General features: G+C 39.5%; 7 protein-coding genes and 1 pseudogene across 9 annotated transcripts; 5 read left to right on the forward strand and 3 right to left on the reverse strand.

Moving 5' to 3' along the window:
• The first annotated feature begins 476 nt into the window (after nucleotides 1-476).
• LOC110043078 (uncharacterized) lies at nucleotides 477-3,383 on the forward strand. The gene is made up of 2 exons (XM_020748491.2): nucleotides 477-643; nucleotides 2,858-3,383. Exons 1-2 carry the CDS (start codon nucleotides 562-564, stop codon nucleotides 3,112-3,114), a joined length of 339 nt encoding a protein of 112 aa, XP_020604150.1. The 5' UTR covers nucleotides 477-561; the 3' UTR covers nucleotides 3,115-3,383.
• Nucleotides 3,384-16,370: 12,987 nt separating this feature from the next.
• LOC149104159 (uncharacterized) lies at nucleotides 16,371-18,063 on the forward strand (annotated as a pseudogene).
• Nucleotides 18,064-36,641: 18,578 nt separating this feature from the next.
• LOC110043046 (uncharacterized) lies at nucleotides 36,642-49,395 on the reverse strand. Its single transcript, XM_020748449.2, has 4 exons — nucleotides 48,680-49,395; nucleotides 39,388-39,531; nucleotides 38,976-39,156; nucleotides 36,642-38,094 (listed from the first exon to the last, which is right to left on the reverse strand). The coding sequence occupies exons 3-4, from the start codon at nucleotides 39,134-39,136 to the stop codon at nucleotides 37,377-37,379; spliced, it is 879 nt and encodes a 292-aa protein (XP_020604108.1). The 5' UTR covers nucleotides 39,137-39,156; nucleotides 39,388-39,531; nucleotides 48,680-49,395; the 3' UTR covers nucleotides 36,642-37,376.
• Nucleotides 49,396-52,986: 3,591 nt separating this feature from the next.
• Nucleotides 52,987-62,592, reverse strand: LOC110043074 (uncharacterized). Of its 2 annotated transcripts, none has more exons than XM_020748487.2 (8): nucleotides 62,421-62,592; nucleotides 61,567-61,764; nucleotides 60,653-60,772; nucleotides 59,031-59,207; nucleotides 57,753-57,884; nucleotides 56,499-56,756; nucleotides 55,850-55,947; nucleotides 52,987-55,123 (listed from the first exon to the last, which is right to left on the reverse strand). In XM_020748487.2, exons 1-8 carry the CDS (start codon nucleotides 62,547-62,549, stop codon nucleotides 54,898-54,900), a joined length of 1,338 nt encoding a protein of 445 aa, XP_020604146.1. In that variant the 5' UTR covers nucleotides 62,550-62,592; the 3' UTR covers nucleotides 52,987-54,897. The 2 variants fall into 2 exon arrangements, with proteins under 2 accessions (XP_020604146.1, XP_020604147.1); XM_020748488.2 differs by having other exon boundaries at nucleotides 61,567-61,760; nucleotides 62,421-62,522.
• Nucleotides 62,593-63,173: 581 nt separating this feature from the next.
• On the reverse strand, nucleotides 63,174-64,705 carry LOC110043075 (cell division cycle protein 123 homolog). Its single transcript, XM_020748489.2, has one exon. The coding sequence runs from the start codon at nucleotides 64,506-64,508 to the stop codon at nucleotides 63,492-63,494; it is 1,017 nt and encodes a 338-aa protein (XP_020604148.1). The 5' UTR covers nucleotides 64,509-64,705; the 3' UTR covers nucleotides 63,174-63,491.
• Nucleotides 64,706-64,779: 74 nt separating this feature from the next.
• On the forward strand, nucleotides 64,780-79,800 carry LOC110043072 (host cell factor 2-like). Its single transcript, XM_020748484.2, has 18 exons — nucleotides 64,780-64,979; nucleotides 65,134-65,267; nucleotides 68,104-68,282; nucleotides 69,167-69,372; nucleotides 69,916-70,000; nucleotides 70,136-70,242; nucleotides 70,716-70,798; nucleotides 71,125-71,187; nucleotides 71,641-71,674; nucleotides 71,999-72,082; nucleotides 72,272-74,412; nucleotides 75,341-75,475; nucleotides 76,130-76,280; nucleotides 76,489-76,526; nucleotides 76,624-76,919; nucleotides 77,090-77,124; nucleotides 77,227-77,293; nucleotides 77,641-79,800. Exons 1-18 carry the CDS (start codon nucleotides 64,823-64,825, stop codon nucleotides 77,774-77,776), a joined length of 4,131 nt encoding a protein of 1,376 aa, XP_020604143.2. The 5' UTR covers nucleotides 64,780-64,822; the 3' UTR covers nucleotides 77,777-79,800.
• A 174-nt stretch (nucleotides 79,801-79,974) lies between these two features.
• Nucleotides 79,975-83,035, forward strand: LOC110043077 (uncharacterized). Its single transcript, XM_020748490.2, has 3 exons — nucleotides 79,975-80,646; nucleotides 81,625-82,041; nucleotides 82,407-83,035. Exons 1-3 carry the CDS (start codon nucleotides 80,466-80,468, stop codon nucleotides 82,922-82,924), a joined length of 1,116 nt encoding a protein of 371 aa, XP_020604149.2. The 5' UTR covers nucleotides 79,975-80,465; the 3' UTR covers nucleotides 82,925-83,035.
• A 1,278-nt stretch (nucleotides 83,036-84,313) lies between these two features.
• On the forward strand, nucleotides 84,314-110,614 carry LOC110043073 (rho GTPase-activating protein 26-like). Of its 2 annotated transcripts, XM_020748485.2 has the most exons (27): nucleotides 84,314-84,606; nucleotides 86,960-87,055; nucleotides 87,472-87,533; nucleotides 88,789-88,860; nucleotides 89,083-89,184; nucleotides 89,821-89,931; nucleotides 91,026-91,068; nucleotides 91,219-91,280; nucleotides 91,510-91,572; nucleotides 91,778-91,850; nucleotides 92,049-92,149; nucleotides 93,314-93,354; nucleotides 93,731-93,787; nucleotides 94,267-94,345; nucleotides 94,604-94,643; nucleotides 94,970-95,032; nucleotides 95,381-95,546; nucleotides 100,465-100,523; nucleotides 101,080-101,185; nucleotides 101,454-101,613; nucleotides 102,013-102,310; nucleotides 103,214-103,324; nucleotides 104,116-104,152; nucleotides 105,120-105,185; nucleotides 107,123-107,275; nucleotides 107,582-107,661; nucleotides 108,029-110,614. In XM_020748485.2, the coding sequence occupies exons 1-27, from the start codon at nucleotides 84,453-84,455 to the stop codon at nucleotides 108,118-108,120; spliced, it is 2,547 nt and encodes an 848-aa protein (XP_020604144.2). In that variant the 5' UTR covers nucleotides 84,314-84,452; the 3' UTR covers nucleotides 108,121-110,614. The 2 variants fall into 2 exon arrangements, with proteins under 2 accessions (XP_020604144.2, XP_020604145.2); XM_020748486.2 differs by lacking the exon at nucleotides 105,120-105,185.
• The last annotated feature ends 1,583 nt before the right edge of the window (nucleotides 110,615-112,197 follow it).

The raw sequence follows: 112,197 nt of genomic DNA on the forward strand, positions 1-112,197 counted from the left end.
CCTGCTCCCCATGCCAACTTTGTGATAATTTCAGATTCAAAACTGGTGAAAGTTTTATCACCGGCGGGGCTCGACTGGGACAATATATCCTGAAAATAGGCCGTGCGGAATACACGTTGAAATACCCATTGTACCATTTTTTCTTGAATCGAAACGGCAACCTCTTGTGATTCGCTTTTCATTGGGTTACCCAACAATTGAAAACCGCAGAGATAATGACTTTGAATGAACGGTTTTAGGCGCCAAACTCATGTTTTTGTTGTGATAATATTTTAGTTGCTCAGCTTGGAAAAATTATGAAAAGAAAAAAATGCTGTTGTTTCCACCACCCAATGGTTGAGAAAGGTATCCTGTTTTTGGTTTTGTTTTTTGTTTTTTCTGGCTTGACTGGACGTCTTATAGTAGACCTGTGAAAAGACTAGAAATTGTAAACGCACTTGACCATGAACTCCTAAAGCAATGGAGCGTGAAACTTGATTTATTCAAACGTCAACTGCATTGATTACTATTGAAACAAATTGTTTCAGCATCGGTAGGGAATACAGCTAAGAAGAACAAAGTATGAAGACTCTGTCTGCATTGATCGTCCTAGGAGCATTTTCCTTCTCGTTAGCCTATAAAGGCAGTTACATGCCTGATGATGGTGGGTATAATTTAACATGTCTTAAATTTTGCGTCTCAAGAATCCTTGCATGTCGAAGCCAGGCAAACTGTACTATTCAGGACTCTAAAAGGTTGAATGTTTCTAATAAAAGCTTAATACGAATCTGCCTTTTCCGTATATGCAAAAAAATTAAACGTTTTGAGAACATGATCGTTTTCATATCAGTTCTGCGCAGACTGTACAGTCACTGGCGTGTCCTGTCGCGGTTCAATACAAACAAACTTTGAAAGCAAAACAGCAAGTCAGAACTTTGTAGCGTATACAGATACACCGAACATCAGATTTCTTACATACTGATCAAACGAACCAAATCTTTGGAACGAAGTGGGATAGTTTTAACGGTGCAATTTATCGCTAAACCACTAAGAGCTGCTTCTACAATTGGAAACAGTTGAAATTTGTTTTTGGCGCCTCAATCTTTAACGGATTCCTATAATATGCAAATGCTTTTGGCGGCAATGGATAATGTATAATTTGGAGTGTTGTACACGATTGTTTAAAATGAACGTAACCCTGTTTATGAAAACAAACGATTACTTAAGGGAGTCCGCATTTCTACTTCAAGTCAACGCATAACCTAATTGTTTTAGTATAAATCTACTATGGTCGTTCAAAACTTTATCTAAATCCTCTTCATAGACACTTCGAAAACGCCAAGAAGCGGCCGTCATTTTATGAACAAGGGCATACCGCTACGCTACTCACTATCTATCACAGAATAGATAGTGAGTAGCGCAACCAATCAGAGAACGGCATTCGTGATAGAACGCTAGTAAACTTATACTAAAACTCGATAGGAACACGGAGAACATGTTTCCTATTTCTTTTAGAAAATACAGCTATTAGAAAAAGAAAACAACTTATTTACTTTTATCATCAAAAATGTAAATTATCTCTGCTTGCGCCATCATTTCGTCAACAGCTCGTGCTAGCTCTGTGTTTCTATCGAGTTTTTGTATAAATCTACCAGTGTTCTATAATGAATGCCGTTCTCTGATTGGCTACGCTACTCGCGTTCCATTCTGTTGTAGATAGTAAGCAGCGTAGCAGCGTGCGCTGGGGACTGCTTCTTTGTGTTTTCGAGGTGTCTTTAAGGAGGATTTAGATTAAAGTTTTGAACGACCACTAGATTTATATTACAACAATTAAATTATTCGCTCTTGATTTCTATGCGTAATAGTTGACTCGGGCTGCGCGCTCGCCAATGATCACGCGATAGAAATCTCGAGCTCATGATCTAATTGTTTAGTAGTACCATGATTTTCAACCAACCAGCGCGCATATTTTGGGGGAGGGTATTTTCTAAAATTTTATAAGCCAGGTACCAACAGTACCGGCCAATCATTGTGTCAAAACTCTAGCACGTAGATTCCCTCTTCATTTGGTGTTTCAAGCACTGAGTTCTGAAGAGCATAAAACACAGCACTGATGACTCTATTTCACAAACGTAGATAATAAAAGGCTGCGAGATGACTATCGCGCCAGATAACTTGTAGTTTTCAAATTGGTATGGTAGGTTTAACTTGTACAGCAGAGGGACAGACAAATCTTCGTTAAAACACGTGTAAAGTGTCCGACTTTTACTATCCAGTTAACGAATAGGGCAGGACTTAGAACACCCTGAAATTCGTCAGGTGCATTAGCAATTGCGGGAAGACAACCTGCGAACTAAGACCAGTCTAGGAGGTGGCATCACTATCAACTAGCTTCAACTGGTACCCCGACCACCCTTTGGACTTTGTCCTGTCATCGGTGCTTTCCTCGGTTACCAAATAACAGGGTTCGGATGGGATTGTTTGAATCACGGTTAATTTATCAATTAAATTTTTCGGTAATTTTAGTAGCCATCGATAAAATTTCAGCACATTGAATTTTGCAGATCTCATTTATCATCATAAAAATACGTCATTTTTTAGTTGTCAGTTAAAATATTAATAAATCGTTCGCTAAAACTTAAACACTAGCCTGTGTAACAGGCGTACAGCAGGTGTACATGTAGGGAAGAGAGGCAGAGAGAGGGAGAGCGGGAATAGAAGGAGAGCGCTTTTTTACCTTCCTACTATACCCCTTCCCCATTTACGCCTGTAACCCAGGATAGTTAAACCCCATTCAGATCTTTCGATCCCAAAAGGGAAATTAAAATGTGGTTAATTAAAATTCTTCAACAAACTGCATATGGTCCTTTCATTTCAGGCTTATGGGAAGATGACGAGACAGACTGGGACGACCCAAACTCTATTGTGTTCAACAAGAAAGTTTACAATTGCACTGATCACATGGGATGTGGATGTCCCATGCTGCTTTGTACTGGAAACAAAATCTGTGAACGCGATGATAACAACCCGATCAAGTGCCGGCTCACCAAGCCGTACAAAAAAATCAACTTACAAAACGCAAAAGTAGAATTTTTTTTCAAGGGTTCCGGTGATTGCAAATGCAACCCTTTGTAGGTATAACGAGGACAGAAGAAAAACAAAGACAAAAGAAGAAGTGAAGTGATTTTGTAATCTAAAGGGAACAATCTAATTCTTCTGTAAGCTGTACTTTTAGCAACTTCGAAAGAACACACAAACGCTTTACTACGGTTTCTGTACTGACCTGTTTGTTAGTTTACCATTATACTGAGTTGTGTTGTTTGATCTCAGTTCATCTGTGTAAAATATGTGGTCAAATCATATTGTACATGAGAACGTTAAATAAAAAAAAAAATCAAATGAAAGGATTAAGTTGAATTAAAATGAAGAAGCACACAACAACCCTCATTTGGAAACTCAACTCACTCAGTATGACTGCATCTAACATGTTTAACAACTAGGAGTGTCCACATAGGACGGGGATCTTCGTCGTCACGTTTAGGGATGTACAGTGTTGTAGCTCGAAATAGCCGATGTTTGAAATATATAATAGTGTACGTTTTACGTGCTAGAATATCAAACTTAATTGGCCAATACCAGATTGAGTAATGTTAGAAGGAATCTAGATTTGGATTAGCCGAGCAATTTCGTTAGTCAAGTAAACAGACTTTTAGTTTTTTTAAGCGCAAGAGGCGTTCATTGCTATTGTTTCACAAAAACGACCAACAAGCGCAGGGACGTAGTTTTTTGGACATGATCAGTGCTCCGCAGCCGCACTCTTTTTGGGGGATACCGTCGAGTACCCCAACATTTGCCTCTATATGCTGTAAGAATCTGGGGGAGGGGGGAGGGGGGCACGTAAAAAGGTCGGAGACGCTCGTCAGAAAATTTGAATTAAACCTCCAAAGGACACCTGCGCGTGGCTCGAACTTAAGATGACCCCTAAAATATACCACTTCAAAGGTAAAGTCTGCATACGAGCTAAGTAGCCCATCAGGCCTGCGCTTATCTCCGGTTTCTGTAGCATGAAGCGACAAATATATTCTAAAACTCAAGTTATTTCTTTGAGTATAACCCTAAAAGATACCTTGACGGCTGGAAACAGTGGCGTTTCGTCCTGAACTGTATCTAAGTTTGACCACAGTACATGATTTACACCCAAAGGAGAAAGTGAGCAATGCTACGTAGTTCATTACATATGCAAAGTTTTGCTATAGAAGGAATGACACCCAAAATGGGGAATCTGAAAAAGCCCAAACGTAATTATAATCAAAAAGATGGTCATCTGAAAGCCGATTCATCTTGTCTCTTATTGACCTTATTCTACAAGCCTGTCAAAGAGGCATCCGGCATTTCCGAACCAAACCCTAATTGCCTGCGTACTGTTTCACGCATTTTTAAATTTGCTGGGTGGCTAGCCTGTGAACAGGCTCTCCATTAGAGAATGGGGCGAAGAGGAAGCCAGAAAAAAAGGGGAGAGAGGAGAGAGGAGGGAGAAGCCTCCCCCCATTCCAACTCCCCTCAGCCACTTCACTCCCAACCAGTTCCTTCTCGGCACATCCAGCCGAGGTCAGAGCCTTCCGGCTGGAGCCTGTTCACAGGCTACCGTGTGGCACGAAACTTTGGGGAATTCTAATTTTTGCGGTTTTTCCACCACCCGCAAAAAAAATAGTTCTCGCAAAATTTTTCTCCGCAAAAGTTTACACCACTGAGAAAATTATACATATAAACATCACATGTAGAATCACGTTGGTGCCATTTACTTAAATGATTTCTGTCGTTCGATTCAGAAACAAAACACTGACATTAGAAATAAAAAGTTTCAAACTAAAACGAGGAAATTGTCATCGATACACTACAGGTGTTATTTTGCGTCAAATGGTACCCGTAGTTATTACTGATCCATCGTAAGGGCAATCAATTACAATAGGGCAAGATGTACTTGTAACAGTAGATTTATTCTGTAAAAGAATGGGCATTACCAGTAATCAGACACATACTCCATTCGCGCGTCAATCATGTGCGCTTTTATGGCGTCTTTCTTAATTTTTACTTCTGTTTGTGAAACAGAAGGGAACTTTTCGCTCAAAAGAAGTTTTAAAGACTTTTCGATCGCCAAATTTGTTATTGACTCGATTAATTACATGAAGCACCGGTCTCGTAGGCCCTTTACTCCACTACGAGCCTAAAGGATTAATTCAGTTAGTCGCACAATGGCCAATTACGTCTATGAGACGTGTCTGCAGGGAATCACGGCAGTTGTATTCATCAAAATAAACATCTAGCATAAGATGGTGAATATAACTACCATCATTCCCTGCAGGCGTATATCATAGAGGGAACTTGCCATTTAGAGCTAGAGAGTAATAAAATAAATTAACTAAATCTCTAATTTTCTTTCTCCTCTGTCGGACCTGACAATGCACATTGCTAAATCGATTACCCAGTGTCCCCAGTTGTTTTTGTCTGTTTCATTATTTACTCATTCTTTATTATGTTACAAAGATATTTTTTTATATTACAAGGTCATTATTATGTTATAAGATATCTTTCTTTAAAGATATTTAAAGAAAATTAGTTCAGTTAGCTCTGTAGTGGTAAATACCAGCACCAGCTTTTAATAAGATGATTTAGAAGACATAGTTTTAGATAGTCCACCGACTCATATTAAGTAGTTAAAATTAGGGGTCAAAAACGAATGCCACCGGAAGTTCAACTGAACTCCATTTCCAAACTGTTTCCCCTGTTCTGACGTCACACTTCTGCACCAGACCTCTGTGGTTATAGAGCACTGCGCGACAGTAATGCACGCAACCAGGACACACGGCCTTGGTCAGGAATCGGGGGACACGATCTGGGTTGTCGTCTTGCGCCCAGGTCCAAGGGCACTTTGTGGTTCCTGGTATTTTCACGGTGACGTCTCGACTAACGCGCCTTGTAATTACCAGGGATGACTGTAGCATGGCCGACGGTTTCTCGACAAACATGAAATGGTGGCGAAGATGTTTGAGCGTCTTCTGTGGTTTTAGCTGCACGGTTGGACAAGGATGAATTTGAAGGGAATATGAAAGCGCGCTTATCAGAACCAGACTGACAAAAAGCTGTTGTAAATAAAAATATATATTAAATGTTAAAAGGCCGCAGCTTTAGCATTCCGAGTTGTCATAAAAATGCGTCTCAAGATAGTCACAAAAACGTTCTACAGTACAATTTATTTGGCTTAAATAAGAGTACAGTCGAGCCTCCGGAAACCAAAAGGGCAGACCCGGGTGTCCTTGCTATGGAGGTGGTCGCATTATAGAGGAAGAGATTATATGAATTCTGGTTTCGCTGGGGCGACGTTAACTGTAGAGGTATCCGAAAGGAGAGGTTTATCTGTATCTAAATGATTTTCTTTACCAGCTACAGCACGGCATGTTATTTGCGTTTCTTTAACAAGACAAGGAACTTGAGCACTCAGGATTAGACGCTCTGTAATGCGTTTGTTTCCTCTCTGGCTGTTTTTTTTTTCCTTTCGCTAAAAGATTCACGAAAGAGAAATTGTCCGACATACAATCCAGCAAGTTGCATATTAGCAAATATTTAATGAGGTGTTTAAATCGACAACTGAACACTTTTAAAACAAGGCAGTTACGTAGTAAATATCTATATTTTCCTTATTGCGTAAAATTAATATCGGCTTTCAATAATGTTAACTTACCCTTTCACAAGAGAAACCCATGTTTTGCGTTGCTTTCTCCTAACGGCTTCCCAAACTGCTCACAACACGCATGTATGTGGCAGTGAATGCTGACTTTCTTCCCCAAACAGGAGTTACCTTCTTTTATACCATGAATTTTTCCCTTTTGCTATTTAAACTTTGCAACAGATTTAGTCCACACAACAGGACGGTAAGAGTTATTTTCAATTTATTGTTCCTTTACTTTAAATTTCGTCAACAGTTCCTTTATCTCTTTCACTCCCACTCCAATTTGAGGTTTTCTAGCTCATGACTCTCTCGTCTCCTCTTCCCTTCATTTTAAATTGATATTGTCACGGGAAGCCATACATATTATAGCTTAGCTACTAATAGCAACTTCGAAAGGTGGCGTTAGTTAATCTAACAGATGAACGCTTTGCTTTCAACTCTGGACATTTTGGAGAGTATATAATTTTACCTTCTGAGCAAATCGCAACGCTCTCCGTCATACAGCAATGTTTGAATTTATCCATGGCACTTCATATTTAATTAACAAGTTCACGAAAGTGGTCGATATTGACCTCTGAGGAGAATGATTAAGTCAGAGACAACGCCCGACGGGACACAAGACCGCACGACCGCATTTTATTTGCATGAGTCAGGCATAGCTCTTTTTAATTTCAAGCTTAGCGGAATTAAAGTTACGAACAACATGGAGTGCGAAGACTTGGCTGTTTTCAAAAGGGAGGTTGCAAACAATAGACGGTGCACTTTCCAAATGTAAAATGGAAGGTGAGATTATAAAATACCCTCGTCTAAATACCAAAATCTTTAAAGTGCAGTGTTATTACTATAGTCTTCACTCGTTTAACGGCAATAAGCTACATGTAGACGCTCTAGCGATCCCATTATTTTTTTGCCACCAGCCTTAGTTTAAGTGTCACGATTCGGCTTTTTCCCGAACCATACCTAGCATTTTCAATCCGCTTGTCGAATTCTTGACTACGGTTAGATCGAATTTTTTGAAATGCTCCATGGTCTATGAGACTCAGACTTTGCAAAATCTGCCGAGAGGGCGTATTTGTCGGGCATTCCACAACATTCCCGATTATGTCTCCTGGGCGAAATTGAACATTTTTCCTACCTTCTTAAAAATGAGATGACTCAGAGCCCACTCATCCCTCCCCCAACCCCCAACTCCACCCCCGAGAGGGGATATTTGTCGGGCACTCCACAACTTTTTCTATCTTTAGCTAGGGCATTTGTTATAACAGGTCAGCCAAGGAGTGGATATCGTCAAAGGCAATGTCATCCTTTTTTTTAGTTTTTGAAAAAATTACATCTCTCATTGTTTAGTTAGCTGATTGCCTCGTTAAGTCTTGCAAAAATTGGCAATGTTGCTTCCTCGTGCAAACCAAGGCTATGTAAGAAAAAAAAGCCTTGACATTGCAGCTTTGCGTCCAGCTCGAAAGCGCTTTACTGCTGTCTTGTCACTGAGGTCGGTCAAACACAGTATAAATATTGACATAAAGTCCCCAGCTGAATCCGCCGTAGAAAAAAAAAGATGGCGATTGGTACATTTACCCATAACCTTAGTGCACGGAAACTTAAACAACGCTCATAAAAACGTACAGGAATGGTCTAAAACCTTCAAACCCAGCGTACACAATGTCGATAGCACATGGACAAATACTGCAAAAACATAGCTTTCCTTGTACTTTACGGGCTGTATTAGGCGCGCATGGTATTGTGGTAAAATTTACAGCCGCCATCCTTTTTCCTACGGAGGATTGACTATCAGTTGTTGCATTCTTTGTTAAAAATAATTACTTTCTAAAGGTGCATTACCTTCGAAAACCATGCAATGGTTGCATGTATTAATTAAGATCCGTTTATTTGTGATCAATTATTGCTTCCGACATCAATCTTCAAAGAAACTTTTAACCTCGTCCCAAGAGTCGGGTATCTGCAGTCTTACCAAGCTCCACTGCCTAAAGAACCAGCCCGACTCGCGCATTTTCAACATTTAAAAAACAATGACAAATGCCCGACAAATGTCTCCGGGCTTGGAGTTAACGGAACCAGGTCTATCTATAAAACCCACATACTGCAAACATTCTCTCGTTTGCTTGACTGCGCGGAGGAAAACGCAAAAACTGAGCTAAAGAGGACGATATTCGTGGGGTTAGGCCGTGATTCGCCAGTAAGCCGGCTTTGGAATATATACTCCGCTTCTTCGCCGCGGAGTTTTGAGCAAAGGAAACCAAAGAAGAGACTGCTTGCTGCTTCTTGCCTCAACACCTTTTCGATCGAATCCTTGACCCAGGACCCTGTCGATCGCGTGCACGTGCAACATTACACAGGAAGGAATATTTTTCTAGGAATAAAAACTATTCTTTACGAATATTTTCCAGATTATTGTAAAAAAAAAACAACAACAACAACACACTTCCCCGGTTTCACTTCCTTCGTCACCCGTATATTGCTAGCCACGTATATTGAGCTTGTTTGCAACAATCTCTTCGAATTCTATATGGTCTTTGATTCAATTCAAATTTTTCACTGTCAAAAACGTTTCAATCGATATGATATAATTTGTGAGAAACCGCCCTCTCCGATTTTTGTGGGGGAGAGTTGGCGACTGTTCTAAACTTTGAAGTTATGATGTATCCTATTAATGAACAAAACACGAAGAAAAGTTTATTTTCCTGTCAGAATACAACGGCGTTATGTATTTTTACACAAATGATATTGATACATTGTATATACGTTGCTAACATAAATAGAGAACTAGGAGACAAATATTGGACAGCCACGGAACTCAGTTACGTGACACGGATGATTTACTTGGAGGAATCACGCATGGCTTCTTTCAAGCATGACAGAATAAGTCGAATAACAATTACGAAGACATTTGCAATAACTGTAATTCAAGTTTACTGCGGTAGTCGGTAAACATGAAATTTAAAACTTTCAGCATTCTGGTTTGAAAACCGACACCGCGGCGCTGCGCATGCTTCACATTTGAACCTGTTTGATGAGAACATGAGAATTCCAATCTATTCTCAAGATCACATCATTCCTTTCGGTCAGCTTTCGATAAATCTCGTGTATTCTTTTCAGTACTGGTCGGGGTGGTCAATGTGACAGTACAAGTCCTCGTCCAACGTTCATCACTCAAATGATTTGCCTTATAGACGTCCGAAAAATACCTTTTTGGGGGTCCATTCGTAGAACGGGAGAGAGTAAAGTTGAACATGCAGCTGAACATGTTTTGCAAATGTTCATTGTGCACTTAGGATAAATACAAAACTCTCTGTACATAAGGAGACGATATCTAATCAGTTGAAAGAATAAACTCTCCAACGGAGAGGAGGGGGGTTGTTGTAATTGTGATCAGAGTGTGGCGTGTGGAAACGTGCTTTCCTTTCTTGAAGATAGTCGCTTATTTTAGAACGCTTACTTCATGCATCAGATTGGAAGTCTGGATTTTCCCGACTTAGTTCCGATTGCTCCGCATTCAATAACCACGATGCACAAACTAATCATCATCATCAAACCCACAATTAGGAACACATAAATTACCTTATCTTTATTTTCACGGGGCAAACATCAACGGCAGTAGTAACTAAAATAGAACTGGCCGTTGGCCGGAGTTACAAGCTTAGAAAAGATGTGTCACCTTGTTTAATTGACAGCATTTTAACTTGAAATTTAGCCTTATCAGCAAAGCCCTCTTAAAGGAGGTGACAACGAGCAAGCGATAAATGGCTTACGAGCGCAAGTGTGTAAATTAGTGATAAATTGTTAACAATAATAAATCTTAAGTCGCTTTTACTTATTGTACACAACATAATTTCATGAAGGACTGAACGGCTCCAGTTGAGCTAGCTGTTGGTAATTTAAACTATAATTTTAAGATCACAAGAAAAGACGAAAGTAATATTCAAATGGTTGATAATTTTTAAATGCAAAATTGCATAATAATTATATGACGGTCACTTACATATGACTTGTAAATCTTAATTTTCAACTTATATTGGGGGCTTCTTAACAGCTATTACGTGTGTCAGTTAACGCTCCAGGCAGTTCCGCAAAGCACCAATCAAAATTCAGTTTAGATCTAAAAACTGACACGTGGGCAGTTAAAAATAGGTCTACATGCAAAGTGTTATAATTTTTTTATACATCGGTCCGTTAACTCGGTTAACTCGACTTGGCATTATATCGATATTGTGAAATTGGTTCAAGATCAAGTTAACAATAAGTTTATTTTTATAGCTGAACCTATTTCCTTTTTATGGTTTTTGCGGCGGAAGTTTTTTTTGTATGATGGATCGTTTTCACTTTATGGCCATGTTTTGTTATTGCAATATTGCACACTCTCTCTTAGCTTGATAGTATATTCTAAATTTACATTTGAAATTCTGCTAATTGTATGGTGCACGTTACAGCAAAAACGTTAAGAAATTACTGTGTTCATTGTGTTCCGTATATTGATCACTGAAAACGTCAATGAACCGATCAAGTGGGAAGGTCAATGTTGCGGGTATCTGTCAAGATCTAACATTTACAACAAATTTTTAAATTTCAATTTTTCTTGATTTCTGCTATTTGCTATCGCTGTGTTGATAAGTGTGATTTCTTCATCGCTTCAAATCTCTTCCCCAGAAGTCCGTCAAAAACCTTGAATCTTGATTTTCAATTTTTATTGGGGGGCTTCTTAACAGTTGTTACGCACGTCGGTTAACGCTCCAGGAAGTTCCGCAAAGCACCAATCAAAATTCAGTATAGATGTAAAAACTGACACGTAGGAAAATATGTCTCCGTACAAAGTATTATACTTTTTTTTTTTTTTTTTTTTTTTAGATCGGTCCGTTAACCCGGAACCCGAAAACACCAGAACAGAATACCGACAGTCAGAAGGTCTCCAACATACCAGAAATAAGTATGTGTTCATCATTCCAATGACGCCATTTCTACGTCATGAAATGTCGAGGAACACTACTATGAGAGCATACAATAGTAACGGTGTTTCCCCGAAATAAATAGTGATGAAAAAGATGGCTACACTGAGCGGAATGATGCAACACGTCGATTAAACTTTTTAAAGTTATTTTTTGTTCTTTTCTTTGAAAAACCCAATTTCTAGCTAATGCTCCCATAAAAATTGAATTTGGATCTTTCGGTTTTCAAAAACTGACGTGAAAGAAATTGTATTTAAGAGCTGTGGGCCATGCTAGTTATAAGTTGAACTTCTTTTCTGTTCAAGTTTTATCAAAATGACTTAGAGTCAACTGCGTAAATGGAAAATCACTCTTGGCGCAATAGTAAGGTTTGGAACTCGCGGAAAAAAATTTCACTAGTAATATATCATTCGCATAAAAAAGGGAAAAGACCATGACCTCAATGGGTAAATTTCGCTGGAAAAACGTGAAATTACATAGGCGAAAATGAAAGGTATAAAAGTAGGTCAACCTCAATGTGGCGAGATAAGTAAACTCAGTTATTCTTCGAATTCTCATCGGAAATATATACTGGAATATTTTTGAAGCCTAAAAATACTTAGAAATGGGTGCTCCTTGCGAAAAGGTGAGAGTTAACTAGTTATTCCGTTAATATTATTACTTTTGAATTGAAGCGCGAATTTTTGTTTCTTGTTCCACATAACGTTGAATCTAAAACTTTGGTGATTTTCTATTATATCAAGTTCTCATTATCTATTGGCTTGGCATTATATCGATATTGTGAAATTGGTTCGTGATCAAGTTAACAATAAGTTTATTTTTACAGCTGAACTTATTTCCTTTTTATGGTTTTTGCGGCGGAAGGTTTTTTTTGTATGATTGGTCGTTTTCACTTTATGGCCAATATTTTTTATTGCATTACTGCACACTCTCTCTTAGCTTGATAGTATATTCTAATTTTATATTTGAAATTCTATTAATGATATGGTGCACGTGAAAGAAAGCAAAAGCGTTGAAAAATTAACGGCCATTGTGTTTTGTATTTGTGATCACTGAAAACGTCAATAAACCGATCGAGTGAGAAGGTGAACGTTGCGGGTATCTGTCAAGATCTCACATTTACAACAAATTTTACATTTAAATTTTTCTTGATTTCAGCTATTTGCTATCGCCGTGTTGATCAGCGTGATTTCTTCGTCGCTTCAAATCTCTTGCCCAGAAGTCCGTCAAAAACCTCACAAGATCCTCAAACGGCTCCGCCGCAATTTCTTGTTTGTGGAGAAGCCTTCTGCTTCACTAAAGTCATCGCTAGAAATTCCACTCCGCGTTAGTCGTGACGTCACTGCTTCGATGCCAGGAACCTCAAAGTGCCCTTGGAGCTGGGCCCAGGATGACAATCCAGATCGTGTCCCTCGATTTCTGTCCCAAGCTGTGTGTCCTGATTGTGGTCATTACTGTCGCGCCGTACTGTATCAGCATAGAGGACTGGTGCAGGGGTGTGATGCCAGAACAGGCCAAACAGTTTGGAAATGGACTATGGTGGAGCTTCCGGTGGCTTATATTTACGATCCCTGATATTTTCGGATATATTTATACTGATATTGTTAATACAGAGTGATACATGACCAAATTTATATTTAGAATGTCTAAGATATTGTTAACATAATAAGTATATTTATCTCAATATTTATGTATTTAAAAACTCTTGTATCCCTTTTTTATTATTATATACGTAAACGTGACAATTAAAGCTCTCCATTGCCGTGGTTGACAACCTGTTCATTTCTTTACTCTCGAGGTCATTGTGTCGTTTTCTTGGGTACGCTACTTTAATCCCACAATACGTGTTTTTCTCCAAGATATATGACTACAAGTGAATTGTTAAAACAACCTGAAAATGCTTGGGAGCTGTCCTTCGATGAATGAGCTTCCCGTCAGTTTAAGGAAAGTAGGCAAGTAGCATTTTCTGAGCCATCCATGATCCTACCGGCCGGAAATGCACGCAAAGCTAGAAAGTTTGAAGACGTGGATTAGTAACTGGACCTCATGTCGTACAATTCAGGGAGTAATCGCGCTAATAATTTCAAGATCGGACGAGCGCAAACCGCGAATCCGATTTGAAATTACGAGCACGATTAATAATGGTAATTGAACTGAGTGGAGTGCAATTTGGTCTGAAATCACAAGTGTGATTTCAGACCAAAACTGCACGACACGAAGTTCAATTGCCACTTTATTAGATCCATTTTGAAATCGCACGATTTTATCGCCTTAAATTTTAGATTTTTGGTCCCAGTAGCCGGTTTGTTAAAAAAAGCGGAACCGGAAACGCCTTTACGTGTCATTTAGTATGCAAAACGATGTCATGTGATTAAATCTCATTCGAGCATGACAAAGAAACAAGCAGTTCTGAAATCAGAACGAAAATAGTCTACTTCAGGTACAAAAGTTCAGTTCTCGTCGCCTGAATCAATGATGGAAGGCCCTCCTTTCTTTTGTGGTTGAGGCTGAGACTTTCATTGTCTTTCGAGAAGGAATTTGAAGATGCATCCTGTGTAATTCTGCGATCGATTTCTTTTGAGTTGTGAAATTCCCTTGAGTGCACGATGCCCAGTGGATAGTACGGGTTTTTTTTTAAACACCGTTTAATGGCATGATTTTAAGGGAGTCCAGCTCGTTATCATCTCCTTTTCTTTTTGTGACCTCGGCGTAGGACTCAACACTCAGGACCTTGTCAAGTTCTTGCGGCGCCATTTCTTTCAAGATATTTCAAAGATGGCGGGACTGGCACCGGCTTCGTAAGACGTTCGTTCATTCACTGTTTTGTGCAGTGGGGCATATTTTGACTATGTTTATTCACAGTGACAGAGTTGAGCTCTTTTGTTGCTTCGTTGGAAACTACTGCAAACCTGGAAACATCTACCTTGAGATGGCTCTGAATTTGTTGTTGTGTGGTTTTCGTTTGTTTATGTTTTACGGGACTCGGTATCATACGGATCTTGAGCAGATGTTGAAGAAAAATCGCCAAAATATTCGTCAAAATGGGCACTGAAAGTTGGAAACTTCCATTAAAGTAGGTCTTCTGTCTGAAGGAGCTCATAATCGTCATTCAGAAACTGTAATTAATTAAATTCGTCAATTTTTTGGAAAAAACGACAATAACAACAAAGTTTTGGCAATAGTAGTTGCAAAATTCTCCACACAATTGCCTTTTGCCTTTCATTTTCCTAAAATTTTATTGATTACTTTAAAATTATCTTGAGATCTGATTGGTTGTTTTGCTTTACTGTCCCATTTTCATTGGCTGAGAAAAAGATGCGATTAAGTGCAAAAAATAGTGCGATCGTGAATAAATCGCATCTCTGAGAGCCAATCAGATTGCAAGGATAGCCAGTGATTTCAAAATGGATTTAATAACTCCCTAAATTGTACGACACGAGATCCAGTTACTAATTACTCGTATCTATAATTTCGGAATTAACTTCTTTTGAGCGAAAAACTTTGTAGCGCCTTTCATAAGTTTTAAAAACTGTAAGAAACATTGAGAAGGAAGCCATTTCAAAAAAGCGCGCGTAATTGACGTGCGAATGACCTAGGTATTCAATTACTAGCATCCAATTACAAAAAGTTCAAATTGGATACCTGTAATGAAACACCCACGTGATCACCGCCGATTACGTGACAAATAGTTACGCGGAGAACCAATGACGATCGAGAATTTTGTTATAGATACGATTAGCCAAATAATTAGCACCACAAAAGACCTCGCCCTCATTGCAAAGGCATTAAAACTATTGTGATTACGTATTTCAAAGATTCGTCAGAAACCTCTTGTAATTAAAGTGCCTACGAAGTAAAAAATAATTGCTGCTGATTTGAAAGGCTTTTCAAAGTAAAGAAGAATGGCGTTTTCCTTTTTGGAATATGTTTTTTCGTTTTAGAGATATTCACGTTTTTGTATTATAATTGATGACGTCATGGGTGATTCCAATAAAACAGTTCAACACTCAATCAAGAATATCTCTAGAAATATTTAAGTAGTGCTCTTTAAAGTTGGCACCAGAAATGTACATCACAAAAGAAAGAAAATGACACCCGTCGTGCCGTCGCCATGACAACATTTATACCGCTGGTCCTGTTTTAATTAAAACTAACATTACCAGATTTTATCTTAAACAAGGATCATCCACTCCCACCAATCTAATGGGGAGAGTTAAGACAATATGGGAATCATGTGTGTTGCGAGCAAGACCCTCTGTCCCTTTTCGAAGGGTTGCAAATTGGCATATTTGGTTTTTCACAGAAAGAGACTGGAGGCAAAAGTGTTGCCATGGCAACAACACAGAAGGTGTCATTCTGTTTCTTTTGTGATGCACATTTGTGGTGCCAAGTTTGAAGAACGCTGCTCCAATGTTTCTAGAGATATTCTTGATTTAGTGTTTTACTGTTCAAGTGGAACCACCTATGACGTCATCACTTTCTCATTTGCATAATCCAAAAACGTAAATATCTCTAGAACGAAAAAAGATATTCCAAAAAGGGAACTGCCATTCTTCTTTACTTTGAAAAGCCTTTCAAATAAGAAGCAATTATTTTTTACTTCATAGGTACTTTAAGCGTATAAAATTTATTCGATATGCGAACTAGAAGGCAAAGACATGCAGCGTTTACCGAATCACCGAACAATTCATTGATTTACTCTCGACATGTTGTTCTTTATATATCAGGTAAATATTCCCACATTTACTGTAAAATTAACCTTCATTCAGCGGAAACCTCTGTTAAGCGGACGCGGACACCAATATCAAACCATTTTGTTGCACAAAATCTGCATCAAGCGGACACTTCAAGGGCTTTTTACTTCTAAAAGCTCAGCTCAGATTCGTTTAACATTGAATTGTTCAGCGATGTCGTTTTAAACCTAAATAGATTATTCCAGACTGATGCATTGACTGACTGGACATTGCACAATATATTAGAACCTGTTTAGAGCGGACACCCTGCATTAGGCGGGCGCCAGTGAATTTCCCAAGGGTGTCAGCTTAATACAGGTTTCAATGTATAAGTAAGCTGATAATGCTTGGCACTGGGTGTGCAAACGTCGCCTTCAATTTACTCTCTTAAGTGGTCTGTAACTCCTTTTCTTTTGAAGAAACCTCACAGTGTTGTCAATGCATTAAGAGAATGTTATGGCGCAAGTGTTGGAGAGTCAGGTGAACGACAAAAGTTCCTTCGCCTACTGCAACAAGAAAATGAGTCAATCGCGTCATGGGAGACGAAAATATGAAATCAAGAGGCACGGTGCGAATAATAAGACTTTGCAGACGGACTCATAAGGGACCAATTTATCGCCAGCTTAACGTCGGATGCCCTTCGAGTGAAGTTAATCGGGAAAGGGCACAGACATAAAACCACCCAAGAAAAAGTCAAACTACGAGAAGTGGTCGAAGTCGCCAAAACATTCGAGGCAACCACGTTCGCGAATCAGCTAGTGAAAACAGCCAGAAACACACACCAGGAGCAGGTTAACTATACAACCAAATCGCCGCAGTTGTCACAGTGTTCTTGGTGTGGCGGGAAACATCAACAGCCCCTTCAGCAACATTACCATGCAATGGAAAAAAATGCGGAAAATGTGGTATCACTGTACTGGCCATTTCGCGCGCGTCTTCAGACGTGGAACACGACGACAAGCTCGACAGCAACAATCTAATTTTGTCTCTGAAGACACAAACGAGGAAGCCTTCGTTACGGAGTGCAACACAGGCCCATAGTTTGCAAGAAAATACTTTGCTAATCTGCCACCTAATACATGGAGAGAAAACAAAAGTCGTGAAAGGGCAAATCGGCTCTGCATCCACCTGCAATACCATTCCCAGCAGTCTTCTCAGAAGGCTACTTCCTAATGTAGAAATTCGTCGGACTAGAAGCAAGAAAAATACGTATGGAAGTGAAACTATGCGTCCTGAAGGCCAGGTGACCTTGTGCTGCGAGAGAAGGGGGCAGGATTCACGCCATAAATTTCCTGGTGGTAGAAGTTCCGGATGAGATACCAGCGCTTCTCAGTGGAAGGGATGCATAAGCCCCATATTACTTGAAGGTGTGCGCTAACGAGACGGCAAACGCAGTTGACGAAGAAATTTCGCACAATCCACAACCAGCTCTACCACTAGGAAAACTGACGAAGGACGATGTACTACAGTACTACTCGAACATATTCAGGCCAGGCCGTGGAAATCCTCTAGGAACCCCTATGCACGTCGAGCTGGATCCCAATGTCAGGCCAGTGCACGCCCAAGTGTGTCGAGTTGCCGTGGCGAAGCTGGACAGAGTAATGAAGAGTTAGAGAGACTTTGTAACGAGGGCATCATAAAGCCAGTCACACAACTCACAGACTGACTCTCAAACATCCTGGTGAATGAAAAGCCAAACGGGAAACTTCGACTATGCATTGATTTAAGCCAGACCATCAATAGGGTCATCCGAAGATCCAAGCACACAGTACCGACGATTGAAGAAAAGCTTCCACTTCTAACTAACGCAAAAGTTTCCAGTACTGTTGACGTCTCAGCCTTGGCCTTCCATATCATCGAGTTGGACGAAGAATCATTCTTACTTACCACGTTTCAGGGGCCAAGCGGTCGCTGCTGTTACACCAGGATGCCATTTGGGATAGCCTCTGGACCTGAAGAGTATCACCGACTGCAACATGAATTCTTAGATGGTCTGCAAGGAGTAGTAAACATTGCCGACGATATCTGTGTTTTCGGATGTGGCAATTCAAAAGAGGAAGCTTGCCTGGATCACGATAAAATCTCACGAGTCTATTAGAGAAGTGCAGCAAACATGGATCTCCTACTGTCTGCGAAAAGTTTCAGTTTAAATCTCCTTCTGTCACATTCATGGCGCACAAGCTCACAGATAAAGGGGTGGAACCGGACCCAGCCAAAGTAGACGCAATCAAAAAGATGCCAACGCCCACTAATGAGGCTGGTGTACAGCGTTTACTTGGCATGAGCCAGTACCTAAACAAGTTCTGCCACAACCTTTTCGGAATCATTTCTTCCACTGAGGGACTTGACAAAAGAGAACTCTGAATTCCCGTGGTCAAACAACCAAGGAAACGCATTCAACTCAGCCAAGAATCTCATTGCATCAGCGACTGCACAGCGCTACTACCATCCTACTCTTCCCGTAACTCTGCAAGTGGATGCGTCTGAAGATGTAATCGGTGCGTGCTGTTACAAAACGATCAGCCTGTCTGTTTCACATCGCACACACTGAAAAACACCATGCAACAAATCAAACAAGAGACCGCCAAGGATCCAGTCCTGGCATCCCTGTGCGATGCGGTAACTAGTGGGTGGCCTGCAGAAAGGAAGGAAACGTCAGAGCATCTAAGACAGTATTGGTGTTTCAGAGACGAGATTTCCGTTGGCGTGGTCTATCGCTCTCACCAAGTTATTGTCCCTTCCTCGTTACGAGAAGAGATTTTGGAGAAAATACACAAAGCACACCGGGGGGGCGATAGCGGCATAAGACGAGCGAGCGAATCTCTTTTCTGGCCTGGAATGCAAGCAGCAATCAACAAAAAGTGCCTTTCATGTGGACTTTGTGCCCAATATATTAGCGAGCGACCACAAGAACCGATGAAATCTCACACAATACCAATCAGACCGTGGTCAAAAATAAGTGCTGATCTCTTCCAGTTGAATGGAAACAACTACCTCGTAGTTCACAGCGGCACATACCTATATAGCCCATATATGGCAGTGCCCCCCCGGGGAAAAAAGCCACACTTTCGCACTAGCACCTATCGTACAGCACGCACTACCATGTAAATTAGGCAGTCTGTTAAATTAAAAGGTCAGTTTTCACATATTGTAAAACTGAGCAAACAACAGATACATCACTTTCTTTACTGATTTTCAACATTTTAAAGAAAACCAGACAAAATACGTACGTTAGAAGTTAAAAGTATCTCGCCTTTTCGACCCTCGTGTCACCGAAGTTTTCTTCGAATGTAGACGGGCAACGCTTTTTCCAGGCCTGTTAAGCGTTAAGGAGCGATCGTATCAGCCGCAAAAATTCACTCACTTAGTTGTGATGAATTTTGTACGTTTACCTGATCTAAGTTTCACTAAAATAGCTTCTTTTATTGCTGATAGTCGCACGCTGAGATCTTCTTCAAATCATAGTTAGTAGACTACTAACTATGTTTAAATAAAAAACGTTTTTCAAAACGCACGTTCTACAATACTCCTTATTTCGAAAATGAGCACGATGCCACCTCCCCCCTCCCCCCTCCCCAATTTTTTTCACTTTGTGGCAAAAGTTGATTTTTGCCTTTCTGCATGGCAAGTTTTAAAAAAATCTGCACGTGGGAACATTTAGGGCGCGAACATCGTTAAGACTCAGCATTTTATCGATTTAGGTTTCAGCTTTTTATCGAAAACACACGAGCAGCTTTTTGACATGAAGAGAGAGTTGATGCTCAGATTATTTTTGTTATTTCATTTCTATTTTAATGATTATTTACCCTAGCTCCAAGGATTTACGTTTGAGACTCCGCGCTCTTCTTCTCATTGCTGATGGATTTTGATTTCCACACATTTGAAACACCATATTTGCATACCCTTTAGATTCTATTTGCATAGCTAGCATAAGAAATGGAGCTGAGTTCCTGTTATCTAGGGAAAACATTTTCCACCGATTAATCCACTGGTTAATCTGACAACTTTTGAATCAGTCAATCAACCAATCATTTGTTTTAACACGATTCGTCGAGGGGCTAAGAACTTCGGAGGAATTTGAAAACGCCGGCCTTGCGTTTTGGTGTAGGCGAAAAACGTTTTGAAAACATTTTGAAAACAGAGCTATTCGAAAACGATCACGTCTTGATAATCATGTGATTAACCCTAGTCCTTAAGGGTTAACTCATGCTTTTTTGCCGCCGGCGATTGATGCGTTTTCTAATTTCCTCGGCGTAGTATGGAAGGAAGACATTTGATGCTACGCAAAATATCAAAATGGGAATACCTGGTCACGATACGGGTGATGTTCCCAAACACAAAACCCATGGAAATAATCTTCCCCACAAAACAGGCCAACTTCGTAGCAGTGTAAAATGGGTATTGAACACGGGTACAGTGGATAACATGTTCAACAATAGAAATCCTTTCTTGGGGAATGCAAATATTGCGACTGGACAAATCAATACAAAATCCCAACCATACCAAGCAGGGAGTGGGCTGCCAAATAGATTTACTATAATTGGGAAGAAAACCAGTCGACACAAGTAAAGACTTAACGAAAGCGGAAGCAACCTCACAGCGAGCAAAGTCGCGAGCGGAACCAAGACTGTCATCAAGGTTAACTGTGATTCTAACTGCCTGACTTCGCCAAAATCTAACAAGAACACGAACTACATTAGCAAAAATATAGGGGGCTGACGACAATCGAAGGGAAGTACTGTAAAAACAAAAAAAACTTCCTAACCCCATTAACAAGCCACGAAAAACCTGGGAAGGTCTGATGATCATCCAAAATATCAATATGGCGATAATCGGATTTAAGGTCAAATTTAAACATGAAATTATCCGTTGGAAGGTAAATGGACGCGTTCCTTATGTCCTTAAACTTGAATTTCTCCTTCCAAATGTGCTTATTCACATGACGGAGATCCAAAATCAATCTCTTTTTCCCAGTACTTTGAATATTGACGGATAAGGGGTTATCCACATGGGGGGACTGGGAACCTCAATAATAGAGCCCGAGAAAAGAAGCTCTTGAACAGCTTCCCCTACAAAATCAGCATCAGTCAAAGCCGAAGTATTGCTATAGGAAAAGGCCTTGGGAGGAACACTGATAAACGGAATAGCATAACCCCTCTCAATGACGCGAAGAATAAAATTATTGGCCTCCAAAGCTTGAGACCAGACATAATAATGAGCTCTGAGCCTACCTTAAACTATGGGTATACTAGACTGAGCACTTTCAAATTCAAAACTATCCACAAGAACGTGGCCAAAATCGGAAATACCTTCAAAAGTTTCACTGACAACATCAGGCTCCGATCATTCCCTGATCAACCTCGTTTCCAGGGCTTTTCCAAAGGGAAAAGCCCTGGGGACGAGGTTGTGCTACGTTATGGACGTACTGCTGCCCAGCAGTGCCGTGGGTTTTCTCTGGGAGCTGCTTAAACGTTGATCTGGCTGTGAAATAGGATTGGTGAAAAGCCATTCGGCTCTCCAATGGCCCGTCTTTCCACAGGCGAAACAGATGCCTTTCCTGGCTTTTCCGAAGCTGCTCTTCTGCGGTTGAGGAGAAAATTAGTGAAGTTATCGGAAGAAATAGAGGCAGCCGATGCAAAACCAGACGACGATAATGGACGTCTGGCAACCTGTAAGAGAAGAGAAAATAAAAAACTAATTGACGGTGGAACTGATAGGCACTGAACTGTCCTAAACTGAGGATGAATACGTGATAGACGTATTTAAATAATACGACAAACGAAAGACTCCGCAAAACCCGCCTAAATGTGTTACGCGTTGCGTGACCAAAATACCAACAGTCTCGTTCCCAGAGTCTTCGTTCCCCTTGACCAGCGGTCGGAAAACGAGAGCTCTGGGAGCAACCATTTCAGGCGCGCGCCATAGATGCAGACTGCCCAGTGAAACCGGATGGGCAGAATTCGGTTATTTCAAAACGGTTGTCCCCAGAGCTCTCGTTTTCCCACCGCTGATCAAGGGGAACGAGGACTCTGGGAACGAGATTGAAATACCAACGAAGATAACGCAACGAGCATAAATACATTTGAACTTACTTTACTTACTTTACATTGTCATCATTACATTTCTTTGCAGATTTGATTTGGTTGATTCTTTATCCGGCCATGATTTTAGTAAAATATATTACAAGTACCACTTGAAATGTTCATTTTACTTTCAGCGAAATGGCACCTAATACTAACCCTAACACTATATCTTTAGTACTCACAGATGACACCGAGTATATTCGCCTTCGGCCTATACTCATACTTGCTGCACTTGGATACTCTGTAGATCTTAACTGTCAATTAAACGACCCATCAGTTGATGTGCATCTAATACAAGAGAGAAAGGTGACAGGGTCAACTAAAACAATTGAACTTGAAAGGGCTCCAGATGGAATCAAAGTTACACAGAGTGGCCAAATATTTACCATAAACAATCTTGAAGAATCTGATAACGGGACATATTACTGCAAAGCTCAGTCAACATATTTACGGATAGAGAGAATTTACACCACCAAATGTGGATCAACACAAGGTAATCAGTTTGTTTGTAATATGTTGAGATAATGCTCATTCATTACTTTCCAACTTGGAAATGTTCACGTACAAGTACATGTAGTATAAAAGACTGGATTGACCAACACTTGCAAAGTCAGTATAATATACATGAATTGCAAGCATTTTATAAATGTTAAGGCGGGGGTTGACCTAAAATTCTGTAAAAAAAAAAAAATTCGAAGTTTTGTTTTTTTTCGGAATTTGAATCTTGAGGTACGAAGTTTTACTTAAGAATTTCTGTTACTGTAAGTTCAAAGCTCGTTTTCTCAAAACGAGTTATTTTTGCCTTTGAGAAAAGATCTTTTGAGACGGATTTGTCCGACAGTACTCGCCATTTGTCTTCTTTCAAAAAAATTTAAAAAGTATTCATTTTGATCAGTTCTTGTAGGAGGTAGCCTTTCTCAAGTAAGCCCTGGCATTCCCTAGTACGGAACAGTTTTAATCAGCCGGTGTCAGGTTACAATACAGTTCTAGAGTACAAATTTTTTTTCGTAATCTTTGGTCTTTAAGCTTTTTAAAAATGTATACTAGGCCATGGTTTGGAATTAACTCTTAGCCCGAGAAAAGTTTGAAAAAGTGGTGTGTTTTTAGGTTAACCTCCACCTTAATGTCATTCATGCCCCTCGTCATGCTAGTGGTCTCGCAAGGTTTTTTGTCATTCCAGTAACCTTCACGGATCATGTCGGTGTACAAATGAAAATGTATGCACATGACTTCTTTTATTTGTGACTGTAATCTATTCTTAAATGCAATGGGTTATGCCAAGGTTCACGGACCACAGAGACCATTTTAAAGTGGTGATGCTAAAAATTCTGGCGAAAACAAACAAATATTACGGGGTCACTGCTCCTCATTTATCGCAATTTATTTTATACCAAAATCAGCCTAAGCACTGACATGGTGTTTAGCTTTACCAGCCCCTTTCTCTCTGCCGTCCCTGAGGTTTTGGTAGTTGTTTTAATTTCATCATTCACCACATCCACTTTGTTGGAGATTGGCTGGTAGTTGTTTTAGAGAGGTGCATGTATTGATATTATCAGATTACAATCCAATCAAAGTTACACAAACCTGGTTATATCTAATAGCTTTTTTTTCTTACATTACTCTACATTCAATAGTTGATGGCTCTGTGCAAAGCCTGCATTAGTATTTTGGCTCGACTACGTCGCGTCAAAATACGAACGAGGGCTCGACCAAACTCGCCTGACGATGCTGCCGAAGTGCTTCAAATGGGACGATTTAGGTATAAAGAGCGAGATTATATGCAAAAGATTACAACTTTTCTTATATACAAAGTGGTTAAAAGTAGAGCTCCTCCAGTTCAACCACGAAAAATGCATTTAGTATCGAAAACTTTTCCTAAAAAAGGCCAAAAATTAGCCAAAATATGTCTAAAAATTGTATTTCATGCGCTTTCCTTCGCATTTTCCGGGATGTTCGGTGAACTGTACGGGAGACCGGGAGATATGTACGGTGTGTATCTGGGAGACTCCCAGATAATCCAGGAGTTTGTTTAGATGTGCGTGACTGATCAAGTATTGCTATTGATTTTTCAGAACGTTACATTTCTTCACATTCTATACATCCAAGAAACAACTCAGTGAATGAAGGAGAAAATATCACCTTCATCTGCAAAGTAACTGGGAAAGGCATTAAAAAAGTAGAATGGTATGAAGACAAAATGAGACTTCCTGGCACATTTTATCAATCTGGCAACAGCTATATTAGTGATCTTCAATTAACAGCAGTAACTGTTTCTCAAGCTGGTGCTTTTGAGTGTCGAACAACTGTTGTTCCCACATGGTACAAAGGCTACCAAGTTAAAACAGGAATGTTGTTCATCAAAGGTAATTAGACCCCTTGGGGGAGGGGGAACTCCCATATATTAGCTATATAGGTATGTCCCGTGGAAAAGAGCATTGTTTTTGAGGTTCTATCATTTTTGCCCCTGTTGGCATTGTGTTCCCAGTGTGATCGATAGATAGGGTACCTAAATTTTGTCAGCTAAAATTCCAGTGCATAAAGGCCCAGCTAAACGAAAACAAATTCTATGCTTGACGCTCAACTTCCATTGTTACAGAAACGAGATAAAGAAGACAAGTTTACGCCATTTTTGGTTTTTGTTTTTCCCTTGAACTGGGTGTCATTTTTCGGGTTTGTGCGTTAAACAGGGTATCAATTCGCGTTAAGATCCTTCGCGGTACACACCTAACCCAAATTTAAGGGTTTAGCCCTTTCCTTCCCCCCCCCCCTCCCCCCTGGGAATTGAACCTTGCTAGACACTTTTTCAAGTTGATTTAGATTTATGGATATTTTTATTGTTTAGTTGACTGATGTTAAGTCAATGAAAAATTTTATTATACAGTCGATTCCCGATAACTCGAACCTTCGGGGGAAATTAAAAAAGGTTCGAGTTATCGGGAGTACGACTTATCGGGAGTTTCTGGGAGTTGAGAACAAATGACCGGAAATAAGAAAAAAACGGTGTTTAATGTTGTTCTATTCATGCAGTGTACATTTTAATCAAATTTAATGACAGAGTAGAGAATTGAAGTGAAAATAAAACACTACATCTCTAAATTACTGTACAAATCGGAACGTAACGTAATGTGAAAAATATGAGAAAGGAAAGCAGCTAGGAGAAGTCCAGAAACTGTGAACTGCACAGGTCTGTCAATTATAACGATGTCGGACTACTGGTACAAAGCTACTGGTACTGGCTACTGGTACAAAGCTCGTGCTCATGGTTCGAGTTATCAAGGGTAAAATTATATAGAAAATGACCTGAAGGGAAACGAAAATTAATTTGAGTTAGCGGGAGGTTCGAGTTATCGAGGGTTCGAGTTATCGAGGGTTCGAGTTATCGAGGGTTCGAGTTATCGAGGTTCGAGTTATCGAGGTTCGAGTTATCGAGGGTTCGAATTATGGAGCGTTCGAGTTACCGAGGGTAAAGTTACAGTAAATGTATTACGGAAATCTAGGGGAAATCGATTTTGGTTCGGGTTAGCGCGAGGTTAGAGTTATCGGGGCTCGACCGTACATGTAGTCAATGTGGAGACTATAACTGTACTCTTCTTTATGAAATATATAGTCTTTTCCAATAATATCTGCTTCAGAATTTCACTTCCTTGCCAAGAAGAAACCATCTCAGGGACTATTTGTTGGTGACAAAGTAATAATTGATTGCAAGACAAATAACCGAAAGGCATCCTCCAGTTTATGAGTGAGGAAAGGTACCAGTCCAGCTCAGCAAATTGTTCCAAATGGCGGATCTATCACACGGCGTAATAAAACGTACATTTTTCATAATCTGACACTGGATGATGCTGGTCTCTAGATCTGTAGTGCAACCTTACCAAGCACGAAAAAGAGGATTGAAAAAGAGATCACCAGACTGTTAATATTTAAAGGTGAGGAACGAGATCGTGAATGTATTTGTCGAAATGAAGGTAGAGGCCAGAGTCTGCTTTCATGCAAGTCTGCGAATAACAAAGTGGGATGTTATGGGATGCAATGTTATGTGTTTCTTGGCCAGAGCATCAAGCGTCTCCCTTTCTATTCTCCAGCCTTGAGTCAAATCATTTCAGATCACCGTTTTTTTTTTTTGTTTGTTTGTTTTTTTTTAAATTTATTTCTATTTCTTTTAGCGCCTTTGCTTGTTTTGGGGTGTACATTTAAATGATAGGCAGAAACTGCTTTCTATAATTTGAGTTCGAAATTGTTTGTATTCGCTCTTAACAGCTAAAATACTCGGTGGCCATGCGCTGGACAGATAAAGCCATGTTTGCGACGTTACGATTGTGACGAAAGTATTCTTGCCGTATTTTTCCCTCGCTGCTTCCATCGAATTTAAAACCTTCCGTAATGCACACGTAATCACAGCATAGGTGTTGAGCAATGGCTACATTAAAGTAATATTTAATGTAGTTGGTTTGCATTTTAAAAAAGGCTCAAAGGATAAGTGATCATTTTCTTTGGTTTCCTTTATTGTTTTTTTTACCACAGATACAATCAAAGATCCGCAGCCACATATCTTCCCGTTATCGGGGGAGGTAATGCTTGGACGAGACTTCACCTTCTTCTGTATAACCTATGGCAAAGAAATCTCGTTGGCGTGGTTTAAAAATGGCAAATCAGTCCCAAATAATCATTCAGATAGACAGGCAGGCAATGAGAAGGTCGCGACTTTCCGTAAAGACACTTTAATGATTAAGAGGGCTACCAAGGCAGACGAAGGCAATTATAAATGCATTGTAACAACTTCTGTGCAACCTGGATATAGCAAAGGTGCTGCTGCAACACTGATTGTCAAAGGTACACTATATGCTTGTTTGTCGTTTGATTGACCTTTAAAGTAGAGGAGATAAGAAATAAATCACTCTAACATTTTGACAGACTTGGAAATATATACTGGTTTTAGCGATCATTTCCAGACTTTGGAGAACATGCTGAATAAAGTCTTTCGCGTGCCCCTTGAAAAAGACTTCTCCTGTTCTGTCTGAAATCTCCCGACCTGTACTTTAGCGATGATTTCATTCCTGGATATGGACTCGAACTTATTACGCTATGGGAATTTCTATTTCTAGATCCTTCGATTTTTCAAAGTCCCGATAACTCGAACCAAAAGTCGTTCTCTCCCCTCAATCGAAACTGTAATTTTACCCCTGATTTCTCGAACAACCCGATTTTTCAAACCAATTGTCCTTTCCCTTGGAGGTTTGGCTTTTTTATGGTTATGAATATCGGCAAATCCTCCCCTCGCAGTATATATCTTGATCAATCCACAGAGTGTCTGGAGCCGAACGGTACGTTTGCTGACCCAGACGACGGTCTATAGCTACTTTGAATGCATGCAAGGAACTGCTGTGAAAAGAGATTGTCCTAAGGGGCAAAAATGGAAACGAACAGAAAACATGTGTCATCATGATCAGCCATTAGCAAGTGAGTAAACTAAGTGATTAACGTATGATTAGCATATGAGGTGCTCAGTCCAACCCTGATACCCAGCGACTCTGCACGGAAGAAGAAGCAGAAGACTGTGGCCGGGTTCGATCTCCGCCCGGTACCGCGTGTGCCGGTTTTCCTCCCTCCAAAAAAACCAGCATCTTCAAATTGCAATTCCACCAGGATAGAGACCACGCATGAAAGCCAGCTAAGGATGATGTAGACTGCGAGCAGTCTCTCTTTTGCTTGAAATTCCGTGGAGAAGAACGCAACACAAGTGAGCGGTCATGAGCGTGCCTGCGTGACATGTCACGCTCGCGTTCCACCTAACGGAGAGAGACTGATCGCAGTATAAGGCTCATATCACTTCCTCTTTAAATACTGTAATTTATTTTATTTTTATTTAAGGTGCCTCAGATCCAGCTATTGTGCCATCATCCTGGAAGATAACACTACTTATAGTCAGTGTAGCTCTCTTCCTTGTGCTCCTGTTAATCGCCGCCATTTTGTATCGACGACGTCAGCGGTATGGTGGTTTCTATATCTTCGCCAGTCCCCCTCTACCAGACATGATACCGAGGTTGGATGCCTCCATTCCTCTCATCAAACAAATCAACAAGCTGCCGTACGATAAGCGGTGGGAGTTTCCTCGAGAACAACTCCACTTTGGTAAGAAGACATTAAATTATTGCCTAGAACCCTGAAGGAGTTTTGTCGCGATACTGCACGTCATTTTGTGACGTCCACTAAATCGAGCGCAAGTGTGAAGGATAATTTGTTTAGGGAAATAAACACCAAAGAGGAAACAGTTAGCTGAAAAGGAAAGAATTGTTAAGAATTGAAAAAAAAAGAGGAGTCGAGCTAAACTTTTACTCTGTATCCAGCGTTAGACTGTTTAATTAATTCCTGAGATGGTAAATCACCTCTGACATTATTTGAAATAATTTTTTGTAACTATCTACATTTCCCAGTCTCTACGAACTAGTAAGATTCCTGGAGTCAAGGGCTTGTTGAATCGTAAGTCGATGGTTTGTACAGCTCTGTGTGCCACCTAATCCTGGAAAGTCAAATTTTAAAAGTCCTCGTAAAATATATCCAACCCCTTACAATGTTTTCTGACTTGACTTCCGGCGCCAAACTTCAAATGTATCTTAAATCGCGTCTTCACGAATTTATTTTTTCTTTCTACTGGATCAGATACAATTCTAGGATTGGTGCTTTTGGGGAAGTGTACCTGGCTGACGCAGACGGTTGCCTAGTAACTGATAGCACAACGAATGGTGTGAGACAACGATTATCCTCAAAAAGAAAAGGATCTGGACTGACTGCGGAGGGACCTGTGAAAGTGGCAGTGAAAACATTAAAAGGTAGTAAAAGGCAGAAAAAGATTTATGTGAGTAGTTTTCAATCGCTTTTGATAAACTCAAAAACACTTAAAATTCCTTTACCCGTCAATTGTCTGGGGTATTACGAGCAATGAAGCACCGTGGTCTTTGCATATGAGGAAGAAGTCCTTCCAATGAAGGAATGAAGCACAGTGATCTTTGCATATGAGGAAGAAGTCCTTGGAATGAGAGAAAATTATCGTGTGACTACGTTGTAATCATCACAGCCGTAGCCGTGCTAAGTTCCTGGAAAGCTCTCTCCAAAACCTTCACAGTCAATGGGCCACGTTTGAGATATCAATATTCTAACATGGCTTGGAGGCTTTCGGGTCAAAATTGTGAATTTTTTAAGTTTTTTGTTTCTCAATTCCCAAAAGAGACTTGGATACAAAGAAAACAACACCAAATATGGAACTTTGTCCTGAAAGCCTCGGAGCCATGTTAGAACATTGATATATCGAACGTGGCCTATTGATTTTGATGACTTATCGGACCATGTCACAACGACGAAATATGGAGGCCTAGGAACAAAGCAAATGAGAGGGACATGGGTTCAAATCTCGATTTTAGAGCCGTAAATTTATCATAAGATTCTATGTAAACATCTTTATTTTGCACAAGTCAGTGGGTCAGCCTCAACTTCCTTGGAAATCCTCAATGCATCAAGAAACTTGAAGCTTGAACCTTCAATCGATTGTCGTACTAATAATCACAGAATTTAATTTTTTCCCCTTATTCTAAGTATATGTGTACATTTTATTTTATTTTATTTTATTTTTATTCTTTCACATGGAGCATATGTTTTCCTTGTTCCCATTTCCAATATTCAGAAGTGTTCCTTTTTATTTATGCAGGAGACGCTGGTGAATCAGAACAAAAGGACTTGCTGTCCGAACTCAAGATATTGATCCACATTGGATCACACGAAAATATTGTCAACCTGTTGGGTGCATGTACGAGAGGTAAGGAACTAGCTACGACTCCCCTTTCCTAGGTCTGGTACCGTGGCACTAGTTTTTCGAGTGTTAGAACGCTAGTCTCCGGATCGAGCGGTCCGGGTTGAGCCCTGTCCGGGGACATTGCGTTGTGCTCTTGGACAAGACACTTTACTCTCACAGTGCTTCTCTCCACTGACCCAGGTTTATAAATGAGTACCGGCGAATTTAATGCTGGGAGTGACCCTGCGATGGACTAACATCTTATCCAGGGGAGAATAGAAATACTCCTAGTCGATTCATGCAACAGAAACGGCCGGGATAAGCTCCTGCCTGATGAGCCACTTGGTTTGTATGCAGACTTTACGTGCCTTTTAATCCCCGCCACAAGAATGAAAGTGTAAATACATTTACTTTACAGGTAGTCACCGTGATGTTTGTGTTATTATTGAGTATTGTCCACATGGAAGCATGCTTCAATTCCTACGAGACAGTAGAAACCTGTACAATCCAACATGGCTGTAGCCCACCGAGGATCCTGATAAACAGTTCAGCATGACTGATGTGGTGAGCGCAGCTTTTCAAGTCGCGAAGGCCATGGAATTTCTTGCGTCTAGAAAGGTAAGAGTTTTCAAAGATTCCTAGTTATTTGGATGTCAGTCAGTAATAGCTATGATATTAGTAGTGTTACTGGCGTTTGAATTAGAATGTGTGGTATTTTTTTTGGGGGGGGGGAATCTTAAGGGGGAGAGGAGGCTGGCTATCCTTTCTATACCACCCCCCTAGCTTTACCCTTGGAGCCAGTTTCTTGAAAGCCACGGAAACTTTTCGGGCCCTTAAAGCCATTTTTAGTTAATCTGTATCTAAAAACAGAGAGCTGTGTACGCTTGAAACTTATGGTGTGAGGGGAACCCCTATTTATATTAAGAATATGTGAATAAAACAGCTCTGCAATCATAGGATTTCAGACATTAGAATTGATATTAGAATTGGTACCCCTTAGGGATGAAAACATTTCAAACCACGCCCACAACACAGGATCTTGTTACCTCTTAGAGTTTCTTTTCAAACTTTCTGGCGAGCACCCCCGTCCCTTTTATGTGGGAGTCTCCCCAGAGGCTTCAACTTAGTGTCAATGAGAAACCTGTATCACACAATTTTTTTATCGAACCTTCAGACGAGTTTGGTCGAGCCATGGTTCGTAATTTCAAAATACCCATGCGAGACCAAGCGAGCTTAATATGCGGCTGAAGCCTACTAAAAAGGTCCGATTAGGTATTTACCGTACCCAAATTTGGCCATATAAGGTCATGCGTGACCAGGACAGTAGAAACGGCTTCTGATTGTTTAATTGCAAATTTCTAATGTATGATAATGAAACGGCCTAAAAAGAAGTTCCAAACCAGGATTTGAGAGTCGAAAAAAAGGACTTACGTTGATTAATCTTTGACCAAAGTCCAACTCTTACTTACTATTTTCAGGTGGTCTTTTGGCGTGTTTCTGTGGGAGTTGTTTACTCTTGGTAAGTTTTGTCTTGATTGCTTTGCAGCTATTAAAACATTACCTAGCACTTGAAGGGGATGCGCCGAGAGTTATTTGGGATAAATTTGCGCAAGAGTTAGTAAGAATCTTTTAAATGCAAACCACCACGATACGGCTACTCTGCTTAGCCTGGCGACCTATATCACGTAGAGAACAGGCCACGATCGATAAATCAATATTCTAACATGGCTTTCAGGACAATCCTCTATATTTGGCGGTGTTTTTCTTTGTATCCAAGTCTCTTTTGATACCTGAGGGACAAAAGAAACTTTAAAAAATGAAAACCTCGGAGCTATGTTAGAATATTGATATAGCGAACATGGTCTATTGATATCTTTGATATGTGACATGATCTTTCACACGGTTAAGTCTGCGTCAGGTCGAGTGGTCCATACAACCAGAGTTTATCCCGGTCCCTGTAACAGTACGCAACTAGGAGTATTTCTACCACCCCTACCCCCGTGGTATGCTATTGCAGGGCTACCCCCAGCATTAAATTCGCCGATACCCATATACACCTAGAGGGAGAGAGGCACTATGAGAGTAAAGTGTCTTACCCATAGCTGCATTTTTTGTTATGCCTCCACAGGTGGATGCCCGTATCATCTTTTGCCAATCTCTAAAATTTATCAGTTTCTTAAGGATGGAAATCACATGGAATATCCAGTTAATTGTCCAGAGGAAATGTAAGTTGTCATAGTGTGGATGTAATTGTACTTACAGAGAACTTTGTGTTTCGTTTTCTGGACTAAAAGCCTGAAAGAAAAGAAACTCGAAAGCAAGTAGGATCTCCTAGTATACAGTTGTGGGTTGGAAAAATAACTGCAACATATCACCTTTAGATCAACCATAAAGCCATCGGCGACCATCTTCTTAATTTGTCCCTGTTTCAAAACGAAGTTCTGATGCAAAACGTTTCCTAAATGAGTTTGATTTATAATGGCAATTGAACTGAGTGGAGTGCAATTTGGTCTGAAATCATACGCGTGATTTCAAATAGAACGAGCACGCAGGGCGAGTTCGATTTGAAATCACCCTGCTGAGAGCCAATCAGATTCCAAGGATAACCAGTGATTTCAAAATGGATGTAATAAAATGAGTAATCTGCGAATAATTTCAAAATCATCAGATATCAAAGTGAAATTACTCACTTTATTGCATCCATTTTGAAATCACTGGTTATCCTTGAAATCTGGTTGGCTCTCAGCAGATTGGCTCTCAGCAGGGTGATTTCAAATCAAACTCACGCTGCGCGCTCGTTCGATTTTGAAATCACGCGTATGATTTCAGACCAAATTGCACTCCACTCAGTTCAATTATGAACTGTACTCCACTCGGTCCAATTACTATTACTAATCACCAAAATGGGCCCGGTAAAATAGAGCACTTCCCTAATACGTTGAATAACTTTCGTCGACAGGTATGCCATGATGAGAGACTGTTGGATGGAAAAGCCATTAGAGAGACCAAACTTTACCGCTCTGGTGCAAAGACTGGAGGCGGTTAAGGTCGGTAAATTAAAGCACGTTTCAATCTACTATTCTGTACTATGTATGTGCTTTGTCAGGTTATTTCTAGGCCTAAAAGAATTTTTTCACGTAATCGACTCCAACAACATGGTGAGTTTACAGGGATCTGAGATGATCACTCAGTTACAATTTACGATCATGATAATTAGTCCTAATTCCATTTCCTTTTTCCGCCTGGGTTGGCTGTCGGAAAAAAAATCCTTTAGCAAAATTTCTTTGAATTTCATCAGAGCGATGTGGAGTACACGGCAGTTGAAAGCGGTGAACATGACCCTTTGATATGAGATGAAGCGACGGATAGTGATGGATACTTGAACCCTGTGGAGCACCTTCCGCTTGGTTCCGAGCATTCGTTGTCCATTGGAAACCTGAGCAGAACCTATGTAGACTTCAAGAAAGAAACAGTAGTTTCATTTGACAAACATAAGCAGGAGATCACATTCATACCAACAGATGTGTAGCTGACTTTTGGAAGAATGCCCACCGGCCCACTAAGCGCCGAGCTATCTTGGTCGTTTCGAGTTGGAGGTTCGAGTTGAATTGACGAGTTACTATGTTCAGCCCAAATAGCTATCTCTCTGGTTAGCCTGAGAATGGTTAGCGGTCATTTGCAGTGAAGGACAATAGGCCACTTCTAAGTTACCTTGTGCCTCTGTTTCAAAACGAGTCCTCGTTTCGTTCCGGAACGTTTGTTATATACGTGCCATTCAGGGGGAGTAGAAATACTCCTGGTTGGATATAAGCGCGGGATCGACCATGATGGGCTACTAGCTAGGCTCATACTTTTTTAAATGTTAATACGAAGGTCTGACTGGAGTGGTGGCTTTTACTGTTGACGGTTAATTTATTTTTCGTTAATACGGTCACCAGAAATAGCTAGAAATCTTAGAAATTAGTTAAAACGTTTCATAAAATCTATTTTGATTACTGTAAAACATATTTAAGGTCGGATGGAAAAAGATATAATTATAAGACTTGTTGCCGAATATTAAATCTCTCGGCTTTTCCCTGTATTACCAAACCATAAGATAAAACCCAAAAAATTCTCGGCAAAAGATCTAAGATTATCACTATTCTCGGTTTTCACCAGTCATGTGATCAAAACTAAAAATCGTAACCATTCAATAAATAAATTCAAGAATCTGGAATATGATAGATGATTGCTATATAAACAACCTCGCCAAGAATCAGGTTTCTGCTGTTTTTCATTCGCCCGTTATTCGCAGAAGCGTGTCAGCCAAATTTATAGAGCTTTGTATGGAGACGCCATGTTTGTGCCCTTCGGAGGGGCACAAACATGGCGACCGTAAAATAACAAAAACATCCGTCATTGAGTTTTGCTATTGAAACGAAAATTTTTACTCTAGTTCTCCGACACATTGAAATAAATGCTTCTTCTAGTGCAAGCACCGTTTATTTAACAAAAACTAAAGCGATAACTCGTCTTTTGACCTACGCGACAGTCTTTTCTGGCCGCCATTTTCATGTCACGCAACGCAAAAGCTTGGAGTGCTCTGTTACAAAAAGAAGAACTCTGTCGAGCTAAAACATTGTCAAACGTCACGTTCCTACAGGGTCTTTTATCTGATGAAACTTAAACCTCAGAAGGAAGGATAATTTCTAATTTTGGAATATGACTACGTCACATGAAAACCAAGAATATCGTGGCTGAAATTATATCGTTTTACAGTTAACATTTTTTGAGGCTAACGGTTAAAATTTCCCAATTTTCACGTCTAACGCCTAAATCTTTGGCCTACCGGTTAAACTTATGCTAAAAATAGTTTTAATGGTAAAAATAGTTTTCCTAGAAATTGAAACAAGAATACCTCTCTTGGAATTGAAATTAAAAATTTCTACTGAACTCGTGGCATTTATTTCTTCTGTTTTATGCTCGTTTATAGTTATACTGTTTTCATTATCTGTGAGCTCGAAGCTACGAAACTGACATTTAAACAGGGAAGTTAATTAAGACCTACATGCTAGGTATTATCAAATTCCAAGGGTTAACAGACTCTGCCCTATTTGTGAATCTAATCAATTTGAAAATGAATCTCGCTATACTCTATGCTAAGAGATGAATTTTATAAAAAAAAAAATAGAAAACATCATACGCCATCGGCGAACTTTTAACTTCTCAGCAAATCATTATTTTAATATTCAATTAGCAAAATTCATTTCATCTTGCTTTGATCTACACATATTCTACTTTCAGTACAAACCGGTATAACTTGATTGCTACATCAAAACCTTATTATATGTTCGCGATAACCAGTACTATTTTAGTTTAGTTTACAAAAGCTTTTGCAACACTGTTTGTATTTATGGTCATACAATTAAAGTTTGTTGTTGTTGTTGTTGTTGTTGTTAACAAGTGTAAATAGAACGGAGTTTTCGCGCTCAGCCATCCTCTGATCAGGCAAAGCAAAACCGCTTTGATCCTACTGAAATTCGATTAACTGTAACCTTGGTGACCGCAGCGCCTAATCATTCCTAGAGGCTGCTGTCATCCATGATGGCCGTTTTTTATTTCCAGATATTTACACTCACAAAAACACTCCAAAAGATTACCAGTAAATTAAAAACTTAATTGATATGATCCATGTAGAACATCTTTTTGCATGGAAAGTTACATCAATATTTTTCAATAAGATTTGGGATTGTTTCCGTGGTTCCATAAAAACTCAAGAGAAAGTATTTAAGAAGATTTGTTGCTTGAAAATGATTTTATTAAAAATTATTGATGGTGCCCTCCTGTTGGAGATATATAAAATTCAAACCAAATGAACGATAGTATGGGCGACAAATTTATGAAAGCTTGAAACCTATCACATCACGTGGGGATATCGTGGTTTTCAATTCAGAGTTAAGGAAAAACCAAAGTTATCTCTCTAGCCAATCATAAAGGACAGACAATCCGTTGAACCAATCAAGACTCCAAGCAAATACATGCAGCTGACGCAAAGTGCGGGAAAGTGTGCGACCGAGTCACGATCAGTTTTTGGTGTGACTTCTGATTGGATTATAAAGTGCGGGATTTTTTTAGTGAACAGTGTAAAGCAGTAATGCAAAACCAAAGCAAATGCAAATGAGCCACATTTGTATTCCCGGTATTGGACTGGAACTAGCTTGCAATGGAGGCTCATGCAGTGGAATATCAAGGCTGCCCGCATTAGCCTCAGTTTCAAGCTAGTTCCAGTCTAATACCGAGAATACGAAAATAGTCTGTAAAATTTCGACACTAATGTGAGAACCACTCTCAGCGTTGGTTTTATCCAAAAGGGAGGTAATTAAATGCTACAGATGACTATTTCTGCGGACCATGGATCGTCTTCATAAATGGCGACCAATTATGAATTTATTTGATGTATTAAAATCACCCTGACCAACATCGCTTTTGAGTTGACAATTCAAAAGAATTTGTACTATCAAACGAGTTAAGTGAAGCTAATTAAATGCATACAAAAGAATTTTAAATTGAAAGGGATTTAGTACCTGGGGCAGGGTTCTCACAGTCTCTTAGAATCCTCATTTGAACGCGCTCAATAACATTCCCTTCCAATTCTAGACAGTATTTTAATTTTTCGGTTGGGGCTTGTCGTTTTTAATACTGCTCCCAACAAACCAAACTATTTCAAGAGGCTTAAACAAGAACTTCAAACAGTTTTTACTTTTTACACGTTGTATACCCTTTTCTGCCTACCTGTTTGAAAACGATTTACCGAGTCTAATTTACAGTAATGAAAGTCGTATTGGGGATGTTTTTTCCAGACTTGTGGCCTGGAAAATAGTATACTAAGCTTGTTTGAAATTACCAGATTTTTTAGATTAACAAATCTTGTAAACTCGAGATGCTGGGACAGGTTAGGTCTTGCGGACACAAGGCACTGTGTCTGCTATGACTAATACAAATATTGCCGACAGTTTTCTAAAGCAAAGTGTTCTCTTTTTACTGAAAATTCACTTCTATGATGACTTAAAGCAGCTAGTAAAATGACTAAACTAGTCCGTGTTGTTTATGAGGAATGGCGTGCAGTTTCTTAGTTCACGACAGATTTGTGATCATGTGATCACTAAGAGAATTGTATATAGTAACAGCAGACTGAATTTCCGCGAGAGCTTTCTGTAGTACTCCTGTATAGCATTCCTCAAGCACTTCTGTCAGGGGACTATTTAAAGCCTGAAGGATAAGAGAAAGAATTCCAAACAGCTTGTTAGGAGCATGTATGGAGCTAGTTGGTTTCCTCATATAAGAGGCGTTCCCATTCTCTTCTCTCTCAGAATACTGCAGCAGGAGTTTGCCTTGACTCTGCCTTGAGAAGCGATTTAAATCAGAAGAATTTTCCGGTGAGCTTGTTTCTGGACCAGATACTGTTCCATCCATAACACACGGAGAGGTCTGAACACTTGTGATATCACATGGCTGTTGGAAGTTATCTGTAATGTTAGCATTAGGTGTGTCACCTGCCACTTTGCCCGAGTCGATCTCATCGAGTTTTAGGTGGTGGGCCACTGGAAAAACTGGAAAATCGGCCTGGACTGTAATTCGAGGACGGGAAGCAGTTTGGACTGGCAAGGCTGGAAACGTCAGTAAATCATTGTTTAAAGATGTTTGTGAAACATGAGTAGTGTCAGAAATCTCCTGTCTCAAAATGTCGATAACATCGTCCAGATCCTCCTCCCACCACTGCGCATGACTGACACTTCTGCCAGTTCCAATAACACTCCTCTTTGACCTCTTTGTGCCTCGGTCCACACTTTTCCTAATTATAAGAGATTCAGACACATTACAGTCAAACCAAGTGGAGCGTACCCTTCAAGATTTGAATATTGAACCCGCTGATCGTTTCAAGCCAAATGCAATAGTAAGCCCGTTAGGCGTATTCTTGGAACGACTAGGGGTTCAGCATTCAAATAATCATGCAATTCTTAACGTGATCTTTAGAGGTACGCTTTACTTGGTTTGAGTGTAGTTATTTCTACGTACCCATATTTTACTTTTTTCTTCTCCTTAGCTCCAGAGAAGTGCATGGGAATTTTAGATAACAAAGGGGCTATTTTCCCTTCATCCCTTCCTTTGACTCCCCGCGAGTGCCGCAGTCCACTCTTGTATCTAATCTCTTATTCAAAACTTGTGCTAACGGCCAAAAGACAGCGAGGAGTGAGGAGCGCCGGATCATTACAAATGTCAATAATTTAAACAATATCGGGAAACTGACCTTACGGCGGGTGGGGGAGATGAAGACAGAAATCAAATAAAAAAACAAACTGCAAAATATAGAACTGGAAAAAATATCGATACAGATGAGTGCAGTTAAGGATTCCAGCAAACGAAGGGGAGTTACAAATTTCAGTGTGGACTATTTTTTATATCGACTTAGTTAATCCAAGAAAACCGCTACTAATTTGCTGAACAGTATTAGTGATAGTCTAAAACTAGCAAATGTCATATAAAAACACGATTTAAGACAATTGACCAAACACTGGGATTTCTCTAAAATTGCACTCGGTGCTGTGACTGGGAGTTTGGCAAAAAAGAGATAGGCTGGGAAATAGAATTTGGCCAACATTTGGAGTGGGAAATGGATTGATAACCTCCGTTCTGTAGTACTTTATGGTGACATCAAGATATAAGTTGACCTACTTTGGTTTTCTGCCAGGTTTCTTTATCTTCTTTGTTTTGTTGTTTTTCAGTTTCTTTACCTTCAGGTTAACACAACCCGGTAACACACAGTCAGTTTGTGTGCAAGGGATATTATGGCCAAACACTGTAGGAAAAGCTTCTTGTCTTCTTGGTATGTTCATGGTCAGGGGCTAAAAAGCGGCTAAAAGTGAAGATAGACAATAAGTAAAAACAGGTTCATTAAATAATGCAAATCAAAAGTTTTCATTGACTTTACCATCACGACACCTAAGCAGTTATACCATACTCTACAAATAAGGCGTAAGTGTAATTTTTCGGGGCTTTTTTATTTTTATTTTCTTTTATTTTCTATATTTTTGCTGGTGATAGCACCTCACTCGAGTGACAGCCTGATAGCTAATACAACACTTACCGATCTGTTCTGCACCTTCAGTCAACAAAACCTTCTTGTAACACGACTACATTCGTCCTTTTATACCTTTGTGGATAATTGTCCTGCCATTCTATATCTCAATGGATCGTCAGTTGTCTAGTGTTGCTTTCAGAGGAATAGGAACTGGAAACAGAGAAAGAATGACTAACAAATACATTGTAGCGGAAACACGTAATCTACAGAAGAGATCAGTTTAAGGGAAAACGTTTATCTCCGTCCTTATTGTCCGGAAATGCGAAAACACTACTTATTTGATTAAAAGAGTGAACAATGTATATCTCCGGCAACACTTTTAAGGAACTTCACCTTTGGCGTTTCTCTGTTTTTTTAATATACTTAACCACATTTGCTGTTTACTTTCCTCGATGACGCGTGATTTCAATTATGCGGAGTTGAAACTTTACAAGGTGTACTTATTTTGGACCCTTGGACCGAAGTTAGCACTGCCAGTTGCGATGATAGGGCGGGGGGGAGGGGGGGCGCTCATGGAGAAATTTGGCATTACGAGGCTGGGAAAGGACGTTTGTAACATTCTTCATAAAATGACTGATGAAAACGTAAAGTTGGATTAACTTTACGCTATAGCGTAAATATGGTTAAAACTCTTTAAGCCAGCATAGACGCTGTCGTGCATAAAGTTGAGGTAAAGCATATAGATAACGTTAACTCAAAGTTTGCTTAAAAGTTTCAGTCTCTTTAAGAAAGCCCTAGACGTGAGCGCGTGTCTTTAGTGAGCGAGAAAAGTTGCGAAGAAAACTTGTGTTGTTCCTTTGAAATTTTACTCTGCACTGTAATGGAAAATTCTAGCAGCTAAAAATTGGCGAGAGTTTGATTGTTAGCATAACCGTTAACCATTGTCAACTTTACCAACTTTCGAATGCTATCCTTGGCTTTTGGAAACAAGACTTAAGTCGGCAGAAAAATGTGGTAAAACCCCCGGTTAGGGTAGGGAAAGGTAAGTTAAAGCTGCCAAATGTTAGCTGCGAGAGTCTCGTAACATTTCATGGGCGTTGCATGGTTTCCTGTCACGAATTTAGTAAAATAATATTTGTAAGTCAAAGGGTCAAAACAGTAAAACACGTTTACAGCATCAGTTACTCAGCGACAATCATTTTCGAATGTTCTTTTTATTTCTTTATATTTATTAATAAAAACATTCTTAGAAAAATAAAAAACTTTTCATTCTCAGTTATAACAGGAAACAAGAAGAAAGAGATGTTTCCAGCCAAACGAACGAAATGTCCAGAGCCCGCTAATTGAAATGAATGAAGCTACAAAGTAGTAACTGTAAAAACTTTTCATTCTCACTTATAATGGGAAATAAGAAGAAAGAAATGTTTCAGCTAAACGGACAATGTCCAGAGCCCGCCAATTGAAGTGAATAAAGCCGAAAAGTAGTGAGGTAATACTCGAACACTGGTCTATAGTTACCAACAAATACTAGGTCCAGAAACAAAGATTTATAGTGCGCTCATTATGGCAAGTTCCGAAAACAGGTTGTTTAGTGTTGACTCGCCGCGTTTTTTCAGGCATCCACATCTCTCTACAAAGAAAACGAGCTGCCAAACGATCACAAATGGCCTTCAATAGGCCTTTTCACGGTTTCGGACGCCATCTTAGTTCAACTTGCTTGGGGGAGTGAAAAACACGGCAAAAATTTGTGAAGGTGAATTAATCAACATGACACGAGCGTGGGACAAAGAAAGATTCTGAGTCCCCGACAGGAATCGAACCCATGACCTCCCGAACACCGGGCGGGCACTCTATCCACTGAGCTACGAGAACTCATGGAGAGCAAGGCCATTTAACTGAGTTCATATATGATAGGTGTCCTGCATACTGCTAGGATCAACGCTATCGAATTCATCGTGAGTAGTGATAAGTTAATAAAGATGATGAATTTTAAGCTCGGTAAAGAAAATGTGAAGGTGAATTAATCAACATGACACGAGCGTGGGACAAAGAAAAATTCTGAGTCCCACGGCAAAAATTATAGTAAATCTATGGGGAACATGGAGAATCTAATATCTAACATCTCATGGAAAATTCGAGTTCTAAAGTGTAAAGGAATTAAAAACTAAAGTAAGTAGGTAAAAGAATTTACAGAATACATTTGAGAGAAATCGCCTCGCTAGTACAGCCACAATTAAGGTTTTCATTTTCCCATGAGACATTTGTATGAACAATTAAAAGTGCAATTCGTCGCCTCACAGCAAGTCTGTGTTCTTCTAATTTGGCCAACAAAACCTTCCGTTGGGTATCTGTTCCTTTCAACTCAGTTAATACTCAGAACTTCAATTACTCTCAAGTTAATATTGGGCATGGAGCTTTTAACTTTCCCCATACCGTTTACGGCAATTTTTGCTGTGTTTGTCACCCAGGCAAGATGGCGGCGTCTAAACCCGTGAAAAGGCCTATGCAACACGATTTTGGATGATATTTTTTCTTTCTTTTTTGGCCGAACTTAAATAATGAAATGAACAAATCTATGACTGTCTAATAAAACTTTTCTTATTCCTAAATTAAAAATGACAGACGATTTCAAGGAAGGCATGCCTATTTGAAGTAGTTACGGTTCCACTGAGTTGACGAAATAAAAGCAATGTGAAATTATCTTTCGATAACAACAACAGCAATCCTTTATTTACACAAAATTTGATTTGAAGAAACATGTACAGAAACATGTACAGTAATAATATAATAATTCTACAATTCTAACAATTCTACGCTTCTACACTTCTAATAATTCAGAATTCTAATAAATTAATTCTATAATTCTAATTAAACTTAAAACCCGTCACGTTCTTGCTTTGCGTTTGAATCGAGGTTGCATTTAAGTCAAATTGTTTGATAAAAACGTCTTTGCTAACTTTGGCATAGATTTATCAGTCACGATCGCGTTTGGGTACAACCAGCAGTCGCCATTTTAAGAGAAAACCGAAACAGCAGACCAGCGGAAGAAATGCCTGAACCCATCGATCACATTCAATTGCACCCTAGTGACGTCAGAAACAGAATGAAGGAAGCTGCTAGAGCCAGTCCACCTCTCAGAAAAACATATAGGTGGTCTTTGGTTTGAGCCCCGAGTTATTTAGTTCGGCCATTGTGCCGGGTAAGCGACAAGAGGCGAAAAACGCGGATCAACACGCAAAAACTCCTCATCAGAACAAATTAAAATTCGACCGAATTCTCAAGGCAGGATGTACCGAACGATATCCTGTATGCCTTGTACTGTAAACAGCGATTGTCGACTGTGGGTGTGGATAGTAGGTACTGCTAAGGCGTGGTGGGTGTGGGAACCCAAATTTTGCAATCCCGCAACAGAAGAAAATAAACATCACTTGATAAGCATATAATTATCTTTTACAGTCCCTAAATTTAGCTGTTCAATCGTGTCAATGAAGGTCGCAGTAAACAAAACCTTTCTCTTATTGAACAATCGCGTTTATTAGATTAGTCAGAGAGGAATTGGTGTTAGTGAAAAAGAAGAAAATGGTAAGAAGGTAAATGATAGATCAGGTTCTTATAAGGTCAGTAGTATTTAATTTGTACTTATTATTACATTGTTATTAGGTCTTTCTTTTATTTTATGCACGACCCCACAACTTTTAGCTTTAAAACTTATCGTGTTAAAATAAAGGCTTTCTATTCTATTCTATTCTCAGTATTCTATGAAAGATGGCCTCGGTCGCTTAAAAGTGTCAGCTTTCTATATATGAAGCTACCCCGAGTTTTGTCGCTTTTACTGCGGGTTGCTGCGTGGGGCAGCCCAAGCGCCTGGCGAATGTGCAACTGAAACTCACGAACAAAGTGACAGTCGGGTTCTAGTCCCATTTCTACTTCAGCAGGATGTTTTTGTTTTCGTTCTCAGATTGCAAGAGGAAGTCAGTATTTATGTACCCAATTAGGTACCAGTCTTTCTCTTAACATCAGTTACCGTTACTTCGGTAGATGAATGCTGAAACATACGAAACGTGAATTTTGATGTTAACAACATCAAATAATTGCTGCGAAGCGAACGTAACGAGCGAGCAGCAACAGGATTTAAGAAGAATATATAGAAGGGGGTACGAATTCTCGAATTTAGCACTTTTTACCAGAATGCATTGCATTTAACCAGAGTACACTGCGCCACTTTTTACCAGAGTGCCTTGCGCCACGAACAACACGAGAACGCCTTTTCGCGTGGATTCCAGTGAGAAAGATTAGTGATTGTGTTTTGCTCTGATTTACCTGGAAAACGACGTGAAGGAGATTGTGCCTGACTTTCACAACTCTTGCTTTTGTTCTTAATGCAGTATTTGAAAGTTTGAAAATCTGGGCGATTGATTGTGACATCTTAATTTTAAACATAGTGTGTCATTTCTTAGCTGTCTCGCCTACTTGGCCGAATTCTTAAAGTGCAGAGAAATCGTCGCTCCTAAAGCTTGTAGAATAATTAAAACAAATGAAAACCGTAGAACACGCTAATTTCGTATATGCTGCGATCTATTCCTTTTCATCCAAACATGAATTTAAGCTAAAGCTTTAGCATTTTCACACGTCGCGATGGACGCGTCTTCGACGCAGTCTGTCAACATTCTGGAGACATTTAATGCGTATCAGTACAGAATTTATAAGTTAGATTTCTGCCCAATTTCCACATCTTTCGATTTTCACCGTCTGGTAAGGGGGAGATTTATGTGTATCTTTTTATGTTCAAACTTAGTTCAGATCACTATGTGCTTTTTTGTCACGATCCCTTGTCACACCTCGCCATCTATGCGTCATCATGCATGAAGTTGTAGATGAATCACTGCGTAAAACATGTCACTATCAACAGAATGTGCCGTAACATTATTATCTTTTAGATACCCTAGTTTTTATGATATGGGTTGTTTGTCATGTTTATCGCCGTAGTGTGCCTTAAGACTGTTTTGTATCGCATCGGCGGGCAAATTAAAAACTTACCGGCTTAGTGAAACTGAAAAAAAAAAAATTACTTTACACATTTTTCAAACTTTAATACTTCCGGAACTAATGCAAATATTTGCAAACGGAAAACGGCGATTCCAATCTTTCGAGGAATGCTATGTAGCACACTTATGCTGTGTTTACATTTGAGCTTTTACCAAGGTAAACAGTTACTAAGGTCCAGTTACTTAACCTTAGTACATTCGTCCAGTGTTTATACCGGCTCAAATAACTCAAGTTGATCTTTCAACATTCCCGCGCGCTGCATTATCAACGTCATGAAATCGAACTTGGACGAGGATCCCACGGCAGCGGAACAGGAGCAAACTGAGGTGCCATCATTTTCATAGGCGAGGACCTCATTCCATAATATGGCGGCGAAAATTCAGCTGCTTGATCATACCCAGAGTATGCATGGTTATACGCGCAGAAACGTGGATATGTTGTAACTGCAGCCTCCTCTCTGGTGGCAAAGTATATCGACAATAATTACAAAACAAAGGATCGAAGTTTGTCTAGTGAAAGTTGTAAATAATACTGAGAATGAAAAATACAATGCTTTCTTTTTCGTGACGGATTGTTCGCCGTAAGAAGATCGATCCAAACTTTCCACGTTATCTGCCATGATAGCCTAGTCAAAACTGGAAAAGAAACGCTTTGCTTTATCGACAATCGCACAATCTGCTCACCGCGGGAAGTGAAATATTACGCCGCCACAAGCGGATATATCTGTCATGTTGACCTTGGTTACCAACTGTAACCATGCCTGATCACAGGGTAATACCTCGGTTAAATTTCTTTTGTCTTTTGCGGCATTTACCGAAGTATCAGTTGGCGTTTACACGCGGAAAATGTTTACCTAGGTAAGTAAACTCTAGTACCTCGGTAAACCGTTCAAGTCTAAACACAGCATTAAAAATTCAAGGGGGTAAAAATTTGATAATAGTAGCACTTAAAATGATCAAAGACATCGAATGCACAGTTTGCCATGATTTTCGGTCTTTTAAAAGATTTCGCTCTTAAGATCTCATCCTCCGGTTTTGTCCGCTGTTGAAGTTTTATCAGTTGTTGTTTTTTTTTGGGGGGGGGGCGGTGGGGGTCCGTTTTCTAGTTTGACTATTATTGCCTACTTTTTCCACATGAAGAAGTTGTGGTGCGAGGATTTCGAGAGGCGATCATATTGCATCATCGATAAATTAGAACAAAAATGCGACTAGCTATTATGACAATTTCGGGTCTTTATTAGTATGGCGGCGGAGACTCGAACAAAACAGTCAAAAGAAACTATTTTCGTTATTATAATACACAATGTGTTGCTGACAATTGCTTTTAACAAAACAAGGTCCGGCCAGGTCTCTTGTCCTATAGTCTTTCACGTGATCAGTTCTCTTCTAAACCAACGCGGCGAAATGTAGCTTAATTTTTTAAGTCTCGGCCTGAGAACACGGAGAGTCTATTGGACTTAGATAGGTATCTGCCTCGATATTTCTGAAATTCGCAGAAGTTGTAATTTCATTGATGTTAAAGTATATCTTCCTTCTTTTATCCCAGCACGAGGCAGCACCGTGTTTTTAAACAAATTGGCAGACGATCAATTTACCACGCAAACATATCAACGGAATGAAGACGTGAAGCAATGTTCGAGTTCATTCTTCCTTCCACCTACACAACTGAGCCGCCAAGAAGAAACTTGCTATCTTGTTTTTAGAGACTCCTACCACGCATTTTTGATCGAAATCATCCACTTTAAAGTGCACGTGCCACTAACCCCAAAACGTTTTTTCGGTAATATAAATTTCCTTTTTCTCCTGATTACCACTGCGAAAAAATTATCGTTGTAGCTATTTTCGTTAATTTTCTATGAATTTTTAAAGTTTGTAAATTTGCCCTTTTCCATGTTCACGACCGAGGAATAACGGAGAATGGGACGAGTTGACTTCTGACGTCACTTCGGGAATAACAGTACAGTGGAACCTCGATTTAACGAAGTCGCTGGGGACCGGCCAAATTTGTTCGTTAAATCGAGGGTTCGTTATATCGAAAACCTCGATATAACGAATTTGAGGGGAAACGATCAAAATGTTCGTTATATCGAGGTCATAGTTAATGATTGATTTGTAACACAGGTGACTTCTGTCACGCAATTCAAAGCAATTTTCGTCATCCAGAAGTGCCGCGTTTTGAGATGCAATTCATTAAGCATGGTGGCTTTCAGTATCAATTATTTTCACTTTTGAGCAGACGCGCAACTTTTGTTTACAAAAAAACGGCACTTTCAGAGTAGCGATTTAAAAATGTTGCAACATAGAGGTTATACAGAAAGTTGTCTATGTAAACAAGGAAACGGGCTTTAGTGTTGTTATGTTGCACTACCCAACATTTCCGGATTTCAAAGAAGATAGAGCAGAAGTTAATTGATGTCGAAATACTATAGTGCCAATGTCTATGACATATAATAAGCCGTTGACTGAAAGATTGCTGTCTCTTTACCATGAGGATTACACGGATTTTTTGACTGTTGATCTGTTCAGCGTTTATCTTCTGTCGCGTGTTGACATTGTAATTCGTTATATCGAGGTAGATTTTACGTTTGGGCTTCCGGATTATGTTCGTTATATCGAAGAATTCGTTATATCGAGGTTCTATTCCATACATTTTACTGTAACTTTGGCCGGGACATAGAATATCGTTCGTTATATCGAGGACTTCGTTAAATAGAGGTTCGTTAAATCGAGGTTCCACTGTATTTTGTTTCTGAGAAGAATGTATGCGACATGCGATAGTTTGTGTCAAAATCGTTGCAGAATGCAAGGAAGATATGTTGTTGGAGAGTGTAGCAATATAGGATGCGTAGAATAGAGTATTCCTCTTCATTCAATGCCTCTATCTCAATGAAACTCTAGCAGAAACGAGAAAAAGACCAAAGAAGTGGGCTGATCTGTGCGAAACTAAAGCCGGGATTTCTTCGATCTCGGGTTCGCCGCTACCGTAAAAACCTAGAGATTTTCATTGCCTGTGTATTCTTCTCTATCTCTAGTGGAAAGCTTGAAATTGTCAAGGTACTCCATAAGACACGAATTTGGGATAAGCTGGTAGCCATCTCATTATTTCGAGCGCAAACGATCCTCCGAGTCCCAGACGAAACTATAGGTGAGGAAATTACACGGTAAATTAAATGCATCGCGTTTTTTGTACTTGAAATAGAGACTTGTCTCAACGAATAGTAAACGAAACCTACGTTCTACAACGACGCGAAGAAGTTTGTTGAGGCTTCGAACTGGTAAAGTAGCTATGTAGTTGTGGATTTTAATAAAAACAAACGCACGCCGGACGTCGCCGGTAAGCCGGCCGTGTTTCTCAATGGCCATTCCGAATACAGAATTGTTTTGTTCTTTTAGCTTCGTCTTTGAGGAACGAAATATATGTAAATTACAAACTTAGGGCCTCTTCATATGAGCCCGGTCTACCGGGCTAGCTCGGTTTCCGAGATCTCGCCTCGCCACTCTTTCCTCCGTAAAAATTTCGATGTGTTCATATGAGAAGCCGGGCTGGCCCGGTTACCGAGATCCCGGTTTTTGCGACCGAGATCTCGGTAACCGGGATAAAAATTCTTCCATATGAACACTCCAGCCCGGGTAACCGGGACGAAACTTTTTCGACAAAATAGCTTCGCTTTCGCAACATAGCGGCCAAATGGCATAATTTTTGTCTTGTATGTATTTCCACATTGGGAGTATGCGAATTAGCTTTATTAGTAAAGTTACAAGAGTCCAGAAAGCTACGACAGCCGCCAACGATACAAATTTATAGTCCACTATTTTGGTTGTGTTTCTTGGATTTCATCCCGATCTACCGGGCCGAAATTTCCCATATGAACAGACAACAAAATTCGTCCCGGTAACCAAGCCAGCCCGGTTACCGGGCTCATATGAAGAGGCCCTTAGAATGGATCAAGCATTTACAAATATATTGAGGAAAGTGAAACAAACGATTAAGATTCGACTCCATAGCTACCGACGGAGATTGTCGTGCTGAAAGAAGAATGCGCTTGTCAGTCAACCGAGACGCAAACTAACAAGTCGAGGACTCCCAAATTATTAGCGTGCGTAAAATGGACATTTCATTCAAAATAACAGTGAAGTAGAAATGTATTCATTTAACTGAAAGTATACTGAACCTCATTCAAGATCTTGTCGAAGGATTTTATGATTTCACTAATACGAAATACGCAAATTTGCGTAGCTTGTGTTCGTACACAGTAATTGACTATACATATACTACGGTCGGTCGACAATAACGAAGCGAAAAGTTACCTCACCTTCGAATATTGTTTGCCGACATCTCTGCTTATCTCTTATGTTAAAACTATTTTCAGTCATTGATCCGGAGAAGTAGGCAGGAGTGGAGTTCGACTGCATCGCATTTTAACTTGTATTTCTGGGGAATTAATGTTTGAATGTAAAAATGTTTTGACACTCCGACATTTGCACGTTCCGTAAGATCAAATTACCAACTCTGTGTTCATTGACATCTTTATAACTCTTTAAGAGCTTTAAGCTAACTCTTCAGTCATTATTTGTACCTATATAACCCATATGGACCGGCAAATTGTCCATCCCGGCCTGAATATAATTATACGACGCGGCGATCTCGACTGGTCACCCGAACTTCGAAATGGAATAAAAATATGTACATCGCAGCCGTCCAAATCGTAGCTGGACTCCGAATTGTAATGCTAAATGATACAGTTCTTTCACTTAAAGTTTCTGTCCAGTTTTGATAAAATATGAATCACAAATAACCCAAACATGTTTTAACTGCCCTCGAAGTTCAGTCAAAAGTCTCTCGAGTGTTTTAGCTCGGTTCCCGAAGTGACGTCACTAATAGCCCGACCCAGATTCCACTTTGCGCGGTCGTGAACATAGAAATTACATGTTTAAACGCCTGTAGAAACGCAGGGATTTTATCAATCGAGATAATTTTTTCGCTGAAGTAATCACGGAAACTAGTAGATTTTATTAAAGGAAAAAATTTGGGGGGGGGGAGTTAGTGGCACTTTAAGTATTACGTAACAAACAGCAATGCTATGACAGCTTCTAGAACATCAAAAAAGCTTTTCAGTACTACTCCCATCAAATTCAACAAGTTGTTTGTTGTCAAAATAGATCTTTCAGCGTTTAAGGCTCTAAATATACTGTTTGGTAGCTACCAAGAAGTATATTTAGACCTATTTAGAAAGCCGGCAGATGTTCAGTTGTTTCGTCAACGGGAAACGTAACTGAAACGCTACATGTCGATTTGTTTATCCTGAGTGGTGCGGGCATAACACCCGCCCTTAGAGATTTTAAAGATTTTGGACAAAAAATTCCGAGGCGAAGTATACCACTCGAAAGGCAAATTAATATCGCACATATGCTTTTATTTCCCACCTGTAATTATAAATAACCGAGACGCTAGAAAGGTAGAGCTTTTTTTTTTCGCTTACAGTGCTTTCTAACGCATATAGATAAGTATAATTGGAATGAATTTCTCCTACAAAAGGAAGCAAAGAATTTAGGTTGAATTGGGAACCTTTTGCAAAGAAACTGTCACCGACAACTACCCTGATGTTCCTTGGTAATCTGATCTCTCTTTCTCTATCAACAGGTACTTAACTTTCACAGTTGTGCACGTGCATTTGCCTCTAGGTTTTTAAACGAGACTTACGTCTCAGCTCGCTTTAAAATGCGCAAACTCGTCGCAAACTATTTTCTTTATGTCAGAAATATCTTCAATTTTGTTTCATTCAAATTCTCGGCTAGTAATGTGGTCAGAATAAACTTATTAACTGGATTATCTTTCTGTGAGAAAGCAGAACCAAATCCTGTGCTGCCATTAGCTACCCGCGATATCTCGCCCGCTCGGGATTGCCCGTTTCTCCCGTAAGTAAACTATGTTTTAAATGCCATATAATAAATTCGTTATTGACCAAGTTTTTTAGGTTATTAAGATGGATCGTGCCAGTCCATAAACCTTGGCCAATATCCGTCCTGGTCAATAACCCATTTATATGAAACTTGCGTCACTGTGAGTGAAATTATGATCTATTACGTAACCAACCTACTCGGCACTGGTGGGACTATTGCTTCTTGAGGCAGCCAATATCGAAACCGGAGTTTTAAAATAGAAACTATTCTTCAAGATATTCTTTGTACAGAGCATACTATTCTGGCGTGGCAAGCTGATTACTGAACAAAGCTATGACACGTAACGAGACGTAACATGAAGTTGGAATAATCACAGTTTCATTGGCAGTGGATAGAAATATTCTTTCTATTTCAAGTTACACCGCAAAGGAAACAGACATACAAACTGTGGATCGCATGAAAATGAATTTGTTTTGTGGAAAGGTGAGTGTATCTACAGTTTTGATTGTTTGTTAGTGTTTGATTTTCAGTTTTTCGTTATGACGGGTTAAAAAAAAGACCGAAAAGAATTACCTTTTTTTATCTGTTTTTCTCCTTCACTTCACATAGCAGCTAAAATGCCTTGTTTTATTTTATTTGATCTCTTTCGGTAAGCATCATACACACAGAAATAAAAGTAAATATATAAAATATACTCTTGAACTGCTGAATGAAGATTTGAGAGACCATCGCAGTAATGTAGGTAACTAAAACAGCTGCGTAAATAAAGCCTAACTGTCGTAAACGTTTGCTGTAATAAATTTTCCCCTTCTAACCCCAGTGGAAGAGGCTTCGTTTTGCAGACCCGGCCAGCGGGGAGACGGGGAGCAGTAAACCGAAAGATCGGGCAAAAATGTTCAACGTTTAACTGAAATAAAAACAAATCACGGTTGCTGCGTAGCACTTTGAATGAAACTGCATTCGTCGATAAAGTTTAGAAAAAGAGTTTACGTTTCTTCTTTGACAGAAAAAGTTTGGGAAAAACCCCTCATTAGTCTGAAAGGGCTTTTTCCCGAAACTTTTCTGTCAAATTAAAAACGAAACAAGCAATTTTTTGTAAACTTCATCGACGTATGAATATATGTTCAAACGTTTTTTGTTGCTAAATCTCATTTTGTGTTAAATCTCTTCTCTTTGTCGCAACGAACAGTGTGCGGCTCTTTACTTAAAATTATTTCCTTCCATTTCAGAAGCTTTGCGTCGTTATGTTGATAACCCAGATTTCTTCTCTACAAGCGCTTAACTGCCCCAACATCCATCAAAATGCTCGAAAGAAACTCGCATTTCTCCGTCGTGATTTCCTGTTTGTCGAGAAGCCTTCTTCCTCATTGCAGACAACGCTAGAAATTCCAAGACGTGTTAGTCGTGACGTGACAATGCCAGGCACCAGCAAGTGCCCTTGGAGATGGGCCCTAGATGACAACCCAAATCGTGTTCCGCGATTCCTGACCAAGGCCGTTTGTTCTTTTTGTGAGCATTACTGTCGCCCAGTGTTATTTCACCACAGAGGCCTGGTGCAGAGGTGTGACGTCAAAACAGGGGAAATAGTGTGGAAATGGGTTCAAGTCAAACTTCCGGTGGCTTTCGTTTACGGTTCCGAATCCTGAACGAAGACGATCCATAACCGACCTCTTTTATGGCTGCTTTTGCGTGGGGCGCGCTAATATTGGCAGCTAAACGACGAACCATACGTGGACTGGTCCATTCTAATTCCTTAGCGCAAGGATTCGACTTTGAATATGTATGAAGATAAAAACGATATGAACCTCGTCCAAAAGAATCGCTCGCTGTTCATTTTTAGCATGATTTTGGCCATATATCTTCTGCAGGACGGTTTTTTCTGTCCTCAATTCCCTTATTGTGACACCCACATGATATTTCGCATTTTCACTTTTTGTTCACAGTCACGCGTCGTGCATTCCGCAAACATTTGGATTTGAGTTTCATCTGAGGTCATTACCATGTGCGTTTAGTAGAAAACTAGCCTTCGTCAGCTTCGTGCTGGTTGCCCCATCTTTTATTTTTTTTCTGCTACAGACCCAGCTAGGCCGAAACAGCTATGAGCGGTTGTATTTTTGGCTTTCAGTTTGGACTGCCACGTTAAGTTTTATACGTAATACAATAGCTTTGCTGAATTGCTATTTAATAAGAACAGAATGATGTATTTTCTGTGCTGTCTTTGGAACAATATATATATTTTTGGAGTTATCATCCCCACTTTCATTCTTAGATTTTTTGTAGCTCTTTGCACAGTCAGATTTTTGAGTCAAATCTATTTTCTTTTTATTTTAAAACAGTAAGCTGAATAAGCCGTTCTCCCTTTTAGTTCCTCTGAAAAAATGCTTCACAACGGAGTGTTTCGATATATACAGTTCAACACTAATTTGACCTCGCCCATTGTCACATCTCGAAGGAACCTTCTGCATTATACGAATTATCTTGTTATTTCCACTTTCCACTTTATCGTTGACTAGTAGCGCGCAGTACTTAATGGTTAGGTCGCGAAACCAGTACAACAGGCCCATAACTCCACGCGCACCGAGCTCAGACCAAAGAGGGCCAGCATTGTGAATTATTTTAGTCACCGTTTGCTAATCAAGTGCCAACAAGTGGATATCTATTGATTGCTGAAAGAAAACTTCTGTCGTTAAGCGGCGGTGAAGAGCAAACAACGCTGCAGTTTGCAATAAATAAGTCTTAATAAATTTAATGCCAGCTTGTGAAAACGGTTACAATATTCCTAACGTTAGACCCAGTTCATAATTCCTAGTCTGGGATATATTCCTACATTTTCATTAGGCCTGTTTTATGCATCGCATAGCCTTCAAATTCGAATAGATTTGAATCTATTTTCACGGACCACTTGATACGTCCTCGAAAATTGTTTTGATTAAAAAAATCCGACTATGATTCGGTGTCTGAAGCTGAGCTCGCATATTTTGGATACAATTCGATATAACAGCCAACGAACCGTGTTAAATAGTTTAAATTGGACGATGATATAAATTATGGCCCGCAGGCCCTACATTGCCGCGGTGGTAAGCTTCCACACCCAGTGTAATGATGCTAACTGTCAGGAGAACTTCACAGCGGTCAAACCAAAAATCAAACACCACTTCCGGTTTTTAACTTGCCTGGATTTTTGTAAGGGTTTGAAGGGAAAATGTGAGAGCCAGATTTTTGTAAGAGTCGTTGAAAAACGAGCACAGGTAAGTCAAGTTACAAGCTGTTAAACTAGCTGGATGACAATTATTCAATTTTCCATGCACATGCCCGCATAAGGCCTGACTTTTCAGAGGCTGTGGGCGCTTTCCATTCAACCAAAAATCCCGAAATCTTCGAAACGGGGACAAATGGTACAGACATTTCCTAGGAAGGGTTCCAGAAAATCCGGAAATTGTTAAATTTCCGAAAAGCGAACCATTCAACCGAAAAATCCTGAAATTCCAGAACGAAAATCAAATGGAACAGAAATTTTTTTTTCGAAAATTTGGGTACACCTCGCGAGGTTGTCCTCTTTTTCGGAAATTACTTAAATTCGCAACTTTCTATTCAGCGCGAGTTCTTTTGGCCACGATCACCGCGATCATCCATACAAAGATGACGGCGACGCGTATTCGAAAATGGATTAGTATTTTACTTGCCACTTGTCTGTCGATGAATACTACCAAGAGATAAATTCGTCAAGAAAGCGTTTAATTCCAACAAAAATAGTGCCCCCGCGGTGAACTTGTTTGTTTTGCATAGGTTGGCTAAGAAATGTACAGAGATTTATAACGCATGCAGAGGCGTTGTACCGCTCATTAAACCCTTTGTTTTGCGACGTTTTCGCTGCCGTTGTGGTTTCTGTGAAGTCCCTGCTGTCATGGGCTATAAAAAGTCGCCGTGTCGACGGATCAGTGTTCTGTGAGCTACTATATTTGCGATTTAACTTAGAAGTCCCTGAAAAATTCCAAGCGCACAAAGTGCGGCTTATCGTTTTCCACTCTGGTGCATAAACCGGAAAATTCTGTTCCATTCGTCCCATGCAGAAAATTTCCGGAAATTCACACCGAAATTTTTGGTCGAATGGAAAGCGCCCTGTGTTACCTTAGGCATTCAAGGCCTGTATGTGGAAGATTCAGAAAATAATGACGTTATCTTGGGGGCTACGCACGCGCAGTTCGCTTGACCGTTGTGAACAAAGGGACTGGATGTGCGGTTTTAAACTCTTAGCGAACAGTTAAATTTTAGGCGATTTCTCAGCTACAGTTTGAGGTAGCTCATAGTAAATGACTAAAAAATTATATCCATGGAGAAAATATTTAAATTCGAGAGAGAGATATCGAGGATATCGAGGTTCAATTGTCAGTAAATTTTGCGGATCTTGAGTGTCAGTTCATAACTACCTCTTGACCGCCACCTGTCAAAGACAGCGTCATAACTTCCGGAATACAAGTACGTCTGATGTGATTCTTTGTTTCGGAAGACTCTCGTGTGCTCGTGCTTTTCATTGACTGGATAATATAAATCGCAAACTTGACGAGTGCTTCGACGAAAATTTGCCAAAACCGACACAGCCGGCAAAGCGACCAGATTCCAATTTGGCTTGTCATCCCTTCACGCATAACACTTGTTTTAGCGTGTGAGCAACGTCTACCAAGTCACTCTGTGCCGCCATGACGTCATCGATATCCTTATACGCCATTGGTGTTTCGTCAATGACGTCAGCGTCCTTACGACACTCCACGCCTTGTGTCGCATTCACGTGATCATCAATTGTAAACATTTTCTTGGCTTTGGTTCGAGACATGCTTCTTCCTGCACCGTGGCTACAACTGCGGAGAAATTAAATAGAATCATTTAGACCGAGCATAACAAACAGTGCTGCATTTGAGTGGTCACATACGAAGGTTTCATCCGTAGACGAAAAAGATACTGGTCACCTATTTGAACTCCTACGCTGGAAAAATCTAGCTCGCTAACAGCAAATTCGAAGAGCTACGATCGTTTACAGGTCTGTGCACGGGTTATTTTAGGACTATCTAAGTTCTAAATTTGAAAAGCGATAAACCGCATATAACCTGAGGGACTCCGAGAATAAACTCAATGTTCCATTGCCGCGCACAAACTATTACAAAAATAGCTTTAGCTATGGTGTCGCCATTCTTTGGAACAGTCTTCCTTGTGACTATGGGGAGCAGAGACCCTTGGGCAATTCAAACGTCTACTCAAATAAGTTCTGTAAGGCACGGCATTCGTGGAAAGCAACTTTTCTTGTATTTTTCTGTGTAATTTAATATTATCTATCTATGTAAAAAGTTGAAACCACCTCTTACCGCATAATAAAAAATAACATGCAGTTAAAAGCACCGAACATTTAGTGAGCCCGGAGTCTTCAGGAAAGGGTTTACACTGGTTTGCTGGAACCAATGGCGTGGCTGACGTCACACGAGCTGACGTCACAAGTGCAATTTCTGATTGAAGGATAAGAATCGGAACCTCTTCGGGTTTACGACGATTTGCTGTGAAATTTCACTGTTTTCCGAAACTTCAAAACATACCTGTGAAAAGCTTCAGGATTTCCTTTGCCCTTGACAATGAACGACCGTGCTCCCATGGATCCCGGTATGATTCCTAACTCTCCGTGACGAGCAGAAACCTGACGGTTAAGGGAAATTCAAAACAATCGTCCTTCGCTATTTTCCATTTCTAAATCGGCAATAACGACAATAACGTCCGTATGGCGGGAAAACTAAAAGTTCGCATACTTGAATACTTATCTGCGGGACATTATCTGATTTGAGGAACGATGTTAGCTCCTGCCGTTGTCCATAAGCGTGCGCGTTACCTTCAAGTTCAAAGGGAAAATTATTCTGATTTTTGGACTAAAATAGCTAATTTATCTGACAACTGGCCTTCATATTTTATGAACGATACTCAGCGGAGCAGCGCCTCGTTCATTATCCGATCTCAGAAAACTCAGGCTCGTTGTCTCATTAAGGGACTCGAGACGAAAACTGAAAGGTCTGAATACGCAAAATTAGAAAACTTGGGGTCTCGCTTGAGATACATCTAAATACTCGACGCCAGATTCCTTTTGCGTGCAAACAAGAACTATCACTTGCGATGCAGTTCTACCAGGGCACACTTAAATTCATTGAGACTAGCAACATCGCTACATCCTTCACTTGAGCATTACAACTAACTTACTGCTCCTTTCCTCGTTAGAAACACGTCTTTTCCGAAATGCGTTTCCACCTTGACGTAGTTGTGATGACAATTGACAGCCTTGCTCGATGGATCCACATCAAATGGCGGCATATCTGCACATTCATGCGCCGCTCTGAGTACACTGGACATCATTATGTTGCGGTTGACACGAGCAAATTTTTGCGCCCATGTCACTGCAAATACGTAGTCTTCAAAGTTCTTTGAGCCCTCACTGAGGTATGCTAGATCTTTTTCAACCTGGGAAGGGTAAAATGAAACAAACCATACAAATTTCTCGCCTTCAAAAGTCATCAAAAGTTTTAATAACCCCTATTTATTTTTTTTCCTTGCACATTTTTATCCTTGCACTCCATATTCAAGTCACGTGGTACATCTATACATGACAGTTATCACGAGACAATCCTCTTTAGTATAATGCCAATAGCATTCAGTCACCAATGCCGTTCTCTGATTGGCTACGCTAATCACTATCTATTCTGTTTTAGTAGAATTCTACTATGTAGGATACTAATGCGAATGCTACAATCTGATTGGCTAAGCCATTGCACACTATCGGCCATTAGTGTGCAGTGGCTTGGTGTGGTCGACAAAATTGCAACGTTTCCTTGTTTCTCCGAAGTTTTGAAAGAACATTTAGAAATAAATAGATACTCAAATTCCTGAGAAGACTAAAAGGAGGACATTTACGGTTTCTTGAATTAAAAAAGCTCGAAATTTTTGAAAGAAGCTGATAAGCGCGCGTACACAACTGCAAATGCCAAATTGACAATTCAGTCCGCGCGAACTCTCCAAAGCGTGAAGTTTAATACTGAGACCAGAAATAATTGGAATCGTTATTTGAAGGAAAGTCTAGTTAGAATTCTACTAAAACAATTACATTATTTGCTCTCGATTTCTACGAGGTGATAGTTGATTCGGTCCTCGGCCTCATCAACTATCACTTCATAGAATTGTTTAGTAGATAGTGAGTAACCTAGCAGTGTACCGTTGTGAACAAAATGGCGGCCCCCCAGGCCCTCTCTTTGCAATGCTGCTACAAATATTTGTAGGTTGGACAAATTAGAAACATTTTGCACAATTTGACTAACTTTGCCCCGTAACAGAGCCACAAAACTGCGAAATACGTTGCACGAAACGTTACATGCAAACCATCAACCTTTTAGACAAATGTCATAGTTATTGTACCTTCCACATTATAACAGTGAGATATTAGTTTTGAAAAAGTGCTTATACCTTTACTTGTTTGTCTAGTTTCAGCATGTCATTCTTGGCAAGCTCAATGTACACTGTTCCAATCCTATTCCCTGGCCCACGTGACCCTGAATGCAGCATGAACCACACCCTGTCCTCCTCGTCAAGACACATCTTAAAGAGAATTAAAAACAGTTGAGATAAATTTCAAAGAAAAAATGCCAGTCCTAAAAGAGTGACAGTTTTCACTTTCTAGGGAGATCCTATCATTGACGACATACTGTTTTACTGTTCTGTTGGGTGTCTTGTGAGCTACTGTATCTCGCATAATTTCACTGAAGCATCATTCAGAACTCATCAGCAATATTATTCACATGCCAGCTGCTTTACTGCAAGGAAACCTAATCATCATAATGTGTGCTTCCAGAAAATACCCACACCCCCACCCAAAGGAGGATTATTAGGAAGTTTAAACAAACCACAACAGCAACTGCAATGACAACCTCACTAAACAAAAGGTTTAATAAGCAGAACAATTGTTATGCAGTGTGTTATAAATTATTCTACATTTCATAACCGTCCTCGGCAAAACAACAACGTGAAATGACCAAATTTTGCATATCTTGAAGAACATGAACCACAATGGCTAATTTTTTTGTATTTTCTTATGGAATTGATCACTGGCATTACATCTTTAGCTTGAGTAGGGATTAAGACCACTTGAAGTAGTGAGCAGATCTAGATAATTCCATGGTAAACTATAAAATCATTTTTTTCCAGGTGTCGTCCCTGGCATCACCATCGTCATTTCTTAAGCTCTCTGTTGGAAATTCCAAGGAGGAGGGGGGTAGCAAGAGCCAAAATTTTCAAAGGAAACTGTGAATCAAAACTGGAATTTCCAGGGGGATAGGGTGGGGGGTTCAAACCAAAACATCCTTAGTGGGAGGGGTATAGATATTTTCTGGAACAAAACAATGTTGACAGCAACATTTAACAATTATTCCATGAAACCGCGTTGGATATGAAGTGATAAATAACCAACGAGCGCGTAGCGCGAGTTGGTTATGATCACTTCATATCCAACAAGGTCGAATGGAATAATTGTTTTAGTATATTCTTAATCGGGTTTTTGCCGCCGATTTTTATTTCAACAATTTTACAGAGCGGAAAATTTTTAAACTTGGCGCACTGTTTTCCATATAAGGTAAAACTCCGACTAATGGCTCATAGTCGGAGTTTTTGAGCCAATCAGAGAGCTAGAAATGCAATAGTCGGAGCTGAGAATATACTAATGTATATTAACCCAAACGACATAATTACCTCAATGAAGTGATTTCCTGTGCCTAGAGTTCCAAGATGATTAGCATTGTTCTTTGCCTTGGCCATGGGTTGTCGACTACAGATGTATTCATATTCTTTCTCTAGTTTATTCCACTCTGTCACAACAGAGTCTGGAATGCCGCTTGCCTTCCAGGCTCCAAGATCGCCTTTGCCACCCTGAGGTCAAAATTAAGAGTTAGAAGTTTTAACCCTGAGTTAAACCACCAGTCTTTGTCATGCTAATGCGACACATAACCCCAGTGAAAGGGAGTAGAGCACAGCTGCTGAACAAAGTTTTATTCAGGGAACAGCCAAATCTTTTTCTATTATTTTATATACTATGTTTGACAGAAAAAGGAACCCTTTAATCTACCTTTCATGGAAAATGAATGGATAAACCTTTCACATATCTTGAAAAACACTGCATCCATTTCCTACACCATTAAAAGCCCTTTTAAATACCAATGTATGTTTTAATTTTCCCTACCCTTCTCTATAGCAGGGTTTAGATCTTTTCTTATCCTTTGTAGTCCCTTTCATGCTTTGACTCCTTCTCCACAAATTTTGTAGACAATTTTGAAAATGCAGGGTCATGGAAGGTGGGTAATTTATGTCACCATTAGATGAAAATGCATACAAAGGAGATTGAACTGTTGCAAAAATGATTACAATCAAACATTGTGGCTGAAACAACAAGCAGTAGCAAATGTGTTACACAAACAGCAATGGACAAACTTCATTCAAATGATGCAAATGGAGGCAGCGCGGTCAATTACATGTAGTTTGGACACAGGACTTGAAATGCGGAGGTCTGGGATTTAAGTCCCATTCTGACCACTGGCTGATGTTGTCCTCAGTAGTCCCAAGTTCAACTCCTCGGCCGTGCTTGTAAATAGCTAACTGGTCCGCCTCCTACTAGTTGAGATTTTTAACCATGTTATGTTCCTTTGACATTGTATTTGTTTCATCATTTGTTTCCATTGGCACTTACAAACACCTTTGGGGGAGTGGTCAATTAAGAATTTTTTTTTTAATCCAACAATCATTAAAATTTTGACTGGCAGAAAAAAAATTCTACTACACAATTCTGGACTCTACATTAAAGTCAAAGTAACTCTCTTTAGAAATTCTTTGGACTCACAGACAACTTTTTCATCTAAAATACACCAAATTTGGTGAATTTGTAACCCCTGCTATACTTAAATCATTTTGTTCTCAGCCCATTTGTATACCTCCAGCCTCTCCCCCTAAAAAAACCTTTCAGGTGGAGCCTCTCTACATGATCCATTACAGGAAATACAGCTCATCATTTGCCAACTTGACAGTGTGTGGACATTGTTAAGAGAAATAAGATGTTGATCATAAAAATGAGTAGTTCCAAAAGTTATCCATACCTCCCCCACAGAAGGGATTTTTTAAAAGATGCCCCTCATCCCTCTGGAAATTTCACTAATTAGGCATCATACATGACAATCTTTAATTTTTTGGTCTTACAGAATCCCCAAACCCCCAGGAAATTGTAATCCCTTCTGTGGAGGGAGTATGGAAATTTTCTGGAACTGCACAATGTATCAAGAATGACAATAAAGGAAATATGATAATATATGTATTTTACAATGCACCTGATTGGTTCGTCCATGTGGTACAGCTTGTTCAATGGCTCTTCGAAGGTTCTTCAGTGAATCTGGCAGATGTTCTGCTGACATTGTTGTCCTAACTGCCATCATTCCACATCCAATGTCCTTTAGTTAAAAAGTGAACGAAAAGCTAAATTTGATCTGTCCTTGAGAAGTGTGTGCTCCTTTAAATGATTGCCAAACATTTCTTTTAAAACTTTATTTCTCATCACAGCTTCTGCTTGGCAAAATTTATGCAAGTATAATCCTTTAAAGGAAACTTAACAAAACTATTATCATCTTATGCAACATTTCATGTCCACAATTTCTAAACAATAACTTTGGTCCTTTATGGGTCAACAAAGATTTCCCAACAATGGAGGCCTGAGAATGTGAAGCAAAGAAGTGGAAGGTGTCACACTCGATGGAGAGATGCTGTGGAACGTGATGCTAAACTAGGATGAAATGGAATGGAATGGAATGGAATGGATCAAGATCTTGAGTCCATGGCAGCATACAGGGCACAATGGCGGGACATGTACTCGCACTATTGGTGTCATAACACCATGTTGTGATGATGATGATGACTTTGGTCCTTTATAATTAAACATGACAAACATGTACCATGCAAATAAGTTTCTGGCCATGACTGGATGGAAGAGCTTCAGAATACAAAGATGGCTTTTAATTTTTTGCATTTATTGATAGAATACCCTCAATAAATCTGTTTTATTAGCCAAAGGATATGTTTAAAAGATCTTCGATCACTGGGTTCTACTTTCTCAGCCTCATTTTGTACATCTACTATGACTTGAGGAGTCTGAGGATTTGTCCCTAACTGACTAACATCCTGTATAACCATACAGTCCAGATAGAAACCTAAAGCTTGTATATCATTGTTCATTAAAGTTCGTACTTACCACCCCAACTGCGGCAGGAATAATTGCATCAACTGTAGCAACGACACAACCAACACATGCACCCTTCCCAAGATGCATATCAGGCATGGCTGCCACATGCGAGTGGATGATTGGCAACTTCGCCAAAGACAGCAGTTGATCTGTGGCATCTTTTTCAACAGGAACACCCTTTACCCATGCTTTAACAGGTACACCTTTCTACCAAACAAAGTACTTTAATACTTAGAAAGCGTTAAACCAACTAAGGAAAGTGGCAAATACACATTATATTATTCCTTCAATATCATGGGTGAAAAATTACTCCTTAATTTTGGCACAAAGTTTCAGTGTTAATTTATAATTTCACATGTGGAATTACAAAACTGCCATCAACAAAAGCCCTTCGTCAATTATGTTTAGAGCAACTGTGCTAGCCGCAATGGCCATAAATAGGGTATCAAATTTTTAGTCAGGTCATGAATAGGAAAGGGAAAATAGCAGATTATGGTCATAAATGGGGCAAGGGTTTTGGGAAGCGCGCCGCACACCGCCATCCAATTTTTCAGGGGTCCCCCCCCCCCCCCCCCCCGCCAGGGGCCCAGGGACTTTGCTCTGACAAGTAAGTCTTTCACAGAGATTTGTCCATAAAGTGAGTACTAACAAACGGGGTATTTCAGGATTTATACGTAAGTTTGCCGTAATTATGACGGATACAAATGTATTACAATGCCTCTGCAGTGCCCTATTGGAAGTGACAGCTTAATCGTTGTAAGTGAGGTTAGCTTATTGCTGTCTAGTGAAAAACGTGATATTGTTTACAAATTGAACTCACGTAAACAGCGCTACATTTTAGCTATTTTAGAACCATATCTTACGTTCTTTCCTTCGCCAAGAGTCACATAACTCAAACTCCTTCTGATCGCAATTCCTCTCCTGATCAAAGAACTCAGTTGCTTACTCTCACTTGGCAAACTGAGGAAATGAGAAACCTTCCATCGAAACATTCTGAATAGTGGAAGATGGCCAATCAGTCAGCTCCAGTCCTACTCGTTTGGAGTTACTTTAGGGGTGGCACAGAGATATGAAAATTATTTGCGAGTGATGGAAATAATATTTTAAGAAAGAGTACAGCGAGTGAGTACAATGTTGTTTTTAACACGAGAAAATAAGATTCTTATTTTCAAACCACCGTGTAATTTTCTTTTTAATGTATGGAAGAACTGACTGTCTGCACAAACAAAAGAGAAAAGATAGGAAATGACATCATCAATATCGTCACTAATGAGATGTGATTTAAATATGCCACTCAGGTCCCAGATATGGGGGCTGTAGTTTCATAGTTTTAGAGTGGTGTATTTTCCAGTAAACTATGCATTTCTATACAATAAAAAGACCTATCTGCAAAATGAATGCAAGTGAGAACTCTTGTAATTGTGAGAGAGTCATTGTGGACGAGAATAGGAGCAGGAGCATATTGTTGGATGATGGATAGAAAGCAAGAACTGAACTATCAATAACCATGAAGAGTTTCAGCTATTTCCCAAGGTATCATATAGTTAGTGGGGGAGAAGCGTTGTGTGACGACCCTAATAACAGCTGCAGAGGAGACTAATACCCTAACAAAGGAGTTTATTCTTGTGTTTAAAACATAATTTTATTTCTCTTTTCAACAGCTACAGTCTTGTCAAATGTGACAGAAGACCTTACTGGGGACATTAAGGTTTGCAGTATTGGACAAAATTTATTTTTCATGCAATGTTTCAGTAATTTTTATCAAGAATTACAGTATTCAAGCATTTGTGAAACTTTCAGGATGCCTCACCAGTACATGTATATTACATGACCTCTCTTGTTAAAAGCTTAATTTAAATGATGCGCAAATGAAATCTACATGACATTCTTTTCAGTCTAGACTGTGCAGTAGTACATTTTTCCATTTTCCACTTTCATTGGTCCTCATCTGATTCATCGCCAGAACGTCCAATCAAATTTCTTAAATTCAGAAGATCAACTAATTTATTGATGTCATTGCCACAGGCTAAATCAACAATGTCAGTCGGCATTCTGCTTAAGTGAGATGCATTAGGCTGCACCCCTCCTGCACTTGTTACGTACTTAAACACACCTTTAAACTCATCATCATTATCACTGACGGACATGGAAGGATCGCTGAGTTCATCCCATGTGAAAAACAAGGGGTCTGTTTGAGCCCCAAATGGATTAAAATCAATCAGTAAAACCTTCTGACCTGCAGATCTGTACACATCAAATGTGTAAGAACTGTCAGGAAATTTATAAGCAATTTTGCCCTTGAAAAAGTTTGCTATATCACTACAAATATCCTGTTCAGTTTGTTCAATGAATTCATAACAGCTTGCAATGTCTCTTTGGGAGATCGCAATCAGCTTGTGGTCTTTCACAAAACACCGGAATTCCATTCCTGGATTGATATCCTTCCATTTCCGAAGTACAAGCTCAAAGCCATTCTCCAACGCTCCTTCTCCATCTTCACAGTGCTTGAAAGTTTCAAAGAGTGTTCTGCATATGTTATCAGAGCTCTTGAGTAGAAGATAGATGTCATTTGGACACTTGCATTTCAGTGTTCCATCACAAGAAATCCAAGAAGCGTCCAGTGGAGAGCTCCAGTTCAATTTAGGGAAGACAGCCCCGTCTAATTCAATTATAGCTTCTTTGATTGCAGAATCAATTTCATTGAATTCGGGAGTTGTGATCGTGTGTTCGTTTGGATCTTCGTCCAAAGCCTGCCATTCTTCGGAGTCGCTCTCGATTTCTTCGTCTGAATCTCTCGTGACGACAGGTTGACCAGGCAAAACAACGTTATCAGCCTTTAAATAATCAACAAACTCCTTCGAAAGAGGAATTACCCGACTTCTGATCGTAATGTTCTTGAACTTGGGGTACCACACTGAAAAATTACAGCTCAACACGTGTTCTCGTTTCATTTTCGCGTTCAAAGCTAAGACGGAAGAAGAAGTTCTTTCACTTCCTTCCCGCTATAGTTAAAAACGGAAAGCAAATCTTCCCGTATAAACTCTTTCGATTGCAAGGATTTAAGAATACTTTTGCAAGCTCTTCACCGGCGAAAGAAGTAGAAATCTTACATCACCCAATTCAAGCTCGAGTGATTATCGATTTTCCGATTATTTTTCGAGAAGCGATTGATTCGATCATCTCGGCGCGCAAAGCGAAAAGCAAACAACGCAGTAGCTTATGGGTAAATTCATTGTCTTTTCGTGATGGCCCGTATAACAACAACATGGCGGCGACCATGAAATGGAAGCGTGTGACAAATTCTACTGGCCCAGTGCCGCGGCCAAGACATGGTCATCGTGCCGTTGCAATAAGGGAATTAATGGTTGTCTTTGGAGGTGGAAATGAAGGAATTGTAGACGAATTGCACGTCTATAACACAGGTAGCAGACGCCGCGTACGAGTATGAAACATGGCGGCCTCTATGTGCTTCGTCTTCGCGCCAGATTTTTGCGATGCAGTTTTCGAGGACTAGCACCCTTGCGGAACCACTTGTGTTCCTTATCTTCCTTATAATATCGTTATTTTACTTTTCAGCGACGAACCAATGGTTTGTTCCCGCCGTTCGAGGAGATATTCCTCCAGGTTGCGCCGCGTACGGCTTTATTGCCGAAGGAACAAGACTAATTATATTCGGTGGAATGGTGGAGTATGGGCGATATTCTAATGAGGTAAACATCCTCTGATGTGTAATTTTGTCATTTATTTGAATCTTTTGTAACACTTTTTTAGCGCTTACACACTGCACTTATTTATTTATGTTGCTTCTTTGTTTCTGTGAAGTGGACGATTTTATCATGCGTGAGCGCTTACATGTTTCCTTTTTTTTCGCAGAAAAATAATCTTTTTTACGATGTCAGCGGCTCACAAAGTTCTGGGTGTCTCTCTTTGTGATTGCTAAGTGATCCATTAAGTCAAGCCTAAATTTAGTAAGCTAGATTAGCGCGTTAAACTGTGATATAGGCTTAACAAAAGGAACACAGTCTGATATATACGTTGAAAGTTTAAAATCAAAGTCAATTTTAACCTGAGATTGCGTGTGCGTTCAATCTGTATGTTTACACTTCGTGTAATCGAGCGGTATCGGAAATTCTTTTTCTTCGCAAGCGCCATAAAGCCACTTCGCAATTCCATTTTCAGATATTTCGTTTTTCGAGCGTTCATAGGGTTCGTCAGAATACCTGCTGCTACTATGATTTTTAAAACGTTCAATATAGTAGACGTTAAATTTGTCTAATTCCGTTTTGCGTTCCATTATCTATGTGTGTTTTTTTAACTTAATTCTACACTTCTCTCTTTCCAGTGAACTGTGTAAATTTTTCATTCAATTTCTAGCGACTGAACTAGTATTTTCAATCAGCTGCGATTTTTCTTTAACTACTGTGAATAGCACTGGACTTGACTGTCTTTTTTCCACCCCATTTCAGAGGCCAAATATTTTTAAAGTTGATCCTATATATGGAAAATTAAGATCTCTCTTACTGGTATTGTTTCAAATTACTTGTTGTAACGATATAGGCAGGTAAAACAATCTTTTTATGCGTGATGCAGGAATTTGAATAAGTCTGCTCTTTTCTTGTTTTGTTTCATATTTTCTGTTTATTTCAATTGATGTTAAAAAATGCCATACATGTAATTCTTTCAGCTCTGTCAATATGTGTATATCATGTTTCAAATATTTTTATTGAAAGGTATGTAGGTTATAGCAATTTTTTTTTCTTATGTTACATTGAAAAAACTTTATCCTATCACTATTACTATAAGAGCAGACATAAACATTATTCAGAAAAACATCAGACTGTCCATTTGACAAATTTCATGAAGTGTATTAATTATTATTGTTTTCTATATTAGCCCAAAGTAACACAGGGAAAAGGAACTGTCAAAATGAATTTGTTAATATGGGGAATTTTAATAGTGTGGTTGAATTCCATATATTTTACTATTATTGGACGGGTGGTTATCCTAAGTTATATCAGGGTCTTTTTTATATGCACTTCAGGATGTCGTTGCTTTGAGTTTCCACTGTAAAAAGGATTCAGAACACAGCAGAAAACCCTTATAAGAGCTAATTTTCAAAAATCAAGATTTTGTTAACTTTGAAAAATGACTCTTATAGTTTTCATCTAGTTCTTTAATGATTTTACAATCATTATATTATACTGCCATTTTGGAAAATGTTGTTAAATGCCCCAATTATGGTAGGATTTTTGTACAGCTGTGTAAATTTTCATCATTGATTTAAAATGAGAAATTTGCAAGTCAGGCTAAATCAACAGAGTCAAGAAAAAGCAATGAATCTTTACTTTATTACAACAGATCATCGAAAAGTCTTGAAGTATTTAATACATGTACGTTTCGAAAGTTGACCATACATGTACTTGTACATGTAAGTGCATTCTTCGCCTAATTTGAAAGTGAAATGTGTACTTACCAGGAAGTTATTACAACTTTTTGTTCCTTTTCATTGGTAAGAAAAAATTATTTACTTGCTTGGTGGGAAAAATGCTTTTAAAATAATAAAATTAAAATCAGTGCTTGACAAATCAGCACACTTGCCATATGCCACAGATGTTTTTGTTATCACTTTATCAGCGAGCTAAAAGGATTCAAGCAATATCTTGATTATCTAAACAAATGTTAAATAGATTATTGCAATTTTGTGAATATCTCCAGCTCAACATAACAATTTCAAACCTTATCACAGAGCTCCATTCATAATTTAACCCTGGCTTGAAAGTAACCTTGAAGTGTGATTTTTTGTAATCATTTTTAACCTTATAAACTGTGGAATCTTTTACTAGCTAATTAATTGGAAGCTCATGTAAATTGCGTGTGAGATTTTGATCATAAAAATTGTTTTCTTTTCACTATCAACAATTATGTTAATGTATCTAGTTTCGCTTTGAGAGTGTCCTTTTCTTTCCAACATAATGCTTCAAAACTTTAAATAAATGAAAACATTTTGAGAGAGTAAACTCTCAAAATGTTTTCATGTTTTCATTGCTGGAAAAGATCATTCTTTAAACATATTTTTCAACTTGATACATGTATTTTTGGTTTTCATGCTTATCTTAAAGTTTTTGACGGCTTGGTTTTAAGAGAGCGTTCCTTGTACATTCCTGTATGACAAGGAATGTTTCCAAATTCCAGTTTGATCAAAATTGAGAATCCGCATGAAAACCAGCATAGGCTGATGTAGCTTCATCTCTAAATATTATAAATTGTCTTATTTTTTATTTATTTAATATGTCTAAGAAAATAAAATTCATATCTTTAATCCACCGTGTAATTTGTTTTTTATTATCCCGGCAAACTTACTGTTTGCACAATCAACCGTGAAAAAGTGGGAAGTGACTTCATAACATCTTTACTAGTGAGGATATGGAAAATACGCCACTCTGCTGACTCAGGTCCTGGGTGTGGTTTCATACCAATTTTGCAAACAGTGTATTTTCCAGTTAACACTTTTGTCTATATAATAAAGACTGTTCTGTTTGTTTTCAGATGTATGAGCTACAAGCTAGCAGGTGGGAATGGAAAAAGCTGAAACCAAAGGCACCTAAGTCTCCAGGAGTTTATCCATGCCCTCGCCTTGGGCACAGTTTTACCACTGTTGGTCACAAAGCTTATCTTTTTGCTGGTCTGGCCAATGACAGTGACGATCCAAAGAATAATATACCCAGGTACAGTTAATAATCCTTGAATAATAATTTATTGTCATGCAAGTATTTATTACAGGAGAACAGAAGCCACTAAATCATATCTTCTAAAACCAATGAAAAATTGAATGTCAGCCACCGTGTTGTGACACCACTGAGCAATGCTATTACCTTAGTTTTTGTTATTTTCTGTGTAGCTCACAGAAGCATAACAAAATCTTTGATATGATATGGTTATCCATACAAGAGATTTGGTTTCTGGTTATAGTTACCAAGAACTTGTTGCAAGCTTACTGCAATTGGCAAAGTAATACTGTATAAATTGGTCTTAACATTTATACTGCTAAAATTAACAAATGGTTAACGCCATAGCGTGTACTATTGAGTTATGGATGCACGCGGGAGGTTGCTAAGCATGAAAGAAGCGTGAGAGTCGCACTCGGCTATCGCCTCGTGCTACTCTAGCTTCTTGACTGCTTAGCAAACCTCCCAAGTGCATCCTTAACTCAATAGTGCACGCTTTGGCGTTTACCATTTGTTTTATAACATAACATTGAGACATTGGAACAACAGAAGTCCTTTTATTGAGCTACATCACAAAAAATGTTCGTGTAGCCTTACATGACAAGAGAAAACAAGCACGCAAAAATTCAATCATGACAACCTACTGCACACCCATAACTCGATAAAGTTTCATCTTCACACAACTATGAAGACAGTTTCGCATTTCTGGGAGAAGGACTTCGGCCATTACTTTGGAAACAATGTCTGTCAAAGGATTTGCTTTGTAAACATTAGCACACACGTCAGCAGCGTACACCCATGGGCAAATAGTAGACGCTAAACTAACCAATCAGAGCGCGTGCTTTGCTTTAGTTATGTTATAATGTTTGTTATTCCTTCCACAGATATTTAAATGATCTTTATGTCATCGATATACGGAGTAGTAATAATTTACAATGGGAGATGCCAACTACAGTTGGTACTACACCATCTCCTCGCGAGTCACACACTTGTGTTGCTACGTCTGACTCAGACAATAAGAGACCCAGGCTTATTGTTTATGGTGGAATGAGTGGCTGTCGCTTGGGTGATCTGCATCAACTGGATATTGGTATGTGAAATGTCACTTGAAAGTGCTCATAAATGCAGTGCGGCTACTCGAACCAGGCCATTTGGAACAAAGTTAAGCAATCAGAAAGTTACTTGAGAACAAATAATAGTGATCTTTTTCTTAGGTAAACCAATAACATTGAACAATATGAACAATAGTTCTTAACAAAACTGAAAAATTCAACAAAGTTTGAAGTGTTGCAAACCTCTCAGGAAACTTAAAGAAAGGAAACTTCTCAGGAAACTTGAAAAAAAGCTAAATTTTTCAAGCTAGATTTATAATTGAGATAATTTGCCATCAAGGACTGAATCTCTAAGGGTGCATATGATGCAGAGGAGTACCAAGGTCTTCCTGTCAAACAGACCCTTATTACTTGCTGTCAAAAGAAAGGTACTAGTCCATTGTTCTCAGTTTATATTTTGATTGGTTAGCTTTCTTCTAGATGGCCCGCTTTGAGTAGTCGTACTGTAACACTTTCTTCTGAAATGCCAAACATTTAATCTTCAAAGTGATGTTTTAAACTTGATTTGCTTGACTCTTCAGACACAATGACATGGTCAAAACCAGCAATCCACAATATGATTCCTCTTCCAAGAAGCCTGCACTCTGCCACCACTATTGGAAAGAGGTTGGTAGAAACGCTTGCCATTACTTTTCTTTCCTGTATGATGATCTTTTTTTTTTCAATTTTAGTTTGTGTTTCATATATACTTGGTAAGTCTCTATGAAAGACTCTAAGATAAACATTGTTTATTTTTATTAGAATGTTTGTGTTTGGAGGATGGGTTCCACTTGTAATGGATGAGGTAAAAGGACGGCAAGATGAAAAAGAGTGGAAGTGCACTAACTCTCTAGCGTGCTTAAATTTAGGTTTGTATTGGGCATTACTGCAGTGTTTATGCTTCGTGATGCTGTTCAGAAAATTAATATGTATTGTCTTCACTATTAATATTGTTTGTATCATTGTTCATTTGTTTTTGTTGCCACTTTTATCATCAGCTGGTTCCGCAGCCACTTTGACAATGTTATGATGCAATTTATCATCAATAAGAGGACAGACGCATAAAAAGCTGACGTCAATTTGTTAAATGGATCATGTGAAGTGCATAGTTCATTGTCAGAGTTATAATGCACATAGCTTATATGTATCACAAGATTAAAAGCTCACATTGTTCCCATTCATTGTTGAGTTATATCACAGCTTCTGTGAAATTTTGTCAGCTGGGTGTTTCATGTTCCCTTCCTGCATTCTTATATAACTAACAATGGACCCAGTCATATTAACTTCTCTCTTCAAAGGACCGATATAGAAGCCATAACTTGTGTTGTTTGTCTCTTTACAGAAACCATGGCTTGGGAAAATGTGGTAATGGATCAGTATGATGATTCCATTCCAAGAGCGAGAGCAGGACACTGCAGTGTAGCTGTGAGTCTTAGATTTGTGTGTGAACATAAGCTTTCTATTTCATTGCCAGAAGTCTCCAGTATTAAATCTTTATCAGCAAAGAAGAATGAATATGTGTTGTGTATGTGACACATCATGTCAGCATACATGTACTCACCATGCAATAATTACATAATTTGTGAATTAACATATTTATTCGTATTACATACCTTACCAGACAGTTTCATGTTGCTCAGTCTCTTGGTATGACACAAGCAATAAGGGTTTCTTCTGTATGCATATGAATGTACAACATGAATGAAGTAAACTTCTCTTAATCAGGTTTATATCTTGTTTGATTTGATCAGATCAATACTAGATTGTACATGTGGAGTGGCAGAGATGGCTACAGAAAAGCTTGGAATAATCAGGTTTGCGAAATGTTTGGAAGCAGCACAAATTATCTTTTAAAGTGTAGTGTAAATCAAGTCAACCCATTCTGAATTGGCTGTCCAGTAGGCTATCCATGAGGACATTGCACCCTCCTTAGCTACAAAGAATATGAACCTCTTTTTCGTTTGTACCTCAACCCTAACAAACTCAGTTGCTAAGGAAAGTTCATTAACAGCATGGACTACTAATTACAATGTGGCTTGTAAAATCTGGGTGTCGTGTTAAACTAAACTAAACTTAGTGTGAAAGCTCTTTTTAGCCCCTAAGCCCTTTGAGGATTTGTCTTTTAAATTCAATTCCTCTTGGGGGACTGTTCATAAATTTTTCGTTACACTGCATGTAGAGTACTTTGTGTGTAGAACTCACTCAAGGAAGGCAGCAATAAACTTTTGGTTTGAGGTGCTTTTTTTTCTTTCTCTTTTGTTTGAAAGGTGTGCTGCAAAGACCTGTGGTATCTTGAAACAGGTGTGTGTGATTTGTGTGCCTGTTTAAGTTTTGTATAATTTTTGTCACTATTCAGAATGTGTAAGATACAATCTGTAGCAAGTTGAATCATTGCACTTTAAAGATTCCCTTCAGCTGCAAGGCTGTGGTCTAAGAAAAATTTTGAGGAGCCCAATGGCCAAAAGTCCCTCACCATGAAATCATGTGTGCTCAGCACTCAAGCTTATATGAAGAAAGTAAGTTTTTCCAAAGGTAAAATTTAGTAGCCTGTGGCATCCAGGTGCTTCCAGAGCACAGCCCTATCTTTTGCTGTACAATTTTTTAATCCTTTTTCCTTAACTTCAGAAAAACCTCCACCTCCTAGTAGGGTTCAGCTGGTCAGAGCTAGTACCACCACTCTGGAAGTGTGTTGGGGATCTGTACCAACCGGTAAGAACTTTAGTGTGGCTTATTTATGAACTAGGTTACAGTAACACATTTTGCGCAGTGTCAACTATTCCACTGTGGAGTGACATTGAAATAACAGATGTTTGCTTGCTGAGATTGACCATCGCCCACTGTAATAGCAATGATTGTCCATACATTATAACACCAAAAAAGTATCATTTTTCTTGTCAGCTGATGCCTACCTGCTGCAGTTACAGAAATACGAACTTCCTCCCACACCACCAGTCACACCAGTCAAACCTCCTTTAACACCAAGTGGATCTGCCAGTACTGGGATCATGAAAACCCCTCTGTCTGGGACCACCCCTCCAAAGGGACCTGCGAAGGCTTCTCCAGCAAACGGAAAGATGACTTCCTCACCTTCTGTTACACCAACACCAACTAGCCAAGTAGGAATGCCAAAAGTTGTAATGCAATCACCGTCACAGTCCCCTAAGCCACAAGTGCCATCAGTTACAACGCCTGTGAAGCCTGTCGCTGTTACACAGAAACAGAATCAAGCTGCAAGTCACGTGCCTGGTGTGATAAAGGCTCCCATAATTATGTCGACAGGTTCTTCAACAGCTCAGTCAATGGCAACAGCTACCACAGCTGTGTCGGGTGCTAAAGCACCAGTCCAAAGCCAGGCTGTTAATCAAGGTCAAGCAGCTTCAGCTGCCACAATAACCAATCAGGGACTGGCATTGTTACGAGCACCAGTGCAACTTCCTCCTGGAGTCCAAGCCACCATGATCACGAATGCTCAGGGCATTCCTGTCATGCGTCTTCAAGGAGCAGGAATTCAGGGAACCGCGCCAGTCACTCTAGTCACAAGTCAAGTTGGAGCCACGCAACTCCAGGGTGCGACTATTGTCCGCATGGCTGCACCAATTGGTGGTACTGTCACAACTGGAGCAGGGACAACCGGTACAGTGTTGAGATTGCCAGTGCAGAGTGGAGGGGCAGGTGTACAAGGGACAGCAGTGCTTAAGATTCCTGTCACAACATCTATACAAATGCCTGGTACGACTGGGTTGACGCTTACTGCCATGGCAGGAAGTACTGGACAGGCTGCGGTGATCAGGCAGCAGCTCCCAGTGACTGTTCCTGCTAACCTACCCCCAGGAACACAGCTTAAGGTAGGTCCTCAGGGCCAGTTGACAGCTGTAGGTCCAGGTGGTATTCCTGTGCAGCTTACCTTGCAAAACGTCAAGACTCAGCAGGTGGCTACAGGACTCCAGGGGTCCACATTAGGAACACCAACTGTTGTGCAGATAGCTGGGGCTTCACCTGTGAAGGCAGCCAATACAGCACAGTTGGTGTCATCGTCATCTTCAGCGCCACCCTTGCAGAAGGTCACAGCAGTGTCTACCCAAGGCACCCCTGGTATAAGCAGGTCTGCAGCCAGCACAACCACAATGTTGTCAACCTCCAAACCAGTGATGACTACTACCTCTGGTACACCAGCAGCAGCAGCTGGACAGAGTACCACTTCTAACAAGATGCCTTCTTCACCTGTGGTGTCTTCTACCTCGGGGCCTCCCCCTCTCCAGGTTTCACAGAGACAGGAGCAGAAAACCTTGGCAACGGCTGTCTCCACACAAAGCCCTGCAGCGGCTACTACTTCACTCAACAAACAGAACACCCCAGTAGTCAAGCAGGACACTAAAACAACGGTGGCAGAGACTTCAGCTGCTGCCTTGAGAACAGTGGCTTCCACAGCAGTATCAACACCTACTGCAGCTCCCACTCCTTCACCTATCAAATCTCAGGTGCAACAGACGATAACATCCAGGAGTGCTGTGACGTTAAGTCTACCCTCCACTGTAGCTACATCAACCGTGCAAGCTGTCAAGACAACAATAGTAGATAGCACTACCTTACCTAAACCCAAAACCACTGCTGTAACAGCAACACTTTCAACTCCAACTCCAACACAGTCTGTAGTCAGTGTGGCCAGGGTAACAGCTGCCGAGTCAACAGCGCCTTCGTCATCGACACAGCTGTCAAGATCGGCAGTACCGAAGGTTACGACTGCAGGTGTTGTCAAAGGGACAGCAGTGACTGCAACACCTGTTGTCTCGGCGGTGACAACCCCATTGGTGTCCACATCAGTGTCCACCAGTACCCCTGTGGCTGTTGTATCTCCACTGATAACTACTACGAGGCCTGCTGCGACAGCAGCAGTAGCTTCTCCTGCAAAGGTGACAACTACCACGCCTCTGATCGCCAGCGCCAAGCCATCGCCAGTTACCTCTGCTGTGGCGCGTACTGTTAATGGCGGAGTTGGTGTCACAACTAATCGATCAGCGACACCTACTTCGATATCAAAGGTAGCTACGTGACAAGAGTTCCATTTAGTGATAAGTTAATAAAGATGGTGAATTTTAAGTTCGGTAATGAAATGTGAAGGTGAATTAATCAACATGACACGAGCGTGGGACGAAGAAAAATTCTGAGTCCCCGACAGGAATCGAACCCATGACCTCCCGAACACCGGGCGGGCGCTCTATCCATTGAGTTACGAGAACTCATGGAGAGCAAGGTCATTTAACTGAGTTCATATATGACAGGTGTCCTGCATACTGCTAGGATCAACGCTATCGAAGTCACCGTGAGTAGTGATAAGTTAATAAAGATGGTGAATTTTAAGCTCGGTAATGAAATGTGAAGGTGAATTAATCAACATGACACGAGCGTGGGACAAAGAAAAATTCGGAGTCCCCGACAGGAATCGAACCGATGACCTCCCGAACACCGGGCGGGCGCTCAGAATTTTTCTTTGTCCCACGCTCGTGTCATGTTGATTAATTCACCTTCACAAGAGTTCCAGTTGTTTAACAGCATATTGTAGTGAAAGGATATTGGATTACAAAATAGCCCAAAGAAAATACGTGCGCTGATTGGTTTAAAATCGTGTTTATATTTAACAGTTAGATTACGAGCTCGAGATTTCTATCGTGTGATAGCCAACTATCACGCGATAGAAAGCTGTTTTAGCATAAATCTACTAGTCGTTCAAAACGTTATCTAAATCCCCTTCACAGACACTTCGAAAATGCTAAGAAGCGGCCGTCATTTTGTTAACAAGCGCACACTGCTACGCTACTCACTATCTATCACAGAACAGATAGTGAGTAGCGTAGCCAATCAGAGAACGGTATTCGTGATAGAACGCTCGTAGATTTATACTAAAACTCGTTAGAAACACGGTACATGTTTTTTAGTTCTTAAATGAATGTGTGCATCTTGCATTTTCAGGTACCGAAGCCAGCCAAACCTACCTATACAAGAAAAGTTCAGCCTTCCAATCAGTGGTATGATGTGGGAATCGTCAAAGGCATCTCTATGATGGTGACGCATTACTATCTCTCCAGTGATAACAACACTAATGAGGTAATTGACGATTTTACTTTCTGGTGATCATTATTTACTAAAGAGACTCTGTCAAATTATTTTAGGTCATTCTTTTCAGCGAAAGTGGGAGGCGCGGTGACCTCATGGTTAGTGCTCTCAACTCCGGATCGAGCGGTCCGGGTTCGAGCCCTGGCCGGGGACATTGCGTTGTATCCTTGGGCAAGACACTTTACTCTCACAGTGCGCTCTCCACCCAGGTGTATAAATGGGTACCGGCAAATTTAATGCTGGGGTTAACCCCTGCGATTGATTAGCATTCCATCGGGGGGAGGGGGGGGGGGGGGAGTAGTAATACTGGGATAAGCCCCAGCATGATGGGCCATTTGGTTCGTATGCGGACAGTGTGCCACATCCATTCTAAACAATGTGACAAAGAAAATGTAGGCGACTCTTCTCTTTTATCAGAAACTAGAGTTAAGGAACATCTTTCGAGTAATTTGTCGGCTATTCATAAACACAGAGGGCAACAAGTTTAGTTCTAACGTGGCATAAGTGAGGTAATCGATATCCGGTGACGAAAACCCTCTTTCAATAGAGAAACCGGAGGGTAGCAGAACAGAAAACTGTCTTTGAAAAACTGTGTGTAGTACTTCCTGTATAAAAGTTGTTTTTTATTCATTTTTGCCTGCCTAGGCAAATCTCGATGTTGAAAGTAGCTCAGAACAGAGTTTGAAGAAACAGGAACTTCTACCAGGAACGGCTTACAAATTCCGTGTGGCGGCCATTAATGCTTGTGGTAGAGGACTATTCAGTGATGTGTCAGCTTTCAAGACTTGTTTGCCAGGTAAGCTGACTATAAATGTGTTAAAATAGTTCGTGAATGGATTTTGACCCAAATAGCGTGTTTTTTGAGCGTATTGAGTTCTTAACCAATCACATGGAAGAATCTGTTTTATCCAGCCAATCAAATGCAGACCCGCTCTTTGACGGTCGCCACTTTCCCGCGTTTTCCGCCGTGACTAACAACACTTTCGTGTTCTGTTTTTTGATAGGTTTCCCTGGAGCACCATCCGCGATAAAAATAAGCAAGGTTTGTATATTGATTGAAGTTTTATTCTTCTCAATCACTTTACCAATAATGAATGCAACCTCACTTGTATTCCTTGTTTTCTTGTCTGGTGTCGCAGAATGCAGAGGGAGCTCATCTTTCGTGGGAAGCACCCTCAAATACGGCCGGTAACGTCAGCGAATACTCCGTGTACCTGGCCATTCGCAGTCAGTCAGCCAACCAATCAGATGAGAAACCTGTTGCCGGCATGACCTCATCTACAAGTTCCACCCCAGTCCAGCTCGCTTTTGTACGTGTTTACTGTGGCGCCCAGCCCACCTGCACCGTCAGCACGGCCACGCTCCAAAGCGCTCACATCGACTTCTCAACCAAACCTGCCATTATCTTCAGAATCGCCGCTAAGAACGATAAAGGGTAAGTCACCAGCTTGAGGTGTACATGTAAATTCTCCTTACTGGTACAATAGTTATGGTACCATCTTCTGCATTCTTTACGTGATATTTACAGGAATTTCGAGCAACTGTGCGTGTTAGTTTAAAATTGCTTCATTTGTAACGCTTGCTTCGCTATCTCGTTCATTTCAGTTATGGTCCAGCAACACAAGTTAGGTGGCTTCAAGGTAAGATACATCAGGTCCCTTGGTTGTGTAAAAGTTATGTTTTAATCCGTGCATGTAGAAAAAACCTAACCCTCTAATGTGTTGATTTGTTTTGTAAACCAGATGTACGAGACTTGAAAGATGGACAACTTGCTGTGAAGACAACAGCTAAACGTGCAGCCGCAGATAGGTGAGAAAATCGTCAACAAAAAAAAACATTTTACAATGTCACATGTACAGGACAGGCGGATTTAACTCACTCACTCGCTCACTCATGCACGCATTCCCTCACGCTCGCACTTACTTACTTACTCAAGTACGCGCTCACTCGCGCAGCACTCCCTCGCACTCACATGCACTCACTCGCGCTCACATGCTCTCACTCACTCTCTCGCTCTAAGAACTGACCTGGCTGCGTTTGATTGTGCTTTGAACTTTAAGCTGTACTCGCCTCAGATTTTGACAAGCCACGAAATAAAGCAAGCATTGCTTATTGGTGACAACACCCTAAAAATATCCTCACTGTTCTTTCATTAGTCGCTCTGCGGAGTCATCCAAAAGGGCCAAGAAGGAAAAAGAGAAAAAGGAAGAGAAAGTGAAAAAAGAGAAAGATGCCGAAAAAGAGAAGGATGCACCAGACGATACCACACCAAAAGATACAAAGGACACATGATATAAATACCCAATACAAACAAAATTACACTTATTTTATTCAGACAGAAACTCCTATGAACAGTGAACGCTCTCGGTAGTAAAGTAGAAAATGTTCTAACGGTGCTTCCTACAGTTTGGATTTTCAAGTCGCCGCAGCTGGACACCTTCAAGGTTTGTTTTTCACTTGCGCAGAAGCATAAGAATTTGCAACATACTCAAACGTAGTAAGGGTGCTTTCAAGTAGCGCCTTTTGTTGTCCTTATAGAAGGCGCCAATTAGAGCGGTTTTCAATCGAGTGTTGTTAAACAAAGCCAAAGTAATCACTGTGGCCAATCACAAAGGACAGACAACGCAGTGAACCAATCAAAAACTCAAAGTAATTACATGTAGCTGACGCGAAGCACGGGAAAACTTGTACGAACGAGTCGCTATGGGTGTTGGTGTTTATTCTGATTGGATGAAAAAGTGGCGCGAGTTTTTTAAGCCAATCGTGTGGCGTAGTAGTTCAAAACAATATTTTTCGACACTCCTGTGAAAACCACTCTATCAACATCTTACTGTGTCTGCGAATGTCGGCTTACACTTGTACTTATGCTTATGCGATAGTGAAAACCGGCCTTAACAGTTATAACACGGAATATTAAGTTATCGGTTTTTGTTTACTTTGTTTTTGTGACGTACAAAATTACGTTCACAGCAAAGAAATCTTTAACCGGAAAAATAGTTCACGATAGCCGTAAATAAACGCCAAAGAGGGAGACCAAGACGACGGTTAAGAGTGAGCAAAATTGAGAGCAATAATGATTTGATAAATTTATCAAGACTATTTTTTCCAGCTGTGCTGTCCATGAAATTCCTCTTTCACAAACGTTGCACTAATTTGCCTTCTTTTTGTGACCGTGAGCGATCTAGCGATGTTTTTGTCTGTTGTATTATCGACAACGCGTATGTTATTTTATCGTACAAAGAGAGCTGTATATTATCTATATTACCTATTGTAAGCCCTCTGGCTTCACAATAGGCCTGAAAGATTTTCGGAGCACCCTTTATTTTTTCGAATTAGGTAGCTCGGCTGCGAATCCAATGTCAGTTGTAGAATAGGTACCCTAAGGGCAGAAAGAGATGATCTGAGCCCGCAGTTGTCAGCGCCCAGATCGGTTTTCTTAGAATACCTCATGTATTGTTGTCATCGACTCTGACTCAATTCTGAGGCGGATACTTCGTGATACAGTCGTGAAAAAGAACCTAATTGGTTACCAGTGTGACGCTGCCTGGACCTTGTTCTTTTGAGTGAGGTTATTTTTAATTTAGTGTCGTACATTGCTCGTTTATTAAGAACCAACTAACTACCAAGCCGAGCTTCATACTGCTGATTCAAAAAACACTGTCCACGTATATTTTCTGTTTTCTTTAGCTCATACCTTGTAGTAGAAAACTGAAAACTGTGATCCTATATTTTATGTAAGAGAAGAAAGTACTGTATACCGTAAATTCTGATACCTCTGGAACCCTGGGGATCCCCCGAGGGATGGTGATGTGAATGTACAGCCTCTAGGCTAATCTTTCTTTCTGTATTGGTTGAGAATGCTAGCGCTGTGCTTCAAAGTACGATGTGTTTTGTTGAACGCGGAAGGCTATCATTCTGTACTATCTTCCATGCAAAAAAGTTTTCAATATCATTTGTGCTTTGAGAAGTTTAACTGTAAATATATTGCATAGTATAACCTGGGGTTCTAGCTGTATCGCGGCAGAACAGACCATTTTAACACAGATCCCGTCGTAGCTGTAATTATCATAATTTATTTTACTGTAGTTATTTAACTCGGAGGCAAATTTTTACGTTAAGACGTGGTATTGCTTTGCGTCGAATGTGAATACGTTTATGATGACAGAGAGATCATAGCTCTGTATGTACCCTTGAAGTGTACAGGGTGGGGAACTTAACTGTTGATTTTGTAAGAACTTACCCAGACAGTGTTGCTGCATAAACCTATCTCCAGGGACAAGCGCTTCGAGAATAAAGAGCGAAGCTTGCACACTGAATTTGTTGTCTTAATTTTTGGTTAGATTTCTTTTGGATAAGTAGGTCGTAGATTGTCGAGAACTTTTAGCGATACTCTAATAAAGAACGATTGCGCGATTTTTTTTCTTCGCTAGTTCTCGTGCAGGAATTACCATCACTCCTCCCTGCTCCCTTAAAATAAAATTGCCCGTTCCTTGGAGCAATCCGTGCAACGTGTGCACTAACTACTCAAACCGACAGTGACCCACGCAAATCCTCCGTTCTGACAGGCTTATTTGAAGGTTATCCACAAAAAGGAGTAGAATTAATGTTAATCTTGCGAAAAAAAGGCTCAGTACCGCAGGAGAGACTAACCTGTCCAGAATACGGCGGCTAACAGGTACTGAAATACTGGTAACCACTATAGAACGCCAGCATAGCAAGCGTTCCCGGGCTTTTCGCGCAGTCTGGCCGCGCGCAAATTGCTGCTTGTCAATTTTTTTTCTCCCGCTTCAATTTGCGCGCGGCAAGAGTGCGGGTAAAGGTCTTTGTACGGGAACGCAAAACGCAGGCTGCTACAGATATATTGCAAGGTGCGCGTGAATTATTTGAGCAAGCAAATGCGATCTAATTATGAATGTCACAGGTCTTTGAATTATGACGTAAACTCTTTAGAACAGTCGGCCGTCTGCTATTTCAGCCAAACATGATCGCTGCCTCGGCGGGTGCGGCGGCTAGGAACGCCTCGAATAAGGCGTTGATAAAAAAGGTGGTTGGGTTAATTGTTGTTGTAGTTGTTTGCGTAGCTGTAGTTGTCATAGTTTTGAAAGTCTTAAACAAATTCGGAGATTCTAGTGATGACGCAAAAAAAGAAACGAATTTTGAAGGTAAGCCTGCAAACTGTGGTTAATCAGAGTTAACGCACAAACTATCGTGGTGGAAAAACCAACGTTATACAGTTGAATTACTATGCAATAACTTGAATTCGAAACCTGAAAAAAGTCATTCAATGTGCAAATTGTCGTTTATTTTTCTGACTCAGCTACGAAAGTTGGGAGGGACTACAGGCCTCGGACTTTTGACTCTGAAGTCTGAAGTCCCTGCACGGCTTTCCTGCAGCTTTGCTCCCACGAATACGTTCATATGTTTTTCCTGGGCGGGATCATATAATCCTTCTGATTCTTTTCGAGGTTTTGCTCTCCAACGTCTTTATTTTTTTTCTCCTTCTTCAATCAGTTTTTTTACTGATCTATAACTTTTAGGTTTCAGTGTAAATTTGTGTGTTGCTGTCATTTTGGTAAACTACCTGTCTTGGCGTATTTCATCCTTCTCGAGAGTTGCTGCAAAAGTGATATCTGCGATGAACTTTTTGCAGTAAACTTTCTGCAAAATACAGAACAGACTGTATTTTCATCATGGAGCGTTCAGGTTTTCACTAAAGTACAAGCCGACATACTTGGACGCAGTAAGATGTTGATAAAAAGTAACTTTTGTTTGGAAAATTGCGCTACTTAGTAGCACTCTTCTGCGTCTGCGCATGTCGGCTTATGCTTAAGCTTATACTTGTACCTGGTGAAAACTAGCTAGCACTAAGGTTACATAGTAGCAATCGAGCAGACAAATGTTTCTTTGTGTTGCGTTTCGGTGGTTAAGCACATTACGGGCTGCTCGCGCGCGCGCGCGCGCGTGTAACAGCCATGAATACAGCCAGGAGCCATACTTGTTGTAGTAATTTAAAAATTTCCTTTAGGTTGTAAAAGATTGTTGCGCTGAGCGAAGATTCGATAACTCTCCTGACACATATTTTCCTACAAAACACGCACTAACATTGCAGTCTAATATGTTTTCATTCCCAACATGTAAAGTTCGAGTGCTGACAAACAATGGCGCTGTCGGACGTTTTGGTCCTACCAGACTCAAATACCACGGATACCTCAAACAGGAAGTCAAAGTGTCCCTTCAACATCCGGGAATTCAGCTCTGGACTGTCCCTGTCTCCGGTCTCTGGTCCATCGAAGCTAGAGGGGCCTCCGGGGCTGATGGGATACTAGTCGGAAGTTCAGCGAATCGTAAGCAGGGAGGACTTGGGGCTATTGTTAAAGGAAAGTTCTTGCTGCACAAAGGCAGAGTGATAAAGATTTTGGTTGGCCATGAGGGGTCACGTGATCCCGTTGATCCTCATCGTCCCGGGGGAGGAGGGGGCGGAACCTTTGTTGTGTACGAAGATGGCAAGCCACTTCTTGTTGCTGGCGGTGGGGGAGGGGGTGGAATTCCTAAAGCAAGTAAGTATGCATGTATGTGTTAAATACGAATCATTAAAGACAACATGAGTGCAGTCTCAATCGATACAGCGACCCGTTAGTTGTATTTTAAGTTTTGGGTAAAAGACTTAGTTTTAAATAGCTAGGGTTTTATTCAAAATTTTCAATGCATTCCTTTCCTTATTTTTGTAATTTTCCGCAAACGCTGTAATTTCCAAATCGCTCGTTTTTGAATGAAATTTCGTTCTTGAGTTGTTGCCGCCGTGAGGATTAGCGTCTGTCAGGTTACACTGATCTTTCATAGTTACTGGATTTGAGCTTCATTCCTTAAAGATTTTCGTGTCGGTTTATGCGAATTCTTACATTTATTTGTGACTGTTTTCTAGCTTCTCAAACAAATGGTGGAGGCGGGAGAGCCAACGATGAACCTCCTTCAAGTTTCAGCGGTAGGGAGGGCAATGGCGGGAAACTCCTGGACACCAGCGACGACAGTGAAACGGTCATTAAAAACTCCACCGGTCACCATAAAGTGATAGCTGGCGCAGGAGGAGGTATGTACGGCGCTGGAGTTGGCTTGTACGAAGGTTGGGGCGGCAAGAGCTTCATGGATGGTGGAAATGGGGGAGAAGCAGTACCAGCTTACGAAAATTTTGACCATGGCAAGATGGGCCGAGGAGGTTTTGGTGGGGGTGGTGCTGCGGGGTTACTGCCTGGCGCAGGGGGAGGGTACTCGGGAGGTGGTGTGAAAGGATGCTGGATGGAATGTAATGGTAAGGAGGGTGGTAGAGCAGAAGGAGGAAGTTCGTATAATTCTGGACTGTCACCTTCTAATAAAGGAAACAAGAACAAGGGACCCGGAAGAGTTTATCTAAGACTTATGTCTGAAGAAGTTGAGGAGACATAACCAGCTTAAACAAAAGTCGTGTTGTCCTTCCTTGATTGGATTTGATTTTATTCACGATTTAAACAAAACTAGACAACTGGTTACGGCCAACATTCTGGAATTTATCACACTCTAAAACCAAAACAGAAATAAAAACAGGTTTTGTTTTTTCAGTGTTCTCAATATTAATTTCACCATTTTTTTGGGTGAGTCACTTCGTTGCCTTTCAATCGAAAAATAACACAACTATTATGGTACCTGATCTTACCAGTTACGAGTGAGTTGCCGGACACGGGCGATCCATTTTTGGCGCAAAATTAAAAGCTTGGGGACACAAAATGTTTCATATTTTTCACCTCTTACAATCTGTTATGGCTTCTGGAATTATAAATCCCTTTTTGTGAATACTTAATTCTGTCTCCAGTGAGAAACGTTGCCAGCCTTCAATGCCTTTCCTGTTAACATAACGCATAGCCTTGGCCTACATCATGTACATTGACGTCAGCATGTATCAGGACAATAAAGCTTTTCCAGCTTTCTGAATCCTGATTAGTCAATTCAAATTTCTGGCGCGCCAGCAGTATGCAAAGAAATAGACGGCTGATAATCTAATTCTTAATTAGAACAGAGCATAGTTAATAGAGGGAAATGGTTATGAAACCTGACAAAGTTCTTTGTTGTATGTTTTTGTTTGCTATTTTGCAATTGGGGTTAACCCTACGCAAAACTTAGCAAAACGCAAAAGGTGGTTATGTGTGCTCATACAACTAACCAATAGAAGCTTCTTCAATGTTAACTATGAACAAACTAGCTCTCGTAGAGACCATTATTAACGCAAATGACCGATACAGTGGTCATCAGATATGGGTCATATGAGTCTTAGAGGAACTGACGAAAATACAGAGAAAATCTGCACGCAACTTGGCTTCCTGTGTATAGAACACTGCGCTGCATGCGGGCTCCTCGTTTTGTCGCCAATACATTAGTATTTCCACGTGATATATATTAGTTTCATTACTTTGGTTAACTCATAACTAATCGGAAGAAAACGTTCTAATTTCGCCTGTATGCTAAGGGGCGCTTTTATTTCTTCTTTCTTTTTTCCCCTTATAACCTGCAACCTTTGTGAGTAAATGAAAGTCTTCTAGCAATAAAAGATACACTCAACGTATTAACCTGTGTAGGCAGCGATATAACTTCCTCTCCCCGTGTAATGCCCGCTACCTGACGTAAGGAGAACTAGCTGTTATTTTAAAGAAGCGTTTAAAATTAACTACTACTTGTGGTTAACTAAAGTTTCTTCAAAACAAACAAAGCCTTATGATGTTCATCAACTTCCCATTTCCCGTCTGGGGCGGGGCTCCTATGCCTGCAGTCGCTCCGTTTACGTCACGGACAACTGGTCACATGTCTGCACATGCGTAATCAGAATCAAAACTTCCAGCAGAGAACTGACCGACAGATTCTACGAGTTGTTTATGAATTTTCCAGTCGGTTTTAAGGAATCTTTAAGCCATAGATAGCAAAAGGGTGTCATTTGTCTTCAGTAATGGGGCTTAAGCCTCTCGAATTCGAGGACTGTATTTTGGATAGTCCCTATTTCCGCGAGAACATTCACGAGCACGAACGGGAGCTGGAGAGGACGAACGAGGCTATCAAGGGGCTGATCAAGGAATGCAAGGCTTTGCTGAAGGCTATTGAAAGTAGGTACTCTAGATCTCTGCAGTTTGATCCGTATTACACTGCTTGGTACCTCTTATACGTGCTTGGAAGTCGCTGTCGTTTTTTAAGCAAGTGTCAATTTAGCTCAAAGCGACAGCCAAAGGTACATACTCTGTTATTTTTCGAGGCTAATTTTAGCCCTAAGGGCCACGGCGACTTCCTGCAACTGGCTCCAAGGAACTTCAATATAAATGTTTGAGCTCTTCTCTGATCGTTCAGTCGCTTGTTTGTGGCTACATACAGCCGTCTTTTCAAAGTGTGATGAGGTAACAATCATTTTATCGTCACGTGGATTGAACTTTTACAGTTGAGTTTGTAAAACGAAATTGACTGTCGACGTTTACGCAAGCTCTCGTGAAACTTTTCGCTAGAATTAATTTTTTTAAGAATTTGCTTTCTTTGATTTTAGTGGAAACATTCCAAGTTTATGAGACGATCATTCAAACTTCAGTTCTTTGTTAAATTCAGTCGCTCTATCCCAGGCGTTGATTCTTGACAAAGCAAAACGGATGTGGGACAACTGATCTTAAGGATAAACTTACAATATTTGTATGTGAAATGAAGAATAAACGGTAATATATTGAAGTTTTGACATGATCGTCAAGTGGGAATCTGAAAATGGAATAAAAGTTGCTTGATACGATATCAGATTAACATTGTAAACATTTGCCCGACGAAACTGCGAAATGTTAACAAGGGATTCCCTTTATTCAGGATTTCTTGAAGCTATTGTAGCCAGACATTCCCCTTTGTGTTGTTCGTACGGTCTTTAATCTGGCGTGTTTTCTCCATCAATGATTACTTGTACTGTATGACTATAAGTTATGTGTGTCGGATAAATTTAAAAACAAGCACCCTTTCTGTTTCTGTCCAAGTGAGCTGAACTGTACGTAGAGCTGATTTCGTGTCCTGTTTACCTGACTTCTATTGTTTGCATTCAGTGGATAGGCTAATTCGTGACACATTCATTAGATTCTTAAAATATTGCACTGTTAAATTGTAGAAAGGAAACTGTTTTCTTATGATTCATCAGCCAGAAGGAGAATTCAACTTTCTGTAAATTTAAATAGTTTAGTGTCGTTTTTACAAATTTGTGTACCTATAATTCTAATTTTATCTTTTAAATCAATGTTTTATTTTTTCTCTAATTCTAATTTTTACTTTTTATTTATCTTAATTAATTAATTTACTTTTGTTCATTTCCTATATTCTCTTGGGGGAGCCTCCTGAGAACCAAGGAACAAAAGACATGTTAAGCTGTTGTTATTATTAGGGGAGGTTAAAAAAAGAGAGAATCTTATTTGTTCCTCATGGGCAGGAAAATCTTACAATGTGAAGTCCCATGGTCCATATTTTTTTTAAGCAGATAAAACAATGACATCAGTTGACTATAACTGTTACAGATATCCTTCAGTTTTTGTGGAGGTCCATGTGAAAAATTCTTTGGGCAGATATTCTCTCAGTGTGGTCCTGAACAAGCTTGGTTGATAGAGGGTTTATTGCTCATGAAAATATTAAGAAAAAATTCCATGATGATGGACAGGAGGAATATCGCAAACTTGAAGCACATAATGTTGATTGGGAGCTGACTTGGTATATACTCGTGTCTGATTGTTTAACAAAGTAGAAGGGAAAGAGAAAGGAAAGAAAAGTATAAGAATTATTTTATGTAAAGGCAAGCCTTCTAAGAAATGTAAGCCATAAAACTACCAGGAAATCTTCAACTCTTACCAAAAGTAAACTTTTATTAAAAGCCTTAATAGATTAATTTTTTTTCAATTGTTTATGTATTTTAAAGTTACATTTTGTATTTTGTTCCAAGGTGTTCTGTGGTTCTAGAGAAGTTATTTTTCTTGATTATTTTCTCAGTGAATTACAATGTAGGTCTTTTGTTTCAATGGCTAAATATAGTTCTAATTGTAGAATTGACTTTTTTATTAGTGGTAGAAATAAATAATTTATCATTATACCAGCTAAAAGTTATTTGCATATTATGGTTCAGTTGCTCGATGCCTTATTTTTTACATCTTTTATAGATATCTTATGCCTACAGTCAGAGGTAATTTTTGCTTACATACATGTGTAGTTAACTCATTTTCAAAGGGGTTTGTTGTCCTCTATAAGTTCAACTGAATTTTAAGAATGTTTGGTTTGGTGCACAGTTAAATGTCAATCTACTGCAATTGTACTGGACATGCATGTATGTAAATTTGTAGTCAAGATCAATGTTTTGAAATTGACCATGCATACAGAAAGCATTATTTGAGAAGGCACAGCAACAATAATTTGTGATCATAATATAATTGGGTGGTCCTCTGTCCTGTTTTTTTGTAGACTTATCCAAAGCACAGAGGAGTTTTGCACAAGTGCTAGATGGCTTCAGATTTGAGTGTATTGGAGAGGTGGAGACTGATGATGAAATACATATTGGTAAGCTGAATTATGCTTCTTATCCCGTTGACGCCTGCATTAAATTGCCCGCAACCCACCCCTAGTTCCCTGGCATTTTTTAAAATATTTCAGAGCGAGGGTAAGCACAAAAATAAACCATATGTGGGACCTTGACATCCCTTGTTTAGTTGGAGATTTTGTTACAGGTTACAGGGTAGGGTTGATGTGTGGCTGCTTGCCACCAAAAATCTTTACCCACAGAAGTCATACATGTATTAGAGCTCACCTTGCTCAACAAAACGTTTACTCAGTAGTTTTGTGTATGTTGCTGGTGCAATTGAAATTATGCCTGGAAAAATTACCACTGACAGTGACTTGAAATAATTCTGTGAGCAATGATTGATTATTTCTTATTCATTAGATGATTCTATCCTTGAATTCAAATTATTTTTTAGCTGAGGCACTAAAAGAGTTTGGCAAGATGATTGACACTGTGGAAGATGAACGAGACAGAATGGTAAGTCAGTTATTATAAATCATCTTGTTCTTTAACAAGTTCTTGTCATGTACATGTACATGTAGTGTCTTAATGGCTAATTTGTGGAGTATGAGGTCACACGCGTGGGTTTTAACCAGGCCACTGTAGGAAGTTCCTTGTAGGGTGGGTCCTGTATACTCTTGAAGGGGGTCAAAGTTATTTGCATGAGCCCACAATCCACATGGTCAGTTATTTGATCCATGATGATGGCTGAAATTGTACTAAAATAGCTATGTTTGATATATTGAACCAATGGATACAACAAGATATGTCGGGAGTATAAATGGGTATTAGCCAGTTATTATTAGCAACTTGTCAAAATATAGGGGCCGCAGGGCTCACGATTACCTTTTTAACACATTGGGCTACCTGTGAGACATACCAACCCAAACATAGTGATATACATGGCAGATTTTACTGACTCAAACTAAAATTATTTTTTAACTGCAGCTACTGTGGTGGAAACTGTCCAACCAAACTTTTATATTGTCTGAATAGTTTTTCAATACAGAAAGACAATTTGTCTGAACACCAAAGTGACTTAAGTTAGCTTTTTAATGTAAAGATCTTGTTTGCAGATCTTGTTTCCTTTAAAACATGCTTAAAATTGTAAAACATATGGATCTGTGTGTTTTCTTTTGGCACAAATAGACTCCCCAGGAATGCTTTAACATGGAATGAACGCTCCATGGTACATTGCTAAGCATTGTTATTACCTCACGTATGGCTATAAATTTATTAGCTGAATGCAAATTGCTTAATTAAATGCTGATAATTGTCCAACCATATTTACAATGTGTTTGGCAAAAATAGTGATTTGACCTATGATAGTATTTCAAGACGAGTAGGAATGCTTGTGGTCACTTTATGTTGCATGTGTAGTTGTAGTCACTTCACCAGCACTGAATTTAACTATTTTAGACTTCTTTCATGGTGTAGAAATAGCATTTTTCCTCTTCTATTTTTCATCTTATATGTGAATTTGTGCTTCAGTTTTCTTCCTGACCTGTAGGTTATTTCTATTTAATGCTGATGTTAACTGGCTGCCTGGCTCTGCTAGCCCCTATGGTTATTCCAGGCAGCTAGTACTCTAATTTTTACTTTTAGTAGTTTCATTGTTGTAATTTTTTTATTTTGAGCAAGACTGAGTACAAATAAAGATAGATAGATTGATTCATTGACTGATGCATTACTGAGTTGAGTTAATTGCCTCATTACACTTGTTTGCCACCAGTTAAATCATGCAAATGCCCAGCTGATTATACCACTGGAAACATTTAGAAAAGAGCAGATTGGTGGAGCAAAGGTACAAAAGCTCTTTTGTGTTTACATTTATTGTTACATGATTCTTGTCTGGCAAGGTTTGATTCTTAGGTTCCTTTGAAGCAACATAAAAATATTGACATAAACGAAACTTGTCCAAAACCTCTGTTTTCTTGATAATGCTCTAAAGAAAAAGATTAAATTTTAATTTTGTTTGGTACATGTATTACATTTTAATTCCTGACAGACTGTTTTTTTCTTGTAGGAGGAAAAGAAGAAATTTGATAAGCAGACTGAAAAATACTGTTTAGCAGTACAGAACTACTTGAATCTGTCTTCAAAAAAGAAAGATTCATTTTTGAATGATGTAAGACCATGTTTACTTGAATAACATCCATCGCTAGAGTAATGGCTCCACTTGAATAAAATTATTACCTCCTTTAGGGGATATTATTGAAATAGTTTCCCTCAAATAATCTGCCTCATTCTCGAATACACGATGTAGTTGCTATTCTTAAGTAAATCAACGACCCAAGTTGATTCAATCTGGGTTATGTCCCTGCCTCAAAACATTTACCAAGCACTGTGACAATTCTTAGAGTAATTACAGTAACTGAAACTTGTTGCTTTGAAATGACTATGAATTATAACAAGAGTACATTTCACCCTGGATATCATTGGGTATCATTAGGGGAGCAGGAGTAGTGCAGTGGTGAGAGCCCTCGCCTCATCAACGTGGCCCGGGTTCAATTTTGGCTCGATGCCATACATGTATGTGGCTTGAGTTTGTTGTTGGTTCTTGCTTTGCTCCAAGGGTTTTTCCCCCTCCACAAAAACCAACTTCTTAAAATTCCAATTCAACCAGGATAGAAGAGCCACATGAAAACCAGCTAAGACTGATGTGGTTTCTTCTCTAAATGTTGTGATTTATTTATTTATTAATTTATTTGTCATTGTCCTGGATATTTGATTAACTCATTAGATATGTTGTTTCCACACTCAGGCGGATACCCAGCTTCAGAATGAGAAACGCTCATTTCACCAAACAGCTCTAGATTATGTTGTCAAACTTCAGGAAGTTAATGAGAAAAAGAAGTTTGAATTTGTGGAAACTGTAAGTTGATTTCTAAGATGGCATTTAATTTCTTTTAACCCATTGACGTCTGAATGAAATTGCCCATGACCTACCCCTAATTCCTACCCAAAATTTCGCAGACGTTCTTCGTTGTGTGAGCCTCATGTTCAAATTATTCTTCACGCTAACGGGAAAGCTTGAGTTTTTGCCGGCCGCTTTTGCAGTCATTTTAAAGCCCGTGGCTTTATCAATTGTTTCAAAAGTTGAATTCAGCGCCAAAGTAACAATGTACATTACCATTTGTTTCTTAAGTCCAAAAAGCTGCTTTAAATCTGTGATCTGTTGTCAAAACTTACTTGAAAGTGCTCTGATCTTCATGTTTTCGCGGCGGTTGTAGGAAGAAAAACTTCTTCACTAGAAAGTTTTGAGGACTCTGTACTCCTTGATCCTCCATTCTGAGGCCACCTAAACATTGATTTGTATTTTTCCTTTCTATTTTAAAGCCCAAATCAGTAATTTATCTGTGTTAGGAATGAAAACAAGACCTTGGAAGTTTTAAGATTTGGCTTGCAACGCGCCATGATTACCTGCACTTTTCGAGCGCACGATTTTAAGAAGAAAAAAAGTCTTTCTAGGACCCCTAAAGTCCTCTGAAAATATGCTCAGAAAGTCCATTCTGATTGGTTTATTTGTACTCAAGAACAATAGAGCAACCGGAGAACCAAAAATTCTTCAGGGAGGGTAGGAAAGGCAATTGTCCCCACATGCTTTTTTCGGGCGGTTATGGGTGACACAGGGAAATGGATGGTTACGGGCGGCACAGGCGTCAATGGGCTAATTACACCATAAATTATAATGTTCTGCTAAAAATGAAATGTTTTCTTATCTTCACTTGAAATCAGGTTTTTGCAAAGATATAAAAAACCTCAGCTGCTTGCAGTTTTTTTTAAACAGTAATTTGAATTGTATTATTTCAATCTAAGGTACCATTATAGTGGCACGATATTATATTTAGTATTGTTTGTATGTGGCTAGGACCATAACTAAGCATCTGCTTACAAATGGTGTCCATCTGTAGGATGTGTCTGTTAGGTGACATTTGACCATATAATATTGTCTTATTTTTCTTTCAGCTTTTATCTTTTATGTATGGACACATTACTTTTTATCATAGCGGTAAGGATTTCGTAGTTTTGTGTTCATTGTGCCAGTGGATTTTTCCAGAGTTAAACAATAATTGCGTTACTAACATTAACTATTTCTTGTTAAAAAATCTACTCCTCTGGTGTTATTTATATTTGTTTACTAAACTTTTGTTTCCATCAGGCCATGAAGTATTTAATGATTATATGGATTTCATGAAAGATCTTCAACTCAGACTTCAAAATGTGAGTACAAATTCTTGGTCAAAACATGTAGATGTAGATCCTTACCCTACATACATGTATTCTGACTTAGTGTGAGAGCTGGACATCTTATTCTTCGGCTCAAATGTTATGGCGCGTCATAACGATCAGCTCAGTCAATACCCCGTGAAATTGACCTGAAATTGTGTTTTCTTGTTGTTAATGCTGTTGTTACATTATTCATGGTATTTTTTCATATATTTTTTTTCAGACCAGAGAGAGATTTGACACAACAAAAATTGAAGCTGCAAGCCTGATGAGTCGGGTGCAACAGGTAAACACCACTTTTCGGCTACTTGTATTAGTAACGCATTTATCCACAATACAGCTACAAACTATACATTGTTATATACCAGGAGCATGTCTATATACAGAAAAACTTTGCCTAAGGTTTGAATGTGCAGGCCAAAGACCCAAGGATTTTAGGTTTCTAGAGTGCACACATTTATATTATCTAAAGCTCTCTCTTTTCTCTTCAGAAAGCCCTAAGTGGTGAACTTCAGTATCGCGGAGCCCACACAAGACAAGGGTATCTCGGTGTCCAAAAGAAAGGTACAGTATCTTCATGACCATGAAAATAGCTAAGGCTCTGGGCATGGATTTGACTTTTACATGTTGCTATTTATGTACTTTTTTTTGGAGGGGGGGGGAATTGATGTAATGGTTTTAGTCCAGATATATATATATTTAATGACCAAGTAATAATTGCTGAAACACCAACTGATCTGCTTTCTTATGTGGCCACTTTAGGTAGCCTTGGTACATACACGTGGAATAAACATTTTTGTATGTACACAAAGGAAAACAAGATTTTAACAATGATCCCGTACACACAGACCCAGGGAAGACTGGTAGGTGTTCGATGATGTGGTCAATTACTTATAATTATGTACATTTTACTTGGTGTATTCTGTGAGAGAGCTTAAGCAATGATGACGGCAACCTCAGGGACAATACCTGGTAGAAAATGAATTTATATTGAATGTACCTTTGAACTTTGCAATTGTCCCAATCTGTACAGCATACCTATTGGTCTCAGAACTTGCTCAAGCTAAGTATGTAACGCCAGTGTTCAATTCCAAATGAAACTATGAAGAATTAGCTGCCATCATTTGCATTCTCCAAAATATGCCAAACTTAGTCATTTCACATTATTATTTTGCAGAGAATGGCTAAGAAATGTACAAAGATTTATAATGCACGTGCACAGCCACTGTTCTGCTCATTAAACCTTTTGTTTGGTGGCATTCTCATGGCCGTTGCTGTCGTGGTTTCTTAAGCTCTGTTTTATCAGTAAGCTGACAACAGATGGATACTTGTTAATTACCTATCTGCAGATGGTAAATGTGGCTAAATATCATTTAGGCAAGGTTAAACTCTAGCTAATGCAGCCAGCTAGCGTTCCTATCCAGCTAATATCATTTAGGCAAGTTAAATATGAGCTTATGCAGCCAGCGGTTTCCGCGTTTGGGAGTACGTGACCTGTGGGGTGGCCGTCAGGGGTTTTGCAGGGGTTTATGGTTCATTGCATAATTGTTGTAGCGTATTCTGCTGATTGTTGCGGATCAGTTGCACTGCTTTGCTCGTGAATCATTGCGGATTCTTGCACCCTCTCCTCCCTCCTGTTTTGCTCTTGGTCAGGGTAAGTATTCTCCAGGTAAGTAGATTCCACTGAATTTTTTCAGTGTGACAGTGCTGGTTAGTGGATGCTCATTGGGTGGTTCCTGCTTTCCAGGGTTGCCATGGATACCTCCTAGCGGCTTATGGCTTTGGCACCCCACTAACCTTTTAAGGCACCAGTTCCCAAGCTCATCTATTTGTGATGAGTTTAACTATCTGTTTACTGAAAGCAAATTTGGAAACAGGTTTTTTCATCATAGCAAAAAAAGAGTGCAGATTATTTTTCATGGGCACAACTTAGCAAATTGTTTCAATTTCTGTACTGTGTGCAACATAATGCATAATTCTTATGTAACTAGCTAGAAACTAATCACATGTGAAATCTTGTCTTGTAGAATGCATCAACGGACACAATAATTGTTACATCATGCACCAGGTAGAATAAAAATTAGAAGAGATAATCTTAGTTGACTGAGCATGAGTTACTAGCAAGAATTTAGGGTGTACTTTTGCCGCTGGGTCTGCCATGTTTGAGACTGAATGCAATGAATAAATATTCCATCGCACTTTTCTTTGATCGGATTTGCAAGATGTGGATGGCCTGTCCAGTAGTTCATGAACATCATAAAAATTAATATAGTTGAACACCACACTGTATTCAGTCAACACTTCAGCGTACTTTGACAAAATGCAATTCACAGCACTCTGTCGTAATGTCATGACGTAGTTAATGTACATGCAAGACTTATAGTTTGGTATTAATTTAATTAATACCAATTTAAGTAATTATTAATTTATGTTTTGTTGTATAGAAAAATGACAGACTCTATAGATAGAAGATTCACTTTTGAAATAACTGCTCTTGAAAGGTATTTATCAGTTATGTTAAGTACAATCAGTTTCCAATTTTCCATATGTTAATAGATGCAAAAAAGTAAATACAGTAAATTTTGCAAACAAGTGGCAAGGAGGTCTAAAAGTAACCATAATAAATACTTTTATTTGATAAGCCAACTCTGTTTGAGTGGCGGTGTAATTTCTTCGTTTCTATTTACAGTTAGGTTAGTGTACTGGCATCATGCACTCACACTTTCAATAACGACAAGTTAGATATAGCAGGAAGGTTACCAATTAAAATCTGTTTTCATCAACGAATATTGCTTTACAGCAATCAGTCTTTTTTCATTGTCAAAGGGGAAAGGAAAGTCATCCACCTCAGGATATTGTCTTGATCTAGCACCAAATTCTCAGAACCTTTGCTATAGGAAAGATGTAGAAGTCAGAGTTTTCTTTTGCTGTGTCTTGGTTTGGCGTCACAATTCTTTGTAACATTACTTTTTTGGAACAGAAATCAACCCATTTTATTACAAGCACAGGATGAAGAAGACAGAAAATTATGGTTAGAAGCCATGGATGGCAAAGAACCTGTAAGTCAACCTTAAAGGTAGTGAGAATGGTCTTACGAACTTGGGTCTGCATTTAGGTGGCATTTACATGTACAGTTACTCTCAAACGTCAGCTACCAAATCTCATCTGACTTATCACTAGTTGCATCTCTCACTCATGCAAAGAAACAATACTCGTCAAATACAAAACTATTCTTGTGAGGTGGTAACTTACATGTACCTCTGAGCGGTAATGTGGATGGTTGATGCTAACACTGCAACGTGTAATTTTTCTTTCAGCTGTATGTGGACTCTAATAGCCTGCCAAAGTACAAAGACCGTAAGTCTGTTGTTGTTGTTGTTGTTATTATTATTATTATTATTATTATTGTTATTATTATTATTATATCATTACTATATTGTTATTAATAATAATATTATTATTATTATTATTATACCTGATGTAAAGTGCTATTGATCTTTTGTTGTTAATAGTGCTGTATAAGAAATATATTATTAATTATTAATGTACTTCAAGTTGTTGTTTAGCTTTTCTTTCAGCTCTGTCATGGCTATGCTCCTCCAGAATCTTCTGTCACCATTTGCCACTGTCCTTTCTCAATAATTAACAAAACGTTTTTTCATTTTTTCTTTATTTCCTTGCAGAGGAAACCAGTGACCTTGAACTTACATTTATCATGAAATGTATTTCAGCAGTGGAAAAAAGAGGTTAGTTTCAGTGTTTCATTGTTTCATTGCCTGAAAATCACAGGAAACCAACATTTTTACCCCACTGCATCATTTGTAAAGAATTTTGTCAAACAGTGAGATTAATTTTGTGTATATACCTATGTTTTGCTGTTTTTAGAAGTGTTTTGTCGAGCAATGTGATCATTTTGAATGAATGAATTACACTTCCTTGTTATTTGACTCAGAAGTTTTACCTGTAGTTAATGCTACCCTCGAAAAATAGAGTTGTTACTTACTTACTTAATGGTATTGTTTGTGGATGAGAGAGAGTGATAAGAAAAGATTGTCAAGGTTTAATTCATTGCCCATTTGATTTGTTAATTGCAGGAATCACAGACCAAGGTCTTTACAGAATAGTTGGTGTGGGTTCTAAAGTTCAAAATCTTCTTTTACAATGTATTGATAAGAAGAAAGCTAAGTCAGTTGACCTTGCGAATGAAGAATGCGAGTGGGAAGTGAAGACTATCACCAGTGCCCTCAAACAGTACTTAAGGTTAGTTTATAGTAAGGATTAAGATGCTATCAATCATGCAATTAATCAACCAGTCAATCTTTATTTGATTAGTAGATTGAACTATTAGGGGCAGCTGGTGGGCTGATGTGGACGTACAATAGAACTGTTGGATACATGTACATGAACTGTCAAGTACTCATTTATAACCTGAGATGAATAAGAAATCTCTCTCAGAAGTAGCTTTAGAAAACTGAAGTTAAGGGCATTGAAACTAATTGAAAGGCCGCGTGCAAGAACGTCCCCTAGATTTTTCGGCCATTTTTGAAAGTGCTTAAAACTAGCTGAATTTTGGCATGTGGGCTTCGTTTCACCTGAGAAACATTGCTCTGAAGTTTTTTTCGCTGGGTTGCTTTTCGTTCTCGAGAAATAACGTATGCAAAAAAGGCACACAGGTTGGAAAAACCGAGTGGTTTATTGCATACGCAATATCTCGAGAACGAAGCGAACTTTAGCGCGAAAACTACGGGACATTGCTTAACATACCTGAACGAAACTGCATGCGAAATTTGGAGCGTTTTCGACAAAGTTCACCTTTGATTAAAATACCTGACGCCCTTTTCCCGCCGAGTCCTTCAAATAAACGAAGCCGGGCCTTTGTTATGATAAACAGAGCCGATCCTTTGTTATAATAGCCAAGCCAAGCCTTTGTTATAAGTCAAAGTCTCGCCTCGGTTTATTATAACAAAGGATCGGCCCGCCGAGACCGCAAGGACTTTGATTTTACTTAGAAACCAGCAAAATGTCAATTTCACGCAGCTTATATAAGCTCAAATTTGTTGATTTCAGGTCAAAAGTGCTTAAAATGTTGACTCATGTTAACGCGCGACGGCAAGGATGTTGATTTCTCTTAGAAAGCAGCAAAATGTCAATTTTACGCAACGTAAAAGCTCAAAAATGTTGATTTTAGGTCAAAAAAGGTTTAAATGTTGATTTCATGTTAACCCGTGACGGTAGGTATGTTGATTTCACTTATAAAACAGCAAAATGTTAATTTTACGCAGCGTATAAACTCAAAAATGTTGATTTCAGGTCTAAATAGGTAAAAATGCTGATTTCACTTTAACGCGTGACGGCAAGGATGTTGATTTCACTTAGGAAACAGCAAAATGTTGATTTCACGCTGCGTATAAGCTCAAAAATGTTGATTTCAGGTCTAAATAGGTAAAAATGCTGATTTCACGTTAACGCGTAACGGCAAGGATGTTGATTTCACTTAGAAAACAGCAAAATGTTGATTTCACGCAACGTATAAGCTCAAAAATGTTGATTTCAGGTCTAAATAGGTAAAAATGCTGATTTCACGTTAACGCGTGACGGCAAGGATGTTGATTTCACTTAGGAAACAGCAAAATGTTGATTTCACGCTGCGTATAAGCTCAAAAATGTTGATTTCAGGTCTAAATAGGTAAAAATGCTGATTTCACGTTAACGCGTGACGTCAAGGATGTTGATTTCACTTAGGAAACAGCAAAATGTTGATTTCACGCTGCGTATAAGCTCAAAAATGTTGATTTCAGGTCTAAATAGGTACAAATGCTGATTTCACGTTAACGCGTGACGTCAAGGATGTTGATTTCACTTAGGAAACAGCAAAATGTTGATTTCACGCTGCGTATAAGCTCAAAAATGTTGATTTCAGGTCTAAATAGGTACAAATGCTGATTTCACGTTAACGCGTGACGGCAAGGATGTTGATTTCACTTAGGAAACAGCAAAATGTTGATTTCACGCTGCGTATAAGCTCAAAAATGTTGATTTCAGGTCTAAATAGGTAAAAATGCTGATTTCACGTTAACGCGTGACGACAAGGATGTTGATTTCACTTAGAAAACAGCAAAATGTTCATTTCACGCAGCGTATAAGCTCAAAAATGTTGATTTCAGGTCTAAATAGGTAAAAATGCTGATTTCACGTTAACGCGTGACGGCAAGGATGTTGATTTCACTTAGGAAACAGCAAAATGTTGATTTCACGCTGCGTATAAGCTCAAAAATGTTGATTTCAGGTCTAAATAGGTACAAATGCTGATTTCACGTTAACGCGTGACGTCAAGGATGTTGATTTCACTTAGGAAACAGCAAAATGTTGATTTCACGCTGCGTATAAGCTCAAAAATGTTGATTTCAGGTCTAAATAGGTAAAAATGCTGATTTCACTTTAACGCGTGACGGCAAGGATGTTGATTTCACTTAGAAAACAGCAAAATGTTCATTTCACGCAGCGTATAAGCTCAAAAATGTTGATTTCAGGTCTAAATAGGTAAAAATGCTGATTTCACGTTAACGCGTGACGGCAAGGATGTTGATTTCACTTAGGAAACAGCAAAATGTTGATTTCACGCTGCGTATAAGCTCAAAAATGTTGATTTCAGGTCTAAATAGGTACAAATGCTGATTTCACGTTAACGCGTGACGTCAAGGATGTTGATTTCACTTAGGAAACAGCAAAATGTTGATTTCACGCTGCGTATAAGCTCAAAAATGTTGATTTCAGGTCTAAATAGGTAAAAATGCTGATTTCACTTTAACGCGTGACGGCAAGGATGTTGATTTCACTTAGAAAACAGCAAAATGTTCATTTCACGCAGCGTATAAGCTCAAAAATGTTGATTTCAGGTCTAAATAGGTAAAAATGCTGATTTCACGTTAACGCGTGACGGCAAGGATGTTGATTTCACTTAGAAAACAGCAAAATGTTAATTTCACGCAACTTATAAGCTAAAAATTGTTAATTTCAGGTCTAAACAGGTAAAAATGTTGATTTCACGTTAAAGCGTGACGGCAAGGATGTTGATTTCACTTACGAAACAGCAAAATGTTGATTTCACGCTGCGTATAAGCTCAAAAATGTTGATTTCAGGTCTAAATAGGTACAAATGCTGATTTCACGTTAACGCGTGACGTCAAGGATGTTGATTTCACTTAGGAAACAGCAATATGTTGATTTCACGCTGCGTATAAGCTCAAAAATGTTGATTTCAGGTCTAAATAGGTAAAAATGCTGATTTCACGTTAACGCGTGACGGCAAGGATGTTGATTTCACTTAGAAAACAGCAAAATGTTCATTTCACGCAGCGTATAAGCTCAAAAATGTTGATTTCAGGTCTAAATAGGTAAAAATGCTGATTTCACGTTAACGCGTGACGGCAAGGATGTTGATTTCACTTAGAAAACAGCAAAATGTTAATTTCACGCAACTTATAAGCTAAAAATTGTTAATTTCAGGTCTAAACAGGTAAAAATGTTGATTTCACGTAACGCGTGACGGAAGGGATGTTGATTTCACTTAGAAAACAGCAAAATGTTAATTTCACGCAACGTATAAGCTCAAAAATGTTGATTTCAGGTTTAAATAGGTAAAATATGGCGGCCGGAAAATAGTGTTAACATCTGGAACTTACTTTGGTTATCTGGGACAATGATTATCTACACTGAACAAATAAACATCAAATAAGCACTTTTCTAAATACAGCAACGTCTTAAATGGCTAAAAATCACGAGATAAATACATATTTTTAGACAAACGCGATCGTGGCTTTATGTCACGCACCGCCTAACAGATTAACAAATTAACCCGTCTGCGCAACGTACGGGTCTCCATACATCTGCATGTCCGCTGATCCCAGAAGTTCAAAACACTACAAATCATGCCGATATGAAATAAAATCAACGCAACCTGGATCACAGATCTATCTTACAATCGATCGCTACTTGTTGGCCATTATTACCTTTAAATGAAAAAAGCCGAAACAATCTAGTTACCAGTTCGAGAAACGCGAGCAGAACGTGATCGCAATGCATGCCGGGAAGGCTCTTTACACCTCGTGCGCGGGAAAACATGGCGGTTGATACAAGAGAAATTTTATAAGTCAAAAACCAGTTCTCGCTTTCCAAACTTTGACACTAGCAACGATTGGCAAATGGGCCACAACTCACGAGAGGGTATTTTTCTTGGGCAAGAACTGCTCTTGGACTTTGCTGCCTGGCTCGATCTGACTTCGAACGCCGATAACACCATTACGGTATATCAGCTACCTTCGAAGTTTCAGAACACATTTTGATTCTTTAAAACGTGCTGATGACTTACGGGTTTATCGAGGCTTTATGATGCCTCTCAACCACCAGGCAGGCACACAAGGTACTTTAACACTATGCTTAAGATACTAGTTGACAGAGTTCTAATGCGGCACATCTCTTTTTCGTTCCATGGTATTTCGTTTGCCGCTCGATCGATTCACGTGTTGTGTTTACGTCACAATAACCGATGTAAACAATCTGTTCCCAGATTTCCGCTCTATATACTATTTTCCTTTGACTTTAAGACAGCTAAGATTCAGTGGAATACACTATAAACAGTCTGCCTGTTTGCTGTTCAACAAAATAATAAGGTTTCTTTTGTTTTTTGTTCAACAAAAGATCTCCAAAAGATGCCGCTTGGAAAACTGAGCTTTTTGCATACGTTATTTCTCGAGAACGAAGAGCGCCCCAGCCAAAAAAAATCCAGAGCAATGTTTCTGAGGTACAACGAAGCCTACATGCCAAAATTCAGCTATTTTTGAACACTTTCAAAATGGCCAAAATATCTAGGGGACGTTCTTGCACGCGGCCTTTCAATTATATAAGAGATGGATAAATCAAATTTATTTGCACAAATAATATCTCGGAGCCCTCTACAGAAGTCGAACCCATGTTGCTTGTTCTTAACATGTACACTGAGCTGTGGGAAACTTGTGGTGCCCAGCAAAGCAGTACATTTACTAGGTTCTTTTGTGTAACATATGCAAGGCTCAGTCTGGTTGAATTTGACTTGAATTACGGTAGCTTCTTAATTATTTCAGCTTTATCCAAGTCACCATTCTTTCCCAAGTAGGTAATATCTTGAATTTGTTATTGACAGGAACATGCCTGAGCCTTTGTTTACATATGACTACCACGAGCAGTTCTTGGATTCAGTTAGTAAGTACAGCATACTACTGAACCTTTCCTAATGCTCACTTTTTGTGGTCATTGTCTATTTTCTCCTTCAATTTTCAATATGAAATCAATCCTGTAGGCTGTGAGAAAAGATAATTTAATCAACTGAAATATTTCAAGTGGAATGTCAGGTAGCTTGAAGCTATTTCCAAGTTGTGCTGTTTTAAGTGTACCATGTTAAAAAGGAAAAATCCAGCTTGACTGCTTGACTACTTTTGAATAGCATAACTTGGAAAACTGACACCAAGAAAGGATTGCAAACTTTATGGAGTTAATTCAAGAAAATAATAAGTACGGGTTATCAAATAGTAATTAGGAAATAATTTCACAGGCTTTTTGTCAAAATTCTACTAATTTTGAGAGCCTTCAGGTGCAGGAAATTATTAGAGCTTTGACAAGACATTGCAATTTTGTAATTTCACATGTGAATATATAAATTAACACTGAAATTTCACGCCAAAGTTAAAGAGTAATTTATCGTGTTTAGAAGAGAGTTTCATTTGGACAGGTTTAGATGTTAATGATGATTTTGTTGTAGAAAAAGACACCTACGAGAAGCGGGTAGAAGCCTTGAGATCTCTTGTGGCTGACCTTCCTGAAGAAAACAGGACATTAATCAGAATGATTATGAAACATTTAACACAGTAAGTCTGCTCTTCATAATATGAAGCTTTAAAAATATTTGCTCGATCATGTGCAGTTGGCAGATTAAATGCTGTTAAAAAAAATGATTTTTAGGTCCTTAACAGTAATTGAGAAGCGCTTAAAAGTTTCGATGAAAAAAATTGAATCCTGCAGATACCATTTCAGAATATAGATGTTTCACTGTCATAAAATGTTGAGTAAATATTTTTCTGGTATTAGTCACAGTACGTACTTTATCACCTCTGTTAATGTTTTGTTTTCTTTCAGTGTCGCTGCTCATTCTAACAAGAATTTAATGGCAGCTAGTAACTTAGGAGTGGTGTTTGGTCCAACATTGATGAAGTCCAGAGAAGAGACGATGGCTGCAATTATGAACTTGAAGTACCAGAGCATTGTTATTGAGCTTCTTATCAATGAATTTAACACAGTGAGTTCATGATATGATATGGATTCTCTGCACGCTTGCATGCCTATGATTTTATCTGTCTGAACTTAAAGGAGCCTTGTCAGCCTCCGCCATTTTCATTGCTATCAAAATTATTGATATTGCATGGTGAAGCAAAATCGTATTTCTTTACTGTTAGTTGTGTGCCTGAAAGTGTGTTTAATTATGTTTAGTAGTTGCATGGTGATTTCCTTCAATTCAACATGCTCCGAACAAAATGTAATAGCAAAACTCTCACATGTAAACAAAAATAAAGATGTGGCTGACTAGGGCCCTTTAATTTCATTGGGTTTTAGATGTGAGGTTTTTTCCCTTGTTATGAATGGGAATGGGTAATGTCACAGAGGTGTTATACTGGGTAACCTGCGGCTTTTCTCCTAGATTTTTGGACCAGACAGTCCAGATGGCTCTGAGAATTCAACAGACACCTTTAATTCGGTGGAAAGCACAGGGAATCCTTTCATTGACGAAAAGGACAGTTCACCAATCGCCAATGAGAAGCCAAAGCCTCCTCCAAAGAAAAGGAACAGTGACGAGACTGGTACCAAACTGAGTGACGGCAAACCTGTGACGCCAACCAAGCCTCTCCCCCTCCCCTCCAAAGCATACCGTGCCCCACCCCCTCCAAACAAGCCAGCTCCAGCGACAAAGCCAAGAGTCAAGGCAATTATTGTGTCAAGTAAGATTTCTTTGTTGTGGTTTGTAAGATAATACTTTGTATACACTAAAAGGTAAAGTTTGCATGCGAGCCAAGTGGCCCACCAGGCTGGAGCTTATCCCAGTTTCTGTGGCATGAAGCGATTAGAAGTATTTCTACTCTGCCCTGGATGGGATGCTAGTCCATTGCAGGGTTACCACCAGCATTAAGTGCGTCAGGACCCATTTATACACCTGGGTAGAGAGAGGCTTTGTGAGAGTTAAGTGTCTTGCCCAAGAACACAACACAGTGTCCCCAGCCAGGGCTCAAACCCGAACCGCTCGATCCAGTGACGAGCGCACTAACCATGAGGCCACCGCACCTCCCACATCCGCAAACAGTACTAAATTCCAAATAAATCAAGGCAATGTGTGTATGAATGCAAGTACAAGAATATGAAATCTTTTTTATGTGTCTTTTTGTTGCTTATGTAAACCCAGATTTTGGAAAAATAGTTCTTCCTCTATAATGCAATCATAAACATAATGTGATCAGCCTTTTTTTGTATCTGTGTGTATGTCATCTTTTGGTTATGCTTGTTGAATGAGTGAACTCACTCATTTGTTTTTGTTCTGTAGATGTAAGACAGCTAACTCTTAATTTAGAACTAAGTTAAAATTCATTGAACAATTGGGTTTATACCTTAGCAAACCTCAAACCTTAGCTAGTATCAGTCTTTCTCTTCAAGTCAAGGCTCAAAAATATCAATTCCCCAATTGATTGTTGTACACATCTTTTAATGTTAGATCTCAGAATTTGGTGATGCATATGTGTGTGTTGTGTCTTAGATGATGGTTTTCTTAATTCTCATGGCCTGATTGTTTAAAATTGTATGGATACAGTAAGGAGAAATCAGGTGCTGATCACTTTTTCATTTGACTCCAGATTCTGAGGATGATCTAAGCAGTTTATCAGAGCCATCAAGCTTGAATTCAACCCCTCAAAGTGAAAGCAAACCACCTTTCTCGCCCAGGGACTTTTGGAAAGAAAAAGCAGGTGAGCCTGTGGTGGTGAACTGCTACGCAGGACCCGGTACAATAAACTACGGCTCTCCAATGACACCTGTTCATGTACAAGAAGGCATAGCCCAGTCTTGAATACTTAACAAACTAAGTTAAGTCCTAAGAGGCGGGAAGTAGAGGGAGAGGAGAGTGGCAGTGGCTTGGAGGAACCTTGTATTCTTGGCAACAAAGTCAAATTCATTAGTGTATCTCAAAATTTTGAACACCAAGACTGCACTCCTGATTTTTCTGTCGAAATGGTTTTGATGAGAGTAGAAATCCTGGAGCACTCACTATCTAATCATGTTCCAGGGTTCGTACGGGTCATGGAAAACCTGGAGAGTTATGAAATTTTATAATTTCATTTTCCAGGCCTGGAAAGTCAGGAAATTGAAGTGTGTGGGTCATGGAAAGTCATGGAAAAGCAATATGCTTTGTGAGAAAAGAAAGGCAAAAAAATAACAGACAACTCAAACAACCGGTTTTAATTTCAATAAAAAATAGACACTAGCAAGCGTTTTATGCGCCATAATGCAGGAATATACCTTAAATAATAGATTGTTGTAACAATAGTTTGAGAACAGCTGCGTAACAGAGATCATGAAAAACTCAGAAAGGTCATGGAAAGTCATGGAATTTTAAAAGCTCAAAAGAGTACGAACTTTGTGTTCGTGAATAAAGCATAGTCACGTCTCGGAGCTCCGTCATTTTGTGACTTCACGCCTTGTCCGTGACTTGTGAAGTTTTGCTATTGTTAATCTATTATTTTTATTTTTTCTTCATTAGGCAAACCAGCCCCACCCCCCAAGAAACCAGAAGTTGTGTGAGTACAATCGACTCTCTCTCCGTCTTTAAAACACAACAACGTTATTTTCCTTTTATAGTTTTGTTTTGAAACAGACAATCCCTGCATGATCCTTGTAACGCTTCAAGCCACATTACTTGCTTTGCTGCTGATCCAGACAAGCTGTATAAGCTCTTTACTCAATGCTTATAAGTGCAGTCATTTAGTCACAGTAATGTAGAAGCTGTTTCTGATTTTCTGTTGGGGTCCCTTGTATAGTTGTCGTTTCAGATTACGTTTGGCAGTTGCCTTCAAGTATCAAACTTGGACAGTAATTTTTAAGGCAAGAGGAGTAATTAAACTGACTGTAAAGTCCTGTGTGACTAGGCTACGTAACCGCCGTAAAACGGGGATGGAGCAGGGGAGGTAAAAAATGCGAAGAAAAGGGAAAGGTTCTTCCTCTTTCCCAGTCCCCCCTCCTTACATCTCCGCTATCCCTTCCCCTTCCCCGCTCGCCCTCTTCCTTCCCCACTCTCCATGCCCCTTGCCCACCCTCCCTTTTCCATACTCTTCCCCCTCTTTCAATTCCATTCTCTCCCTCCCCATATCCCGCTCTCCGTCTCCCTTCCCCTTCCCTACTCTCCTTCCCTCTTCTGCACTCTCCCACCACCTTTTCTGCTCCACTTCCCCCCTTCTCTGCTCTCCTTCCCCCCTCTCTTTTCTCCTTCCCCCCTCTCTTTTCTCCTTCCCCCCTCTCTTTTCTCCTTCCCCCCTCTCTTTTCTCCTTTCCCGTTTCCCGCTCTCCCTCCCCCTTCCCTACTTTCCTTCTCTCCTCTGTGCGCTCCTTCCCCGTTTCCTGCTCTTCTTCCCCCCCTTCCCTGCTGTCCTCTGTTTTACACCTACATATGACTGCAGTTTATTTTGCTGTTATGTTTCAGCTTAGCTGCCGTACGTAGCGTGCATGTGTTGTTTTGCTTCATGCTTTTATTTTGCTTGTTTATTTTAGTGCTGAGTTTAAAAGCAGATTTGAAGTAACAGGCTCTTCAAGACCGTTTTCTATGATAGATTCCATGTAAGTCTCCAAGATTTGTCTTTCCCTTTCCCCGTTCTGCAAACTGTTTGCTGAATTATCTGCTTGTTTTACTAAATGCAAAGAAGTTTCTTTGTAGTTTGCCGCCGTTTAGACTAGGTTGGACAAAAAAAACTGAGTGTGAAATAAAACAAGAAGTGGCAAACGTTTCAGTTTGGGAATGCAGACAAATTTCTGGCCAGCCTACCGTTTCTTCACGCCTCTGAAAAAGTGAAATCTGTGTAAAACATTTGGAGACCAAAAAAATTGTGTATGTTTTCAGTGAAATTTCAAATGAATTCTTAACAAGATTTCTCATTTCTTTCAGTCAAATTGTAATGTTTATGGACATCTTCATTTTGTCTTGTGATACATCATTCATTGTGAAATGTTTATGTAGTCTTGAAGAGCATTGTTTGCCGTCTGTCTCTTTGTTTGTATTATTTTTCTTGCTCTTTGGTTTGCTTTCTTGCTCTAAACCTCTTTGTTAATTAAAACACTGCCACTGTACACGCATGTTTAGAATTTGCCTGTAGCACCTTTGCTCCACAAGCCCTAAACTGACAAGAATGCTGTATGTTTGTTTACATATGTTTGTTTACCATAAAACCACTATACCGCTATACCACTATACCACTATACCACAATTCCCGTATTCAAATAGATCTTGAGCAAGTTAGATCACGCTTTTTCGGAAAATTCTAACCTGTGTTAATTTTTCTGTAATAGCACTTAATAGGGGAATCTTTGTTTACACTATTTGCGTCATTAGCGTAAGCGATATAGTTCCTGATCAAGCTGCAAAAATGCCAGCACTGAATATTGGAAGGGTAAAGGACGATTAACTGTCCGAAGGAATTTGAGCCCGATGTATTGTATACTTTTTGTGAGACGTGGGTTAGAAAAAAAAAATTAATAACTCGAAAAGAATGTATGAGCTCATTAGCGCTTTTGCCACCCAGAAATTCTGCAGGTTTTGAAAGCCAATTTTCCCCTGAATATTACACCCAAAGTGCCACAGATTTCACCACTCACTAAGTTTCACAAGCTCTTTAAATATTTGTTGTCAATTCGTATCTAGTCTTATACCTTCTCTGGGCAAAGTCATATTTTTTACGATAACTGTAGAAGTTCTCGCGCGCTCATTGGCTAATTTTCATTGCTAATAAGCGGACAGACAAATTTATAATTTACCGAACTTGTAAACGAATTCACAACTGAAGATGATCGTTGAACGATCGAAACATGTCTTGTTTTAAACTTAAAGGTGTTGTCCCTTTCTTAAAAATAGTTACTTGCCTGCTATTATCCAGACCATTTACAGACACATTTATAATTTATGCCATGCGTCAACGAGCGAGAGCGGACCATTTGACAATTTGTTATTTTGAGAAACAAATCAGTTGACGTCAGTTTTTCATGCGTCTGTCCTGATATTGACAATGAATTTCATCATAACATTGTCAAAGAAGTCTGCGGATCCACTCGGCCCAATCCACAGCTACTTTGACAATGTTATGACGAAATTCATGATCAGTAACTGGACAGACGCATGAAAAACTGACGTCAATTTGTTAAGTTAATGAGGAAAAACAGAAACAGTTACGTCAGCAACGGTCGCTCTACCCTAGTCTTCCGCCGCTTAAGAAGCGACTGAGATTTCAGACCAAAGAAATTCCTTATTGGTGACGTAACTCTGCAGAAAACCCTGCCAGAAGCGCGTTTCTGATTGGTTGCAGGAGTAGCAGCCAATCAAAAACAGTGAACTGTAGAGCTGTATTTACTGTATGTGCTGTAGAGCTATGTTGGAACAGTGGATTTTTTTGGACCGCGGGATGAATAAAGCGCTCGAAGAATGACATTTTTCTCAACAACCAGGTTTTTTTCATTTTTTCTTTCCTCTCTCTTTCTTTCTCTGTTGTTTTTATTGTTACAATCAGGAACGACAAAGACAACACTCCTGGTATTCGCCGTTTCAGCAGTCAAGGTGGGAGTCTTAACCGGGGGTTGCAGTCTTGGGGGACGGGTCCCCCCCCTCTCCCTAAGGAGCCTCCCCCTTATGAGGAGCCGACACCACCGCCGAAAACACCAAAGTAAGATGATTGTTTGTTTATCTAATTTTGACTTGCTTTGAATGAAAAGGGACAGACGTAAAATGCAATGGAAAAAATAACGAATTCTTCTATCTATAACTTTTTGTGAACACATTCATCGTTCGTGGTTGGCCTCAATCTTTACCAATCCTAACCATCCTCAGTCCTTTTTGATTTATTGTGGCTTATTTTACTGTTTTTCTACCGTAGTAATCTATTATTTTGAGTCGTTTTTGTTCCATTTGAAGGTAAACATTGTGCATGTCAAAAACGACTTGGTATTTCGTGTCCTTTTGTTACCGACAGGAAAGTCAGAACGATATATCCTTGTGTAGCAGAAAACAGTTCCGAGCTTTCATTTGATGCTGGTATGGTCATTTCAAATGGTAAGCTGACATTTCTGTAAAACGGTGATATGTAGGGCGTGAGCACAAATCCCATAGGTCAACAGGTTATTTTTATTGACCCCAGGCTGTGGTCCCCAGCTTTCTTTGCAACTGGAAGAAGAGAGACCCTGGGAACGAGGTTGTTTCCTTCGTACTTTTCAGTACGTTTAAATGTCAAATTTAAAGCCATAATGTCCTTAGGAGACTCGAAAGAGTTAATTCTTTCATTTCCAACTTGTGAAGTGTGTTTTTTTTCCTTTTACTCGCTCCTCCCCACAGGCAGCAATCCAAAATTCTCGTTTGACATATTAACCTTCACACATTGATTTCCGCTTCTAACGTCTCAATCGCTCTGATTTTTCTATAGTGCGGCCTTCCAAAGAACCTGGCTGGCTGGAGGGAACACTGAACGGTAGAACAGGACTTGTACCAGAAAATTACGTTGAGTCAATAACATAGCTGACTTTTAAGTTACTAGAGATTTAGGATATTTTAATTTGTAATCATGAAGATAGCAAGTCCTTTCTATTCAAAATTGTATTCGACAATACTCATACTTGTCAATCCCCTCTGTAATGTCATGGGAAAGGGATGAAATTCCATTGATAAATGCGAGATAGAATTGAATGAACAGAAGGCACCAGACTGAATCCGGGAAGAGTTTACAGTTGTCACGTGTATGACACGCGTGTGACATAGAAGGTCACGTGTACAGTGTCACCTGATTGGTTAAAGAGTCACGTGACTCACGAGTGCCTACCACTTGTCAGGCACTGAGATGGTTGAATATTATGGGCTCAGTTTAGGCCTCGAATAGACAAAAAATCGAGCGAGTGTAACCTAATTTAGCCTCATTTATAACGTGTGCAAACCAAGTGACAAAGATCTGGTCCATTAATTTTCTTTTCTCCCAAGGAGAGACAAACTACCGTTCAAGAACTGACAATTTCTAGTGTTGAACTCAAGAAATTGTAATTGGATGATTTTTTTTTAGACGAAGGATTGTGTGGAAAGCAATTTATAAATCTCTAGGTATTTTTAACTCCATTTTTTTTTTTACGTTGCTGGTCAACTATCGTTTGTAGTTTGGTTGGTCGCTGTTTAGTCCTGGAAATGTTAGTGACTAACAGTCTAAGGCCCAGTCCTGACTACGTATGAGAAATTTAAAAACGTAGCTTTATTTCTACGGTTAGACCTACCGTCCACACTAACCCGTCACCAAAACGGAGCTTTTCCAAGACGCTTTTCAAATCGGAGGAATTTGAAAACGCCGGTTTTGCGTTTTCGTGTGGACCGAAAACATTTTGAAAACGGAGTTTTTCGAAAACGGTGACGTCACTACAATCACGTGATTTCCCTGTGCGAGTTTTCCTCAACCACAAATCCAAAATGTCCGCTGACTGTTGCGTTGTCAAATTTCTCCGGCGTAGTGTGAACGGAAAACGTTCGATGCGTTTTCAAAATGAAAACGCCGCGTCAGATTTCTCCGGCGTAGTGTGGATGCGGCCTAAGTACTGTGTTTGCTGTAATTTTAAGACAAAGTACAAAACTTATGTGATTTTTTTTTTTTAAAAAATGAGAGTCACGAAGAACTGCTTAGTAATGGAAGCCGAAGTCTCATTTGATCCCCTGGTCGGTTTCTCCTTGCTTGTAGATGTTATTAAAAGGTAATTTTATTACTGCAATAGAGTACAATTCGGTACAGGTATAAATATATTCATGAGGGGTGTTACGAGATACATTGGTTCTCACTTGGTGGTGCAGCAGTTTTTCGGATATCATGCAATTGGTTATCTTTTGACGGCGCAAAAGATGACTGAGTCGACCTGTTTCAGTCGTTTGGCTTGCTAGTGTAATTGAATGGCGTTATCTCGAAACCGGTAGGGAAACGAAGAATAGTTCAATATGGCGGAAGTTTGAAATAACTGATAGCTAATGACTGATGAAAGTTATCCAGTGGAAAATGACTGAGTTCGAGATAGCGGGAAATTAAAGATAACAGTTTGATATAACGAAGCTCGACTGTATTTCCTTTCATTCGATCTGAACTAGTTTCTTTCCAGCAAAGCTAGAAATAGCGTGAACATGTCTTCTTGAAACAGCGTGACAGTATGGCGTGACGGAGTGATGTGTTTCAACCATGTACCACCCCTCATGAAACCTTCCTTTCAACACGGCTGTCACAAGCTGTATGTATAATTGCGTCGTAAAAACAGGGCCTGATCAGTAAGTTCTTAAGAGTGTTGCAAAGTAGTTCAGCTCTTAAATTACGTTGACCTGATTTAAGTAAGAATTACATGACTACTACAGGGGCTACTCTGATAATTATTCTGATTATAAACGGGGAGCTGGCTTCTTGTGGTAATCAGGTTGAAATACCTTGCGTGACAGATTTTTCTGGCGTTACATAACGGACGTTCCGCGTTAGGTTACAGTTACGGTTGGTGTGACTGACCAGCACGTGATCTTTCTAGCTAGTAGGCATTCTCTACTGAAGAGATGATGATTAAGAAATCGATTACCAGCGCTCTATCACAATTTTCGAGATTTTTCGCGTATTATTTTTAAGCGATCTCACGGTGAAACAGCAGGTGAAAAAACCGTATGCGGTCACGATCTTTGGTAAGGCTCGTGTTTGGGAGAATTGCCCTTTTAGATCATCCTCTCTTAGCAACAGATAGATGGCATAATTCTTAGATGATATCGAATTAAACCTTGTTTTTGTTTGAAAATTAATGTACAGCATCCCTTTGATGTTCGGCAGGATTTGACCTGCTACTTAGTTAGAAGTATGTAATTAAGTATAATCTTATAATTGGATTGACTAAGGTTCGCTCTCCCTGCTAAACAGCACTAAGCGGCAAACTTAACGCAGAAACAATTTACATACTTGATAATACTGTGTATATGTAGAGAAAAGAAAGAAAATATATTACAAATCTCTTTTACCGTTCCTGTAATATCTCTTCTTTGTAGAGGAAGGAAATTGTAGATTCTATCAATTGTAGCGTGTAATTTATACGGCTCCACTCTCGGGAAGAAGACGTCGGAAAGTATTTCAAACAAATATTTTCAAATCTTGGATGAACTCAAGACGCTGTAGCCCAGTTCTGGCCCCCTCTCTGTCACGCAACGTTACTCTCTCTCTAAGAGCGTAGCGTTGCGTGACAGAGAGGGCGAGAACGCTGGAAAAGGCGGTCATTTTGGTTTCTACGGGGCGACGCGCATTTCACAATAGACTATATTCGTATTCTCGGTATAGAACTGGAACTAGCTTGCAACTGAGGCTAATGCGGAGAATCTTTTCAAATATAAATGACATTAATCTCTTTAATGATATTCACCCGCATGAGCCTCCATTGCAAGTTAGTTCCAGTCCAATACCGAGAATACGAATATGGCCTATTCCCACTGGCAAAAACAAGTCTCGCTCCTAGGGTCATTGCAGGAACCCTAACGACCCGGAAGTTACCCCAACAACCAATAGAGATTTGCTCCTGCGCTCACCTCGCACGGCGGCTTTTTTTATAATGAACGTTTCGAACCACATCAAAATAATTCATCACCTCAGACTTCACATACCTCACCCTGCGAACAGAGCCTCCTGTATCTCTTATACCTATGCAATCGTGTGATTCGTGTACCGATACAGCTGTCTGTGGTGTTTTGCATAAATTTATGGCTGTTTTTCCATCGTGGAACATGGAGATGGAAAGAGGAAAAAGGCTCTAATAATGGGCTCACATGGATAATCAACGTTTGAGTTACTTTTAGGCGTAAAAAAAATTAATGCAGGGAAGCCAGATTTAATTTTGTTTTTACCTAGTTGGGTACTGCGCAAAAAATAAAGCATCTGCTCACGCGTGGAATAAACGTGCGTGTTTTCAGTAACTTGTCCGTTGACTTAGTCCTTGAGCTAGGTATGAAATATAAAGCTACATTTTGGTAGCAGTCGTATGATTTTGACGCTCTCCCATGGGTGGGGCATTTTCACTTTTCTCACGCCCCCACCTTGGGGATTTTGTATTTTATATGCCTCAGCTCACAGTCATGACAAAAGTATCAAATGCCCAGAGGGAGGTAGGGGATGGGGGTGAGGATGAGCGGGCTTGAAATTGACAGAGCCATGAAAATCATCAGTTATACTGATGTAGCTCTTATTCGTGTGTATGTGTTTCGAAACATGCACAGAAAACAAAATTGAATTGAGCAGCAGCAAAAGAAATGAGCTGAGAACTGCAATTTAGGACATTCGTTCTATCTACAAACGCTTTGAATAACTTTCGTGAGTGGTTCTCGCTGAGGTTGACAGCCTTTTTTTAATTTTTTTTTTAAAATGGAAGTCAAAATTTGAGGGTAATTTATTTTCTAGTATGTTCGTGTTTGTTATAGAACGTTTTTCACTCACGTGGCCAGGAATCATGCAAATTTATGGAAATTTACCGATGAGTAGTCACGTTTAAAGGTCGTGAGTACCGTGTGCAAGCCTGGGAACAAGTAAGGCGACTTGCTAAAAATTTGGCTTGTTTCACCGGC

This window comes from Orbicella faveolata, unplaced genomic scaffold (assembly GCF_042242905.1).
Source record: "Orbicella faveolata isolate gen_17 unplaced genomic scaffold, um_ofav_v1 contig_35, whole genome shotgun sequence".
NCBI classification, from domain to species: Eukaryota; Metazoa; Cnidaria; class Anthozoa; order Scleractinia; family Merulinidae; genus Orbicella; species Orbicella faveolata.

Coding starts and splice junctions, on each gene's coding strand:
- LOC110043078 (XM_020748491.2), top strand. CDS start 562: ATGAAGACTCTGTCTGCATTGATCGTCCTAGGAGCATTTTCCTTCTCG. Junction 644..2,857: donor CAGTTACATGCCTGATGATG/GTGGGTATAATT, acceptor CTTTCATTTCAG/GCTTATGGGAAGATGACGAG.
- LOC110043046 (XM_020748449.2), bottom strand. CDS start 39,136: ATGAACATACCAAGAAGACAAGAAGCTTTTCCTACAGTGTTTGGCCAT. Junction 38,095..38,975: donor AAACCTGGCAGAAAACCAAA/GTAGGTCAACTT, acceptor TCTTATAATTAG/GAAAAGTGTGGACCGAGGCA.
- LOC110043074 (XM_020748487.2), bottom strand. CDS start 62,549: ATGTTTCGATGGAAGGTTTCTCATTTCCTCAGTTTGCCAAGTGAGAGT. Junction 57,885..59,030: donor CAGGAAATCACTTCATTGAG/GTAATTATGTCG, acceptor ATTCTCTTTAAG/ATGTGTCTTGACGAGGAGGA. Junction 55,124..55,849: donor AATCCTGAAGCTTTTCACAG/GTATGTTTTGAA, acceptor ATTTCTCCGCAG/TTGTAGCCACGGTGCAGGAA.
- LOC110043075 (XM_020748489.2), bottom strand. CDS start 64,508: ATGAAACGAGAACACGTGTTGAGCTGTAATTTTTCAGTGTGGTACCCC.
- LOC110043072 (XM_020748484.2), top strand. CDS start 64,823: ATGGCGGCGACCATGAAATGGAAGCGTGTGACAAATTCTACTGGCCCA. Junction 72,083..72,271: donor TTGGGGATCTGTACCAACCG/GTAAGAACTTTA, acceptor TTTTCTTGTCAG/CTGATGCCTACCTGCTGCAG. Junction 76,920..77,089: donor GCCGCTAAGAACGATAAAGG/GTAAGTCACCAG, acceptor CGTTCATTTCAG/TTATGGTCCAGCAACACAAG.
- LOC110043077 (XM_020748490.2), top strand. CDS start 80,466: ATGATCGCTGCCTCGGCGGGTGCGGCGGCTAGGAACGCCTCGAATAAG. Junction 80,647..81,624: donor AAAAGAAACGAATTTTGAAG/GTAAGCCTGCAA, acceptor CAACATGTAAAG/TTCGAGTGCTGACAAACAAT. Junction 82,042..82,406: donor GGGTGGAATTCCTAAAGCAA/GTAAGTATGCAT, acceptor ACTGTTTTCTAG/CTTCTCAAACAAATGGTGGA.
- LOC110043073 (XM_020748485.2), top strand. CDS start 84,453: ATGGGGCTTAAGCCTCTCGAATTCGAGGACTGTATTTTGGATAGTCCC. Junction 84,607..86,959: donor TTTGCTGAAGGCTATTGAAA/GTAGGTACTCTA, acceptor GTTTTTTTGTAG/ACTTATCCAAAGCACAGAGG. Junction 104,153..105,119: donor CCCAAGAAACCAGAAGTTGT/GTGAGTACAATC, acceptor TGTTTATTTTAG/TGCTGAGTTTAAAAGCAGAT.